The 144,179-nt window shown below is 44.0% G+C and overlaps 4 protein-coding genes across 5 annotated transcripts in view; 2 read left to right on the forward strand and 2 right to left on the reverse strand.

Moving 5' to 3' along the window:
* Positions 1–1,245: 1,245 nt before the first annotated feature.
* SYTL3 (synaptotagmin like 3) lies at positions 1,246–31,764 on the forward strand. The gene is made up of 15 exons (XM_074580522.1): positions 1,246–1,494; positions 2,839–3,054; positions 6,706–6,770; positions 9,092–9,143; positions 10,512–10,584; positions 11,550–11,622; positions 14,998–15,122; positions 18,902–19,045; positions 21,840–22,018; positions 24,235–24,337; positions 26,382–26,552; positions 26,756–26,855; positions 28,032–28,140; positions 29,046–29,251; positions 30,515–31,764. Exons 1-15 carry the CDS (start codon positions 1,385–1,387, stop codon positions 30,643–30,645), a joined length of 1,857 nt encoding a protein of 618 aa, XP_074436623.1. The 5' UTR covers positions 1,246–1,384; the 3' UTR covers positions 30,646–31,764.
* Positions 31,765–32,876: 1,112 nt separating this feature from the next.
* On the reverse strand, positions 32,877–69,664 carry EZR (ezrin). Its single transcript, XM_074580523.1, has 13 exons — positions 69,137–69,664; positions 51,625–51,708; positions 46,695–46,790; positions 45,598–45,872; positions 44,827–44,910; positions 44,039–44,185; positions 40,799–40,895; positions 37,208–37,371; positions 36,124–36,254; positions 35,261–35,421; positions 34,852–34,944; positions 33,587–33,838; positions 32,877–33,250 (listed from the first exon to the last, which is right to left on the reverse strand). The coding sequence occupies exons 1-13, from the start codon at positions 69,146–69,148 to the stop codon at positions 33,086–33,088; spliced, it is 1,761 nt and encodes a 586-aa protein (XP_074436624.1). The 5' UTR covers positions 69,149–69,664; the 3' UTR covers positions 32,877–33,085.
* A 27,246-nt stretch (positions 69,665–96,910) lies between these two features.
* On the reverse strand, positions 96,911–98,866 carry LOC141740179 (T-cell activation Rho GTPase-activating protein-like). Its single transcript, XM_074578416.1, has 4 exons — positions 98,756–98,866; positions 97,848–98,043; positions 97,135–97,252; positions 96,911–97,000 (listed from the first exon to the last, which is right to left on the reverse strand). Exons 1-4 carry the CDS (start codon positions 98,806–98,808, stop codon positions 96,975–96,977), a joined length of 393 nt encoding a protein of 130 aa, XP_074434517.1. The 5' UTR covers positions 98,809–98,866; the 3' UTR covers positions 96,911–96,974.
* An 11,215-nt stretch (positions 98,867–110,081) lies between these two features.
* The window catches only part of LOC141740072 (T-cell activation Rho GTPase-activating protein-like), a 53,902-nt gene continuing 19,804 nt past the window's right edge, over positions 110,082–144,179 (forward strand). Inside the window, exons 1-2 of one of the 2 annotated variants that reach the window (XM_074578275.1) lie at positions 110,082–110,138; positions 119,048–119,136. The gene's annotated coding sequence lies outside the window, so the exon portion shown is untranslated. The remainder of the gene's footprint in view (positions 110,139–119,047; positions 119,137–144,179) is intronic. The other variant, XM_074578276.1, reaches the window with a different exon arrangement.

Here is a 144,179-nt window from a genome sequence, read left to right on the forward strand (position 1 = left end):
GTAACTGCTTTGGGAAAGATTTACCCTTCTGTCCTAGTGTCTAGAGCTTCTGTCTAGAGGCTAGCTGTATGTATTTAGTTCAGATTAAGTTGGAAACACTTGAACCAGTTTTCATATACACGTCTCTAATATTTGGTGTACCGTAAGTGGAACTCTCTTACCTTTCTTGTAATACACACTAGACACTAGGCAGTAGTATTAAAACTGAATATGGTGTGTAAGGTGAATTAGATTGAATAATAATTTTCTGGTTTGCTGCAAAGTATATTAAAATTATTTTCTATTTTAGTGGAAGTTTTACAAAAGTGAAGGTCACAGAATATACCCAAAACACAGTTGTGATTCTGTTTTAATTTCATACTTCTTGTATATTTGTACATTAATATCATCAGTTTGGGGCAAAAATTTTTAGTGCATTGAGCTGGAAATAATATATATCTTTAATGTTTGTGTGTATTAACAAAGGTGATAGCATTACTGGGTATTAAACCATTTATCAAGACTTAACAGACATAGGCAATTGATAGAAGTGACTCTTAGAGAGCATCTTCCCCTCTTTCCTCTTAGGCTTCTGATGTTTTGTCTTTTCAGTAAGATTAGATTAGAAAGGGGCACTTCTGTCTCAACCAGTGTGACTTTTCCAATCATGGGACCTGTAGGCCTGTGTTCAAAACTAACTTAAGCTTCTTTATTGGTTGTTTTACATTGACTGTACAGAAAATGTGATGGTACATGGCTGAGTGTTAATGGACAATATGGTGAGACCGTCTGAAGAACATGACTGTCTTAAAACCTCTCCTCTATCTGAATTAGTGCATGAAAAGTCTGAGTATAGGAAAATGTGGTCTTCACATACTGTTTGAAATGTCTTGAAGAGGTGAGGAGAAGAGATAATAACATGTATTCTTTTTTTCCCTAGGCCTGAAAATCCCAAGTCTACAAGATCAAATAAAACACACACCCCACAAGCCCCCACCCCTGCTCCTTTATGCCATCTCTTAGTGAATTGTCTCTCCATCTGGTGACAATTAAGCCCTATCTGGGACCTTGCTGCAAGGTCTCATCTCTTTTGGAACCACTCTCAGCAAAAGAAGAAAAGAACAAGAAGTTCTTTCATGTGAAAAAGACAAGACTGCAGTGACCTTGCTAACTGTTCATATTCCCTGGGTAGCAGAGACACTTAAATGATGACTTGTGTGAGGACAGACACGGTTATTTTTCTCTTCAAGTATATGACACAGTGAAACATATCACCAATCAAGTCAGAGCACAGGCACTTAGGACACACTCAGACCACATTATACTCTATAGAGTAGTATCCATTGTTCTGGATGTAGTAGGACCATAGGACAGGAGTCTACAAAACAAGTGAAGGTTGGTGAACATGGCCTGTGAATTTAATCTGAACTTCCTTAAGGGACTGGAGCGAGAGGCTGTTCTGGAAGTCCTGTACCGTGACCAGATGGTGAGAAAAACAGAGGAGGAAAGAATAAGGTATCTGCCGTTCCCCTATTCCTGTATTTCTGTTCCTTTTTTCTCAGAAGTATTCTTCTTCCTCTTTGCTGTCCTTCCAAATGTATTCCTTTTTTTTTTTTAACTTCTTGTTAGCTGTTGCCTTTTTATTCTTTGTGAAAACTAAGGGTTATCCAGAGCTTCTTGGATTTACTATTACTAATGACTAATCTACAGTAAAGATGAGCAAATACTGGTCAGTGAATAATCTACTTGATGAATTTTACTTCTAGCCTTCATAGAAAGTTCAGCTGCTGCCTGTATTTTTCCTATGAAGAATTTATGGCATTCTCATCGTGTTCCTATGTATGCCTATAAAGTTCTGGTAACGCAGAACATGTTTGGGTCTTTGGCTGGCTCATGTAACTTATGTTGTGCCAAAACTGGAGTTAAGAATCATTGGATACCTCTTCATTTTGCTGAATCTGTCACTGTCCCTTCTCACATACAACAGGTAGCAAGTGCGCCACACTGCCTTGGAGGTTGTTGCTAGTGTTAATAGGTGTCATTCATTAGGAAAAGGATTCTATTTAATTATCTCTGAGTGTGTCAGTTGTGAAGGATAAGGGATAATCCTCCAGCATTTTATTTGCTTTGTATCAGGGCTAAGGCAAGGATTTCCTTGCAGCTTGTACCCTGCTTTGTCACATTGTAAAACAGGGTATTTGTGTTGCTAAATTAGAAATTTTCAGTCTCTTAAATGTCGAAACTTAAACTTTGTTTACAGCAAACATTTATGTAGGTATTCCTGGACATATTAAATGAGTGTGAAAAGTATGTTAAGGGTTATAAAGAAAGTCCAAATGGGTCAGAAAATCCCTGACAACTGTTGATGAGGTAGCGAACAATTAAAAACATAGATCTTGATTATTGGCATGTGTAATGGAAGCAAAGTTAATGAAAGGGAGAGGCTTTGATATTTTGGTCTGATATGGTTTTTATTTAACTTTCAGATGATGCATTTGTTATGGTTATTCTTACTTGATAGGGGGTTTGATTCTTGGATAAATAAGATAAAAAACATCATCAAATGAAAGAGAGCACCATAAAGTCTCAGGTTTTGTATGTGAATATATAATCACTTGCACACACAATTGCGGTGCCCTGCCCTGGGCATGCATAACTGACATGAACAGAACCCCATTTGTACTAGACGGTTATTCTGTATGCACAGTTGTTGTTGTGTATACAGTCACAGTGCAAAAATGCTGTGTGTAGACACTTTCAGACAGTGCTCAGGTGAGGTCAAACTTGTGACTTACATGAGGGTTTTGGTCTATTTTATCTTTTTTTCCTTTTTTTTTTTTTTTTAACCTGGGGGATTAGAAAACTGAACCTGCAGCTGCAGCAGCTTCGGTGGAAAGGGGCAAGAAATGTAAGCCATGAATACCAGGAGAGATGTTGCGCTCGCTGTCAGAAATCACTGGGGTTATTGATGAACAGAGGCGCAGTATGCAACGGGTGCAGTCATCGAGTGTGCTCTGAATGCCGTGTCTGCCTGAATCCCTGCCTTTGGAAATGCACTGTTTGTTATGCTCACGGGTAAGAAATTTTACTGGTTTGGGTAAGTGCTGCTTTACAATAGTTATCCAGTGAATACACGCTGGTTTTGTGTGTATCTGTTGCTTAAACTATTAATGAAACAAAGCCTCTGGCACAATAAAAATGTTGGATGAAGTCCTGGTAGCAATGAAATTGATGGGAATTTTATGTTCTACTTCATGTAGTCAGAATTTCCCTTCCTGTATTTAGCAAAATGGATCTTCAAGGTAAGTCAGAGTGACAAAAATGATAACGGGAAAGCTAACAGTTGTTAGTTTCTGAATTGTAGATAGAACTCCTTCCCCTGACTCCATATGGAACCAGTGCATCACAACAAGTTGCTGAAGGTGCTGTGGTTTTGGTTAGTATAGCCAATTTCTTGTCAATTTCCTAATCATGAGGTTTTTGCCTCATACTATAGGAGTGAGGAACCTGGATTGATGAATAATTTGAAGTCATGTTTTTTATATATTTAAAAAGCAAAAAGCTTTAATAACATTATCAGGAATTGTTTAAATGAGGTCAGAAATCAAAATTTATTTACTTTTAGTTGTTTTCTTCTTTTACTGTGTCACCTTGCTTTTTTTCGTTTTCCAGGAAATGGGAAACAATCTTTTACTGTATTGGTACAATTTTTACATCAAAAGATTCCATCATAGTCTCTCCTATTTATCGGAATCTTTCTAAACCAAATTGGTGAAAAATAATATTATGTAGGCAAAGAAAGACAGTTTTGAAAATGAATCAAGAGCTCTGCTGGATGATATATATCCCTGTACAAAGGGTGAGGATTTGGATTAAATTTTACTTTATGCCAACACAAGATTAACGCACCACTTCACTCCCTCTTAAGATGCCAAAATGAGATTTAAATAATGCCTGAGAAATGTAAGGCAAGGTATTGGGCTTAACCTAAATGATTTTCTACTACTAGTTTGAAGTTTCTATAGTTTGGAAGAGACTATAAACTATCACTAAAAATCTGTTCTCCAAATCCTCAGTTTATTTTGTGATTTATACATAAAATAGACAGATTAGCTCCGTCTATATTTGATACAAAGCAGTTACTAAATTTTGATGCATATATTTCCCTATCTTGTGCTTCACACTGTAAGCACTAAAAGGAAAGGTTAAAAAATTAACTTTCAGTATTCCCCCCTAGATACCTCCCTCCACTTCCTCCTCTTTTACATTAGTCTCCAGTTATTTTGTGGCCACAGTGGAAATCCCCTAACGGAGTAGCTAGTTGTTAAGCTGCCTTGTATAGTGCTGCACACCCTTAATTATTTCATAAGCTTGTCCAGATATTTTATGGTAAAACCAGGAAAGCATTATTTAAAAGAAATAAAAGACATTTTTACTTTTTCTTGAGGAAATTACTTTTTTTGTCTTGCCAATATAGAGGAATTCTTCAGCTGTCATTGATGTTGTCTTTATAGCAGAGAGACAGCATGTTTGATCTGGTTTAGTCGCGATGCAAAGTCCATTAAAATAGGTCAGACTTCTTCCGTTCCCTTCAGCGAGCTTTTCATCAAGGCTGCAAATGTGAAGAAGGGTAGGGAGCGCAGCAGTGTGGTAAACGTTACTCGGTGCATTTTGTTTACCCCAGTGAGGGGAAAAATAGGATGACTAAGAAATGTAAGAGCTTATTTTCAAGTCCAGAGCAACCACAATTTTGAGATTTGGTTACCAGTAGCGTATTTTTTTCCTCAACAAAACATTATCAGCAGCAGCACTAGGAGAGTCTCACGTAGACACTAGGGTCATATTTGTAACGAACATGCTTAAGTGCCTCAGTGGAAGAACTGGGATAGGTGAATGTTTGTTGTTTACAAAATAAGAAATTTAAAAAGACTTGTGAACTGACAAAGTTTGTATTCCTCACATGGAAGAGGCATCTCTTATGTGAATGGAGTTGGTATAGTGTGTTTTTTAAAGGAGTGTTTTCTTCTAGGTGTTTAGACAGACATTTGGTTTGAAGGTTAGCTTATTTTACTTGACAAGGATAGTTGTTTGTCAGCTTCGTTGTCATACTTTTGCTCATAGCTTAGCTTAATACACTCTTTAGCCTGAAAAAAAAAAAAAAAAAGAAAAAAAAAAGTGTATTTCCAGATCTCCAGATCTTTTTTCATCTTGTTAGTGGTCTCATCATCACATGAGCCTGTGCAGAACTGGAGATTAAACTCTGGCATGATAACCATGGGTAGTGTGAAGAACATAAGGGGAAGGCTGGAGATGAGAACTGAGGCACTACCAATGCAGAGCCCTTGAAGATCTAGTGCAGCCAAAGATTTCAGACATTTATTAGTTAATAGGTCTCTGCCCAAAGTAAATAAGTATCCCGTCTCAAAGTTATTTTAACCTAATTTTCAAACTCCTCTGTGTTCAGTTCTGCTCAAGGATCAATGGTTAGGCATGAAAATAAATAGTGTGATCTACACAGGTAGTGAATTTTTTTTAATATTCTGCATTGCTACTTACAAAGGTATATTTTAAATGCCTTAAAATCGAGCCACAGAAAAAACAAACAGCATGCTATCTGTAGTTTGTCTGTCTTACCATAGAGTAAGGTGAGGTGTGAAATGGCAGACCCAGGGGTTTTGTTGCGTGGCCTTTGGTGGATATCAGCATAGCTCTTGTGTTTAGAGATTTTTCTTTCTTAAGGAGGCAAGCCTTACATGAATTTACTGTCTCTATGTTGTTGCCATTTGCAAGCAAGTTTGGCAGTGGGAATGGTAATAAAGAGATTAATTTCATAGAAGGAAAACGAACTACTGGGTAGAGAAGGAAGTTTATCGGTGCCTGCACTGAGGAAATTTTTGCAGTGGGACTTCATCCTATAATAAGCATCAGAAAATCCACAAGGAACAGAGATATTATACATGCCCTAAAAATTAGTAAAACATTTAGATGAGAATTTGGAACCTGAAGACTCCAGAGAATCTTCTCCTCAGTTGGAGAATTTTTTGCCTCTTTAATAACGGATGAGTTCAGATTGCAGACTTCATGTAATTCAGTTGGCAACAACAAAACGCAAGAGTCAAATCTGCTGAAAATCTGCCCTTGACAGAGCTATTTAGTCTGATATCATTTTATACTTGTTAATCATTACTTTTCTCATCCTGTGATCCAGGTGCCTGTGTATGACATGGACATCATTGATGTTAACCTCCACAAAATGGAGACAGATGGGCCATGAAGCTATCACACTATCAGGGTTGTGGAGCTCAGTGTTCCCTGGTAGCCATCCCAAGTTCTGCTTGGGAGCGTATCCACTATCACTGACTTTCCCTGCTTCTCAGAGTAGGCTGCAGCTGTAAGCAGTGGTGTCAGCAGAAGTGCCTGGGGCTGTTACACAGGTTGGTTGTATAAACTGGAATGGACCCAGAACTCCTGGCTTCAGAGCAATGCCGAGAGCAGTATATATTGTTTTCCATGGGCATTCCTACATAGCAAAAAGGAAAAAAAATAATGGAGGGGAGGAATCCTTTGCTTACAGACCCACAGCAAAATCGGTCGATAGAGCGAGCAGTCATGAAATCCTAGTTTTATGGCAGGATTAAGAAGGATTGTTGGATTGCTAAATGGTTATCAAACACTTGAAATGCACTTTGGAAAAGTTGATTCAAATGTCTTTTGCCTGTTTTTCAGAGATGTTAAAGTAAAGGCTGGTGAATGGTTCTTTGAGGAGCGAGCAAAGAAATATCCAGGTGAAGGTAATTGCTGGAACAGACCATAAACTGCTGTGTAATGTGTAGTCCTCCAAGTGAAACACAGAATGTAGTCTGCCACTGTATTTAATGTTTCTTCCACTTGGTGAGAGATTTGTCAGAAATTATCATGCAGTGCGTTTGTCTATGCACTAAATAAAACATGAACATAACCTAGCAGAATGTGTTTAAAAGTATAATTTATTTTTTATGAGTAATAAGAATAAGAAAATTGCTGGTCATATCAATTTGAATTAATGAGCGTGTAAGGCTTCTAAGAAATACAATGACATGAAATAAACATAGAAATGTTAAAATACATGTGCAGGAAGGAAATGATCTGGCATCCATGGTTTGTCGAAGTTAAAACTTAAGTTGTTTTCACTGAGAAAACTCTAAAGCTTAAAAAAATGACAGAATGGAATAAAGACAAACGTGTATAGCTATAAATCAACAGTGAGCTAAATGCTTTCTGTTTCTTTACTTTCAGCCAGCTGCGGCATTGCCTTGTGTTCAGTCTTTTCAGTGCAATTAAAAATACAAAACCGTAAAAGAAGTTACAGATGATGTGGATGGATTGCCCTATGGGCAATGTGTTTCACCGGTGAAGGGGCTGTTAGTCTTCGTTTTCACCTACAATGACTAATAAGGTGGAGAGGATTTCCTTCCTCTTTCCCATGAAGCAACAGTTCAGATAGGCAACTATTTCACTTTGTGCCTGACTGTAGCTAAATGTTAGTTTCATTTCCAGTATCTGCATGGTATCTAGATTTAAAAATAGCTGGTAAAAAGGAATGCACTGTAGCTGTTGTTCTCAGGCACCGAATCTGATATTGCAAGATACTAACTGTCCCTCTTTTCAGTAAAATGAGTTCTCACCTTGCATTGTCAAAGCTTTGTGGGTGCTTGAAGCGTTTTGCTGAATTAGTCTAACAGTAATAATGTTGAAGTCACAAAGATCTAAAGGATATATAGATTATAAGCCTGCAGGGAAGAATATGTTTTGTTCAGTTCCTTTGATTAGACCAACAGATATGATTAAAGGGGTTAAAAAATGGCAGACTTTTAAAACAGCAGCCGCAGTGGTTATGTATCCTTCAAGCTCGGAGACACAGTGCCCTCTTCTGGTTTGAGAATATAACACAAGTGAAGTATTCACTGTAAAGTAAGTTTAACTGAAAACGTACACATTACAGTGAAGTTTTCTCATGTTGCAGAGTAAAAAAAAAAAGTTGCATCAATATGCTTTTCATTAATTTTGTATAGCTTATACATAAAGGAAAAAATACTATTTTCATAAAAGTGGTAGATTGTCTTACTGACTAATAAACTAAAAATCTAAGAAATCATATAATGCTGCAATAAATCAAGATACCAAATATTAATTAGTAATAGCAGAGCATTAAGTCTGGAGTTCTGATTGAAATTTGTAACATCAAAAAAAGATTATTATTTCTACCACCACCAAGATCTGCTACTTATATGTAAGTAAAATGTTATAATTAATAACATCTTCAGCAAAGCATAGATCCCATGCTGCTTTCTGTATTAGGAATGATTAGTGGCTAAAGCCACTCCAGGCATTTTCAGTTGGCCATTTGTTACTTGCATCTAGCCCTTCTTCCTGTTGGCACTCACTCAGGAGCAAACTGCATTTTTATGAGTCTTCATTGTTCGTGCCTGGTGGAGCGATTGCTCCTTGGTGTTCTTTACATCATGTGTCTGCTCACCTGAGGAACGTGACGTGGTTGAGGTTTCCCCACAGGGATGGCCCTAGCAAAGGGTTTTGCTCCTGGTTGTGAGCTAGTCATGTGTTTTCATGTCTGTTCAGGTCTCTAGTAGGAAAAGTGAAAAGAATTTTTCATAAGATGCAAGAGATGACCATGTGCCTGCTCTTGTACGCATTTTCAAGCTCTCCATAGTGTTTGACTTTTATGGTTGAAGTATTTAGTGCAGTAGGCCCAGGCACTACCTACCTTCTGGACCTCAGGAGGCTGAGAGCACTTAGTAACCTCTAGGAAAGGGCCTGTTAGCATCCGTACATGGTTGTCCTCAGCATTTGTGAAGAGCTCATCTGAACGTGTCACCTGCGAGAGGTGAAGATGAAATCATGATGGTGTTTGTGATACAGGAGAGACTTGTGTGTTGCTTGGCTTGTATGCGGATACATCCGTGGGGATTGATTTCATTCCTGGCTTGCATGTGCATGAGCTTCTGTAAACACAGGCCAGTTCCTGAAAAGGCACTGATTTTAAAATGTATTATACAGGTGTAACTGCTGTTGTTGCTAAATGACCTTTGGGTGTTATTTTATTTCTCCTTCACAGGCAGACATGAAACAGTTGGTGCAAAGCTCTTGAAATCTTATCAGAAACTGAGGTAAGACTCATAAAAGGACAAATGGTCCTAGGACACCGAGACTTTGTATAGGCCATATATTGTGTGTTATAAACCAGCCAGCAGACAGTATTTTTTTATTATGAAAAACAAATTTAAATATTTCTGGAGTACAGATGATAAAAGCATAGAAGAAAATGCCACTTCTGTCTCTCGGCAATCCATAGAAAGAGTCTCAAGTACAAAAAAGAGTACTATGTTTAGAGTAATAGTTTCTTATTTTTTTGAAGGAATATGCGTTATTTTTGTTATATCTGTGTATTTTTTTTGCATACCTCTTCACACCGTTGTCTTTCAAATTTACACACTACTTGTAAATGGTCAGAGATTAGGATTATTTACTAGGTGTAATAGCAATAGCATTATTTGCTCAATGGGAGATGTTGCTGATTTGATTGGTTTGGAATAAATAATAGACAAGAAGCTCTGTATGCTGTAAAACGTGCTCACTTATCAAAACTTAAAACAAGTAAAAAATCCAGTTTACACTGAATAAATACTTTGACTTGAGGCCTAAGCATGCCCATACTGAAGTTATTATCAGTGATATATCATGAAATAACAGTTGTCTTAAACTATATTGTATAAAAGAAACCCTCTTCCTTAAAAAAATAAAAAGTAAAATAAGATACAAAGAGGGGGCTTCAATTTTATTATAATTATCTGGTGAGGCATAGCTGCATAAGACAGAAACTTATAGTCAGCTAGATACGATCTTAACCAGGGCTACATAAGGACTTGTGTTTACCGAGATGTGGTAAAAGAGAATCAAAACGGAAGTTCACTGCCTGCCTTTAGGGTCCGTGATTGTGCCGTGATAACAGAATCAGTCAGATAATGGTCAAATTTTTTTTTCACAGACCAGGGCTATTTGCAACAGATGAAATGGCTGGAATGCTGTGAAGGGGCTCTAACAGCTCTAGGCCCAGGCAAGGAAGGATCCTTTTAGTATTGTAAATAAAGATGACTGTTTTCTGAAAACATCCCTGAAACTGAGAATGAGGTGTGTTACACAGGAATTGTGGTTTAACACTTGGGACACAGATTGTAATATTGCCAGCCATATAGAAATCTGGGAAGCCTGTCCTAAATTAGGTCTTCGGGATTGTTTTAAATTAGTAATTCTGCCTAGAGCAACCCAAGATTGAGAAGATAGAAAGGTGGTCCTAATTCTTACAGACAGGCAATAAGCCTGTGCTGCAACTCTTAAACACACAGGATCTCAACCAAGATCTTTAGGTTGCAGGAAAGACGGATAATAAAGATACTGTACATGAATATGGTTTATTTATCCATCTATTAGCATAATATATTAATTGTTGCACTCTTTATTGTCTCTTAAATTTCTAGTAAAATTTCTGTCGTACCTCCAACTCCACCTCCTTTCACAGAATCCGCAGCAGGAAGCAACATGGCAGTAAATGTATGTATCTGCATAATATACACATACACGCTCCTCTTAGGGTGTCATTCGTATGAAAAGGCCAGCCACAGGAATGCAGTAAATAGCAACTGCTGTAGCATCATATTGCAATATAAATGCTGCTTTGTGTTCCTTTGTTATTTTTTTAATGCTGCATTGGTAGTAGGAGAGAAAGGCCAGACTCTATCATGAGGGATGTTTTCAATTAGTTTTCAGTTTTTGAGTTTTTTTTTTTATTAGGCAGTAGAATACTGCACCTGGTTTTTGATGCCTTGCTATGTAAGGCTGGACTGAGATCTCCTAAGCTCCCCTCCAGCCTGAAGGATCCCATGATCCTATGATACTCAATAGTCGTTTATAAAGTGATCATTCCATGCGTTACTTTCATTACTGAGTGAAAAGTGGTGAATTTGATGATTGCCTTTGCATTACAGTTTCTAGTGGACAGAATAGTAGGACATGGCTCATAACTCATTGAAATTGCACTAAATTACGATTGCAGTTCATTTTGGACTGGGACCTCAGGCCCTGGTTTTGAAGCACGTTGCAATTATGTAAACATTCTAATACGTGCTTACCTGGAGTTTGATGAAAACTCTTGATTCAGAGGCACAGGACCATCTGTAGTGGATAAGACTTTTCTACTTGAAGTATTAAATACGTTACAACAAATCAGTGATGTAATTAGTTGTATTTATGAAATTGCTATGTGATCTTTCTATAAGGAGTTCCACTTATATGTCAAAAAGTATGGAACTGAAAAGATTATTTTCCATCTTCAAGCATCAGTGTGACAGTTTCCAACCGTGTCAACATATGTCCTCAGATGCATTTGTCGATAGAAGTGAGCAAAGGGCTGCAGCCTTACCATCTGATTGTTATGTGGTCTGTAGATACGTGATCATGGAAACTTTAAAACAGCAAATATTTTGTGTTTTCTTACTTTTGGCATCTCCCATTTGCAGGAACTCAGACAGTCTAAAAGTTTTAATAAATCTGTGGAAAACTTGTTTTTGTCTCTCACAACACATATAAAAAGTAAGTAACTTTCACTGCTTTGTTATTCTAGAGTAATGTAGTCAAATGTTTCAATTTTTTGTCCAAATTGTTGGCCAAAAAGTAGTGATAAACAAAAGGTATTGAGTAATGGCTGAAATGACTAATGCCAAGACTAAGCCAACCTGAAAAATAGTACACTAAGTCTAATTTTCCTTCAGTAATCTGCTGGTTGTTTAACAAGCTGGTGATACCAACACAGAATGCCTTTTTTATAAAGAGGTGAAAAGACTGTATTTTTTAAAATATAAATTATATGTCATGTTAGCACAGAGTAATAATCACTTTCTACTGTAGTGATCTTGGTGTGATCTATCTGACTGAACCCCAACTGACCCCATCAAAGAACCTGTCATGTAGTGGAAGTAGAGTTTATTTTCATTCCCTGGCAGTTTTCAAGAGGACTTCCTTCCTCTTTCTCGGTCTATCTAGTTGTGTGGTTTTTTTCAGTGCAAACTTCTGAGCCACCCAGTCCTAACAACTTTTCTTGCATTCTGATACTTTTGGTTCCTTCCATTCACTTTACGCTGCCTGCTATTGTTTAGGGTGCAGACTGTGTATGCCCCTCTAAGGCTAACTACACTGGGGACAGCCTGTCTTTGTGAAGAACAGATTAAAGGCATCAGTGACCAGAGGAAAACAACTTCTGAGTCTCATGAAGATTACAGGGGCTTGCAGATTTGCATGTATTTGAACAACCCTTAGTGTTTTCTTACTAGCATCATCTTAGACAACACCAAATATGAGATTAAACTTGAATAAATTTGGCTTTAGTGCCTTTCTGCCTTTCCCCCTAATTCTTGTCTTAGCTCTGGTTTGGTCTTTCCTCTAACTTCTTCCACCCATCCTAAAGGCGTATTCTTCTTTAAGTACAAAAATTTAATGTTGTGTTTGTGTGAACACATACTAAATCTATGCAGACAGACAATGGCTCTCTCTCCTGAAGAGAAGTGTAGTGTAGGGTGGCATAGGATTCTTTGTTACTGGAAGCTGGTAGCTGAGACAGCACAGAATTGGATGCAAAGTAATTTATTCTGCTTTCTGTTAGTTTGAAGCCTGGTCATATCCCACAGTTACTGGTAAACACTGTCAGGACTGCAGCAAGCTAATTTAGTAGTTTGCTGCTACCAAACGGAAGGACCTACTCCTCCCACGTCTTTCTTCCCTCCCTGTTTCTGGCCTTATGCTGCCTTCACTTCACTTGAATTACCACTAGTGTCTCTCGACCCCTCTGGAAACTGATTTAGATAATTAAAAGGGCAGAACATTAACCCAGACAAAACACACAGGTACTTTTCTGCTGGTTTAGTGAGTTAAATAGGCTCAAGGTACAGTCTATATGTTGGAGACTGCACAACAGAGGGTGCTGGGCCATGTATCTAGGAGCCAGGGATTGATGAGGGAAGAGCCGTGGTTGCAGAGGGTGATGGCAGCAAGTTGTTAACTCAGTTCAGCTGTATGTGAAACCCCACTTAGGTGCTATCATCGGGTAGAACCTTTTAATTTCTGAGAAAATAACAGGCTGTTGCAGTCACCGAAGTCAATAATTAAAAAGCATAGGAAGTTTTATAGAGAGAAAAAGTTGGGCTTCTTGACTTAAGAAAACAGCTCTTTCAGGCAACATGGCCTCTTAATGAAGCCTGGTACTGTGCTGATAAATGCTTTCGGTCACGAGTGTCTAAAGTTAGTACTCTATATCTTATCTAGATAAAAATGTCCTGGTTTGCAGAGGTATTTAATACACCCAGCTCTTGTGTATTGCAGTAAATAAACCTGGAGAACCTCGTTATGTCTCTGATTCTATCACTGGAGCCAGTGTGCGTGTGTGTGTCTGAGAGCAGTGGGAACAAAGGACTAGCGCGCGCAGCACAATGCTGCCATTGTACAGTCTGCTCTTTATGCTGTTACCTCCTGTTCCAACATGGTTTGGCAGCAACAGGAGATTATAATCCAATGGTTACCATTTGGTGAATGTAAAATGAGTTGGTAGTTGCAGTTTTATTTGCAGTGCAAAATTGTCCCTTGCACTGGAGGTAGTGTCCATCTTACTGACCATTTGGGTAGAGAAGTCAAAGGAGGAATAGACAAGAAACTGAAAATATTTTTTTTTCTCACAGTAACCTGCACTGTAACCTGTTCATTTTAAGAGAGTGTGAGGCAAGCTAGTGTTTCTGCTTCTACTGCTGGTCAAGCTACTCAGATTCTATCTACTCCATTAGATCTCTCACTCCAGTCTCCTTTATGATCTCTGATCTCACTCTGTATTTTAAAAACCCGGTTTCATTTACAGTCCGAGATGACTTAATTGAGGTTGCCTATGAGTATGTCACATGATGCCTTAATGGTGTACACAGAGTACAGTAAACATCTGAGGACTGATTGCTGCTAAGAGCAAAACTAACCCAAAGTGGCTTTAAAAATCACACTTAAGCATGCCATTGTTTTTGAATACCCTAATGACATATTGTCTGCTGTCTGAGGTTCCTCCACAGAGGCTCATGTTGTGAGAGAAATATTTATTTCTTCTGTATGAATTAAACATACGATAGCTATTTCATGTACCACTTATAAGTTGTTAATTCTTCATGAGAGTCTATCTGGGATTTACAACAAAGTGTCTGCTGCTAAGCCTGCTAGTTTTCAGCTTCAGAAATCATGGATTAGTGCTGCCCTTCACTTTAAGTGAAGTTCTGACTGTACCCTGAGGAATAAGAAGCAAAAAGTGGTGCACTAAATGTCCAATTGTCCTATAGATTTATTTGACAATAAACTAGATGTTACTGAAGTGCTAATTCAATATGCTTATCCATATGAGTAATGTTATTGAAGTCAATGGGGGCTACTCATGTTCTTAAAATTGTATGTGTTTTGGGACCAGAGTATGTAATATCTCTCCTTTCATCCGTATTTTGGATAAATGTCTAAATATTTTCCAATATGCTCTGCTTTCTAATTTCCACTGTCATGTCACTTTATGTTGTTATAATGATCTTGCTTCTATCCTGAACCAAACCAAACTGCTTTATGAATCAGACTGTATATAGGAATTGTAGTAACTACTTCTGCAAGGAAACTGTATTTGATAGCATACAAGAATTCCTTGCAGCAGCTATAATGATAGGAAGCAAGGAATATAATTTCCAGTTGAAACAGCAGGAAAGATTTAGGTAGGCAAAATATAATTATACAAAATGGGACAAGCATTTACCTTCCCATCTGTTTCTTACCCTTAGGAGATCAATACTAAAATTCCAGGATGAAAATTTGAAAGCTACAAAATTAGCCTATAAATCTTGGTTTTGCAAGGATTACTTGCAACATTTGTTATAGTGACTTCTCTCTTTATTTTCACTTCAGAAATCTCTAAGTCCCAGAATGATATGGCTGACAGACGTCTCCTAACCACAGATTATGGGCAGAACATGGAAAGAAGGAAGCAAAGAAGGAGCCAGTCTGACACTGCCATCAACCTTACAAGCAGGGTATCCGTATTATTATACACAGTCTCTAACTGTAAGGGCTGTTTCAGGAATGGAATATATTTGTAAGAATAATGACTTACACAGTGGAATTTTACTTTTATTATATGAGCAGGGCTTAGCTGACATTCACTGACTGTGGCCAGAACTCTGATTCTTCACAAGGTTTTTGACTGAGTCTGCACACTTGATCTCAGCCCAGAGCTGAAATGTTAGACTGAGATTTTACAAAGACCCTCACATAGGGAGGGAGAGGTTGGGTTCTTTTGCTCTCAGATGCTCACAGTCTCTCTTGGGGCTGATTGATGTCTGCTCTGTGTGATTATTGGACTGCAGGGAGATGCTCGGTCTCTTGTCCTCCTCCTGCCCCTCTTGCTGCTGAACAGGACCAAGCTATGACCATCCAAAACCCATCCTGACACTTTCTGAGCACTTTTGATTTGGCAAGGAGAAAATGTTGACTGCTGTTAGTTGTTGGGCAGCTTCCCTTTTCCTTTTGCTTTGGTTACAGTCTCTAGCTTTCGGTGTTTTCTTGAGAAGTTTGAGAAAAATCCAGTCATCTGTTTTTCCACAAATTGTGCAGGGCTAAAGGTGATGTCACACATCTGCTTTAAAGTAACACTGAAGATTTTGCTTTACAAAATCTGCTGTACACTTCACTTTAACCTCTCAAGTGACTGAACTTTGTCCATACTCAGTTTTCCATATAATGGGTGCTTACTGAATCACCTTGTTCATCTGAATGAGGTAAATGCGGTCTGCTAAGTGCCTGAATTAGATGCTGAGAAAAGCTTTTGCTTTGGGCCAGACCTCATGGCAAATATTACAGCTCCCTTGGTGCACAATTTTCAACTTCCTCTGAAGTGTTAGGTGTTGATAAATGGAAGAGACAGGAGGTCAGACCACATGGACTAGTGGTTTGAATTGGCCCAGCAAGGTCTGTGAACTCTGTGAAAGTAGTTCTGGTATTTTTGTATGCAATTATTTTATAAACAAAATTGGCAAACAGTTACTAACTACCTGAGTGCTGCTTTCACTGTGGCAAACCACACTTCAGTGTTACTTTATTCCATTGGCAGAGCACTGCTCTTTTAATGCATTGAAAAACATCAGAGTTGGAGATAATATGAACTTAAACTGCTTCATTGCATGCTGATCACACACAGCCTGTCATATTTAAAAGATGGATGTGGATTCTTTAGCTTGAGAAATGTGTTAGCAGGAGATTCCAAATTATTTGTGTGGGTTTTTAATTGCTCATTTAAAGATTTAGGACTCAATTTATGTCCACCCTTTGCATTACAGATTTTGAAAGATAGATTTCAGTATTGTTTATGTGTCCGAGCACTGATTCTCTGAGTCAGGGAGCTTTTGTTTCATTCGAACCAGTTAGACTATATTTAAACTAGAATTATAGTTTTGCTAGAATTACTGTGGATCTTTTTTCTTGTGAATGTCATCTTTGCCATTTATTTTTTTTTTAATATTGAAGGAAATTTTACTTGTCTATCCCTGCACTTATATGATGTCTTTTTTGTATCTTTACTGTGATTTTAAAAATTATTTTTAATGTCTGTCAATGGCACTATTGCATTATTCTTGCATTTATTTTTTTCTTTTCCATCTTTGTTTTTCCTTTAGTAAGGGTAGCTGTTTACATCTTTACAAGAACTATGACTTAAGTTTAGGGACAAAACCTGTTTTAAATTACACTTGCAAAACAATTAATTACTGAAACGTATAACAAAATACGATGTAGAAATTTTACTTGTGATTTCCACCCCAGAAAGAACTTTAATTTTCAGAGAATGAATCCAAACTGTATTTTTTTTCCGCTAGAAAGTGTGGATTTTTCTCCCAGGAATGACTGGGAAGTAATAGCTGTAACTCTGCTGTTTTGAATGTGCAGGGTGTAAGGCTGGGGCACCACTTCAGTCTCAAGAGCACTATCTGTTTCTTAAGTAAGTTTTCCAAATTTGTGATATGTTTGGAACTTGATTCCTTCAGGTTGAAGTTGAAAGAGATTATATTTAACTTCAGTAATAGTTAAAAAAAAAAAAAATCCAATGGCAAGAGCTACCAACCAGTGTAAAATCTGGATTTAGGAAGTTCATTGAATAGTATTTTCTAGGGCGCCTCATCATCAGAATCTCTAAGTTCATTAAAGGAACTGCAATTATACCTGCCTCAGTTGGGGAACAAGCAGACATGTGCAAGCTTTGGGAGCTGCTTGTGGTGTGTCAGTAGCTGTGGGTTACCCCTCCTGTGACAGCAGATGCGTGCTGCTGCAGACATTAGAGCTGGGCTAGGTGGGAGTCTTGCTTATGTGACCTGATGCTAAGTTTAGCACTGATAGTTCTGTTGCCCTGTCATTCGCTTATGTTCTGTTTAACACAATAGAGAAGTCTTTCTGATCCAAGTAGAAGCTAAAATTCAGTGTGTAGTAGGTTGTTTTGGTTAGCAAATGAAATTGGTGGTGTTCCAGGTTTTCATAAAGTGGAAGACAATCTCTCTGCTGAGAAATATGAAGTTTTGGTTTTGTTTGGGTTTTTTTTGAGGCTATATTCTGAATGCGTTTTCTGTCTGTTTCCTTCTCACAAGGGAACTTAATGAATTCTTACATCTATTCTTAAGGTAGGGCAGTTATTACGCATAACAATTTCTGTGTGCTATAATAACAGCATACTGGTTTGGATTTTGCACATCCTGTTTTTTCAGAAGCAATCTCGATATATTATCTCCTCGGTTGCCCTCATTCTTCAGTGCTTTCTGCTGACTGTGCAGGAGGGGTTCCTAGGTTTGTTAAATATATATTATCTGCTCCTTTTATGCAAGTAAGTCCCTATCCTTTTTGTTGATTCAGTCACACTATGTTCTTTCTAGTCTTTCAGGTAATCCGTGTTACACAATTTTTTAAAATAAATCATTTTCTTAGATCCTAACTATGTACAATTTCTTACCTCACTCTTTTCCTATCCATTGAACCATGATCATACTTTGCACAGATTGTATTATCCAGGGCTAGTGGCATGCCAGAATGAGCTAAAATCTATTTTCAGCATTTTTCTAGCTGTATGTATTAGTCTTTTGGCTCTTCATTCCATTAACTGTTGTTATTGGTAACAGAGGTGGCTGAAGGTAAATCTCAGGGAGTTTTGCTACTATATATACCTTAATTTTCCAGAAATGATCAGGGTTTTCATGGGAAGATTGGAAAGGTGAATGGACTTAGTCAAAGGAAAGTCAAGAACACCTCAGAAATTTAAACTTTTTCTGTAATAAAAGCTAAGTAAGAACTTGTGAGTCTGTTTCTGTTTTCAAGTCTCTTTCAACCTATATTTGTTCTGGCATGGGTAGACATAGGCATGTGTCATGCATATTGCAAAACACTATTTTTAATTTTTTTAATTTCCTGGAGGAAAGATTTTTTTTTTCTTGCAAAATTACTGTTTTGTTTAAGGCTAATAAGGCCTTTTATTGCTACTTTTGGTGTGTTATTAGTAGACTGTTGTTAGTAGTTGCTGTGGTAGTGATCCTTAGATTAGGTGGTGGTATGTTGATTTTAGAAGATTATGAATATAATGAATGTACTACTAGCTGGGATGACAGAGTTGTAAGTCAACATTTAAATTAAGTTACTACATTGTCTTAGAAAGTGTGCCACCTGCGTGACATTGATCAGAGTGAATTGTATTTACTGATTTTTTTTTCTGATAGCATTCCTGAAGGAATCATGAAATTTTTCTTAAATTAAAAAAAGTTACTTGCTGAATTTCTTACAGATTAAAAGTACACCCAGCCTTCAACAGCTCATCACTAGTGCCCAAAATGACAGTGGAATTCTGACCAAAAGGAATTGCAAGGAGGAAGAAGACATGACAACCAGTCCCACAAGTGATGCAGTTTTCTGTGATGGCAGAAAACATGTAAGTTGGAGGGTGAAGCACACCAGAACAGGTGCCTAATGGGGACAGATAGAAAAGCTAAGATCTTGTGCAAAATGTTGGTGTATTTTGGATTATATTACAAAATGCAGGAAGAATTTTACTTGACTTTGTATCTGATGAAAGGCTGACTGCCTTTGGCATGGTCCTCATAGTAATACCGTGAAAGTATAATACTTTTACAGCAGAAGCCAAATCAGATTAATAATGGATAATTGATAGATGGATATATCCATTAATAATGAATAATTGATAGATCAGCTTCCTCTGAAATTTGCAAATACAACTAATGTTCTCCCCATTTTATATTGGGGTTGATATCGTGGACACAGTTCTTTCTAACCTAGTAGCTAGCCTTTTCTCTTAAAACTTCATTTATCTGAAGGGCTTTGTTATTCTGCAAGAACTGTGGTAGTGGAAATGTCAGTGGAAATTCAAATGTCAGAATGTCAGTGAATGAAGAGGAAGCTGACAGTGATGAAAGCCAGGAGAGCAGTTCATAGGTTTAGGGGATGGCATTGAATCATCCTCTGATGGATAGCATTTTGAATCCTGCAAATGAGAGAGAAGGAAGCCAGGTATAAAAGAATTCAGCACATGCTTTAAGGTTTCTGTGATTTACTGTGGAAGCTAATTTCTATGTATTAGCGATGAGGTTAAGCAGGGGGAAGTATCCAAAGAATCCATGACTGATATTGTAAAAGAGGGCACTAAAATGACTTTTAGGGAATCAAAATTAAACCAGCCTGTTCACTTTGCAGAGTAATAAAAAAATGCACAAGGACCTTTGTGCTCTCTCATAGTTTACAGCACTGTGGAGTCCAAGGTGTTAAACTGACAAATGGATAACAGTTCTGGATTACATTTGTGATTCTAATGACAACCGTTTGAACTGGGCTATAGACAGCCTAGGCTTAAAAGTGAAGTATTTTCTACTGTCTTATAAAGGGAAAGGTCAAGATCCATTAAACTTCCCTTTATGGGTAAGTGTTGGATGTTGATTACCACTCCGTGAAAATGTATCTTCCAAAATATCAGATGGCGTTGCTTCCAGTCATGCCACCAGGAGTGCAATACATGAAGTCATTGCTAAATCCCTGTTCACAGAACCAAAAGGATAACTGATTTCTACATTGAATGTATTTGGCTTTTGCTCGGGTGGGAGACATACGTGATACTCAGTCCAAACATCATTAATCAGAACACCTACCCAGCCTCTCTAAATAATTAAGAGGTTCTGTGGAATAAATATTAGGGGCTTTTGCAGAACTTTTTTTAGGACATATGAGCTAAGACAAAAATCTATTTGCATTCCTTTGTCATGAAGGATTTTGGGGGAAAATAAGCATTTTCTGGTCAGATGAATAAAAATATGTCAGTGAGTGAAAGACCAGAGCTGAACAAAGCTGCAAGGGAGATTGATTATGCTGATAACACGTCTTGTGGAGGGAGCAAGATTCTTGCAATAAACATTGGGTCAAAACAGTCCTAACGCTTCTTGTCATTTCCTCAATAAGGATCTGACCCTTCTTTTGTCAAGTTTGTCTGTTACTTAAAGCTTATAAAATAGAGGAGATAGATAGCTTCTTTAATCTAATTAAGCTGTTGGTGTGAATTTTAAAATGAATATTTGGCAAACTGCATAAACGAAGAGCAGCATCTGCATGGAAGAGAGATATGATCTTATAAACGCTATTCTGAACTCTTAGCTGCTGGGTTGGGCAATGCAGAACTCCTTGGTAAACCAGTCCTGCGTGGGTTGGTGTTTACTTTCGGAGGGAGGAGTGATCTTACACAGATACCTTAGCAATCTGGGACGGTGTTGCTGTGAGAGTAATCACAACAACAATTGTGTCTTCATGACATATGCTGTGTAAAAAATTTCTAGGGCTCACCTTAAAGAGTATCATTCTAAATGAATGGAGACCAAACTATTTTGACTGAATTGATAATTTGTTACACTGAAGGCTAGATAGCACCATAAAATTATATGTCTGTGCTGGGCCACAGAAAGGATTGTAGTCTCTTCCTTCATTGCAGTTTCATGATCTCTGTAAATGCTGGACACAAATGTTGTTTATATATGTGGATGGACAGCATCCAAACCTTTGCCCCATAGGCAAGAGTAGATGAGAGGACAGCAAAGTGTCAGAGGTGAGCTAAGAAACATCTTCTTTATGCACCAACATACGACAACTGGATGTCTTCGTATTTTAATCTTTTCTGAACGGTCTGCTGCAGTATTGAGTATGCTGTTTTTACATGGAATTGGGGAATCTTGTAGAATATTTACTGGATATACAAAGCCACTTTTGTTTCCTTTAATACATGATAGAACCTGACGTCTCAGCAGTGTACCCTATGAGCTATGTATTAAATGAAGTCTAGTTTGATGTTTTGTATCTTTTTGTTCTTAGATTTCTCAGTTTTTTTTCACTCTCTTCCTTTCAGAAACTTGTCTCATTTTATCATGGGAAGCCACATAGCAGTTTTATTTGGAGACAATTTCTAGATCCAGAAGTTACCTAAGAAAACATTTTCTTAGTCTAGAAAGCTTACTAAAGAGAAAAAGGCAATGCAGTAGAACTGCAATTACAGTCATAATTTTTCAAGGCTGTTATGGAAGCAACAGAATGTTTTATATAGGTTACCTTAAATCTTTGTGATTTGCAGGAGCTCTATAGTCATGTCTGTAAAGATACTCACCTTTGAGGGAAATAAATGTTTTATCCTGTTTGACCTGAAGGTACTTTTCCCAAAATTTGTCTTTTCTTAGGGGAGTTTGTATAGTCTTAACAGCACTTGCACTGAGTCTGGCAATTTTGGCAAGGCTAACATCACGGGAGAAATAGAGTTTGCCATAAGATACATCTTCAAAGCTTGCATCTTAGAAATTTGCATCAAGGGATGCAAGAACCTGGCTTATGGAGAAGAGAAGAAGAAAAAGTGTAACCCGTAAGTAGAGAAGGAGAAATAAATAAGGAAAATATTCTGTTTTTAAGATACTTGTGTATGTTGTGATTGAAATTGATTGATATATGATGGTATGCCATGTTAGCACCTTCAGAACATCCAAAATTTATACCAGCCCTTCTTACATATACACACTGCAAGACAAATAGGTTTCATACCAGTGCTTATTCCGTTCTAACCATTTTCTGCTAGTAACTGTCTCTTTCCTTGCCTGTGACCAGGGAGATGGGTATCTATGTTGCTGATGAGCACCTCTGGATCTCAAGAATAGCTGTTCAGATTTTAGCTCTCAAGTTGTGTCTGCAAAATTAATATATATGTGGCTAAAACGTGAGATGTCATGTTCCTAATTCATCTGCTGAGTCACTGTGGGTCACTGGGTGATTGTTACACAACTTCTGTGCTTCCATCTTCTGTAATAAGAATAGACATTTCAGATACTGCAATATGTTTTAAAATCTAAAGCTGTTTAATAACTATGTATTATTGTAAGAGGAAGAAATACCTACTTCTGTGGATAAAATATGCCATAGAAATGTTTGGTTGGATAGTTAAGCCTTGGTGGTTTGTCTGTTTATTACTAAACGATCCTCTCTGACCATGCAGCAACCATTCATAGAAAATCACCAGGTAGAATAACTACCTACCTGTTCTGGCCCCTGCTGTCATGCCATGTTTGAGCACTGGAGTGACCACATTGGAATTGTGGAGGTGCAGTCACCATCACCCAGAAGGAATATGGCTTTTGCGCGTCTTGCAAAGGTTGTGCGTAAAGACGAGCTTGGTGACAGAAGGAGCCTTGCTGGAACAGCAGCTCGTGAAGCAGGGCAGTTTGAGAGCACTTCAGAAGTGGGTCAAGGTTCTTTAAGTCTCAGTAATTAAGCCAGGCAAACAGGTCCAGGAAGCCTGAAAGGCAATGTGGGAAGTGCTGTATAGAGAATATTATGTCTCTATTGGTATATATTTATATATTTCTGTTGGTTTCCAGGCCAACAGAAGAAGTACAGTCAGTGTACTCACTTAACGCACTTGCTGAAAAGCAGACTTTTAACTGCTTTTTAAAACCTGTTGAATTATTTAGCTTGTTGACTGGTTTGAGGTCTGACTGTCTGGTTTTTAATTAAATTGATCTGGGGTGATGGAGTAAGAAACTAAAACTCCTACTACGCGAATATTTTAAAAAGGTAGTTTTATGTATGGATGAGTTTGGAATGAATAGGGAAGATGTTGGACTAGGTGATCTGAAAGGTCCCTTCCAACCTAGGCGATTCTATGATTCTACGTTTAAATTCTGCACTGATGATATCAGCTACAGCTGATTTTATTTACCCAGTAAGTTAATCAAGAGTCTGTTTTAAAATTGGTTTAAAACATAATACCTGAGATAAATACAACAAATACCATTTAAAAATATTTAGTATTATGTTAACAATCACTCCTTTCCCTGCCAACCTGTGAGCCAGCAGTCTTTATTGCTAATACTCTTTAGTTCTGAAGCCATAACACAAATACAGCCCACTGAATTCATATTAAGGGGAATATTTAAATATTATTGTTCATGTGATCTACACATGAGAAACTGTGGGTAGGAGTCATTGGTGCTTGATATTGGTCCAACTTGGCTTCTAGAATTTTTTTTTGGTGATTTTCTTTCAATCAATGTTAGGGAAATTTTGAGCACTTTAGACACTCTCCCATTTTCACTCTAGTGGCTACAAATTAGAATTTGTGAGTTGTGAGTTATTATGTATTATTTATATGATTAGACCTTTTTTTGCTACATGGTACTTTGTGTTGTAAAGATGAGGTATTTTCTTCATGAAATGAAGCAGCAATGATCCTAAAGTTGATTGAGTCGATTTTTTTTTTGGTCTTTGAGCACATAATATGCTGTTTGTTTTCATCATAAAACTGTTAGTACAACTGACAAGGTTGTGGCTTGGTGGCTATTTTATCAGATGCCAAGAGTATGAAAAAAAACGATTCCTATTCTTTTCCTTTCCCAGTTAGAATAGAATTGAAACACATTAGCCGAATGATATACAGGGATCATTATAGTCTGTCTGCTTTTATTGAGTCAGTAAAATTGTTTAAGAATTAAGAAAAAACTCCTCTCATCTAATTAATTTTTCTTCTTAGTTTGGTTCTCCTCCCCTTCTCCCCGTCACTTTCCATATATCCTTCTCTCTATCTACAAGGTATGTTAAGGTTTATTTACTTCCTGATAAATCTCCTCGGAGTAAGCGGAAGACAGCTGTCAAAAAGAGCACAGTGGATCCAGAATTCGATGAATCTTTGAAGGTACTGGTTTAGATTTTGTATCACTAAGTGTACTTTTCCATGGTAATGCCTCCTTCTGCAATGTAAAATCCTGCAAGCTCAGAATTGTCCTGGTGGGGGCAAATCTAGGAGTCATTGACAACAATAATTAAAAAAATAATGTTTTTCAGTCCAAATAAGAGAAAATGCTTTTGGAGGTACAAATAGTAAATTGCGAACCGTCAGAAGAGTCTGCCTTTGTCCATGAAAACACTTTTAATGAATTCCAGTGTTCCGAGTTACCATGTGGCAAAAGCAAAGTGTCTTCCATAGACACTTTGTGCATTCAGGAACTGGGTGTATTGCAGAGCAGTTAGTGTTTTAGACAAGTTTCCCTTTCAACTAATATCCCTTTTGTCGGTGCCACCTGGGAGTGTCTCTCTATAGTTAGCTGAACACTAACTGAATTTCACCACCTCTAAAACGTTGTCTGCTTCCTTTTCCCCGTGCAACTGATGTCAGGCAATCTGTAGTGTCTGATTTCAAACATTAATAAACCCACCAGAGAACAGTAGTTATGATTTTAATTCCTTAATGCCTTGCAATATTACTTCTTGCATCCCTGTAAGAACTTTGTGTAGAAAACAGGAGCTGTTATTCGCAGTTCATAGACACTTAATGAAATGTGACGCTGAAGCTGAGTACTGTCAGCTGGGAGGGGCTGGATTAGTTTGGTTGTTCCCAGCTCCAGTTTTGTACTCGGATCACTACGAACCCGTCTTTTTGTGTGCATCAGCAAGCTGCAGCAGCACATAAGATGATGACCTCTTCAGTAATGTATTGTCTTGGAAAAGATATAAAACAAGGTTAGTGGAAGGACAAGCTTGTGTTGTTGCTCCTTGAACTACAGAAGAGTTTGTTACCCCCATCTCTTGGTGTGTACGAACATCAAGAATTTGTAGCAAGTGAAACAGGCAAAATGTTTGAAAAGACCATTGTTAAAATTTGATAACAACAACAAAAAATTTGTATAAAATGTATGTGATGGCCATGTATCCCAAAGTATGTATGTAGGGTTTAAGTTGGGAGAAAAAAGAGCCTGGAGTTGGAATAACTGATCCTAATTTTATAGTCCCTTTTCAATGCCAGAGCCATGCAGAACTGATAAAGGGAGAGGGAGGGCCATGCCTGAATTGGCTGCATGAACACTAAAGGTAGTTTAGTTAGAAATCTTTTAAATTAGTTTAATTATTAGTTCGTTCAGAGTAGCAGAAATGGTCAAAAGACCACCACAGTGCTAGTGCAGGTCAACTGTATCATGACACTGAGATCCTGCTCAGTGGGATTCATCTGCAAATTAAGGCACCTGCATTTAGGTGGCTGTATGTATGTAAGTGCTCTTGAGAATCACTGGGCGTGATTTGCCCTAAAGCCTACACCCAGCTTGTGATTCAGCAGCTTAAATGTGGGTAGCGATGCCCTCGTCCATGCCTTCACCTCCATTTTTCAGTCTATGTGGGTGCAGGTCACTTGCAGGCTGGATATCACATTTACCAGTCTCATGTAGGTGTATTAGATACCCAACAATGTCTCAAAGGTTTCTTACTATGTTTCAGGAGTGGATCAGGGCTCTAATTAGTGGTCAGCTGAATTACTTCCTTGCCCCTAGTGACTGCATTGGGTAGATGTCCACTTACGAGAATGGAAATTTTAGCATCTTCGCTAAGTGTCCTAATCTTGAACTGACCTCCAGAGCAGCCAAATTCTGCTGGGACTGTGAAACGCAAATATAAAAAAAAAAAAAACAGAAAAAAATGGTCAAGGATTTAAAATGCCGAATCAACAATCAACATCTTTAACAAGGCAGGCCAAGGTATTCCTGGAATGTGTTTTCATATTTGGGTGAGCATTATTTAGCATTTAAGTAGTGGGGTAATATGCAAATTACAAAGCACATTCAGACAGCATGGTTCTGTCTGCATCCAGATGCCGTCAGCCATGTGGCTGGGCTTCCTTTGAGCAGGTTGTGAGCATAGGCCTGTGTTCATCCTGTGTATTGCTGTGTAAATGTTGTTTATCTTTCTAGTACAAGATTGAATACTCACAGCTGGGAAGTCGGCAGCTTCAGATATCTGTGTGGCATGCAGGAGCACTCAAATACAGGGTGTTTTTGGGGGAAGTGGTGATTCCACTGGCAGCATGGAATTTTGAAGATAACTCGATGCAGTTGTTCAACTGGTACCAGCTCAAACCCAAGGTGATTCTTAGTTTTTGTGCTTGTATCTCAAGAGCAGGATGTAGTAAAAGCTAAGAAAAGATCTCCGTTCTGAGGTCATTGAAGGAAAAATGCTGTCAATCCAGTCCATTAGGAAGATGTGTTGCAGACGTAAACAATCTGTGAGAGCAACGTGGAATAGAATGATTACAGTAAAGCAGATTTCTGTATGTCCCTTTCTTCAGCTTGAAAAGCCTGAAGACGATCTTGTCCAGTACAGCGGCGAACTCCTCGTGTCTGCAAGACTGTCAGTACCAGCCCAGTATAAAAATTTCCAGTTCGAAGGTATAAATCGTTTCAGTATACATGAATCCTTTGGCTAGAAAATAATTGAGATCAATGAAGGACTGACAATATGTTCATATAATATTCCTGTATGGCATTGATAAACAGCTACTGCAAATAGTGGTTTGTGGTGTGCTATATTTTAAATTAATTGAAATACAGACATTTGCCAACTTCATCTTTTTGTTCTTTTTAATGCCAATGAAAGCTGCACATTATAATGACAGCAGTATGATGCATCCAGCTGCTTGGCTGGACAGCTTGTGCCTGTCGTGGTGTTGCCAGTAGACCTTATTCTGGAGGAGATGCAGCAGTTTTACTGCCCAAGGCGGAGACTGCCAATTTAGGAAAAAGGGAGAAGGGAAATGGCTGCAAGGGTACCAGACCGGCACCCTTGGCTTCCTCCAGTGGTCTCATTTTAGAGAGGTTGTTTCACTTGGAAGATGTTAGGTTCAAAATGTACAGTCAGGATCCAGTTTTTGGTAATGAAAGACTTGTGAGGTACATTAAGTATTGCTGTAGTGTCTGAGCAAGCACCTGCTGGTGGAGTAAAATAAACACTTGGGGAGGGCAGGGATAGGACAACCTCACTTTCCTTACTTCCCTGGATCATAGTGACGCATGCAAACGTTCAGAGCTCTAGTGGCGTCTGTGTTCAGGATCACAGCAACAAGTAGAGACCAATAGAAAGATCTAATTAGCTGTTACATTAATTTTGTGCCCTTTTCTTTTCCAGATGACCCCAAAGTTACCAGCTTGCTTTCTTCCATTTTTCCTCCCTGTGCAAGCCCGTGTACTGCGTCTCTGCTCTGTAACTAGAGCTTTAATAGTGGAGCGGTATCACACTGTGGGTTTGGCTGTTTCTCCTGCTTCTGGCTTTGTTTCAGAAAAACACTCCTGTGGTACTGCCCTGTGTTTACTTTTCACAAATACAACAGAAAGCTCTGTGTTTGGAACAGGCATCACAAAGCGACCTGCTCCTTATTGCTTGCTTTTTTTGTGTGTGAATCATACACTGTACAAGCAGGTTGAAATCTGTCAAACGATCCTAATATAGCGCTAGGAGTCCTTATCGCAGTAGTACTGCTTAGTCATTTTCCTACTTAGTTATAGCAGCATCTCAGGCTAGCAGCTGAGATAACTGGTTATTTAATGTGATGAGTTCTCCTGTTTCAGGAAAAAAAGATGAAGGAGTTCCTAACTGCCAGCTTCAGGTTATGATATCTGGGGCCAAGAACTTGCCTTTGCTGAGATCTGCTGGAGTGCCCAACTCGTTCGTTAAAGGGTACGTATGAGCCCTAACACTTCAAATAGCACACGGTCTGTGCAAAGGTAAGTATTAATGTATTCTCATCAGGAGACTGGCATGTGGAAGTGGCATTGTCCACACTCTCAGTCAGACTTCCTTGTAATGGTGACATTTGGGTGTCTGCCCAACAGCAGCACTCAGCAGGGCAGTGACGGGTCCCACCTGAATGGGCTGTTTGGGTCCTGAATGAACTCCAGAATTTACTGATGTCATTAAAATTTAGAGTTCACTAGTTTAAAAATCTGCTTGTAGCTATTAGGAGAGGAGAAAAAAGTGCAAATCATGAAGGTATTTTCATTTCTATTTTCAGCTGTGCCTTTGCAGAATGAAAAACAGCTTTGCATATATTGAAAAGGAAACTTTTATCCTCTTCATTGTAGACATTTTAAAAAGAGAAGGGACTGAGTTTTTCTTCAGTGCACTGAGTAGCTTGTATGTGGGCTCACTTTACTTTCTTACTGTCAGGCATCTGATGCCATTGGAACTGTGATACTGGGGTACACTTAAAACATCTCTTAAAGCCATTTCAGCTGCTGTGGCACCTATCCTCAGTGAAATGGGTGAGCATTTTATCTACTGAAAGGCAGGTTTCGGGCAGTGTTGGGTAACAGAATGGTGAGTAAAGACTCCCTCAGCAGTCAGTGAAAGCAAAACAAAAGCAGATCAGAAGAGCCTACTTGCACCGCGCACACACTGAAGGCAGACAGGAAAAGGAGCAAGTCCCAAAATAAACACACTGGGCACCATGTTCTGCCTTGCACTTAAGCTGAACTTTTTTGCTATTTAAGGCAAACCAAAGAGTCATAGTTGATTATTGCAAATGTTCCATTTTCTGGTTGAGCAATCACTAACCTTGCTGAACTCTCATTGTTTTTGGGAAGTTGTCTTATCCTTCCAGGCCAAGCAGAGGTGAAGCGAAAGACTCCTGTCCTGAAGAAAGAAGCCTGTCCTCAGTGGAAACACTTGTTTGCCTTTGATGGTGTTACCCCAGTTCAGCTACAGCAATCGTGCCTACACTTGACTGTCTGGGAGCAGTCAGCTTTCAGCTCAAGTGATCAGTTCCTTGGAGGCGCCAAGCTTGGTGCAGGTAAGTTCTTTATCACTAAAAATTGAAGGTAATTTGGGAAAGAGTTCATTTAGTTTACATTCTAAATAATAATATTTACACTGTACTATTTATTACCTGCTGTCATGTGCCTGCACATATAGCCGCAGGCCCTGTCCAAAGCAACTTGCAATCTTGGGCTTTGATCCTGCGAGAACTGATGCATGTGTTTTAGTTCAGATCTGTGCAGAAGCTCAAGGGTGTTAGGGGGAATTTTCAGGAAAGCCATGTGGCAACTTTTAGGGCCAGAGCCTGGCCATGGTAAGACAGGCACAGAAAAGCTGGGTGGAGGCTACTCAGCTAGAGATCTTTTTTTTTTTTTTTTTTTTTTTTTTTTTTTAAGACTTGTTCCTTGAGCTGTCTTTCTAAGAATTGGCTACTCTGAACTACTATCTCATCAAAAGGAAGCACAAGAACTAATGATCTAGTAGACTCCAACCTTCCGTATATTTGTGCTTATAATTTGACACGCACAAATCAAGCCAATTAATGGGAGATACAGAAAGCGAAACTTGCGCGTGTCTGAGTTTTGGGCTCTGTTCTACCATAGCAAAGAGCCCTCTTTCTCAAGTCTGAGAAACCGTCTGCTCACTGAATAGGCGCTATTTAACTGGTAGTTGAGCAAGGAAGCATTGTCACTTGAAGACTGCCCAGAGAGACTGGAGTCTCTCACCCCTGTCTTCCCAGAGAATAAGTGCTTTGGTTTCAGTATTTGAGATGAAAGGCTCAAAGAGATTGAGGCGCTGTCATGGTGTCACATGCACTTCAGAGGCATATTATCACTAGTAACAAGTCAGTGCTGTGCAGGCTTCCTCCTGAGCTTCTTTTGATTGTCCTACCCAGCATTTTCCTTTCTGCTAGAGCAGGGAATACCTGATGCCAAGTGACGGAGACTATCCAAGCCCTAAGCCTAGCAATGTGTTAAAGTCACTGGAGATGAACTGAAGCAGGAGGCTTTGTGCCATTCTGCTATTTGTAGTGTGCACACCTGCTGCTCTGCTTTTAAGTCATACAACCAAAAAATTGTTCTTTGCTGCAGGCTGAGCATGATCCTACTTTAACAGGATGTAAATAATGCTTCAAAAATATAACTACAGTTTATTGCAATTAATGCCTTTGGAGGTACAGAACAGCTGAAATCACTGTAGAAGTGGGAGAAGCAGGTTGTTTGTTACGTAGTCAATTGGGCCAGAAGTCAGGGAAGCGAAAAGTAACCCTGTGACCTTTCCTTTTGCTTTCTTGCAGAGGAATCGTTTGGCTGCACAGACCTTGCTTCTCCATCAGTGCGGCAATGGCAGGAAGTGCTCCGCAACCCAAACACGTGGATGGACTTCACACTTGTACTGCATTCAAATAAGGAAAACTTTAAATCATGAGAGATTACCACACAACAACTTTTCCTTCCCCATGTCTGATGTTTTAAATTCAAGCGGCACATGCCTTTCAGCTCTGGGCAAAGGTGCACTGCAACAGTACCTACTCCATCTTTTGGGGAATAGAGTTATGCATTTGAAAGTATGTGATGTTCTGAAGGTTTTATTTCTCCAAGAGTTAAGGCTTTGTTATCTGTGTCTGTAGCTGCAGTTTAAGGTTAGTATTGTTTCTTCAGGAGCAACAAATGCAGTATGCTGACAAGGCAACAGTAGCCAGATAATATGCAGGTTTCCATTTCTGGGCACAGCCCAACTGTAATTATTAAATTTAATCATAGATAAGCTTTCTCTCTAAGAAGTAAGGAGGGTATATGCTTTCACTCTGATCTTGATATTTTATACATGTTCAGAGAGAATTGAAAACTAGCTTATCTTTACTTGCTGCAGATGGGTGATGTTGACACCTCCATGCTTCAGACTTACGTACAGTAGCAGTATTATTTCACATGATCCTAAAAAGCTCTGGCCTGTGGCCACATGCCTTCCAAATGCGTGCTCTATCATGGAGCTTAAAACCAGGTAAATGTATAAATTCTCCCTCAGTAGGAGTGTGGCACAACAGCTAATAGAGTAAGTGTGGTTGTAGGAAGTTCCTTGTTCTTATCAGCTGCTGATGCAAGACAGTATTAACAAGTCTGACCTGTATGGCGTACAGCATAGGACAAGAGTTTAGCTAAGGTTATCATTTATTCATGTGAACTGGTGGAAATGCAAGCTTAAGGCCCAACTACTGTGTCGGTTCATTGTGCCTCAGCTGTAGTGTTACAGTCAGCAGGAACTCCACATACACACTGTACCTAGTGCTGCTGCTATGTACCTCTTCCCTGGGACTTGGGTGAAGATGGTCACACTAGTCATTACAGCACGCATTCTCCTTTCTTCCTTTCCAGGTCAACACGGCCTTTAAGGACTTTAGAGTTAAAGACACAGGGATTCATAGGCTAAGCTCAGGAACTAAAAGAGCAGTAGCACACCTTACACGAAATACACCCCACACAAGAAACACTTGACACCAAGTCCTTTGTTACTTTGCAGATCTTTTATTTAGGTGTTTGCTGCTGCAAATAAAAAAAAAAAAAACAACAAAAAACCACACACAGGATTCAACTCAAGTATAAAGCAGCATAGATGTTGTAAATGGAAGAGAAGAGCTGACAACATACTGTATCTCACTTTCTAACAGATTTTCAAGGAAAGGGGGAGATTAGTGGGGAAGGAATGGTCACAGAAATGCTCTCTACTAGAGAGAATACAACTGTGATATAAACAAGCAGTCCCTTCATCTTTGGAGTCTGAAACTTTAAATCAAACATTTAAAAAAATTAGAAAATTTGTTAGAAAAATAGGTGCAGTAAAATTGTATATATTGGATCATGTGTACATATAACAATTTTCATTAAGTAAAAAAAATGATCTTTACAAATAATGCTTTATAGCAAATAATCAGCTGCACTGTATCAGACTACAGTGTTGTTCAGGCATTTTTACAGATGCAAGTCTTATTAAATCTGAAAAGTAACAAAATATACAGAGCAAAACTATTTTCTTTTAAACTAGTATTGCAATCCACGTATTGCATGTTTTATATTTATATATATATATAAATATATATATATATATATAAATACTACACTATAACTGATCAGGAATGAAGCTGGAATGCAAACACAGTAGTGTATTAGATTCCAACAGAGTATTTGCCTAGCTGTTACGCGAGGAGGGTATCAGGGTCCCTATACCACACTTCGGAGCCATCACCGCAGAATTTCTCCACTTGAGAACAGCAACCAGAAAAAGCCTAATTTCTACACAAAGTAGTTCTGAGGTGTCGTCAGTTCTTTTGGGAGCAGGGTGGTGGTGGTCATCAAGACAAAACACAGGGTGTAAAACCACATGGACACACATACATACAGGTACTTGCAGATCTCGAGTTCTACAACCTGTCTTTTCCACTGTTGGACTTGTAACTAATAATACAAAGACGTATGGCACAAAATTCACCCACAGTTGCTTATTTTTAGACCAAGCTGAATCCAGCACCTGCACAGGACACGTATCTTCAACTAGAAGCACGGCCTATTAAAATTTTTCTTGCTTCAAGAGAGCTGTGACATAAGGCCTTTTGGCACTAAGCAAAGGCATGAGCAAGTTACCAGGATCAGCAGTACAATGAGTTTTTAACTATACCAAATTTAATAGAAGGTGTGGAATAAAAGGGAGATTCAAACACCTCTGGGTTTAGAGAACATTTGTTAAATGTCATACAGTGACTCCCTCCTCAGGGAAAAAAAACCACAAACACACAACAAAAAAAACCCCAAAACAAGAACACAGCATCAAGATCTGCCTTTCCCACAGTCCTGCCTTCTTGTTATAAGCGTTATTACATCGCCTCAAACTCATCAATTCTCTGCTTGGTGTTGCCTTGCCGGATCTGCCGCAGCGTCTTGTACTTGTCACGTCCCTGTCGCATGTTCTCTGAGTGGATAATATCATTGTGGGTCCTCTTATTTTCATCTCTAGCCTGGGCCAGCTCATCTGTCAGCGCCTGCAATATAAAGAACATTAAATACAGATTATACACGAGAAGGTTTCAGCTCATGCCAGTAGTGTTCTTTGGTGAGAACTGACAGTTGTTAGATGACTGGACAGATCAGTGATACGGCTACAACTTATGCTTTCCATAAACACTATGGATCATGTAAGTAATCTCAAAGCCTGAGCAATGAGAATGATCTTTGTATACCTTGTCTTTAATACAAATTCCTTACAGGAACTGTAAACAGAGACTATCACGTTTATGTGCTTAACCAAGTGGTTAAATGATCTATTTTCCAGGAACTGATTGTTTCCGTTACTCCCCCTCCTGGAAACTTTTTCTTACCCTCAGTTGCCTCTGTACACGTTCATTCTTCTCTGCTTCAGTAATGCGTTTCTCCTCATTGCGGTCATTCCTGATCCCCTCGCTGGAGAACTCTGCGCTGTAGGCAGAGTACTCGGATCCTTCATCTTGCAAGTTATCCTGGACATGGTAGCTGACTGGCTCGTAGACGGGCGGTGGGGGTGGAGGCGGAGCAGTCATTACCAGGTGTAGCTCCTCCTTTGTCTTTACCAGATCCTCCTGGGCTTCCTTGGCCTTTGGAAAAAGAGTGAAAAATATTTTCATGCATTTCTTTACACCAGCTTAATGAATGCTTCAATGCTTATCTCCCCAAGTTTTGTCAATCTACTATGAAAAGCAAGAAAGGAAGAGTTAAATCTCTGCAGCTGACAGTGCTCTGTTACAGTCTTTTGCAGAACATCTTTTTTTTTTTTTTATTTTGCTAGTGATGCTATCGTCATCCACTGTGTAATGTGCAGGGGATCGAAACAAAGAATCTTCTTCCAATAAAACATAGTCTAGGAAAAACGGTTCTGTGGGAAGCTAGTTACGTTCATCCTGTCCTCCGTTTGAAGAGCTCGGAGAGAGGGGTGGGGGAGAGCCTCTGTCATTCGCCTCAGTCCGGCCCAAACCACCACAGCTATAAACATGGCTTCCACAGAGCAAGAACTCAGATTCCTGATTTGGCATTTTTAATGCAATTATGCACTAGACAGTCAGCTTCCTCGCTACTTTAGTGGTTGTGCCCTCCCTGTAACTAGCCTGCAGCACTAGTTACAGGGCACTGGGCACACTGAGCCTTGCGTGGTTTATTTTTGGTTTTTGATTTATTTACTGCATCAAATTTTTCAACTCTCCTAACCAGCAAGAGACTGGCCAGGAAGCCATGGACAACAGCACAGACTCCTGGTACCTGCAGTGTGGCTGCATTTGCAGCGTCTTCTCTTGACTGATATAATGTTTTCAGACATTACATCATGGAATAAATGCAGCATTTATACATGTGCCCCTTCCCCTCCATGGCTCCAAGACAATCAGCGCGCCTTTAGGTTTTATACAGGCTTCCACTTTGAATTTTGACTGAAGGCTTGTTGGAAGAAAGGTGTTTTGCAGGCATGTTGCACATTCATCACAAGTCTGCCCTTCTCTGCTCGTCTATGAGATGTTTGTCTCTGCATGTTTAGAGAAGTCACACCAGGCTGGGCACTGCGGTACGCTCTGCTCAAGCCTACAACTTCAGAGCATCTTTGTAAAACAGAGATACTCACTCTGATTTGCCACTCTTCAACCTCACTCTCTTTACGCCTCCGTGCCTCTTCCAGAAGTGCAATCTTGGCTGTATATTCTGCAAGCTCTGTAGCCTGTTGAATAATAAAACTGGAGTTATAAGGACTCTTAAAAAAATAAACTAAAGCAAACAAAAAAACAAACAGAAAACCGAAACATTGTTGACTGAGAAAAGACCCAAGTTTTACACTCCACTGTAATAAAAACTGAATAGGAAATTAAGAGCAAAAAAGTAGATTGCTTGTGATAGAAGCCAGTGCCATAATGATACTATCACATGGCCTAGTACTTCACTGCACTACGTTTTTCCCTGGAGAACAAGGCTTTGCCTTACTCAAAGGGCACAGTAACATGCCCACGTATCTTATCCTCAACATGACCGGGTCTTACCAGCTGTTCCTGGCTCTTTATCTGGTCCATAGTTTGTCTCTCCAGCTCTTCCTTGGCCTGCAGAGCAGCCAAACGATCCGCTTCCAAGCGTTCTGCTTCCTCCTGGGCTCGTCTCCTTTCCTCCTCCAGCTGAATGGCTCTTTGGATCTGATCTGAGAGCTCTGGAAAAAGAGGGCTCAATGCAGTTAGTCCACAAGCCCGGTCAAAGCGAAGGGACTACTGGCAGTCTCTTGGGTGACTGCAGAAGTCATGACAAGCACTTGAGTCCTGCCTGCAACATCCCTTCACTGCGCACCTCAAAGTAGTTATTTGCATAATACATCAAGCAACTGAATTCAGAAGCAGTCAGCCACACATTAGAATTAAATCTTCTGCAAGATATTTGCAGTCTGTAACACCGACATGATTCTGCTGCCCTTAATTGACAGTTTACTGCAAGGATCAGATGTTGCTGTCTCCAGTCTGCTCATGGGTACATTGAAACAGGAGCTTCCCTTTCCCTGGAAAGGCTCGTTCCCAAAGTACTTTTTCTGTTAGGAGTTAGGTGAAGAGTCCTTGAGAGCTGAGCTCTGTTACTCACTGCTGGAAGAGGCCACACTACCCAAACTCTCTTGGCAACGGGGGAAAACAAGAGTTCGTGTGACCTTCAGTTCCCAATCAGCAGATTTTATGCTGCTTTCACGCTGTGGATGATCTCAGCAGCGCGCGCACATGTGTGTATTTGTTTGTACGGGCAGATATTAGTAAACCTTGACAAGAGATCGCAGTGTCGTCAGATTTAGGCTAGGTGTGGGCAGCGGCCCATATAACCCTTCTGTGGAGCACAATACACGAGGTCTGGTCAGCCCATACAAGTACTTTACCTTTCTCTGCTTTCTGAGTCTTCACCTCATACTCTTGTAGCCTCACCAGCAGCTCCTCCTTCTCCCTCAACATTTGCTCTTTCTCTCTCTCAATTATCTCCCTCTTCTTCTTTTCATTTTCTAGTTGTTGCCTGTTAGAAACAGATTTCATGCTTGAAGCTCGCTTTCAGACCTAAGCTACAGCCAGGCAAGAGAGTTGGCTGGGCATTTCTCCAGGCAGCTCCATGAGAAATGACCATGTGACTGCCACAAAACAAGAGCCAGAAGACAGAAATACATATAGCCTGTTCCTTCATTGCTTCGGAATTTTTACTCAGTTTTGGATATCTCATTTCATAAAAAATATTTGTATTTTTGTTGCCCACCCCAGAAATTTAGCACACCAAATAGCTACTGGAAGCAGAGAGAGAAAACCAGGACTCTGCTCTGCACAGCAGAGGAGATTTAACTTTGTTACTTCTGTCATAAGGAAAGTCAAGGAGGCATCAAACACAAGCACTGAGGGAAGGAAGACAAACAAGCCACAAAGACAGGAGAAAAGCGACACGATTTCTTGAATCATAAGCAACGTGCAGCCAGCAGCAGAAGTCCAATGGAATTGCTAATCCTTTTTCCATGCCTGTAAGAGGTCTCCCAGTCCCCTCTCCTCTCTTCACCGTGTACACACATCCTCCCTGGGAAGGTTTCTCCCTTACTCCCAACCATCCCATGGCCCAACACAGAAATTGGGACCTAACACTCAAGAGCTGGGAGAAGCCCTCTCTAGGTGTGTGCCACCACGCAAGAGCCCACGCCACCTTTACTTGCACATCTCCCTGCAACTCTCAAGACCGCAAACAGGACAGCAGACTACACGGCCACAGGTCCAAGCCAGCAGAGCAATGCTTATAGTCCCGCCGCAGGGCATCCCGAGCCCACCCCGTAAGCCAGAGCTCTAGAGCCACACGGGGTGGCTCACGGCCTTGCCTAAGCGAAACCCACGTTACCAGCCGCTGCCCTGCCGGTACAGCTGCCTGCTGAACCCCGGGAGTTCAGCGTCATTTCTCTTTGCCACCCTGTCCCTGCTCTCTATAGTCACGCTCACCTTTCCAGTTGTTTCTGGTGCTTCTCCTCCCGGGCCTGGGCTTTCATCTGCTGCACCTCAATGGTGTCGGGCTTCCTGCGCCTCATGTAGAGCTCGTGGTTGCCCATGCAGAGCTGCAGGATCCTCTTGTTAATTCTCAGACGAGGGGCATAAAACACAAAGTCCTAGAAGAGAAGACACCATACAGTCAGTTTTCCAAGCGTTCTTTCCCTTCTGCCAACTAGCTGCAGGCAGGTCATCCTGCCACTAATTTCACTGTACTCAAGACAATATTTAATATTATATTATATTAGTATTATATTTAAATGACACAGGTCCATTTAAATATAGCAGTAGGGACTGCCAACATCACTTCAAGCCAAAACAATTGTTACATATATTCTCCATTTCAAATTTACATAGAATTGACAAATTACTCCTCTAGAAAAAGTATCTTTTAGATAAAATTAACAGTTTCTATTTAGAGGAGACCTTGTGGAGTTTGGAAATGTTGCAAAAAATTCTGGGTTGGCAGGTAACCATCTGGGCAACTCACAGACCTCTAGTATTGAGTAATTAGTTTTTAAGTTTGCATGGCTTTGTGACCGAAAGATAAAGCACAAAACTAAAAATGTATTGCAGACTATTAAAGTAACTTTGTAGAATTTCCTGATCTATTTGAATCAGTATTCAAGGCACCAACTGTGTTTTTTCAAAGAAAGAGAAGAAATCCCCACCCCTGCAGAAACACCTTCCAGTATCATTCTTTCCTCTCCGTGGCATTTCCTAGCTAAGTTGAGCTGGACTGTTACACGAGTGTCGAGTAGAAAACTTTTTTTTTATTATTTTTTCTTGAACCACCAAACATACAGATTATTTCCAATATCGGGTTGCAAGCAGTAACAAAACACGAGATATTCTAAAATTTCTGTTTCTGCAAACAGAAGAGCTCCAAATTTTTTCTAATCTGTGTTATAACCAGGCTTTTACAGAAATGACACACCAGGCTGGATCTTCCAGAAACAAATCTGCTAAGGAAGGGATACAGAGGGCCAAGTCCATTACCTGCCTGACGATTTTTCTGAGTCCACGACCACCCATGTTTACAACGCAGTCTGAAGTTACACACTGAAAAAACTCTGCATCTATGTGCCATTTTTTTGTGTACTATGTGGACGGCGATACAGGCAGTGGGCAAGCTGCCACACTACCACTATAAACCAGTACCCATTCCTTAGAATCGCTCTCCTATGGACTGCCTCCCTGTTGGCAACAGGTGGAACCGAGAAGGGGCGCACAGGCTCTAGATTCTTGCATGGCAGCAGCGATCCTGTTTTTAGTTGCCTGAGCTCAGAAGCACAAGTTGTGGCTATCTCCAGGAAAACTGGAAGTCACACTAGAAGCAATGAAAAGCTCTCCAAGTCCTATTAAGAGGAACATGAATATGCTGACAAAGACTCGTTTTCTTCAACGCGTTTTCCTAATCCACACGCTGACTGCAAAAGAGGCAGCCAGCGCGGTGTGCTGTGGTGTGCTGTGCTGCCCCACCAAGTCCTGCCACAGCCATTCCGAGCTGTACAGGTCTGACACTGCGCACTGTCCCTGAAGGTTTTCATCCCACCTCCTACTTCTGACAACTAATTTAAAAAACAAACAGTTTGTCTACATGGTGATGAACAGGTCCTATCCTGAGGCAAGGTTCACTTCCATGGGAGTAAATACCGCGGGCATGGATGGTGGTTGCGTTTGTCATTTAAGGCCATAAAAGAACATGTTCCTTTCCTCATCCCCAGCCTCCCCCTGGTCTCACACAACTGGGAGCACCATCAGCCCAACTGGATATTTTAAAGATAACGTGGTAAAGATGTTGGAGTATGTGGGCAGACAGGCCTAAAACTTAAGTTGCAGGGGGAGGGGAACCTCAATCCATCCCACTGCTACCAGTTTGATACCAGTGCCAGCAACAGATGCCCAGAGCCTGGAGAAGGATCGCGGGTCAGCAGGAGAGGGTCTAGTGGGAGGTGTCCCTGGCCATGGCAGGGGGGTCGAAACTAGATGATATTTAAGGTCCCTTCCAACCCAAACCATTCTGTGATTCTACGAAAAATTAAAAAGCTTATTCTTGTCAAGGTGCCACAGGACTCTACCCATTACATTAGTGTCCATTTAAACACTGACACGTAGAGTCCTCCAAATTAAAGGGGAGCTTCCAACCCACATCTTGGGTGGCCTGGCTATTTCGCTGTAGCTATAATACTTGTCTCTTTAAAAGGAGACACAAGCATATGAAAAGACCCAGACAACTTCCTCAATGCTCAGAATTAGTGTCCAGATAAATCCTTCTTTCAGGCATAGCTTCAAACATACCACCACCCAGAGGGAAAAGCACAACTGACAGAAGGAGGAAATGCAATTAAAGTTTTCAGTGTTAACACCTTTCTGTATCAGCCTCTTGCAAGTCTCCCATTTCAAACTCAGTCAGATTTACTGTTGGGGAGTGGAGGGAAAACTGCGATCCATAAACAGGAGATTAATATTTCATAACGTGTACAACAAGTCAAAGAGGCTCTTCTATTGAGAAAAGCATGCCTGACAGACCAGCTTTCTGTCTCTGTGGAGTTTTGTTGGCTTTTGCTAACAGCATCACAGAAAGAAGCTCCTCTTCCCCCAAAACCCAGGTCGTTATCTGGAGCAGCACACTGTGCATTATTATTCTTTAAATTACTGGGAGGATCTTTTTCTGTTAAAGAGATTTATAATCCATCACTCTTTGCCAAAGCCAAACTGCTTATTATTTCTCAGGGCTGTACTTACCCACCAAGGCCAAGCACTGGGGTGGGGGAAGAGAAGAAGAGGAGGCCTTTCTCAACTATTCCAATAGTTTCACAAGACTGACAGAGTGAGATCCACCTATACCAGTTATTCCACTTTACGTTCTCAACAGGTCAAAGTTGATAATTCTTCACTAAAATAACTCTGAAAACATGTTTGTAAGTGTTGAAAAAGCAACATTCACAGGTAGCTATATTTCAGTTTTCCACGGAAATCAAACCCCTGCCATTTACCCTAGTACTCAAGGCCAATGAACACCGTGGCCCTTAACTGGCTTTTACTCTTCCAGTAGTGTGGAAGGGAGCATATGTACACAGGTAGTTTTGCAGTAGCATTTGAATGATTTTTGTGGTTTTTTGTTTTTTTTTTAAATGAACAACAAAAAAGTTACCCACCAGCTTCCACGCACTGAAAGAAGTAGGGAGAAGACTAGTCTCAGTATAATCTGGCTACACAGAAGACTCACAGAACTTGCAAAGAATCTCAGATTTAAGCATAGGGCTACCTACTTTTCTAGAAAGGAAAAAAAAAAAAAAAAAAAAAAAAAAAGACTCTGCACTTGTAAAATCCTTGTCTTTCTCCACGTTAGATACCACCATAAGCCCTTTATTTATGCTGCACAGAAAACCAGACAGCTCTAAATAGACCCTAAATACTAAGGCTCATTTTGCATCTAGAATATCTGCAGCTTTCTCCTTCCCAAAGACTACTTTATTTTGAGATGAAACAGCATTAGTTGTTCGTATGCAGTATCCAGGAATCCATACTAGATATACTTACTGGTGCCTTCTTGTCAATAGGCTTTATAACAAACTTCTTGTCATTGAAAGAGATGTTTCTGATTTCGCTCCAGGGGAACCCAATCTTTGGAGTCAGCCTGGACAGAAGAGAAATATTTTTAAGAGATGCTGCAATAAACATTTTTTCCCCCACACACTGCTTCTAACAACAGACTCAGTGGGATGCAACACTTCACACAGCTCTCCCAACAGAGAGAAGACAGGAGTTGAACCACAAACCCACAGGGAGTAGAAAAAGAAGCCCAGTCACCTCCCTTACAGAGTCTCTTCTCATTTTGGTCAGCCACGCTACTGACCTTTGGCTATGCAACAGGAATGGTCTCTACCGAAGCCACAAACCTGCTTTAAGTTCACTTTGAAGTGAGGGCCTAAAATTCACAGAATGCAGACTTTAGGTATATGTGCTGCGCTTCCTGGAGGCTTCTCTTACATCATGGGAGGCAAAAGCCAAAGTAACTCAGCTGCTCCCACCGTCTAGCAGCCACAGAGAAGCCTACCCTGCCATGTTACAGCTAGCCCAGTTACCGCCACGCTGCCTTCACTTCTGAAATGCTGGGCAGGCACGAACACAATTGGTAAAAGCAGATTTCTAATCTTTTTTTTCCCCCTCCCCTAGATTATAGGCGAGGCTAATAACAGAGAGCCCTGTTCTTTCCTTCCATGCAAACTGCTCTTTCAGCCCACCCCGCAAGTCCCCAAGCAGAACTTCACATGTTGGTCGTGCAACGAGCTGCACCACGTGGGCTCTCTCCTGTTGGAGACGGACTCCTTAAGAAGCAAAGGGCGAGACTCAGACTCCCAGCTCTTCCTCACTGCCTAGGAGCTCAGGTCAGTTTGTTTGTTTAAAATTACTTCTTTAAGCTTCACTAATCATTTGAGATTTTCCTCTGCTTTAATTTCTCCAGAGTCTTGCATATAAAAAGCATCAAGTTATTCCCGAGATCAAATGTTTCCAAGCCGTTCCAGTACATACCCTTACATACCTGCCCATACTCTGCAGCAAGTTCTGATATTACAAGGACTTGCACATTTGACTGTAATTCCTTTAATTCCCCCCCAACCCAATATTTCAAGTTTTATGTTTAATATCACATTATTATTCTTTTATCTTATCAAGGAAGGGTATATTCTCTACAGACAGCAGTTACTGATTAAGAATTGTGTCTTACATAAATGATAATCATAGAATGGTTTAGGTTGGTAGGGACCTTAAAGATCAACGTCTTGTTATTATTTAACCCTTCCAATATATGTGTGTCTGACAAACACTGAAGTGCTAACCATTATTTCTAGCAAACGGTTTGAAGACATAAGTATTTCATGTTTAGCACTTAGAGAAACGTCTATCATCACAGTGAACCGCTCAAACTTTGTAAGAATCCTTTGTATGGAGCTCATTGGTTAAGGAAGGAAACTGGAAATTTTGGAGGAATTTGACTCGTTGTCACAGAGATTGAAAGCTACTGCATAGCATGATTTTGCTGGGCCCAAGCATAAAAAACCCCACTTCATTTAAAATCAGACATCAAGAATAAAATACATCCTATGCAGAATTTACCATTCCCTAACCTTTAACTCATCTGCAAGATTAAGCAACAGTGTGTGCATAACATTAAGTAAGAACTATAAAGAAAATTATTTGATTAGACTAAGATTAATTAAATACTCCAGCCTCTGTCATATTAACCCTAGATAATACAGCAGGACAGACAAGTAAAATAATTCACTTATTAATAAGTTCCATTGCCGACTCTGCTCTTTAATGCAGGAAAAAAAAGCTTGAAAATACCTAGAAGTGAGACACCGCCATACACTGCAGTACAGAGGTTTGCAGATCTATAGCATGGTCTCATTTTCCTCAGGTTGAACTTCAACAATGAAGCCTTTGCTTTTTCACCTTTGCCCCTGTCCCCAAATTTTGCACATACAAACCAGAGGCGAGGTACACGTTACTATTTTTCTAGTCCCCGTATCTGCTCAAAAGACTTAATTACAGAGTAGCAAGAATTACAGCAGAAACATGCAGTTTATTCCAGCACTGTATTTGTTTTGCAAACGCTCTTGATAGTTCTTTACAGTCAATGGCTATATTCTGTCTGCTTCTGCAGCTCGAAAAACCTGTTTGTGTGACCATGGTTACATAGCAAGACTAGTCGTTCAAGACCGAAGTATTACATGAGCGAAACTACTTTTCTTTCAAGTGACACTCCTTGTTTTCTGGGTGACAGCACATATTAGCATTGCAGAAAAGACTGTATTTCTCTTTGCCATCTTAACAGAAGCTCCGGAGAGTTCCAATTAACATTTGGGTGGCATTCAAAGCTTTTTGGAAGCAAAGATGTAGAACATGTGAAGTGCCTTCTGTATTACACTGATAGTCTCATAGATTCGTGACATGAAACTGAGACTTAGAATGTAGGGGAAAAAATAATTTAAAAAAAAAAAGCATTCTAAGACAGCTACCTTCATCTAAAAAATGTCTGGTTTAACTCCCCTTCAATCTTTCAGTTGTGGAGTATTAGAAGACTAGCAGGCTTAGACACAGCTGTTCTCACCTTCCTTCTGTGTTTATTTATAGATGTAGTCTATCATTTCCCACCTAATAATGGCTCTGCCTTTACCAGAAGGGCTGATTAAAACTATGCATACCTCAGCAAGACATCATTTCAGTCCTCGTTCACGATAAATATACAGGTTCACTCCTTCCTGGGTTTTGGGTGTTATCCAGCTTTGGTTTTGTGTCCACCCCATAATCTGTCTTTTTCAAAACCAGGCAGCTGTACGCACATCTATCATTCACTTCACTATAGGAATGGCCTTAGATGTCCAAACACTCTGCAGGTATGTTAGCCTATCTAGGTTCTTGTATTGTATCCACTGCTGGCATACCTGGCAACTTGACTCAAGGAAAAGCTCCGTAAACTCCTTAGTTCAGGGTTCAGCTCTACAACTGTGCACGATTTGCCAGATGCCATTGTACAACTGACATCTCTTTTTATACAGTAGGTAGCATTAGCAGGTTAGGCTACAAAGGTCAGGAAAGCCATGAAGGCATAAACGATGTGGAAGTTCACTTCCTAGCACAGTTCTACCTACTGGTCAAAAACTGTAATACAAACAAGCTCTAAACTTTGCCCTGATCCTGTAAATGAGAAATGTCCTTTGGGTCCCACACCAGCCCTCGTTCTGGGAGATCAGAATAGAAAACAAAAAGCCTTACTTATCATCCTTTTCATAGATGTTGAGCCCCAAGGCATCAACCCCCAGCCAAAGGTCAGTTCCTTTCTTATTCTTGATTTCAAAGTAGTTAATTCCATACATTTCCAGGTCTTGAGCAATCTTCAGGTATTCCAGCATGGCATTCTCTCTGGTCGAGACAGGAAGGAGAGCAGATGTTAGCTTCTCATTTATCTAACTAACTATCTCAGAAAGCACAAAGCCCTCAGAAGAAACAATTAACTTCCTAAACACACACATCAAATACAGGGTTTAAAACTGTACATTCGTCACTTGGGACTCACTATAGAAGTTATGATATTACACCTATGAACAAACACACACAGAGTACTCCCATTTCCCGAGCCCTAATATTTCCGGAAAGAAAATTAGCAACATTCATCTCTCTTGGCATTCATCCTTGTCTCAAGGTACAGTCAGCAGGAAAGGTGTAGTATCTGAACTTTCCTCACCTGCCAATGCAAATCTTCAATGAACATAAGGTTAGACATACACCTTTACTTTCACCCTGCTACTCAGTCGTCACCGATACGCTATGCCTAGTTCCAGGATCCTCAGGAAGCCATGCAAGACACCATTCTCAGCACAAGTGCAAATATCCTACTGAGTTTTACCATGCAATTTGATCTTGGACTAGAAAACATACATGAAGAGTTCCCACACACAGGCAACTCTTGCAGTCTATTTCAAAAGCATGTTGTAGAACCGCAAGCTTAAGGTAATCAACCAGTAAAAAAGTGACCAGCCTAAGGACCAATACAAAACACTTACTTGACCATGCCACTGTGTTCAGCATGCCACACCTGGATACGTTCTTCCCACTGCTCTCTGGAGAGTTTGTGCTGGTCCATCACCCTACACAAGGAAAGAGAAATTAGGAAGATTAGACTTTGTGTTTTGCAGTATCCATTGATGCTGATCTTTGCTATTGCTGACTGAAAAACTAGTCCTGCACTTGAAGCCTTACTGAAACCAAGAGGAAGATCTTACTCAGCCCAAAAATGTACGCTGTGAAGCAGAGCAATTCAGAATGAACAAAACCCCTCTGCAAAGCCTTTCGGGTCACTGACCCAGCGACATGAGAGGCCTAAGCAGAACACTGGAAAAGAATCACATACACACTGTAGATATTACAGGGTTAAAACAAAGCAAAAGTGTCATTCCTGGAATTAGACACTGCTGCAGCGTATCATCAGGAAGAGTAAACAGAAGCCATTTGTCTGATAACTTACACTTATCCTGTGATTAGTCCATCCTGGGGATGGACTAAATAGCCTCCAGACACGCTGTCCAGATACAAGATTTTTAGGACTGTACGTCAGGATTAAGGACGCACAACCCAATATTCTCCAGGGATGACACATTCTTGACTGAATGCCGCTCTTTTCTTCTTATAGAGGAGACATTCATATTGCCAGTTACCAGCATGCTCTCGGTGAAACTCTTTGTATTTAAGTAGAATGCAAATTCTTGACTGTTAAACAAACAAACAAAAAAAAAAAAACCAAAAAAATGGGAGATTGCATCAACCAACTCTTTCACCTTTGAGGAATCAGACGCTCTGAATTGAGGTATCCAGGCTTGTGCACATCTTTGTTGTAATCTCCAAATTTGGCCTGCACCGCATAGGAGCCAAGAAGTACTGCTGTTTCAGGAGGACAGTAGATCTCATCGCTGAGGATCCCTTCCTTCACCTGCAGGAAGAAGAGCTTCTGCGTGATGTCCTGGATCAGCTCTTCAGACACATCCTCTGGGAAGAACTTGGCACGAAATCTGAACTGGAGGGGATTCTCCTTTCTGATTTCTTGAGCAGAAACCTGACGACAGAGGTGACACCACAACTAAGCAGGGTTGCAAACAACAGAATATATTGCCCTTACACAGTAAAAAGGATTTGGGGCATTTGCCTTAAGAGGTGAGTGACTGGCAACTCATTACTGGAATTCCTTAATTCTGGCTGCTTACTGGTATGAGAAAACAGGGGGGGATGCATTATATTTTACAACTAATCCAGTAAAATTCTGTTTGCACAGCAAGCCTTCGTCACTGGAGAACGATTTACCATGCTGTATCAGATGGCAAACCCCATCCAGTATTGTATGCATTTGACAGAGAACAGCCCCCTGACATTTAACAGGTGTGTCACTGACTGTCCCATCAAGGAAAACAGTTCCTACCATCATAAGAATTGCAACTCCACAAACAAGAGCACATCTGAGGCATCCGCACACGGTTACAACTGACCAGCCTTGAAGTGCAACTGCTCAGCCCTAATTAGTGCAACAACTGATCCTGCACAGAGACTAAAACCATCACTAGCCAAGATGCTCCTCCAGTCACAGCAAGAATAGCTGCTTGCACACAACACAGTACAATATCAAGCTGCTGCTGTACATCTGACAAATGCTATAAAGCTTTCTACAATTTACACAGAAAGACAGGGCAAACTTCCACCGGGCCACACCTCACCCAAACAGTTCTCATGGAGGTCTGAAAGTTTTCTCTAAAAATAGTCCTGAGTTATGAGAATTAAGGAACAATCAACAACAGGTACAAGGTATATAAAGTTGCGACCAATAACACATCAAGAATAATGTAAACTTTAACCTTCGTTCAGCAATTAGCCCAAAGTCTGTTACCTTTTTATCAAGCTTCAGCCAAGTCTGGAATCCCTTGTTGTCCACATACTGAAGACCAAAGTACCACACTTCTCGCAAACCTATGGTTTTAACCACCTGAAACAGAAAAGTCAAGAATAAAAAGTTATTGTAGGCAACAGTTCACTTGAGGTCCAGGTATCCTCTCAAGTCCCATATCACCTGCAGGTACAGGCAACAGCCTAAATTTACTCATCTGGCATTTCTTAATTTCACCTTGTAGACAAAGATATACAGCTGTTGTAGTAGATGACAGCAACGGCATAGGCTAAGCTACTTGTCCTACTCAGTTCCTAGGAGAAAATGATTCTGGGCAAACAGAGAGACAGACAAAAGGGGCAAGTGACAGGCCACCAACTGCTTGATGGCACACTGGCAGCAGGTGGGGCTTCTGCTCGCTTGTATCTACTGGTCCTTAAATCTGTACTTGGTGAAGCTAAGTTACTTTTTTCACCAATGCTTATGGTAAGATGGTCTGTAATGGTGTTAGTACTAACTACAAGTAGTTAGCAGTACTAATGAGTCAAGTGACCTTGTCTGTCAGTCGCCAAAGATTATTTGACTGGAGGAAGCAGCTGAGGAATGCTTCACACAGCTGCTGCAGTAAGCTCCCCATATGGTTTTGAGAATTAAAACAAGCTGCAAGTATTCTCAGTCAAGGGTATTCTTTTTTTAAACTCACACAAAGGCTCATTTTGAAGGAAAAAAAATACATGGATGGCCCAACATTAGGACAAATTTAATTTCATATATTATAAATACTGACCAGATGAAAGATCCAGAAGCATCATCTGTTGACTGGATGGCACACATACTAGTGAAAATAGTCCTGATGGGACACATTCCTTTTTGTCAGGGAGGAGATAGTCTAACAAGTTCCTGACCTCCTCCTACTCTTGACCACTTGTTCTTTTAGCCCAGTAGTTTGCTGACAGCCCATCTACCTGTAAAGCTGTGCTCTAGGCAGAGCCAAGATCTAGAAAGATCCACTATGTACATATCTGGATCACTTCCTTGATGTTATTTGCAGAGTAGCCCCTCAAAAAGTGATGCAGGCATCATCATAGAGAGCTGAACTGAGTGGAAGACAAGAGCTTTTTAAAACTACTTTGCAAGTTAGGAAAGCATGACAGACTCAAGAGGGTGTAGCTACATGTGCTTCAACAAGACTAAGATCTCAACCAAGGATCCGTTTCGCCCTCACCATTGCTGGAGACACTCTGACTAAAGAGCAGACTTAAGACAGACAATGATTTTAGGACACTTAATCAGTTTTTGCTGTAGTTTCCCTTAAATTTTTATACTGGTGAGCTAGAAGCCAGTCTGTACCTGTAAGCAAGAGCCTCCTGGATTTGTTAAGGTAGATAGGGAAAAATGCACCATTCTGATTAGCACACTGAGAATTACTGTTTCCTGTGACGTCATTGAATAATAGGCAATCTACAAAGTTTAGTGATATAAGCAGAACAAGAAAATTGCATAGTAATATGAAAAATGTAACTAAGTAAACATAATTTTTAAGGATAAAGAGGTCAGTCAGTGCCTACTAGTTGAGGAAATGGGATAGCTTCACAGCTAGACATGGTGGGCTGTATTCAGTAGGCTATGGTTTATATATTCTACTTCAGCAGGGCCTTAAGTAACTAGTTATCACTAATTAGAGTTTACCTTAGGAAAAAAACCAACCCAACAAACAAAAAACCCCAAACCCCACAATATTTTTTAAAAAGAGCTGGGGTCTGAAAAATACTTCAGCCTTTACTTGACTAAAATTCCTTTCACCTCCTCTCCCAAAGTGTCTTGTTTCACCACAGACAAGTTTTCTGGTAGCTACATGTATTTTTAGAAGGGTCAGAACTGGGCTTTACTCAATCCTAGCAGAAAAGCAGGGGTATGTTGAGCGTGGTGCTTCCTGTTGCACAAAAAAGTGTTGCAACTTTGTTAAAATAAAGAGTTACATAAATCAAGCAGTTATCAGGTCATTATTGCTGAATGTCTCTTACAACTGAAAAAGTACATTTTTTCCATAAATCAAGTTAGAAAGCTTGCAGAAGTTATGACCCCCAAGTTCTTCCCAAAACCTAAAGGCAGGGAAGGAGAAAGTATTAAGCTAAACGTCACAATTTAGCCATTTGGGTCCCACACCGGCCCTTGCTCTGGGCTGAGGACATGAATGTTTTAGTCTGTGTTCTGGAAGCGGTTTGTAAACTTCTTCCATAGCAAAACAAGGAAGAAATAAGAACCAAGGCATTCTGTTCAAGATGGGAGACACCTCCCCCACCTCCTCAAATGCATGAGACAGCAAATCTTAAGTCTGGCCACTCTACCCAGAAATGCATTCACCCACAGAAACTGCCAGTGACACTCTCTCCTCCATTTGAACCTCTTTCTCGTGGCCAGGACAGCACACGACCGCCTGGGAGGTACTCCAGCCCAGCTGCAGAGCCCGCTGTGTTGGCTCTCGGGACACCTCGGACCGTTCTGGTGTAAACTCTGCAGAGGTCTGGCTTGAGTGGAGCTGAACTCAATATTCACAGGTTTCTATTATCTTCCCCTTTCTATAAAAGGCAGTTATAATCCACCTTACGTGCACGATAGATTTATGCTAGCAAAGCCTAAAGCACAAAGGCACTGCCAGAGTAGTTTTGCTAGCTGACAGGAGGCAAAGAAATCATCTTGTGGTTTTTAAAAATAGCCTGCCTCGTCAACACCCTTTCCCCCCCACCCCCCAGTGGTTCTGCAGTTCAAGTCGGGCCACTCCCCATACCTGCAAAAACTTGTTGCCCCCATAGGCTTTATCTGAGCGTAAACTCCATTCGAGATAAGGGCCTAGTACAAGGCTTGCACAGCAGAAGTGAAGAGACGATGCCAGAACAGTTGCAACTAAACACATGGTCTTCATCTTCCCTGTTTTTCTGCTGCACGCTTCTGCCTTAGCCTTCTCTCGGTGTGCAGAAGTGCACTCCAAGGTATGGGCTACAGACAAGAACTTCCAATCACAGGTTTTAAACTAGAGCCATAGGATGTAAGGAGCAAATCTTCATGAGGTGATATTCTATCCCAACAGTGCAATAAGTGCTGCAACAAGCAGTCTTCACAAGTTCAAAACTACATAGACAGCAAGCTAGAACTATCTTGGATCTGAAGCATCCTGACTTTTTCCGTGTTCTCAGGATTTTCTGCTTCTCAGCTGAGGTCAAGAAAGTAGTTTCTCTTCTGCCAGAGATGACTGACTGTTAACAGATGTAAACATTAGTGGATACATGGTGGGGAAAAAAAGAGTCCTTATTGAATCCTTGTCACAAGGAACACAGGACATACTTACACTGTCTGATCTAAGGCATTGCTTTTTCAAAAAAGTGGCTTTTAGTCATTTGGATTTTTGTATCTTCAGAGACAAAACACGAGTTCTCTGTTTTGGGTTCACATGAAACGGGCTGGGGGAGGAAATTACCCTGATGCAAGGGTGGTCAGCAGTGAATGGAAAGTCAAATGCTGGTTCCATAAAAATGCAGGTTTCATATGCACTTCACCAAATTTCCAGTCAATGAATACTTGAAGTTTATCCCACATCAGTAATAAACAAAAGGAATTAAAGCTATATTTAATGCTAAACACAATTTGTAGTTCTCTATTTTGTACTGCAAAGTTCTGCCGTGATTATAATTTGGTTTCCTCCTTTCACTCCCTCCAAGAACCCACCAAATATTTGGGTTTTTTTTTTTCCTGTTTGTTAGGGTTTTGGGCTTTTGTGGGCATTTTTGTTTAGTTGGTTAGTTGTTTTTTGGAAAAGTTGCCATAAGGCCTAGCAAGTTCTAGCTAACTCACCGTAACAAGAAATTGTACCAACAAAACTTAGAAGGAATGGACACTGTTTAGCTGGTTCTGCCTACTTGAGTTAAAGCTCAACCACCCTTTGCTATGAAGGCTAGCAGGGGACAAGGGGAGAATTGCAAAGGAATTGCTATAACACTTTGTAAACAATTTATTATGTGTAACTGAAGTCTGCCTAGATCAATTCTTAGTTTTCAGAGTTCCAGCAGGAATAGCCAGAGCAAGCTCCTTTTTTTTTTTTTTTTAAATTCCAGAACAGCAAGTTAAATTTGTCTGCTGAAATATTTGCCTTGTTTTAGTTTTATAAGAGCAAGCTTCTTAAAAGAATAATAAAGTTTTACAAAGTGGTGTTTATTTATTTTAGTTGTCTTTATCTGACCTTTGTAGGTCCATCTCCAAACAGACCTCTATATTGTTAATGCAGCAGCAGGAAGAATAACAGTAAGGGAGGAGAGTCTTGGCTACTCATGCCCTCCAGTTCCCCGGGAACTCCCGGAGGAAGGCTGGACAAGTCTCTGCTCCATCTTGCTGCGCAAGGGCTTCTTACAAGGCATGTTGCTATAGTTGCTGCATGGAGATCACAAACTTTTCTGGTTTTTCAGTTGTTTGGCAAACTCAAACACCTGTGGCAAGTGGCTGCCTCCAACCCCGCTTCTGAATGAATGCAGCTATGCCTATAGAGCTGATTCTGAAGAGGTTTGGGGTTTTTTTTGCACAGGGACAACACTTCGAATTTAGAATTTCAGAAATTAATAAGAGCTAAGCCGTATTTCAAAGCAAAAGGTGCATTTTTACACGCTACCTATGCTGTCTAGACATTTTAGATCCCTTATGACATTTCATCACCCAACACTGCTAGGAAGACAGGTTTCACTGGAACATAAAACATACCTGCAAGGATTTTTGCTTTTTTCTTTTACTGTGATGGAATTTAAAGATCTTAGTTCAGACCAGGGCCCTTTGATTAAGAGGTGGAGAGAAGAAAGAAAGGTAGGTTTGGAATCCAGTCTTAAGAAAACACTATAGTCTGCAATGTACTCCAAACTTAAACAAGAGCCCACACCAACCCTTCACTGACCTGGTCAAACAGCTGTTTGCCTGTAGTGTTTGGCTGGATGGCAAACTCCAGCTCTGCATCCATAGTAACCACTCGAACATTGATCTAGGGAGAAAAACAAAAAGCATTGTTTAAGATGTATTTAAAGCTATTTCTCAGTGTTAACACAGTACTTTATGTACAATACAGTCTCCACGCTTTGATGCACTACCGTAACCTCTGTAATATACACACTTAAGGCCCAATTAGATTTGCATTATCACACCACGAAACTTAATTGGGGCACTGACTTTGCTGTCTTATCCAGATTGCTCTACAGGTTTTCCTACTCAACACAGGATTGGACTGAGCTTCTGGTTTAACGGCAAGGCATTTCAGAGTTGACTGTTTCCAGGCCTAAACCCCCTTGGAGTAAGAGCACCTGTGAGTGCACAGCATAGCTGCCTGCAGGCCATCCCTTGGATTACGAAAGGCCCTAATGACTAAATTAAATTTAAGACTTATAATTTAACTTCCATTTATATTAGAGCTGGAATTAATCTGAGGTTTTAAAGGCAAAAGGCTGCAGATTATTCTTATGAAGCAATCAGCATTAACCCAATAAACGTTCATTCTTTCCCTCATAATAATCTACTCAGCACACAAAAACGGCAGCTACGGGAACCGAATGATAATATAGGGCAAGAGTTCACTAAGCTATTGCTGTTAGTGAAGAAACAGCATAACCAGATTTACTGCAATGGCAGCAGTAGGCTGCAAGACAGAGGTTACTATTGTATGCAGAAGGCAATGACTAGAAAAAGTCTATTAGCAGTTAATCAGGAGGCAAAAGCAGCAACTAAGCTTCCAGGGAATAGCATAAGGGCTGGCAAAATGGCAAATCAGGGAAGGATTATCTCCAACTGTTCCAACTACAGGAGACTGTGTTGCTTGCAATATTATACTATGTCTCAAAAAAAAAAAAAAACAAACCACAAAACAACCCAAAAAACCAAACTACCACCCCAAACGCAAATTAAAAACAAAATAAAAAAAACCCCAAATTGTATGATTGGGTAGTGTAGTTCTACTAACAAGTTAGATTTGTAGCTTGGTATTTTAAATGAAAAAGAAGAAAAAGTGGACACATAAAAAATACAAGGCCAGACAACGGGTAAGCTACACACAGATAAGATTTCATGACATTTTCCCAACATTTTACAAATGTCACATTACAGAAAGCCAGAGCTAACAGCCCAGGAGAGCCTGCTACAGCTGCGGCACTGGTGCCCAGCACAGAGGCACACATTTGAAGAAACAAGAGGAAGGAGCAGAAGAGGAACAGAATCACTCACTATAAAACCTTGACATTGCAACAGTTCCCAGGCACTCAATAAAGTATATTTAAAATCTAGGCTAAGTGTCAGGTAAAGCAATGTTACAGTTAACACAGAACTGTGAATAAAACAAGTTGCCTCAGCTAAGTTTCGTCCAATGTATTAGAAAATTTTGTGTTCTTTTTAGTAAGACATGAAGGCATCAAGTGTTCTTCAAACATTTATAGAGACGGTTGTTTTTCCTGCTCCCTCCCAGATGACAGAGGACCCTCCCACAGAAAGATGACTGAAGGCAGTTTCCAAGACATGGAACCCCAGAACTGAACCAGAGAAGATGACTGCTCAGGTGCCTTGTCACTTTCAAGCTACATTTATGAAGCAGTGTCCTTTAAATTAGGATTTAAAAAAAAAAAAAAAATCATCTAAAAGCAACAAGAAAGAACAAGCAAGAAATGTTTTCTAAGAGCTCCTTTTCCCAGCTGTAGCATTTGGGATCCATAATGGAAGTAAGCTTAAGGCTTTCTTCCTGTGCCTTAAGAACCAAAGGTTTCCCAAACGCTGCTTCCAGTGTAGGAAGGGAGGAGTAGTTCAGATACCACATTATCAGGAACAGCAAGACTGCAATTTGAAGATGTGACCTTAAAAAGCTCCTGTTGCTTAATCCCTCTCAACAATAAATCCCTAATCATATTCTAATCCCTTTCTACCCCCTTCAAGAAAACACATGCTCGTAATCCACAGTTTTGTATTGTGCAAGTTATTTAGTACTTCTGGCTGAAGCACCACAGTGGGTGTGTAAAATAAATATCACTTTACAAGAAAGGATGTGCTTCCCACTCCTTACCAGAAAACCTGGAGGATGTTGGCTGAGCGCAGAATTCCTGTCACTACCGGTACATTCATCTTTTACCCCATCTCATTAGTGGTTATTTGCTAGTAAAAAAGGTAAAGTCCCTAGTCTAGGGGAATACCCTGTATTACTGAAACCCTGAAAGTCCCTCCTGGATACAGTCGCCTTCCTAAAAGATCAGCTATACAGTGAGCTATTTAGTGCTAAAGCCATCTACCTGCTACATCTTTTATTTCAGTATTAAGACCAAAAATTTAAGTCATCTGCTTTCCACTTCAGTCATTTAAAGCAATAAGCATGCAGGAACATGACTGCTTGGTTACCCAAAAAGCTTTCAAGGACACTTGGGCTGTGTGGTGAAGGTTAATTTCTGTGTTCTTAAGGGCCTGAACAACCAGCGGGACAAAGAGGAACTCCCTGGTGTGCCCTCAGACAAGCTGCTAGCCACATGACAGGCAGAGTAAGAAGAGACAGGGCCTCAAGCAGTTGTCACCTCAATGTGTTGATGACTGCCTGGGAAAATCCTTTGAGTCTCCTTCCTGCCATATTAAGTCCTCTTGCTTCTCATCTCCAAACCTTAGCCTTGACTTCAAGATGAACATAATGGTTTTAACAGTGCTTCTAAATGGATGTCCTACAACCACTCCACACAAGCTTTTAGCCACAGAGAAGCTGGTAGCAAAGCAAACAGAGCTTAACCCACTTGAAGCCCTGGTTTAGACACTCTGAAGAAACCTTGGTGTCTGTTAGGCTGAGAGACGATCAGTTTGGCATTCAGCTCAGACCACATGAAACTCCCCATGGCGCCAAGATGATTAAATCAAAACCCAAGGTGCTAAACTATTCAAGATATTGTTGGGGAGGAAAACAGGGAACAACTCAGGCTAATTTCTGAACAACAGAAGAGCAAAACACAGTTACGACAACTTTTGAAAGTGAAGTCCTGCTTACCCTGTGTAGACAAGGCAGGTCATTTGCAAGATCCCTACCAAACCCTGGCAGTACCCCAGGATGAAACTGAAGCCATAACCAAAAAGAAAGCAGTTTTTAATTGTTTCAGAACACAAGGTGCACGGAGGGGGGATAACACACGGCTGTTATACATGAAATAAGGGTTTTTAAATGCACACAGCACGCTTCCCTCTCAATAGGCCAATGCCGTAACACTTTATGATTACACTTTTATGTCTGAGCCTAACATACTTAAAATGAATGACAAATAGGGCCTTAGAAGATTTGCTTGTGTCTACAAAAACATTACAGAACACAAGGTGCTCCTATTCCCTTCTCTCAGGATGCATAAAATTGCTAGCAAATTTGATCCAGAGGGGAAAAATGCTGTGGAAAAGGCAATGCCATTTGCATTTAAAGGAAAAAGAGCTCCATGAATTGTAACAGACAACAGAAACCGAACAACTTACTACACCAAATGCTGAGCACTAATTCCATGGCTTCAGACTGTTCAGAGTGGACTGTAACGTGTTACCTACGTTTCCAACAAGACAGCGGAAGTAAGATGAAAGATGGAGCTGGAGAGAATTCAGAATATAGTTTAAATAATCATAACACTATGGAAAGTTTCTGTACTAGGAGTTACAGTAGTTAGAATGGGATCTTCCTTGCTTTAGCAATGCCCTCAAGTCATGCCTTTGTTCTTACTTTTTTGTTGTTAAGACATCTCTTCTAATGCTAAGTCAGTAGATCAATCTATGGGACACTGCAGCCTTTCAGAGACTGTGCACTATATGGTATCTAACTTTGAAAATGAAAGTGCCATTTGAAAAACATTCAGAAAACGTTGTCTCTTAAGGACGTAACACATTGCCAACCTACTGAATGGCAACATCTTCTCTGTGTAGGATCCAAGACCTAGATAGGAACCCAAGATGACATTGCCTCTTCAACCACTTCATCTCACAAATGCACCGTTTCCAGGTGTGTTGTACACTCTGGGTGCACAGGTAGGTTTTTTTGCTAAAGTCTGATTCTTGAGCTACAGCCTGTTGGTCCAGAATCTGTCTGTGGTTGCAGGCAACATATTATCTTTGAAGTTAACCATCATCCTCCTCCTGATATCGCAGCTCCACTGCAAAACATCCTACACAGGAGGGGAAGAGGAAGGCAGAACAGGAAAAAACCCCCACAGCCCTCACACACAGTAAGCCATCAAGGATATTTGACATCCTGATGCATGAAATCCAATACTCCTTAAGTTCACTTGCATAATAAAATGGTTTAGTGAAATCATGAAGTTGTGCAAGTCATTTAGAATACCATACAATTTATTTCCAGTGAATACATAAGATAAAGGGTAGTAAATACCAACTTTTACCCACATATGCAAGACAAACCAGTACTCAACATGCTGCATATCATTATTATTATGCAGCTGTAAATGCCTCAGACAATGCTCAGGAATGTTTTCTTCCTCCTTCCAAGGAGGGATAAAGACCAGAGTCTCTTAAATAGCAGGTTTACAAGTGCAAATGCTGGAGAAGTATCTTTCCAAGTGGTGGCAATTAGCAGTATCATAGTGGAGAAACCTCCCAGATAGGCGTGCCTTCTTTCTTCAGTCACTGGATGTCTGGAAATCCCAGGCAAGCAGCTGGAACACGTAAGCAGATCAACCACATAGCACAGAGGGGATAAGGGGCTTTGAAGCACTGTACCTGCACAGCACATATGGTGAAAAACAGCATGCAGACCTGTTAAGGTTTCTTGCACATAAGCAAACTGACCATATATCACATGGACATGCTTGTGGTGAAGGAATATGTCATTCTTAACAACAACAAAGAAAAAACGGTAGTATTAAGAATACTACTAAGAAAGCAGTAGTATCGAGCTTGCATTCTCACTTCCACAGGTCTACTCTGCCACAACACAAGCAATAACTACTATTGTACTTGTAATAAATAACAGACAACTTTTTTGCCCTGAGTTGTAATGCATCTGCATGGACAAAGTAATCTCATTTCAACCTTAGCAACCAGACCTGTTCATAGATGCGTGTAGTGATTAGATATCTCTGGTAACAGGGAGAGCAATTTCACGTAGCAGCATCAGATGAGCACTGAAACTGCTCTCTATTCTTCTACTTTCCATGCATTAGTGTTCGTTGGTTCCAGGCCCACCAGTAAAGAAAGATATTGTGCTAATTGATGGAGTAACTGTAGTCCCAGCTCCTGGAAACTATTTTGGAAAATTTTCAACCTTGATTAGGAAAAAAAAAAATTAATCCTAGAGGCTCCAGAGCTCAGAGCTGACCTACTAACACATCAGCGTCTACATTTCTCTATCCTCAAGTTACTTCAGTCAACAGCTAATGGTTCAGAGACTGGAGAGGAGAGGGCAACTCTGGGAAGTAAGCAGCACAGATAACCCAAGCAACTGGAGAGATATTAATTCAATTTAATATATTATTCTTTAGTACTCATGAACACTTATGTGTCAAGAACACAGCACCTAGAGCCAGCTGTTTCTTCTCCGATAGAATAACCTGCCTGATGAATCAAACCCCATCTAGTAATATAATTTATGTGGTCCCATATGACATAGACTAGGTCTCTGACCTCAGACAAATCTGAGCCACATGAAATTACAACTGAATGACAAGTTGTACACCAAAATTCTCCATAGCTTCCGTCAAAGCAAGAGACAATGTCATTAATATCAAGGAAATTATCAATTCTATTCACCACTGCAGGATTGCCAAAGCACAATTTCCATCTCAGTTGGGCTCAGCACCTTCATCTTGTTGGAACTACTGTTGGGAAATGTATTCTGACCTTCTCATGGCAGGACAAGGTCTTGAAAGAGGGATATGACTGTGGTGGGGTAGAGGGAATAAGAAAACGCAGTTAAGTATTCTCCCAGTCCTGGAAGATGGAATGCACTTTAAGTTCACAAAGAGCACCTAGTCAAGAACGAAAAAGAAACTCTTTAGGAGGACAGGGTTGGAATGCAAAGATCTTGGTATGTCTGAGAAATAGTTAGAGGTGTTACACTTGGAGAGGTGAGAACGGAGAAGAAGCAGACAAAGAGATGAACAAATTACAGGCTTGCAAACAATGGGGTACAGCAGGACTGCAGACAAGGATGTGGCCTATTATAATCCCCACAAAAATACCACGTTTCCTTGTGTGATGCTATTGCATAGGAGGAAAAATTACATTCTTGAGTGTATTTGTCACCGGAAGCATTACAGAAGGTGACTACTCTGTTCTGCTTGCCTGATGACTTGCCAGTTGGAATGCTGTCACCCAAATTTGAATGCTTATTTTGGAAGGGAGCAAATTAATCAAGGAAAGTCTGCACTAATCTGCAGATCACGTGGTTTTGAGTTGGTTGCAGGGTTTTTTTGGGTTCTTTTTTGTTTCAACCTGGAGTTGATTTCTTAGCATGACGCTGGTCTCTTCCAAATGGGAGCTGTCTGAAGCATGAAGGGTTTATGGAGAAGACAGCAACTTTTAAATGCACACAGAGGAAATCACCAAAAAGCCCTCTTATTTTGCAGGCTGGGTAACAGGAAAAGAAATAATAATTGCTGGAGTGGTAAGATATTGGGATACTAAATAACCACTTCCATGAAGCCTTCAGACAACATGGGTTCATGTCCCCCCCAGTGCTACATTTTTGTGATTTAAAGGATCTCCAAGAAGCTAAAATGAGAAGGCAAATGACAAACCTGCAATTTCTCTTCTGTGGGAGGGAGAATCTGATTCCTATGACAGTGGGAAAGAGACGTACAGCACAAAACTGAAGAAAGCCTTTCAGTAGGATCCACACGCTCCTCCCCTGCTCCCATGCCAGAATCTTTTCTGCACTACCTGTGCAACACCTAACATTTCAGAGAGGGCACTGGCAGCACAGCAAAACAGTCCCAAGAGTTCCCTTCCACACTGCAAAGCACACAGTTTGCTAACAAGGGAGAAAACAGCCTCATCAGTTCACAAAACATGAGTAGGGGACGGTCTTATTGGCATCCACTTGACTGACAAGGCAAGCTCATTGCACCGATTTAACCACCCAAGTTTCTCAGCATACCGTGTTAAATCAGAGAGACCGGACTGTGAACTGAAGGACATGTTCCATTTCAAAACTCATTGTGTTAAACATTGCTTCCTCATTGCAAATAAATGGGAACATTAAGTCACGTCCCACTGGAATTCCTCCGAGTCTATGAAGCAGAGTTAGGTACTGCTGCATTTGCAACAGGTAAAATTAGAGTTGAATAGGCTAGTCTTTGTTCCTTAAGACCTTGCTCACCTTCCCATGAGAGGGGGAAATACCACTGAGGGTAAATAAAGGTGTATATAATAAGCTAGAAAGCTAGTACTTACTTTAGAATTCTCCAGCATGGTTGTAGCCTTAACTACTAGTCAGCTTTAATGCAACAGCTTGTACAACCATTTTTTTTTTTTTTGTAGTAATCCTCAGTATTTAAGGAGCAATAACTATACTAGCTATACTTCACTGAATTTTTTTAAATTTACTCAAGAGAAAAGGAGACCAGGTATTTGCTGCTCTCATGCAAGGTGAAAAAGCTTTACAATTTCTGTGGAAGTTTTTCTGAAGAGAGGAAAAAGTACTTTGAGGGGAAGCCAAGAATAATTTTGACATGAAATCTGAAAGCTAGAGACTCTTTTGATGAAGTTGGTGGGAGGGTGCTCACATGGGCAGGAAAACCTTGAATACCCAGACCTGGGGAATCATCCAGAAATTCCAGTTTTAGCAAAGCAGGTTGAATTTTCAGAACAAACTTCCCCCTCCCTGCCAGCATACACAAACAGATCACAAAAAAGCCAACGCATTGAGTTTGGTTTTGCAGCCAGGTCACTTAACTCTTCTTTGTGATATAGCATGAAACCTTCCTTATAATTAAACATGAAGCTAATCCTAGAACATAAATCCAAACTTTTTCAGTTTATCTGTGCAAAAGATGCCATACTAAATTACATGCCTATCTCAGTTTCCTTAACCAAAGCCTGATATATCTTCTGTCAGCATATAACAACTGCATAGCATCTGCGTGAAAAGCTTTGAAGCAGCCATGGCTGTAATTCACTTCTTTATCTTAGCTCAAGCAACAATGCTCTGCGTGCCAGAAGATCGTGAAGATTTCATGCAGGTGTGGCAAGCGTGCATGACATCGCATCTCTGACAGCCCTGGTTCCCAAATGCCTAGGCCTCAGACAGACTTCCAGCACTCTCCACCTCTGGCCAGCTCTGTAAAGTTAACATTAGTTGCTCAGTGAAACCGTAAAACCAAGCAGGTACTCTTCCCAGAGAAAAACCTTTCTCTATCCAGAGTTAACTGTCCCAGTTAGGGACAGTTGAAAAACTGAGACAGAGACCTTTTAAAGATTTTACAATTCAAATTGTTTAAAATCTTAAATTACCTAGGGACAGCCCTACATTCTGACAAGACATAAAGCAATGCAGTTTGAGCCTGAAAGGCCCCAAGACATTGCCCTTTAACAAAGCCCCACACACCCGGGGAGCACAGATGTTTTTCATGCAAAACATTTTCTCAAGATCTGTAGGAACAGTTTACTCTGAACACAAGACACGGCTAGGAAGCGGTAGTAGGGTTTATGGCACTCTCTTGATATATATTAACTTTCACTTTAAAGACTCTCTGACACTGTATAATGCTCTATTAACACTGTCGGAATACCTGTGTTTTTCAAGGAAGGAACACACAGCCAGTGACAGCAGGCTCAGCACAGCACTGCTGCTTGGATGAGCCATTTGCCCTCAGCTGACATTAGAATGGATTTAGGAACACAGACTGCAGCAAGAATAGGTCCTTTGTACCTAAAGGATAAATACAGAGGGAAGCTGCAGGCCACGGGATCAAACTCCTTCATACACAGACTGTTTTATCATGACAGCTGTTGCATCTAATTAAACATAATGAAGTTGCAAGACTAAGGCTTTACACTTGAAGTTTAAAGAAAGCCTCACAACCAATCCTCAACTAAGTTTTACCTCAAGAAGTCACCGAGAGTCCAGAGCAAATCAGACCATCTTTTGTGCTCTTCTATCAGAAACATCAGCGTGGGGCCAAGTGCAAATAATATAGAGGTTTAAGATTGCAAGTTTTATTATAGTTTCAAAGTCTTTTAAACAAGTTAACATCTCCAATATTTATAAGTCAGCTACATAAACTAATATGATCCTTCTGCAATCCCCACAAGGGAAAATAAAAAAAAATAATTGAGTATCTTATACTCTCGGTCCAGAACACAAACATCGTTTCATACCTCTGCCTGACTTTCTCATTCAGAAATGAAAGGTATGCAACAATCTATGCAAAAGCTGAACCTCACAGTACCAAGTCACAACAAAACAGAGGCAGGGTCTGAAGACATGAATATTCTAAATAAAAGCTATAATAGCCTCAGAGCTTTGCCTGAATACGAGCACCAATACCAGTGCCTTATACTCCAATGCTTATGCAGATGCAGAGGTTCTAGAGAGCACTAGCAGATACTCACTTGGAGACCAGGCAACACCACAACCTGTGAACGCACAGCTCTCAACACTTTCAGTAGACCCTGCATGAACAGTACTAGCACAAGGTACAATGAAGATTCTTCTGAGGTAGAAAACTGGCACGTTATGTTGAAGCAGGCTGGGCTGTGTGAACACAAGGAGAATCTACGACTTACGCTCTCACAGGATTATGCCTTCAGAGTTTAAAGGGGACCAAGAACCAAATGTTGGAGAAATGGCCTCAACAACTGTGCTCTTCCCAAATGCAGACATTACAGGATGCAAAACAGTATTTTTCATCAGATGTAAACTGGAAGAAGCTTGAGGATGTTTAAAGGCACGGAATAATTTCCATGCAAGGATCAACTAAGCTGGTTAGGACTTCTCGGTTTGAAAGAAAGTTAACTGAGGCTAGGATGTAAGAGCATATAAATTAATGAGTTATATGAACAGCATGGACAAGGACCATGTGTTCACTGCTCTATCGATAGAATAACTACAGAGCACCAACACTCTGAACAAGAGAAAAGTTTTTCAAATAATGCTGTAGCAAGGAGTTTCGTTGATAACTTTCCAAACAACGTGAAGGTTATCTAGGACAGCCTTTGTTAAAGCATGCTGTGGATGCTGGAGTTCACATGGTTTCAAGGGGAGACTGGACAAGTTCACAGAAATCCATTTAGTAACTCATTATATAGGAACTTTCAGACTCCAGGACCTCAGCAGCTCAAAGGAAAGCAATGCTGTGTATCTTTGAAATACTCTTCCTCAAACATCAGCTTTTGGCCGACATCAGAGGCATACTATTAGGCTACAGGGGCTTTCTGCCTGACCTGGCAAGGCCAGCCATGTTCTTATAGAAGTCAAAGCGTAGAAGGAACAAAAACTGCCTTTACTTAAGGAGAAATAGCAGTGTAACAAGTCACACAAGGCCCAGTAATGATGTGTGTTCATTCTGCATTCTAGTTATGAATCCATTTGTTAAAGAGGGATTTATTGATCCAATACCCCACCCTTCTGTTTTACCTGTTCCGTAATCAGCTCTTTCATTTTACTCCATGGACTTCAGTGGAACATAGCACATGGCATTTGCAAAATTTATGAGTGGAATTATGTGATGTGATCACCTCCTATAGCTTGATAACCTGATCTATGTCCAACACACTACAACGCTCACACCTCCCAACAAGGTACTTCAAACAGTATGCAATGGGCGCTATTTGCTCCCAGATAAAGGGAGGTCATTGCAAGTCCTGGAACGTCACCTAAGCACAAGGAAATTGCTCTTGAGAAGTTATAGATTGCACAGGAAAAGCGATTGGAAGGATTGACAAAATACCCCTTCCTGACTCCTAAAACAGCTGGAGGGCTTCTGAGTTTCATACTCTTCACAGGCCCTTCACTTTATAAGTGTGATGGCAAACAAACATGCCCCCGTGATTCCCAAAGTGTACCCAGAGCACAGCGGGGACAGAAAAAGTAACTTCCAAAAGTTTGCCTGCATGGCTGTATGAGTTTTTAAGGGCAAAGTTATTCTCTCCCACACTGATATCACCAAATATCAATTATGCAAATCCACCCACCAATTCACACCACATACTTTGTGCACCAGGAACTTTCTATAAACACTTCTCTCTACAAAGACAAAAAGTTAAGCAAACTAAGCTTTCACGATTAAAGTGTATTCAGGTAGGTGTTAAAGAATAACTTTAGCTCCCACAAAGAACTCTGAAGCCCAGATCCTACAGTACAGACTTTGAAGTCCTCTACTAGGCTACACGGGTTAAACTCAGGCACCCTGGTACAAACGCGAAATTCTTTCATCTCTGCTGCTTCGGGTAGCAGGCAGCTCGTAGATCTGCTCTATATGTGCAGAATGGTGGACCTGGCAGAACCGAGAAGCTCTGTACCCGTTTCATAAGCCTTCTCAAGATTCATCAACTGCACGTTTGCTCGCATCCCTTTCTTTCACACATTCCACACTGAGGTTTGAACAACCACAGCAAACAAGGACAGAGAGGAAGAGATGGTGATAGCGATGCCTGAGTTTTACCCAATAGCTAGAGCACCTGCTCATGAAAATGGGAAGGAGAAGCAAACACACAATAACCCGCTCTCAAACTGGGCAATTCCACACTCCCTTCTCAAAACTAGCAGGAGGCCACAGGCCTTGTATAGGGGTGCCAGCACCTCTTCTGCCGAGCTTACACAACAGGTAGTCAAATACAAGTCCTTGGTCATCAAGCAACAGTTTCACTTGCTCACTCAGTCAGATGAGAGTCCTGCATGCTAATTCTTAGACTTTTACTTTGACAGCTGATAGTATCAGGTGCTCATCAGTCCCAGCTGAGAATGTGGCTGCTACTCATGCTCTCTCAAAGATGAGAGCAGAGGCAGGGAAGGCAGGTGATTTTTCCTTACTATGAAGTAGGAACTAGAAAGAGAACCAAATCTGGATCTGAACAAGTGAGTAATATAGGGGCAATACGGTTAGCTGTTATACTGAGCTGAACATTGTTTCCAGACTCACATAGCAGCAATTTTCTCCCTTTCCTAGGGGGAAAAGATCCTGTACAGTGCCAGTGAAAGCCAAGGACTTCAGTTGCTTCTGCAAAGAGCTATACATCTCAGCTCACAGGCTAAATGTTATCTAATGCTGAAACCAGGCTTTAAAGCAAGCACACAACGCAGCTAAAACACATTACTTAACACAGAGTGCTGTGTGGTTCAGTGATCTTAGGCAGCACTGCCTTCCTTCAAGGTCAATTGAGTGATTATGGGATTTACAGTGCACATAAAGCCCTTTGGACACAGAGTGACAAACAAGAACAACACTGATGTGGGAATCTTCAGTGGTCATCAAGAATTCTTATTCTCAAAAAGTCCTGACGTATCGCAGGTTGTTTTTTTCATGGACAGAGGAAGACATTCATGTGGGCGGAGGGAGAGCGAAGAACAGTAAGGCTTATCTCCCCCCCCCCACCCCCCTGCTCTTTAAGAAGGCTAAGAAATTCTTTAAGTAGTGACTAACATAACAGTTAACACCCTTGATTTCTCTGCAGCAGTTAACATCCCAGAACAAACTGCCCTCAGAAATGCTTACTCAGCTCATGCAGTAATTCAGATTTTTGGCACAATTGTGAGCTCATTCGCTTGTAACTTTAGTCATCTGTGAACTACTCCCTAAATTTACTATTAATAGAATCCTCCACCTTCCTTTTGCAGCTATGAGTGGGAGTTCTCATATTTGGCAAATTAAAGCTTCCTAACATTGCCATTTTGCACCAGAGTATACACCTCCTGGTATCAGTTAAGTACGCCATATACCATATTATCTGATGTACTGTAATTGGTGCTTACAAGGAAAGGGTAAGATTTTATTCCTGACTAAATCTATAGCTACCATAAGCTAAGAGTATTTTAATTAATTACGAGCACTTAAGGATACAAAAATAAATAATTTTTATTTCAGCCCAGTTATATCTACTGTGAAGAACTTGGAGATAAAACTATGTGCAGTCAGCAGATACACATTCAAGAATAAATTGGGAAGGTCTAGGAACAATTATTATTATTATTTGTATTTAGAATAAATTCCTGTCACTGCACTTGCATCTCTTGGGCTGGCTTATCATAAACTTGTTTAATTTTAATACCATAATCTGTTAACAGACAGCTAAAGGTTAGGCAGAAGACCTGCATGCTGTCTTCAAGTTCTTTTTTTTCAGAATTAATGTATATTCAACATCAAACAGGTATGGAGGACTTGTCTAACCACTTAACGCTTAGCTCACACTAGCACATTATTACAACGCAGGGCTGGGAAAAACCTTTTGAGTCATCAGTTCCAGCTCCTCACTCCCACAGGCAGCAGCATTAAATCGTGTCCTTGTCAAACTATCTTAAGGGATGCAAGGTCTTGTAATAGTCTCCTAATAAGACCAACAAGCAGGGGAAAAAAAACAAACCCACCACACACACAACTGCTCTAATGTTTAAAAGTCCCTTAAACCACAAGTTCTGCTTAAAGCAGTTCCTCTTCTTTGGCATTTAAACCCCTTATATTTTATACAGGTGAAGGAAGAGGTAACTTGTTTAATTCTACCAAGCTAAAGTAGCCAGGCACTTCCTCATCATGAGGTGGCTTTCTGCCTCTAGCCAACCCAAACCCCTTCTCTAGGTTCTGCTTTGAATTTGACTCTCATGTATTCAAGGAAAGATCTCACTAGCACTTTCAATTAATGCTTTCCATTAGAGAAACACTATGCATTGCAGATGACACAGGCAACAAAACAGTCACCTTACCACTGATTAATCTATATACTTCTATCCTATATAGTTAGAGACCTTCTTCCACCCGTCTAAGTTTAACTATTGCAATGGGACCTTATTATCCCAGCCTTCAATCCCCTTTATACGGCCACCCTCTGCATCAATAATACTTCCCCCTCAACAGCATGGTATAAGCAGATTTCATTAGTATGCTCAGCTTTCTGACCACAGGCCACTAGTAAAGGTATTAAAAAAAAAATGGTGCCTCTTGAGATTATCCACTCTTTAGCACGAGAAGCTGTTAGATTGCATTTACTGCTGTACTTTCTTTACACTGTTTTATATACCTGCACACGAGTATTAAAAGTTCTTGTGTGACAATACATCAAATGCTCTACTGCAAAGCTGACTTCATTTCTTGTGAAGCTTTAAGTTTTTTCCACCAACTGGAAACAAAAAATCCACTTTTGATAATGTAACAGAGAATGCTGGCAGGTCAGATCAAATTAACAGGTCTATAGACCAGAGATCACATTTCCTTCTCCTTCTGTAAGTAATGCTCATTAGCCCACAGCCATGCTGTTCTAGCCACAATTTATTAGATTGGTTTGTTTTGCAAAAGGATGTAATTCTGCTAAAACACCAACCATTCAATGAGTCAAACAGAAATAAACTAGTAACACACATCTAGGAAAAACACAGAGAGCACACAGACACTCCATCAATAAAAAGATGCAAGGCTGAGCAAATAAGTTTATTTGGCATTTCACTTGTCTTCAAATAACACAGCAAGATTTGGAGAAGATGACATCTCTTGCATTTCCTTACATAATAATTCACCACCTATGAAACTTAACGAACCTCTGTACAGACTAGATAAAAGTTATGCATCTGAACTGCTGATGAACTCCCAGCCATAAACCCTTACGCACCAGGTACAAAAAGTTATATATTTATAGCTTACCTCAGAGGGATCTTGTTACTTTGTAACTGTTACACATGGCAGAATGTCTGTGTCAAATTATAAATTAACACTTGCCTATATTAACAAATATTTTTATGTCAGAATTATTTTCTCAACTGGTACTAAAATTTATTTTGAGCACTGTAAACATGCATCAGATCCAACTTATTGTCAGTGAATGCCACCACAGAATCTGGAATACAGTTGGCTCTCTAGCACTTCACTTTGGTACTCAATTAAAATACAAAATCACTAACGTTCTAGTGTTAATGGACTTACCATTTGTTTACTGTGAAAGAATAGATTCCAAACATGGTCTGCGAGCTTTGTGTGTGCATGCATAATTTTTGTTAAAACAAAAGTTTCATATAAAGGTTTAACTTAGTGGTTTTTGGGGGGTGGGCGTTGCCAAGATTTTGCTTTCCGTCATCTTAATCTTTACTTGTAAGAATTGATGACCAGCCTGTCAAACTTCACCCACAGCAGAATGAAGCCTGACAGGCAACATCATATCTACTTATGCCATGCAGACAAGATACATGCAAACAAGCGTAGGTAATAAATATTTAGTACCCACGTCACATACCCATCAGAAACTAAAACTGCTTCCCTGTGCGTCCCAAGAGTTCATGCTATCATTCCTCACGCATGCCAAAGGCTGTTGTCATGTTCGTCCTGAGCACAGTTCTGCCTCTGGAGTGACAGCTTTACATCCTCTCCCCCTGCTCCCTGCAAACTGACAGGAATCCTATTTAGCTGCATTAAGAACAAATGAGCTGGGTTGGGAAGGATCCAAATCCAGTCTCAGTCTGAAGCAGTTGGACCAACCGGTGTGTTTTATTAAAATAACGTCTGCAAGATTCCTCTTTTCTGTGTACTGTAAGGTGAAAGTTAGCCCTACTGAACAGCAGGTTAAAAAAAAAGTGCTTGTATCATACAAACTATTGACACAGAGTCTTCTTCACAAATCCCAGCCAGTAGGTCACTTCTCAAATCACTAGAGTACAACTGTCCTTCCCCAGTGGAAGGTGGTTTACACCATCCACCTTTGTTATTCACTGGCTAGTCAGCCAAGAAACAAACAAAAATCACAATCTATGAATAATACGAACATAGCTATGTCAGGTAAAAGGACGAACATGACAGTAATTTTATTTTTTTTTTTTTATAAGAGATTAAAGAGTTTTTCCACACCTATCCATGGCTTCCAGTAAGGCTTAGTCCTAAACCAGGATTTCAGATTATTCTGACCAGGATATTTCAAGAAAGCACTCTGTAATTAGCAAATGGCTAATAAGGCAGTGAGAGATTATTTACACACAACTTTTTACATCCATGCTTTGTAAATTACGTATTTTCTCCCCCATCTGCAGAAGGGTCTTCCAGTATACATTTTTATATGCAGTGATAGATCACCTCCTACGGGTGAAACACACCCAGGGAGACTAAAGATTTAGCAGTTCTTAAAAAGGATTGAGTGCATTTCTGGTTTACAGAAACTGCAAAATAAGTTAACCTAAGCACTCCTTTTTTGGAGGGGAAAAAAAAAGTAGGAATTTAAACTAACTTTAATGTTATGGTGGTAAAACATCGATTACTTATTACCATAAAGATAAGCTTTTTTTTACTCCCATTTCACAGGGGGTAGCTGATACTCAGATAAGTCCTTCACTGCACTGCATTTTAAGAAATATTGCCTCTATTGGAAATAGATAGCAACAATAATCTGTTTTGATTATGCTCTTCAGTGTTCAAAAGCGCACCTGCTCCGATGACTGCTCAAAGCTTCGTGTTAGGCAGTTAGCTCCTCAAGGGAATTGTTTTTTTTTAACTGGCGGAATAGTAGCAGATTTTAAAATAAAATAAGTAAAAAAAACCAAAAAAACCAAAAACAAACACCAAAACACTAGAAAATCGAGGGTGTCAAGGAAAAAAGAAGGAGGGATGAAAAAGACTGACAAGTTTGTTCAATTAAAAAAAAAAAAAGATACAGAAAGAAAAAACAGGTTTTGATAATGACTGCTAGAGACCACTGCGGAGAACTGCATTAAGAACCCCTGGCACTTAGTCTTTACATCACAAAGCAAGGGGGGGAAAAAAAGTTTCTCCTACGTTTGCAGACACATGGACACTTCCCGTAGATAAATTGCACAGGCCATGCAAATACTACGTGGAAGCCGGTGCAGTTTTGCCATCCCTCGCTAAGCGGGAGGGCGATAAAAATCTCTTCTTGTATGAGTTGCTCGGGAGGGCTGTGTGTTCCGAGATCGGGAGCGCCGCAGAAGAAATCCACCCTTTGATCCCCGGCAGGCGCCTTCCCGGCTCCCACCGCTCCTTCCCGCCCTCCCCGCGGCGGCAGGGCCCTCGCACCTCCAGCCCACCCCGGGCGCCGCCGTCCCTCCGCCCGCTCGGTGCAGCTCTGGAGCCGCTCCGGAGGGCTCACGCTTAAACAAGCCGCGGCGGAGCCTTGGGCGCGGAGGCGGCGGGACCCCGGGAAAAGCCCTCACCGCCCCACCGGGGAGACGACCGCCCCGTCAGGCGCGCGGGCAGCCCTCAACGGCCAGCGCCGGGCGGGCCCCGGCACGGTCCCACAGAGCGTCCTCTCCCCTCCCAGCCCCATGCCCCGCTTACCGGCTTCGGCATTTTGAGGGCTGCTGGTGCTTCTCCTGCTCCTCAGGCAAACGTTCACGCAGCGGCTGCCTCGCCTCAGCCGAGCGCCCTGTGAGGAGGAGGTGGGAGAGGGAGGAGGAGGAAGGAGCCGCTCCCGGCCACGGCGGCAGCACAGCCCGCGAGTGCGTCGCCGGCCGCCCGGCGGCGGTTAAGTACGCAGGTGGGGCCGCCGCGGTGACTCACCGCCGCCGGCCATTACCCGCCGCTCCCCCCCTGGCGCTTTCCGAGCGCGGCACCGGCCTCACCCAGCTCCGCCGGGCACCCCGGCCGGCCTCGCCGTCCCCCGGGGCGCGAGGGGGGGACACTCGGGTTCAGCCTCCAGGCCCCGCGGAGTGAGAGGCACGAACCGCCAGGCAACAGGTGCCGGTGGGCGGGGGCGGTGCCCGGTAACGCGGCGGACACAGCCGAGCGGCGGCGGGGCCTCCTTGGGTCGCCTCTCCTCAGTGTGTCCTCCCCCCGCGGTGAGACCCTCACGCCCACCGCCCTGCCCAGCGCAACATGGCCGCCGGGGCCAGCGCGCCGCCACCCCCGCACCTGCCCCTGCCGCCGCCGCCAGCCGGGCAGGGCCCCGCCCGGTGCGGCGGGGACGGCGCTTGCCAAGGCGGAGGATAGCTCGGGCAACGGTGCCCGGCACCGGGGAAGGAGAGGAGTCTGAGGGGGCTCACCCTGCCGCCAGCCCCGGGACGGCGGAATGGGTTACCGGCGTTTCTTGTGATGAGGGGCACCGGCGTGTCTTCCGTTCTATTGCGAGTCTGTAATAGTCGGTGTTGTTTCTTGCAGTTCAAAGCTGGGAGATAAAATTACTTAACCAAACACAGGATTGTTTTGTGTATTAAAGTACATTTGCAGCTGCAGCAGCAAGAGAGAAAAGTTTGAAAATCCATTTAAACTCAGAAACTAGAAAGCAAAGAGTATATTCATCTGGCCCCGACCTTTCATCAGGACCAAAAAAGATCATGCAAGTAGCCTAACAATTTATAGGGATACAAAGATGACAAAGTCTGTGTCTCTGCCCCTTGTTCCTTCTCCCTCTTCATTCACGAACACACTGCTGCAGATAAAGTGTCCGTCAGCTCCATAGGAGCTGCTGGCCTCCCACAGCATCTCCTCGCTTGGCTGGTCGTAACAGCACATTGTATTTACATAGTCATGGGCAACGGCCTGTAGGACGCAGCTCTTCCGCTGTGCCGGCAATGGCATGCAGCTGAGCTGTGGGATTAAAGAAATCGCACAGCCTGTACCCACGCTGCTGCCTGCAACATCCCCGCTTCAAGCAGCGCCTGGCTCTTGGGTCAGAAACGGCATAGGACAGGAACTGGGAGGCACAGAACAAGGCAAATAACAACCCAGTAAATGGAAAATACAGGGCAGTGGAGAGCCTGGTAAACATCAAGAGATGGTAACAAAAAGGACAGCCCTAACAACACAGTTCCTGCATAGGAGAAGATCCAAATGGTGTCTTCCCCCACAGAGTCCACTTGGCAACAATTGATAGTGCCACATTAAAATCGAAGAATCGTTATTGTGTCAGGTCTGTGGAGAAAGCCAAGTCAGAGGCTGAGAGAATTCACGGTTATGTTCCTTTTCTGTTGCATGATCTCTGGGGATTAGAGGAGGCTTTACTGTCAAAATGGAGCCCTGGGGGTGGCAGCTGGCAAGAGCAGGTGAATAGTCTAAGCTGAACAGATTCTAAGCAAAGGGCCATGGCATCAAACATCTTTGGGAAACAGATGTGGCCTCTGTTTTCAGATGAAACAATTCCACTGAGATTTGCTTGGATCAGGTTAATTTAACAAAATATGATTTGTGAGGAGGCTTTCTATGCTCTTCTGTTAAGCAATAAGTTTATGTTGGGATTCGTGCCTTATTCAGTAGGATAATACTGGAGATGGACCAGACCAGATTATCACAGTGTTTTGGGTAGGCTGCCAAGCACACGGAACGACTGTTTCAAGTAAGCAGTGCTGTAAGAACCCAGCTTTTGCAGTTCTCACTCAGAAGCCTAAGTGGCGTTCATGGATTTTTTTTGGGGGTGGAAAAGGATAGAGGTGAGATATTTTCATTCCTTAGTCTTAAAATCCAGATTTTGGTTGTGATTGGAAAAAGAAAAGCCAAACAAAGTACATGTGTCTGCATACCCGAGATAGGGTATTGCACAGATCTAATGGGAAGCTCATTTCCATCCTGGGAGATTTCCATTCCCAAAATCCTTTCCTGTCCATAGCTCAACATGGGTTTAGAGACGTCACCCTGGGGCTCCATGTTTGAGTGATTCCACGTCAGAACGATGCCTCATTTAATAAATCATAATCTCTTCAATGTCTTGAATCAGTCAGGTGAGTATTTGTTTCCCTATGTTAGTTATATACGCAAGCTTAAACCCCTTTTTATTTTTACACTTACCATTGCTACCTAACCACACAGACCTAGAGGCAAAAGGAATTTCGGTGACTAATAATTAAGTGTGGCAACATACAATCTTTAGGTTCCTGTTTGCCACAGCACATAACCTTGTGCCATTCTCCCACAATCACCTGCAATACATGGGGAAAGGTAGATACCTCAATGGTATCCATAACTACCAGCTTACTCAATGCCGCTCCACCCAAAACCAACCACCATGAACATGCTGAGCTTACACATGCAGAATTGTCTTCAGTGGAAGGAACCAGAACAACTGCCAGCTTGGAGCATAAGTTAGAGACCCTTTGCCTCCTTCTTGGGCTTTTGCCTTCTTCTAGATGCATTTTCAAACCTCGGCTGCAGAGCGTGGTGCCTTATTAGATACTCAGTTAGGTGGGGGTAGCAGGGTGTCTTTGTTGCAGTAAGAAAGTCTCTTCTATAGCTGGGTCCCTGAGCTCTTTATGTTTCTCTCCCCACCTCCCCCTTGAATGGGTAAGACAGTATATAATTCCTCCCTTTTATACAGAAGCCCACTCATCCTTTGCAGATGCAGTACAACTAGTTGAGCTCCCCTCTCCTCCAGAGGGGGGATGAAAGCCTTCAGTACCCTGCCTTTCTTTAGAGTGTCCTGACAGTCAGCATATTGAATTTTTGGAGCATGGACATTGTGTAATACTGAGAAGCATCATCTGTGAATGCTTACAGACTGAAACTCCTTTGGAGCCATCGGAGCGGGCATGAAATGGGTGCAAAGAAATCAACCCCCATCAAGACAGCCTGGGGCAGAAGTACAAATCTAGAAGCCAGGGAAATTTTCACATGAAAAATCTATGGAACTTGGTTACTTCTAGATTTAGGCGTTAACTAAACAATAGAGCTTTTATAGCCACCCTAACTACAGCATCTTCAGTCAGACCTCACAAATAAGCGTAAGACTGAAATCAAAATGAAGCCTTTAAATTACAGGATTAAGATCTGCTCTGATCCAGCACTTATTCTTAACCTGCTTTATTAAGAGGATAGCATTACTAGCAATTTACAGGAATTACTAAGGCAGAGGAGGTGATGAAAGGATCTCAATTGCTCAGCAGGTCAGTAGCAGAACCTAGTTTCTGTTTTCTTCTCTGTAACAGTTCCTGTACCTTACTGACCCCTAACCAAACTGTGCGTTGTCATCCTCATCAAGCCTGCCATCCGTGTTTTAAAGAGAAGACCCATTTATTTTTCCTGGTCTACTTTAATCTGTAATAACATTCCAACTTGATGTGAGACATTTATGAATTCCAAGTATTTGCCATAATTTGCTCAAGCAAATCCTATCACTATAAAGTGGCTTTTGCTTAACAGGCTCAGTGCCAGCCAGCTTTTAGTCACTGTAAAACTTCCTAAACTGGATCATCCCGGAACTGGGAAACATGGAACCCTGTGCCCTAAAACCACCATTCGTGGTCACTCACACAAAATGAACAGTCTCAACAAGAGGCAGCCTTGAACTCCTTGTTTCTCCATATAGAAAGCTTCACCCAGGTTTAGGATTTTTGGCAAGGCATAGCTGGAAGAGTTTTGCAGCATCTCTGCTGGTTCGTTTGCCATTTTACTCTGGGGCTTTTTTACTAACTGGAAATCTATAGTAGCTAAGTCTGTCCTATTAACAGCTCACAGACTGTGCATTTAGTATAGCAGTTAAAAGAAAGGACATTCAGTATAGAGATTAAAAGAAAGGATGCCACATTCTGCACCATGTTGTACAGATTTAACGAGATTTGCCCTCATCGAGGACAGTCAAGAGGGTGATTTTCTTTGTCAATTGAAAGAACTGTAGGAGGAAAAAGAACCACATGGTTTTATTGACAATAGCTTCTTTTTAATTGTGCGTGACTGAATAGGCAGTTTATTCCCCATTGCAGTTTCTGAAATTTTGGCATGATAATTCCTGAAATGTCAGACTTCAGGAAGAGTGGCCAAGGACCTGCAGAGTTCTATTTCTGTCTGCACTGAGAGCTGCTTTCCCACTACCCACACTGAGCTTATTGAAAACCTGATGAATTCAGGTCAGAGTTGACCAGGATCTATTTGACAAAGCAGTGTTGACATTCTCTGAGTTTCTTTTGAAGGGGATATACAAGTGCAAAGCTTGTGCCTCATTTTCCGTTGTTCCTAAATGAGAAGCTGCTGCCAAGTTCAGTTAATGGTTTTTTTTCCAGTAAGCGTGGATTCCCACAAGTTACTTCGTACTAGCAAATGGTTAGGTGGTTTCAGGCCTGCAAATAAATCTCATTATATGATCCAGTGGTTACATGCTGGAAGGCCCTTATTGTTGCATTAATTTTATTTTCCAGCTGCACCCCCGAGCGTTGCTTGGGATTACCTGACCCTTTGATTGATCATCACGGAGCCCTATGGGGACATGCTAGGTTATGAAGAAATGTATATAAATGAAGTTCATGAAGGATTATTTTAAAATGTGGTAAGAAGGAAAAAGAAGCAGACAAGACTTCAAGCTTTTATCTGGTTTGTTCTTAGCCATCATCAAAAGAGAGAAAAGCTCAAAGGAAGATTATGTTTCTTCTCCTCAGCAAAAATTCTGAAAATTTCCAAAGCCAGTTTGCTTTTGGCTCCCATTAGAGTTGCCTTAGTAATAACTCTGGTAACACATTCTTTGCTTGTCTTCCATGGGAAACTTTCACAGGGAGTGATGCAAAGTGTGCAATAAAATCTTCTTGTGGACTGAAACAAAACATAATGTGGCATTTACATTTGGAGTATGCTGAGACTGAGAAATTATTTACAATGGATGGGGAAGGCAAGACATAGTGATAGGTAAAATATAGATAAAATATTAGTCAAAGTAAAGGCAGGTTTAAACACGCATGTGATCAGGGAAGGAAAATCTATGGTAATCATCTGTGTAACTGAAATCCACAATGAACTATTGATCTTACCAACAAAAATAAACAAATAGAAAAAGCACTAAGTTTTCTGAATCTATTGAATGAGAACAATCATGTCACAAAACATTGTTTAAAAATGTGTAAAATGACAAATGAAGTTCATGACATACTGAATTTGTGGAGATTATACTACACATGTAAATCCAGCCATGTTTGTTGAAGACTCAAAGCAAATGGAAACTAGGGGCAACGCAGCTTTTACGTCTCAAAATGAAATAATGATCTTAATGCATATGATAAGAAAGGAAAGAGGAAGGGAGTTCCCTTGGTTAAGTAATCTCTATTCCACCTTGATATCTTCCTTTGTGTGTTTTTTATTTGGAGTCTGATTAAAAGCAGAGCTGAGTGCCATATACTGCAAATGCCCCCTGCAAGCCTGAACTCTTTCTACCAGGACCAGCTCTTTTAGTTTTGTTTTTGTTTTTAACATCAGACTAGAGATGTATAAGGACAGTGTTGACAAAAAAAAGCAGGTCAAATAATTGTAACTAACTTAGTTCATGTGCTTCACAAATGGAGCACAGATGTGTGCTTAGAGCAGGTGTGAGCAGTAAGGAAGGTGGAGGCAAAATAAATGCCCATTGGTTGATAGAGGGAAAAATAATTCATCAGTCTATGTTCAGGAGTTTTTTTTTACTCCAGGTTGTTTTACAATTATGTGTGCTGCTGACATTTATATCACTCTCACGGTGGGAATGAGGTTATAAGACTTCAAAAATACAAATAATAAGCAATTTCAAATTAACTAAGAGTGCCAAAATTTAGACTTTTAGGGCTAAAATAAGATTGTAGAGTTCAATGTACAATTAATGGACATAAAGTACCTTTTCTTTTCCTGTGATATGATGCTGACTCACACCTTTTAAGATCAGAAAGACCATGTTATTTGACTTTCAGCGTAAACTAAGCTGTTGGGTTTCGCCTGGTGAGTCTCAAATCAAGCCTGTAACATTAGAAAGGCCTTAAATCCCAGTCTCAAGACTGAATGACAGTGATTCTACCTCCTGTCCAGTTCTCTCCATAGACAAGTGCTCTTTCAGTATGAGTTGTGAAAGTTGTTTGCGTTGACTGGCACTTGTATTTCTCATTCAATTTCAGAAGATGCACTATCTAGAATGCAATTTCCAGTTAAATACTGAGACAATATAAAACATTTAGCATGGCTCTTACCTCCACTAAGTAATAGAATTTGAGCATTACTCTCCAGCTATCAAAATAAATGACTGTTTTCTCTTATTTTTCCCTAATTGAAACAGAAAAAATTGCTTGATGCAGAGGTTACTACATAAAGTTCAGAAGGTCCCAAATATCACTCTAGCCTATTTTTCCACTCAGTACTGTCTCTTTCAGATTATCTTCCTGTATTTTGCCTAGCCTCATTTAAGTGCTCTACACAACAAGGCCTCCCCGCCTTTGAACATTACAGATGAGGTTTATTTTGCAGCATAAGGCTGGTTAGCTTTAACAGCTGCATCCAACAACAAGAGAAACAGAAAATACATAATATTGGTGCTGCTGTTTATTGCTAGTCATACATTAGCCCTCCTACTCTGCATCACTTCCCTCTGCTGTAGACAAGAACATTTCCAAGTGCCACGAGGAGCTAAAGTTGTGTCTGCTCCACTCAGGCTGCAGCTGCCCAGCGGCAGTGCAGGCTGCACAGGGAACTCCCAGCACCGAGCTAGAAGCGAATATACAATGGAGACTTCTCTCGCAGATAAAGGAGGGTAATTTTGACCTTAATATATCAGGAGTAAGACACTAAGCTGGAGTCTGAAGTACAAGAATCCACCTATCTCCTGGGAAATCCTGTTTGCTCTGTGATAACACAATAATGCTGAAAACAGGCAGCCACTAATAAAGACGCAAGACCAAATACAAGGCAGGTATAAGCAGGGTGACATTGCTAAACAAAGCAGAACACTGCCTACTTTCACCAGACTTTAATTTTAACTCTGATATTTTGCAAGAGTTTAGCTGGAACTGTACCGCAATCAAATATTCATTCATGAGAAAAAGCTATTTGTGTTTCATAGCGAACAGCTCATACACAATTTACAAATGGCTACATATATCCTTAATTAGTTTTCAACAACCCCGCTAAACACTGAGGGCAAACTAAATCCATTTTATGTCAAGGCTGCAGATACACAGTCACCTTATCTAATCAGCCCCAGCTGCCTTAAAGTCAGTAACTCAGAAACAAAGAGGCTACCAAACCAGATAACTTCTGTGAGGCCTCGCTGGAGGAGAAGGGGATCGGGTTGATTACTGCTCACCTGCCACACTCAGGCATGCAGGCAACCTGAAACAAAGGGAGTTTTCAGTGCTTCCCAGTGACACACCTAGTTTGTGAAGTAATTACCTCTGACGCATGACACTAAAGATAAACACTGAGTCTTGTAGCATGTTGGCTAGCAACTCAAAACACGTTGGAAAATAATATCATTACGCTACCTTTAAAATAGCAGGTGGATTTCACCTGTTTGCAGCAGGTAACTCAGGACCTAGGTACTAATTGAGTACCACTTCAGCCTTCAAAATAGAGGTGAAGTGCTGCCTCAGAGGTAACCAGGATTTCACGCAGACTTGATTTGCTCCTAGGCAGAACACGGCTCGGCATTTCACTTACTAATAAGCTGATTAGCTTTTAAAGGTGACATGATGAATTCTTTGGCCTCTTTTAATAAAAGGCAAATGTAAGATGAGGGGGAAAAGCTATGTGGTTGCATGTAACATATAACCTTATGATCACCTTCTCATCTGCATGACCTCTCAGCAATTCCTAGCAAGCCCTTTGGAGCCAGATTTGTTGGCCCACTGCTCTGTTTTGACCTTCAAGTGCTTACAGTGTGGGAGGAGAAGGGTGAGGTGCTGCTGGACTCCAGAAGCAGGGTGTTGTGTCCCTCCACCTGGTATCAGTTGAGGGTGAGGATCTGGTGACTCTGGAGCTGATGGCTCATGAGCTAATTGTTTAATTATCTTGCAGTGGTAAAAACATTGTTGTTGCAGCAATCGTGCATGAAGTAGAGTTTCTGTATCCTAGATTTTGTCTGGTTTTCCCAACTATGTCATTTGGCCTTACGGACTTTGCTTTGGGTGGTTTAGCATGAACATATGTCCATTAGAGACCTTCATAGACTTGCCTTGGATTATCTCCAAAGCCATGCATAGCTCTATGCTGGATCTGAGAGAGACCAGGAGCACAAGAGCTGGAGACACCTTGTAGAGATGGCTGAACCATGTTGTCCCTAAAGCATGCTACGCTGTTACGTGTGGCATTTTCCTATGAGCAAGCGGGCTGCCCTGTGTTGTTCTCCCTGACCATGGGCTGCCCACCAGGGCAGATGGAAAGTGAGGTGAAAGTACAACATCAGCTATGGCCTTTCGCAGAGTTCAGTTTTAAGGCCAAATCCTGTTAGCGCTTGGGATATTGTTACAACAAGGGCTTCACAGTAGGCCATACTGGCTAACACGGGCCTGTTTCTGACACAGCGTGTTGAAGAGCAGTCACCTCAGGCATGGCCTCAGTTCAGTCTCTAGGTGCTCTGGGCCTAGGGCCACGAGTGGCTTCTTGTCTACCTTCCATGGGGAAACTGGTCTCTGTGAAAGCCTGCGAGAAATGCTCGGCCCGCTCCATGCAGACATGGCAGGCCAGGCCTGCGGGGCAGTTTCTCTGCCCAGCCCTCCATGGCTGCTCTGCCAGGCAGGACAGCGGCACAGAGTGGGAAAACGGAGAGTCCTGGCTGTTGGCCTAACTTCCCTTCACCTGCCTGACGCAGTAGGCCAGGAACACGCCAAAAGGGCCTTAGAGACGACAACAAAACAGGGTGTGTATGTGCAGCTGATTCATGGGGTGGAGGAACAGCTGGACGTGCTTGCAAGGAAAGACACCGGTCTCATAGGTGGGGACCCTCCACGATGCAGATGTGGCTCAGGGGCATCCTGGAGATCTGTGCCTAAGGTGCTCCCAGAAAGCAATGTGGACAGGACTAACAAAAGCAAAAAAAGGTACCCTCTAGCAATACAGCATTTTTTCCAATTGTGTTCAAATTGATGGGAACTCTCCTCATCCCTTCAGGAGGCTGTCCCATAAGCGAGCAATGTCACAGCAAGGAATAATTTTCTACCAAGTTATCTTTCCTGGTATCTAAATGTGCTCCTTCCCTGCATTGCTCTCAGTACCCTCCACCCCTGTCGCCTGAAATAACTGCTCAGTCATCACTGTAGTGGGTTTAGCTGTGCTGTACGGATCCAGAGAGATAAGAAACAATATTCTCTAGATAACAGCGCAGACTTGCACAAAGTTCTTTCTTGTCTCAGAGTTCAGTCTGCACCCTTATTTGAAAAAAAAAAAAAAGGAATGTAACAAAACCCTCCACTTTATAGGAATTACCTTAAAATGCAGCATACAATATCATGAGTGCAGCGCTAAGGACTTTTGAAATAGTGGTGGTGTTTCAACTAAGATTTCTTTGCAAAGAAATGTGCAGCTGATTCATGGGGTGGAGTAATGGCTGGACATGCTTGCAAAGAAAGTCACCATTTTCCTCACGGTTGCCAATGTGTAGTATTTGAAACGATCTCTTTTTCTGTGCTTCAAGCAGCAATTAAGTATTGTGTTTCAAATGCCACGACACAGCAACTGGTGAGTAAAGAATGACTTAAATAAGAAGTACGAAAAAGTTTTGTTTGCTTTTGCAGGTGTTAAATTTCAGCAGGACAATCTTAACTCAAACAAAGCCCTAAACAAAAGTTACTGGAATTCCTGACTGACAACCTGAGTTTCATGTTAGACCAGGCAGATAATCAAAATTATCTCTCCTGGATGTGAAATCTTTAACCACTGATTTTTACCATGGTTGTAAAACTCTGAGTTTGAGTTTTTTCACTTCAGGTATAAAATTTTTGTTTAAATTTTTAATACATGGGAAAAACAATCGCAGCAACTACACGTGTCTAAATTATTTATTTCTGTAATGAGTATACTTTGAAAAAAAAACCCCAAACCAGTAAAACTTGCACTGGAAAGTACATTGCAGGATTGAAATGTGAATTTTTGTTATTTTCTTGCTCTTCTGGTAACCTGGTTATTCCTCCCTTGAGGAGAAATGCAATGCTATGTATCCAGTACCCAGATGGATTCAAACTCACATCCTGTAAGCCACCTCAGAACATTTGGAAAAAGGTAATTGAATCATGTTTAGACCCAGTAATTAATTCTGTGGAACCCATTTACGGGAAACACAGGTGCAGTGAAACCCTGCTTGCAGAGAAGAGAATGAAAGCTGCAAATTCTTTCAATGCAAACTACTGATGCTTGTAAGTGAGCCCCTTCCCACAGGACTCAAGCTTGTAATCCTGCCCTGATGTCAAAGTCCTTCAGAGTCAAGATGGTGGGACCAGGCCTGTAACCGAGGGGTTTAGTGGAGAAAATTCCATGACTTCACTATGACAGGCTCCCATTGTAATTCTTAATTGGTTACTTTAGATTACTCTCTCAGCCAACCCTTGTTAATGTGAAATGATAACCTTGAACTGTGTTCATGGTTTAAGCATTACCAAAAGACCTGCACGCAGCATACAGGGACAAAGTCAGAAATTCTTTTGCGCTTGTGTGGGGTCAGAATCAGGCTGATTCTGTCAGCCTGATCACAGGATCGCAGTAATCCAGCTGTTTATGGGCCTTATCAGACATTAGATTAAGAGTTTGTGCATGCCAGTCTGGAAATGGATGTTACCAGCCTCATTCTGCTACTTTTAGCCACAGTGCTATTACTGGATTTATAGAATTGTAGAATCATAGAGTGGTTTGGGTTGGAAGGGACCTTAAAGATCATCGAGTTCCAACCCCTCTGCAATGGGCAAGGACACCTCCCACTAGACCAGGCTGCTCAAAGCCCCATCCAGCCTGGCCTGGAACACTTCCAGGGATGGGGCACTGACAGCTTCCCTGGGTAGCCTGTTCCAGTGTCTCACCAGCCCCAGAGTAAAGAATTTCTTCCTAATATCTAATCTAAACCACCCTTCTTTCAGTTTAAAACCATTACCCCTCATCCTATCGCTACGCTCCCTCATAAAGAGTCCCTCTCCATCTCTCCTACAGAATTTGCTCTGCTCAGCAGTTCCTTTTATATCTTCCAACCCAAAGCTGCTTTTTCAATACTTGTTTACCCAATGCCTCCTCTTTCACAGCCTCTCAACGATGCCCTTCAAGCCACCCCATGGTTCAGCTCCTCTTTGAGCCCTCCTCACCCCTCATCCCAGCTGGGGAGGCAGCTGCACCCAGGTGAGGAGGGAGAGAGAGGAGAGCCCGGTGGAGCGAGGAGCGGATCGATCCCTGTTGTCCCCAGGAAGGAAGGAAGGTGCAGCTCATCCTGAATTTGCCTGAAACACTCTCTCATCAAAGGCCAGCCGGCAAGCAGGAAGAAGGTTTATCAGGTGAAGGTTCCTTGGAGTTGCCCATCCAGGCCCTACAACGAAGGCTGAGCCTTATGGGATTAAGAGTTTTGTTCTGTGCAATATGGTTAATAAAAAAACTGCGTATAAACAGGGTGAGCTGGCTCCAGGTGTTCTGGGCTGGGAACAGGCTGCTCTGGGATGCACAAGGACCTTCACTGGAGCACATGTACAGGGCAGCTACAGCAGCCAGTAAATTTTATATTATCCTAACAGTGTAATGAGTTGGTTTCACTATTCTTCATGTCTTTTTTTCATTAATTATTAATATCCAGTTAGCATGGCAGTGAGCAGAATGTACCCACAGGTCTATCCATAAAGGAATTAATTTACTGCCTCCTTTACAATGGTTCTGTGTAAACACTTGAGTCACATTAAGTACTGCATTTTTATGGGAGTAGTGGCAACTTCAGGTGAGCAAACACAACACTTTGGAGAAAACCAAGCACTTTTGATCCAGTCCCAGCCCGCGCCGCTACCAGCCTGTGACAGCGTGAAAATAAATCAATGTTGTTAATGAAAAAATCGAGGAACTGAAAATGATCCCAACATGCTCTTTAAAAATCAATGTTTCGGTTATTTCCACAGGACTTCTGCTTCATGCAGAATGAACACAGCATTAGAGAGGCCCTGCCCTTACTCCAAAACTCTCATGGATTTCAGTCAGTCGGGATCAGGCCCGGGATGGGTACCTGAAACCAAAAGGGTGAGAAAGGAAGCCCAAGGGATTGATTACTTCCCAGCATCTGAGTAATTTGTTAAAAGCACCTTAAAATACTCTTTAAAAATTAGAATTATTTATAAATATACAATTGTACAACCCCTGTATTGTCCTGTTACATCTGCCTCTGTAGAAGAGGCAGATTTTCCGCTATTCTTGTTCCCTAAATCACAGAGCAGGTTTCAAACGTCATTACTGCATCGTTTCTTTCTCTGCAGATGTAACACTTTCCAGCAGTGCAGTTTCACTGATGAATGGCAAATGGAACTGACCCAGATGGAGACTGGGATCTGCAAGACCCTCCTCAGATTTGCATTGTTTCCTTGCAGGTATCCAAACTGTTCGCCAGGACCCTGTGGCAAGGCATGTACCTCTTTGTGAGGCTACTGACTGGTTCATTCTTGAAACCAAGCATCCTCCATAATTCAGTGAAATGACAATATTTTTTAACCCCATATGTATACTTGCGAGTCTTGCTGAACTGGAGCCTGAATAAAGCATGAACCCAGCAGGCATTCCTGTACATGCTCAAGGATAATAATTGACTAATCAGTAGGGGGAGAGGTGATGGACAACTTCTAGTGACTGATCTTCAGTAAAACTAATTTTCATCCTTAACATTTTTAGAATCATTTCAGTATGGTGTCTGTACATCGTCAGTCACTGTGGCACACATACTGCCCTGTTCTCTTGTAGACACAGGAGCTTCAAATTTTTACTCTCTACCCTCCCACATTCCGGTGCAATTCCTTTCCCTAACGAGCATGCACACAAAATGACCTCTGTGTTCCCTTCTGCAAAATTGTGCACTGTTTCCCTGAACTCTGGAGCTCACATTTTCATGATAAAAGGTGCAATTATTTTCCTGTGCAGCAACATTTGCAACAAGACTGTCTTTGCACACAGATTTTCAGCCTCTCATTAGGTTGACAAGAATATGGGCAGCCCGGTAAGCGATCTTTTGCATGTGGCAAATTCATTTTATTTAAGCACCCCTTTACATTAGTCTTTTAAAAGAGCCTTCTGAATGCAAAGGCAGACACTACTGCTCAGTCTACCCTTCCCTGCGCATTACAAATTGTTTATTAATGAGGCCGTCTGAATCTGATTTTATGCAATCTATCATGAAAATGTGTTAACAAAGGTGACCTAAAATTAGCATCTTTTATGACTATAACATCATTCCCAAACTTTCCTCAATTACAAGCTGTTCCTTAATGGTTACAGTTCATTATTTGTCATTCTGGGGTCTCAGAAAGCTCTGAGCAGTGCACTAGGCATTGGCATGGCAGGCACTGGCAAGGCAGAAACTGGATCTATGTAATTCTTAAACACTACTCTCAAATCTCTTTTTCCCCCCAACAGATGAGATTCAGCGAGTGCAAAACTTTGCTGACATTCTTTGATGATGCCTTTGATTTGTGGTGGTGGCAAAACTGCTTGTCCCAATACAATTACAACATTTAATTGATAAAACCCACACAAATCAACACCTCCACTAACAATGCAGTTTCACTGTTTTAATGTTGGGGAATTACTTGCATTTTGCTTTTGGCACAGGTTCTGATTTAATTCCCAGTTAAGTCAATGACACCCTGGAGAATCTCTCGCTTTGCTTCAGTGACAGGGGATAATCCCAGCAGCCACAGTTTATTCTCCAAATATTAGTAGAAGTGCTTTGCTTATCAGGCAGTTGATATTGTTAGCTCAAAGGTAATAAAATCTTTGCATCCAAATATGAGCTTTCGTGGGATCTTAGTTGACAGATGGATTTATCAATTGATAACACAGTCTTGGATTTCTTCTTAAACTTTGGTTAATTGAAGCATTTGGGAAGAAGTTTCCAAAACCACTCATTGAGGAACAATACTGAAATTATGTTGCCTGGTCAGGACCCTTACTGTCAGTGAACTTTGACTTTCCAATCATTGTAAACTGGCTTTAAATTAAGACTATTCTAAAACCAGAATCTAGTTTTATTTTTATTTGGCTAAAGTGACTGAAGACACATGACATGGTCCGAGCCAACCAGCTATGAGGCAGATCTATATACTAAAACTGCAGACTTCACTTTCTGCTCCCTCCTTAACTTTTTCCCCTGTAAAGACAATTTAGCAGCGGGCTTATAAAAAATTCCATGAATCTTTATGGCCTGAGGGCACGGCCTGGAATACAGTGAAATTCTTGAAAAGACTCATAGGTTTCAATGGACTTGTAATCAAGCTCTGAACGTGAGAGGCAAGAGACTCCTCAATTTCCTTTTCTAGATAGTGGTGGAACACTATCAATGTTGGAACACTAACAGAGACGGAAGCGCCCAGCTCTGTGAAACATTGTGTAAAATTTTATAGTACGCTGTTGTATACAGCTTGACAGTGGTTCAGCTGTGACAGCGGTTCAGCTGTGACAGCAGGGGAACCCCTATAGTATAGAATAGGGTAATTCCTGAGTAAACTGCCTTCTGAAAGAAGATTTTCTTTTAATGAATTAATGGGCAGCAGATGCTGGGAGGAATGTGTTTCTTTGTCTTTCTTTCAACAGTGCTTCATATGTAGAGTAAATACATGGAAAGCATGATACACCTCTAAATATATGTATAAGACATATATACCCAGGATTGCTCTTTAGAAATTAAGAAGCACTACCAGGTGACCAGTAGCATAATCTTTAGTTTAAACAATTCAATGCTTTTGAGAATAATTTTTAATCCATAAAATAAACAGGTTCTGAAAGCCTACAACAGAAGTTGGACAAAGTGAAAGAGCTTCTGCAAAGTTTGTGTATTGCACTCCACTTGCCAAAAATGTGGTCTGTCTCAGGAAATAGCATTAACTAAGCCAAAGTCCAAATTATTAATATTTTACTACAGGTGTTATCAGGCAAAACTGTAAAAAGTGCTTCTTCACCATCTTTGTGCTTAGCATGTGATAGGCCTATCACCTGGTGGAAACTGTCCAGGAGTCTTTTGGCCCAGGCTCCAGATTAAGGTAGATCTTGCCTGCGCAGACAAATTCCTGTGGGAGAGGAAGGGTTTACACAAATGAGTACTTCAGGGACACACTGATACGTTGTTGCATTTCCAACTTGTCTAACTGCCGGAAGAGGCACTGGCTGTAGAAAACTGGGGATTCCCCATGACACCCATCTCCACATGGCTTTACTTCTGCACCCTCCTGAGAGCTACGGCCAAGAATTCCAGGGATCATGATTCTTGCAAGACTTAAGGGAGGCAATTAGCACTGCTTGTTCAGTCTCGTGCTACGTTTGCCAAGCTAATACTTGCAGTTGCACCTTTCTCAAAGTGCTTAGTTGAACAGAGTTTGGTGAACTGGAGAAACATCCACGCCCATGTAAGAATACAACTATATCTTGACACCACTTACTGTTGAGCTCTTTGACCACATGAAATGGCAATCTGGTCTTTCATCTTCCCCAGGAGAGTTTTCAGACTGTAATCTCAGGTACATACCAACGTACCAGCAGACCTGCTGGAGAAGTGAGGGACTGCAGCTGCTAAAAGCATACAACCCAGCCATAATCACAAACTGTTTCTATAAACAGAGTATGAAAGTCACACATGGCTTTTACGGGCCAGGTGTTCTGGAGTCTATTTTTGAGTGGCACTGAGTCCTGATAACATATTTGATTAAGTGTTCACAAAGCACTTGTGCAATATGCCAAAAATAAATCTGCAGTGACCTGATCCATCTGACCCTGTGCCATCCTGTCCTGCAGGAGTGGGAATGTGAGGATGCTCCTATCTAGAGACCAAAATCAGCAACCCTGAATTAAAGTTGTCTGTAGATGTAGAGATGGACACAGCCTGGCCACTTCCTGAGGGTTCATTTACATTGGCGTCAGTGGTATGCAGAGCTACCACAGCACACTTTTACAGCCAGACCAATACCTAAAGCAGCTGTGGCTGCCGCAGCTGGTCCCTGTCACCCGCCCTCCCCTCAGGTGTATGCTTAAGCCCAGCTGTCCCTGCCAGCCTTTCATCTCTTCGCTGCTGCAAGGACACAGATGGACGTGCAGAATCACGGGATGTTCTTCCCTTCTGCAGGGAAGGCTAGGGATGAAACCCCTGAAATCTGGCTCTAACCACCCCTGCCTGCAGATCCCTCGCAACCCCGCCCTCGGGCGCTGCTGCCCGCCCCAGCCTGCCCCGGCAGCAGCAACCTTCTGCCCGTCTCCGCGGAAGCCTCCCTTAGCCCCGCCGCCATCTTGAGCGGGCAGCTCCAAACTGCCCGAAGGCAGCACAGCGCCTCGGGACAGGGGCGACCCGGGTATCCCCCACCTCCAGCTGGGGAAGAAGCCACAGTGTTCCTCCACAACGCGATGAGGCTGTAATGGAGCACCGGCCCCATCGGGGTAACACCCGACTCCCTCCCCCCACAGACCCCAGAGGCCCTGCGCGTGCGCAGAGCAACCGCCGCCACCCACGCGCCCCGGGGGAAGAAGGGAACGGAGGGACTTTGCCCTGGGAGAGCCCGTGTCGTCACAGGGGCGGCAGCCAATGAGCGAGCGCGATTAAAATAGCGCCCTATAAATAGCAGCCCGCGGGCAGCGGTTGGTGTCGCGCGGGTGCAGGTGCAGCGGTGGGGCTGGTTTGAGGGGCTGCTGCCTCGGCCCGGTTCCCGCCGCCTCCCCCGCCCCACGTGATCCCTGTCACGGCTCCCTGATACCGGCCCGGCTCGGGGAACCGGCTGGGCGCCGGCGGGGCGGCTGGAGGGCGGGAGCGCGGGAGCGCATCCTCCTGTCTTGGGAGAGGCCCCGGGGCAGGGCGCGACGTCCTCGGGGCTTTGGTGCCTGGCCTCGTCACTTCGGCTCCCCCTCAGGGACTCGGTGACGCTTCCTCCTGATTTTAGTTTGTTTCTTCCTTTGATGCCTGGTGTCCTCCTCTCTCTGAAGTGACTGAGGGCAGCCAGTGCCATGCTGTCACGAAGAAACACTTCCCTGGCAGTAATTTCTTGTGCGTGCTCTTAAAACAGCATCTGTTTTAAGATCTGAGACTGGCTGTTACCAGTGAAGGAAGTGGAGTGATAAAGCTTATCGTGTTGGCCTATATTCTGCCATCTTTTCTCCATTAGTCTGAAACATGCTGCGGTTTCAGAGGTGTTACAGGGCCAGGCCTGTTCTGTATAAGATACTGATGGAAAAGTCCCTGCTTGGGGCTTAATGCTCAAGTCTCCCAATCCTATACTGGCATGCACAATGAATGTGTAAACTAAGAGTATCCATGAATAGAGCAACATGAAGTGGGGTTGTCTTTTTATCCCTTTTTGCTCTTGGAAAGATTAGGATGCATCATATGGAGGTGAATAGAGAACAGTATTAAAACAAACATGACTGATTATGAAAGCAAATGGCCTTCTGTTTGAATATTTTTGCTTTATTTTTAATATCTGATTAGGAAAATGTTAAAAATATGCCCAGTTCCTGACTATACTCAAAAGATTGCAAGTGCTAGAAGTGCAGCGGATCACTTGAAGATGTGTTTTTACTTGCTTAAGCTACGCTGGTTTTGTGGAAATGCCCATAGCATACCTGTTCTTGGTCTGTGCTGTGCCATTGTGTTATGCATGTTCTTAGCTTACTACTTGCATATACTGCATTGCTACTCTCATATCAGATAAGGTATCTGCTGTAGGATCACCAGGTTTGTTTTTGTTTTGGTTTTGTTTGTTTTTTTTTTGTTGGGTGGTTTCTTTTTGCTCTTTTTTTTTTGGTGAGACCTTGGTAAGATAATAAAGAATATGCATTTGCTACTTGGGAGGATATCCTGCAGTGTATCTTATATATAACACAGACGAATTCTCTAAATATGGAGTTGCCACTGGATTCAAGGAGAAGTATTTACTGAAATGCTTAACATAGCAGCTGAGGGAGAAGAGGGATCATCAAATGAAATTATGAGGTGGCAGGTTCAAAAGAAGGTACCCCTTCACACGGAACGCAATTAAATCTTGGGACTCATTGCTACAGGATGTCGGGGATGTCAGAAGTTCAAAAAGCAATTAGGCATGATCTGCGCAGGGATGCTTAACACAAACACCTCTGATTCAGGAGCCCTTTGAGGTGCAAATCCGCATCCTGCGGAAGCATTTTGGGGAGCAGCCTCCCATGTCCTCACGCTGTCATTAGACGATTCGTGTCAGCTGGTCTCGGAGATAGAGGCCTGGACTGGTCTAGAAATGCTGCTGCTCTGACCAAGCACGGTCCTCTCTATGTTTAACTGTCATTTCACTCAACATGTTTTTTTCCACAATCTTTAATCAATCATAAACGGCAATCCTTGCAATAAACTTTTGTGATACCTAAATGCCGTTTCTGTATGCTCCATGCATCTCACTTCTTTCTTGCCTGGTGCTGTGAGTCCAGAGAAGGGCAACAAAGCTGGTGAGGGGTCTAGAGCACAAGTCTTACGAGGAGCGGCTGAGAGAACTGGGGTTGTTCAGCCTGGAGAAAAGGAGGCTGAGGGGAGACCTTATCGCTCTCTACAACTACCTGAAAGGAGAGTGTAGGGAGGTGGGGATCGGTCTCTTCTCCCAGGTAACAAGTGATAGGACAAGAGGAAACGGCCTCCAGTTGCACCAGGGGAGGTTAGGTTGGATATTAGGAAAAATTTCTTCACTGAAAGGGTAATCAAACATGGGAACAGGCTGCCCAGGGAACTGGTGGAATTGTCATCCCTGGAGGTAATTAAAAGATGGATAGACGTGGTGCTGAGGGACGTGGTTTAGTGATAGTTTTTGTCAGAGTTAGGTTGATGGTTGGACTCGATGATCTGAAAGGTCCCTTCCAACCTAGGCGATTCTGTGAGTGGGGGATGGAAGGTTGCTTTGCTGTGTGCTTGTGTAGTGCTGCTCTATCAAGCTGAGCACTGGTCTGTGCCTGTATTTTCTAGGCAGTTATTTGATATAAATAAATATTAATAATCCGTATTTCTGAAGATGGCCACAAGCCAAAAAGTTTACTGCTCGTATAAAGTGATGACTTCTCGTCCTAAGTGAGAAACCGTCTTCTTTGCTGTCAGAATTAGCCAGATGGGCCACTGAGAAAGTGATTAAAATACCAGCAATACCTGCCTAAAGAGCTACAAATTCCAGGCTCCACATCTGCAGCACTCGTGTTTATTACGTAGGAGCACGGGACCAGGCCTTGCGAACCCACTGACGCCCAAGGCTGAGACCAAGGGTGAGGCGTCGGCGTGGCAGAAGAGACGTGGGGGGCTGTGTGGTGCCAGCCCCTGCCTCCCCTATGTTGAGCCACGTGCTGGTGCTGCACCTGACCTGGCAAAGCCTGGCACTGGCTGTGGCCCACGGTGGGTCCACACACGGCGGAGGCGTTCTCCTGCTCCATGTCCACGTGTGGTACACAGCAGTGCCTTCAGCAGAGAGGAGGGGGTGTCTCCGAGGGGCCACAGAGGCACTTGTGAGGGGTTGAGCGGGCACCTGCTGATGGCCAGCTCGGAAATTGGAAATGGGGTCAGCTGGGCTTGGTCCTCGGATTCTTCCTTGTAGCAGGGACGTACAGTTGTGTTGTGTGACACAGGTAGCTCCTGTTCCAGCCTTTCTGCCAGAAGGAGAAGGGGCGATGCATACATTTTCCATTGAAGAGTCAGTTGTTCCTGTTGTTCTTTTTTTCCAAAGACAAGCCTAATTTTTGTGCTCAGGAATGGAAGTGCCCTGAGACCATATGGGGAACGGGAGCATGATCATCCCATTGTATTGAACAATATTCAACATAGATCTCCCGAAAAAGCCCTAATTCCTTTCCTGCCAAGGCTGGAGAACCACTATAGACTCTCATGCTCATTTTAAACATAATGGAAATCCAACGTATCAGTCCTTGGGCAGTGGAAAACAACATGGGGGAAGACCCTATCCCTAAGGAGAAGTGAAAAGAGGATGGGCATGTGATTCTGCTGAGGAGTACCCTTGCCATATGGATAGGATTTTATACCAGTGTACAGCTCTTGGCTCAGGGGCACAACCTCCCAGGTATATAAGGATCCAGTTCAGGATGGATGTGGGTAGCCCAGCAAAAGCCAAGTGATAAACCTGTTGTTCTTCCTGTTTGCCTCACCCGTGTTCCTGTTGCTCTGCTGATCTTGCAGGGGATTGGAGAGAAGCTGCATACGTACAGAATGAGAGACAGCACGTGCTTATAGGGGTTGGCAATGGAAGCCAGTCCTGCTGCGAAGTCACATCTCTTTTATGCAACTGCCGTTTGTGTTGCTGATAGCCATCCAGACCATGGCTTGAGCAGCCCCTCAGAGGTAGCAGTTTCATAAGGGTGAGCAGTTCTTCAACAGCCGCTTAAACAGGCAGCTGCACCTCAGACTCAGATGCTTCGTATAATGCTTTTCTCCAGGAGTGTGTTAGCATATATTGTAAATAATGACAATAAAACTGAATTTAGTCTTTGGTTGGAGGTCACAGGCCTGGAGAGGATGGGGTAGGTCACCGAGGTTAGTCCCACAGGACCAGCAGCAGGGATTGGGCTTCAGTGCAGAATAGGCTGCAGGGCGGTTATTCCACCTGCCCCACTCTCAACATGCATTTATACCATCCTGGCTGCAAGCGTGTAGCCAACTTCTGTACTTCCTGGTAACTTTTAACAAACCTCAGACTGGTAGTAGATGTCCAAAAGTCACAAGTATGAGGTCCCGTAGGAAGTGACAGGTCAGGGACGCTGGCACTGTGTCCCTGTGGTTGAGGGGTTTTCCAGTCTCAAGTCCCACACTGCTGTGCCAGTGCATGATTTTTCTTTCAGAGACTCTCACTGCCAGTCCCCACGTGCCTCTGTCTTAAAAGTTGTTTGAGGTTTGGGTTCTTCTCAAGTTCATATGGTGAACCAAATGTTTCCTTTGAACCATTCTCATGAATGTACTTTGACACAGTCTGAGCTTCTGTCAAGTGCTGGTTGCATGTTCTGGTTGTATCTATGTGTGCGTACACGCAGTAAAAAACCATTGTATTCCCTGGAAGCTCACGCAAAGTCCATAGAGGAACAGGGAAAAGCTCTCCCAGCTCCTGTGAGTTTCAGCTTCTGAACAAGGCCTGACTTTGGTACCCTCTTCATTTTCCTTCAGCTCATCCCGGCCGTTCCCACAGGTGCTGCTGCAGCCCTGTGCGACCCATCTGCATGTGTCAAGCTACTGTTGGAGGGAAATTGCAATTCAAGTAAAAATCCAGAAAACTGCAGTTTTAAAATTGTTTGTTGGAAATAATCTGAGTGTACTTACAGAGGCATATACTGAATCAATAGTTGTTAAACAAAGGTACTATTAGCTGCATTTGTGAATTCCAGTATTAGTGAACTGATTGTTTGCAATGACCATGTTCTTAAGTTTTTTTAAATTAGTTGATTTTTATGCCTGGCTGGAACAGAAAAGTATGTTTCTCAGCTGATTCACTCACAGTCACCCAGCATTGCACGTGACCTCAGTGGAAGAGACAAGATTTGAGGAATCCCAGTAGTGGTGTCACGGCCGGCCTGCTCTCTCTTTGCCTGCAGCCCTCGGCCACAAACCCGCCACTGTCCCCAACAAGACCCTGTAGTGCTGTGGCCCCAGGTGGCTCCCATGGCAAGTCCATTTGGCACTGCATGGAGCAGGGACCGTGAGACTCTCCACAGGCACCTGTCAAGTGTCCAGTGTAAGGACCTTGAGGGTTGCTCTGGCAAATCCTAATGCTTGTGAGTTTGGCTCTGACACTTGAGTAAAATACCCTTCAGAAGCAGTGTATGCATCTGGAAGGATTGTGTCATTGAGGATCACAGATCAGGGGTGGCCAGCAGTGGATCCTTGAGCAGGGCAAGTGTGGTTCCCCGGCTGGAGCGGTCTCACACAATGAGCAGTGGGTTGTGCAGGCACAGACACTGCCAGGCACCTCAGGCACCAGCTTGGTGAAGTACGTTGTCAGATGTGGCTGTCCACCCCCATGGAGAGCATGGGCCCATGGGGAGCAGGTGGACCCATGCTGGAGCTCTTTCCTCTTCCCTAACCCTTGATCACATGAGGATTTTGGCAGGCAGCTTACAGGAGCATGAAGGTTGGTCACCATGGAGTAACCTCACTTTTCCTCCAGCCTCAAGACATTCACTTGCCACCCCTGCACAGCACAGACCCAAGGATGAGCTGTAACTCTTGTTTCTGTCAGGCACACAACTCAGCTACCTCTCATCACCAACCAGCTCCCTCCCCATGTGTCAGTTTGTCCCCGCTGCACATTTCTAACACTGCTTTCTGCAAATGTTCTGGGGCAAAAGGAAGGAAATGCAGCAGAACCTGCCCAACCACCGATCTGTCTGCTAGCAAGATGCCCTTTCTGGGTCGGTGCAGAGCAATTTTTATTGGCGTAGGAACAAGACAGGCTTCTAAGTAAATCCTGTTGCTATTGCTATCTTTAAGTTGGGACGAACTTAAATAATTCCATTTTAGGCAGAGGAACGTGACTGACTGCAGAGCACAGTAATGTCCTTCCACCAGCAAGGAGTCACTTGCAAAAGGTGGCTCGGGGATGGCCATTATAATCTCTTTCTTATAAGCTTGGGTACACCTTATCCATATGAAGAAATATTTTTCATCAAATAAGCATTCCATACTGCTGTTATCATTAAACAAATATTGTATTTAAGGAGGATGGAAGCAGGTTTATGAGTTTTTTACCAAACACAGCCATTAGCTGTTAACAAAAGAACACAGATTGCACCATACTTCAGGACTGAAAGAATTGTTTCCCCTATTCTAATACATTCTGCAAATTTACTGTAAGATAATTTTTACAATGTAGTATTATCTTCTTGCCACATTTGTTTTCTTAAGCACAGACTTTAAAGTATAGATATGATTTACAGGCTTGGATTGTATTTGTAAATTCTAATGAAGTAAAAATGGCACTGTCTCATATGAATGATGCTGCAGGATACCTAAACATAAGTTCTCACATAACTTTCCATAATTTATGCGTTATATATGCATATATCCCTATACCTGCATTATAGCAGTTGAAATCCCAAGCAGCATTAGCTAAAACACCTTAGACTTACCTTATAGTCTGTTGGCAATTTGAGACCATAAACAATCAATCGAACTCTTCACATTCTACTTTTAAAAAGTGTTGTTATGAAATCAAGAGTATGTCTTTCTAGCTATGACTAAACATGCTTTCTTTTCTATAGTTGTGCGTAGTTCACATCACTTCAGATAAGTGAGGACAGGGACTTCCTGCACAGTACTGTAATGTTATGTGAAATTCAGATAAGAAGCACAAGCTGTCAAATTTCTTCTAAACATGGTCTTGACCTTTCATAAGCCAATATTCCTGAATTATTGCAATGGATACAATTCATTAATTTTTCTTATAGCAACCTAAATAACAAAAATAATGTCACAGACAATTTAAATGCAACAATTTAACACTCTAACTAAATTTTCCAGCTAATAAAGCACAAAGCAGAAGTGGCAGAAATTAAAATCTTCCAGTTCACCACTTCCCCCTTGGACAATTTCCAAAACAAATCTTCAAGTCAGCATTCGGTTGCTTGAATCCTTTCACAAATATCCACAGTAGTCCTTTTAGTGATGCTAAATCTCTTGTATAGATGTGACAAGATATCCAGTAATGAGTAATCCCTAAAACTGACATATAGTATTCCACTAGAGAAGCTAAAATGTTTACAGTTCTCACAAGCCACACCTTAATGTCCTTTTAATTTATTTTCATCCAGATAAACTTGGCCGTAATGAGGCTGATTTATATCAAGTCATGACAGGAGTCTCCATCGTTGTGGAAGCAAAACCAATGTGAAATCTTGGTCCCATTGACTTTGACACCTAAATGAAATTTTCACTGCCAGCCTTTGACTCCAGTCTTGCGTGTCATCAAAAGAAACTGAGCGATTGTTCTCAAATACTAACAGGCAGGTGTAGTGAGCATGGATTATTTTAATTTCAGATGGATGACATATATTTGGATACTTTTAGGAGTGAATAATAAATGAAAAATATAGCACGGTTTGTTGAATTACTACAACTTAAAAAACAGAGGAGCTTACAGAGGAATATTCCATCTTTACAAAGTGTCTGGGTCTACTAGCCCAATTTTGACCTCAAACCCTCTGACTACAGACACTCAGCTTAACACATTGAAATCTGCAGATCCTCAGACCGAGTGGGTTTGTTAGGGGTTACATCTCATTACTTCTTATTTTCAGCTATCTACAGAGAGAGGTGAATAACTGACACCTTCCAAGGGAGCTCTTCCATGTAACCAACAGCTGCCCTGATTATCACTGGGTGTCCTAGCCCAGCATGGAGGGAAGGCAGGGTCTGCCTGTGAAGCCGCACGTACAAGCGGTCCAGTGAAAAGTCTGGACATCCCTTTTGAGGCTATGAGATGTGGAGCTGGTACTTGTCTCTTCAGGTGTCATTCCTGACATCCCACTCTCTGGGATCTGGCCCGCTGGGTTAGCACATGTGGCATATAACGCTCTGAACCTGAAGAGCTTCAGGAACAGCAGCCTTCGCTCTGTTGCCTGCTGAGATGCCCAAGTGAGGCTGAAGGGCAGAAGAGGCAGACGTGAGGATAGCTTTCCTATTGTTAGTCATTTCCCAGCACCCTGACAGCCCTCAGGCCCATCCTGGCTGGATCTCTCCCCTCTGCCTGCCTTGGGCAAGGGGTTGAGGGTGGCTGCTGGCATCCCCTCTGTATTGGCAACTTCAAACTCCATGACGGATCTTTGCAGGATGAGCCTAATCCTCTGTTTCTTGCTACAAACATTGTGGAACAAGTCAGAAGGTAGAATTTTATTACCATTTCAGTTTTCAGGTTTTTGATTTTGACCTGAAGCTATGGAAAGTGTGTCTTTTGGTACCTCGCCAGGTTGCATCAGTAAGCCTGACACACTGGTCTCCCACTCACTCCCATGGATGTATGTTTAGGGAAGTCCGGTCCCCAACCCCATCTCCATCCAACCTAGGGAGATTCTGGCAAAAATATTACACAACTCAAAATGCACGATAAGCAGGAACAATGCTAGGAAGGGCTTTACACTGAATAAGCTCCGCATGACAAATACGAAATTAATGCCTGCAACGTCAACTGCCTGTGGCCATGGTGCAAACTGTAGACAATAGGTGGGTGTGCAAACCTGCTTTTGGGGGAAGACTTCAACCACACAGGTGAATGCGCTTTGCTTTAGTGTTATCAGTGACATCTGCTGGTAATAGACAGTAAATTCAGTTTTAATCTTTTTCAAGTCTTTGTACGAGTCTAAATGGCTAATCCTGATTGAAGTATTTTACAAAGTTGTATTTCCCAAAGTGTATTTCTTTCAGACAAAACCATATAATGACCGTGCTCCGTGCCAGGAGCAAGGACTAACCAGGACACTGCCTGTACAGAGCATGGTATTTTTTGGTGGTGGGAAACTATGGAAGAAAAGAAGCAACCAAAGTTATTTAGTGTGCCTGAAAAGCAGTTGATGAATACCTGTTCTTTGTTATTGTTAGCTACATATAGCTTTTGTAAGTATTCCAAACCTCATAGCCCTTCTAAATCAATGAATATGGCACTAATTCAAATCCCAATTGGAAATACATAATTTGAATAATGACTATGACAAATTAAACAGGCCACCAGTGAAGGTGAAGGAACTTAATAAAGAAAATAGGACAATTCAGAGGTGCTGCAAAAGACTCCATTGGTAATTGATGGGTTGGGTTTTGCACAAAAAGAAAGAATTCTCATCAACGGAAGTGAGTTTAGCAGTGGGCCACCAAAGTGGATGGGGCTGGAGCACTTGTCCTGTGAAGGGAGGCTGAGGGACCAGGACTGGTACAGCCTGGGGCTGAGGTGGCTTCAGCAGAGCCTGACAGCAGCCCCCCAGCACCTGTGGGGGGGTCAGCAGGATGACAGAGCCGGGCTCTTCCCAGCAGCGCATGGCAGGAGGTTGGACTGAGACCTCCTGAGCTCTCATCCGGCCTAGGCCAGGTGTTGATGAGCTAGGCAGCAAATATGGAAAAGCGAAACAGAGGCAGGCTGGTGGAGTTTGTTAGCATGCTCCAGCCTCTCTGTGCATCCCAGATAAGGTGTATCTAGTTGTAAAAGTTGTAAGAAAAGAGATTTAATAGGAATATGAGGAGTTAACTCATCAACAGTACATCCTACAGCAGCATTCTCCTTGGGATGTTTATCCAAGAGACATATACAACACTTCTTACTTAAAAGGAAAGAAAACTCCATCCCCTGTGAAGACCTACATGAAGAAGTGATCCTTAAGTGTACATACTGGCACATATATCATAGGATAGAATACCTAACAGACCAGCTGTAATTATCCAAATTATACTTTAAAGAAAATTCAGGGTCCTCAATAAACAGAAAATAAACCCAAAGGAAACAAACACAATTGTAATTCAAACACAAAATCACAGCAGGAGGAAAACAATAGGAATGAAAGATGTAACGCAAGGATAAAAAGTGGTTTGATGCAGGACCATCATGGTGGACATGTGTTCATCATGATTTTGTGTTTCTTTACACAGACAGAGTTTAGATTGTTCAGGTGTTTCAACTGCAGCCTTGGAAGACTGACAAATAAAAGAACTTGAATACTTATCTTGAACTAGCCCAAAAGACGGGTGATATTTTAATCTATTTCAAAAGCAAGGACATGATTATTGACTGCTGAGGAGGTAAGACATTGTTCTGGTGAAAAGTGGTGGTCACCTAACTTCTCAGTCAACCATGGCCTTTCAGTAAGGCAAAAATTATCCAAGAAATGAATGGTAAAATTATTTTTGTGAAGCCAAAACCAAAACTCAAACCCAAATTTAAAGCATGCACAAGGCACCTGTGCATGCTCTGATGACATGTACTCTATAACGTCCGCTCTTCTTGAAAGCGGTTCCTGAAAGGACATTTCACTCCATAGACTTCTGAAGCCCGTGCCTAGACGTTTGAGTTTCAGCTAACCTTGAAGAATAAACAGCTCTTGGAGAAGTTAACTGATAAGGCAAGTGCAAAAAAGGACACTGATATGATATCAGTACGCTGAAAACATGTCTTTCTTTTCATAGCCTGTTCCTCCTGAGACGCAGTGACAAAAGAGAGACCTCTGGATCTGTTATGTTAGGAGAATGATACTCTGTTTTGTGGACTGCCAGAAAGGTCCTTGAGGTATGAGCACATCTGTAACAGAATGTGCTTGAGGCAGATGTTTAACATTGGGATTTAATTTTGTTCTGTGGGTGTTGTCATTTTGAACTTCTGGAAAGTGTTCCTGTAGAAAAAAAAATGCAACAACGTATTGAACCCTCTGCAACTCTCTGTGTTTCCACAGATGGATTCCCATACCAAAATAAATAATGTAGCCCAGCAGCCCCAGTCTGTGACATCCCCAGCTTGTTCTCATACCTGTGGAGCTGTCTGTGTGCTCTGGTGACTCCTCAGCCGAGGCACAGACAGGCAAGGCAATGTCCTCCCCAAATATCTCTGAGCAATTGTTTATAAGGAACTCCACCAACACTGTCACCTGCACAGAGAAAACAGTTCCAGTCAAAAGGGATGAAAACATTCTAAACAGTCTTTCCTGCTCCCGCCTGCTGTCTTTGTGTGAAGGGCAGCACAGAGCAGAGTGGCTTCTGTCAAAATCATAGAATCATAGAATAGCAGGTTGGAAGGGACCTCAAGGATCATTTGGTCCAACCTTTCTTGGCAAAAAATCCTCGCTTAAAGTCAGAGGGTGAGTCCACTTTGGAGGATGAGGCCTGATGCCGCAGACAAATTGATCTGCCCCGATACAAACAAACCGCCATCAGCCACAGCTTCAGCCTCACTGCCCAGAGGGCCCGTGGGTGGCAATGCCCACCAGGTGCCCCTTGCTCTCTGCATGACAAATATTCAGGAGCTGTGATACAACGTAGGGGACTGCAGGGCCACTGCTACTATTGCCCAGAGGAGGTGAGACGAGGGACAGCCTTGCCCATCACATTGCAGGCACCTGAGCTGAGGGGCACCCCTGATGTCCAGGGGTGCTCTTTCGTTCGGCTTTTGCAGTGGCGGAGGGACCCCTAGGGATGGCTCTGAGCTGCCCCAAAGCGGGTGGCTGCTTGGTGGGTTCAACACACCTTGTCATTCATCTCCTTCTGCACTTCCAGCGGGAGCGTGTTGTCCGTCTCTGGGCTCAGCATATTTGGGCCAACACAGATGGCCAGATTGCTGGAGTCCATCCTGTTGGTCTCGGCGTTTTGGCTGATGTGGTGGAGCAGAGACAGCAAGTGCTTGAGCAAGACGAGGTTTGGTCTAGGCAGTTTGTCAGCCACCCTGCAGGAAGACAAACAAAATGTGACGTTAATGCATGGTGCAGCAGCCACCACTTCTTTATTCGAGCAAGTCTCAATTAAACTCAGACAGATTCCACTTCCTCCAGAGAGAGGCACGCGTGTGCTTTCTTCACTGCTTAGCAGAAGTATCATTCAGAAATCCCCAACGGCAGCTGAGCGTGTGGTTAATTAGAAGATCTTGAATGATGAGATCTTGACTGAAAGGCAAGCATTACAGCAGTCCATGTCTTTGAGTAGATGAGGTGGCACCAGGAGATGTCACTGGAGACTTCCCAAAGGCACGTGAAAGGCTGCAGTTGTGCTGTGCAGCTTTCAAAGCACTCCCAGTTGGCCTCCACAGCTGCTCTTTCTAAAGGGCAAAACACGGCCATGGTCTCCACATGCCCGACCTCACCGCCAGCAGATGTGAAGGCTGCCTGTCAGTGCCTGTCCCACAGCGCAGTGACTGCCTTGGCTGAGGCACTGCAGCCTCTCTCCTCTTCCTACACTAGTCCTTTCATAGGGCAATTCAAATAACTTCAGGACGTGCTGCTGCTAGAGCCCTCCAAACAAAACCCCATGGAGCAATAGCAAGCTGAAGTAAATGACAGGCTTTTAAATGAGACTCTCAATTTCAGGAGATGTCACTGGACACTACCAGCCAGTCCCTCACATTGGGGCTGGTTGCAAAACTTCCTGGTTGCAAAACTTACTCTTTCAATTCTTCAATTTTTTCCTGCTTGCTTGGCTTCTCCAGAGCTTGCATCCACTTCTCATAGAGGTCGGCCGACAGGAGTTTGGAGGGAATATTTCGGAGGAAGTCCTGCAAGGCCAAGAGATTTAGATGAGGCTTTGGGTGCTACCCCTGAGCACACAGGGAGGGTCATCGTGACTTGGGCTGAGGAGACACAGAAACGAAGGAGGGCAGTTGGTTGCGGGCCTGGGCCTCCAGAGGGGCAGCTGAGCCCCAGTGCACGGGGGCTGGCATGTAGCTGCTCTCTGCACATGGGTCTTCACAACTGGGACTTGGGCCTTGCAGGGTGGGTGCCTGGCTGCTATGGAAAATATCAACTGCAATTTTTTGAATATTGAGGTAAAATGCAGTCCTGGACATGTCAGCTGGAAGGAAATGGTTTTTACTTTGTGTTTGATAAGAAGCCTTCCACCACTGTGGGTTTGAGAAGAAGCCTTCCACTTCCTCACAGAGCTTTTCATGATGTCTACTGCTGCAGCTTGGGTCTTGCACCCACAGTGGCACAGGGGAGACCCTGGTGGTCTGCAGCTTCTGGTCCCTGATCAGAGCCACAGCAGCATCCCTCAAGTGTGTGTGTGGGTGTAAGAAGGATAGGAGAGGGGACAGAGGGAGATGGCACTGCAGGCACTGGAGGGCAGGACAGGCCACAGCAATCTGGCTGCAGGGACATATATAAAGACACTGATGTCACCTGTTGCACGCCCTGCACTAGTGACACCTGTCTGGATTTCCCTCCTCTGATAAACCCTGAAGGTGTCGACCTTTTGCAAAATCTACTCGTAACATGAGGAGCCAACACTTGGGGTCACCCTACACAGTCTACACTAAGATCACAGACTTACAGAATAGTTTGAGTTGGAAGGGACCTTTAAAGATCATCTAGTCCAATGCCTCTGACATGTCCACATGTCCCCTGCTTAGTCCACACTGAGATCCTGGGTTTCGGGGCTTTCTCACTGCAGCTGCTGAGTATTTCCATGCTATGTCTCAGCCCTGGGCTGAACCCTTTCAAAAAGTTCAGCAAAACTGTTTCAGCCTGTCCTTTGAATGAGATTGGAGGAAAAATACATTTACCTGCTGTGATGGTTTCAGTTGGGACAGAGTTAACTTTCCTACTAGCAGCTGGTGTAATGCTATGTTTTGGATTTGGGATGAAAGCGATGTTGAGAGCGCACTGATGTTTTTGGTGGTTGCTAAGCAGCCAAAGCCTTTTCTGCTCCTCACACCGCCCCATCAGCGAGTGGGTTGGGGGTGCACAAAAAGTTGGGAGGGGACACAGCCAGGACAGCTGTCCCCAACTGACCAAAGGAGTATTCCATACCATATGATGTGATGCTCAGTATATAAAGCTGGGGGAAGAAGGAAGCGGGGGATGTTCAGAGTTATGGCGTTTTGTCTTCCCAAGTAAACCATTATTATGATGGAGCCCTGCTTTCCTGGAGATGGCTGAACACCTGCCTGTCGATGGGAAGCAGTGAATGAACTCCTTGTTTTGTTTCGCTTGCGTGCACAGCTTTTGCTCTACCTATTAAATTGTCTTTATCTCAACCCACGAGTTTTTTCTCACTTTTACTCTTCCAGTTCTCTCCCCATCCCAACTGAGGGGAATGAGCAAGCAGCTTCGTGGTCCTAGTTGCTGTCTGTGGTTAATCCACGACACCTGCCTATATTCAACCATCTTTTCAGATGTCCCAGTAAGTAACCCTTGTAACTTCCTTGCTATGGAGCCAGATTTTGGTGTTTTAGCTTTGCACCACCATCATGAGGTTCCTCAACCAGGAGGTGGAAGAAAAGGTGCAACACAGCTCCAGCACACTTTGTAAGAGTGAAGCAGAGGCTGTAGCACACAGATAGGCAGGATGCTGGACTTCTGCTTTGTGTTTGATGGTTCTTATGGAAATCTTCCTGTAATTTCCAGGAGGATAAAGGAAGTGGCAGAACCAAACCGCTGAAAACCAGAAGTTATTCCCTGGAGCAGATCCTCCAAAAAATTTATATCCCACATGGGTTCCAAAATACCTGGGGAAATTTTCAGAAGAGCTCAAGCTCCTGGCCACTTTGAAAACATGTCCAGGGACACTGTCCATGTGGAAATCCAGTCACGCATCTCACTGGAAATGACAGGGCACATCTAAAATCAAATACACAGACACAAATCCAAACTGCGTGTAGAGCAGGCTGGATAAAACCAAACAAAACACTCAACAGCTACCTGAAAAACGCATGCTGTGCCTCAAAAAACACAGATTATTGTGGGCTCATTGCCAAACCCTGTGTAGGGAGCAACCTTGTTCTGTTTGCACACTGCATTAAACACATTTAGTCTGCAGTCCCAGAGATGGAGCTGGTTATTCATCTCCTCCAGCACCTCTGGCCGCTTTCCCAAGAGCAGAGCTCCCGGCACAGGCCCTGACACCGCTCCTACCCCAGTCCCTGATAAGCAGCCACCTACGTAAATCACTAACGTTTTCTTCCCATGGAGACCTGGAAGGAGCGCTCAGCAAACATTCAGCTAAGCCTTATTGTGTGTACTTGTAGCAACGTTTCCAGAAGGAATGCATTCCTGCTGCCTCACTGCTCAGGATCCACCAGCAATTTATCTGCTGCTCTTTGGCCTAAAGGAACAAATATTGCCTCATTCCACACCACCTGACACCCATTTCCCTCCAGACCATAGGTCTGGACTCTTTTGCAAGCAGATCTTGCCAGTCAGGGTTGGGGACAAGAAAAAGATGTGCATGTGCCTCTTTTCTGAGCGTACAAACCCTTCAACATACAGTTCCGGAGCAGTCGTCGTGAAACATCCCGGGATATGCAGATCCACAGCATTAGCAGTGCCTGACCCACACACAGCAGCTCGGGGTATGATCCATGTCGTACCCCTGCCTTGTTAGTCTCACCCACGCTGCTCTCTGCTGCCCGTCAGCACTGCAGGCAGCATTTCTCCCAGATGCAGAGCTTTCCTGTGGCCCAGCGCAAGAGCCATGAGCTCTCTGGTGCCAAATCTCTTCCCAAGTAGAGACCCACCGGGCACACACAGCCCCCCCCACCCCGCACACATGAAGACAGACATTCATTCACTGTGGGGTCCCTGCCAAGGGCTCAGTGGGTCACACTTCCCAGCCCTCCAATACGGTCCACAGAGCTTCGCACAGCAGACAGCACACAAACAAGAGGCTGGACATCTTTTTTGATAAAAGCTCAGGGAAAGGAGGATTATGGTGTTTGTCTTCCCAAGCCACTGTTACGCGTGCTGAGGCCCTGCTTCCCACGGAGTGTCTGGACATCTGCCCGCTGATGGGAAGTCATGAATGAATTCCTCTTTTTTGCTTTACTTGCCCACGCAGCTTTTGCTTTTCTTATTAAACTGTCTTTATCTCGACCCACAAGATTATTTTTTTTCATTTTATTTTCTCCCCCTGTCCTGCTGAGGAGGGGGAGTGTGAAAGCATCTGGGTGGGGACCTGGCAGCCGGCCGTCATCAATTCACCAGTCCTTTTTATTGCCGCCCAACGTGGGGCACGAGATAACGACAGTTTTGATCTGGGCATACTATAGCTGTGGTAGCTGATAATTGGCAGGCTTCTGCACAGGTCACAGAGCTTGTTTGGTTTACCCAAGCTCGATTTACTGTGTAACAGAGCCTAGGGCTCGTCAGCAACTGCTTTCAGCTCCCCTCTTTGCTTCACTGCTTATCTCTGTGTTTAGCTGTGCCTGGGAACATTCTGATAAAAGCAGTGGCCGTGCTTTTGGTCCTGGCATGTGTACTGCTCCTGTGCCGGGAGGGCTGTCCTGCAGAGAGGGTGAGGGATTGCACATCCCTCTTTCCCTCCAGGACTGATGTGGCCACCTCGTTGCTCCTGAGGTCCTCGCACATCCTTTTGTAAACTGCTCAACTAACGTCATCATCTTTTTGTCATTTGTGTGGAAGCAGGCTTCATTCTGACGTTAAGAGGAAACAGATTGTCAGTGAGGTGACAAGGAAACATGCCTTTAGGCTGTCGATCCCTGGGTGGTAGGGTGTGTGGGAGGATTTGGGCAGCTGCCTGGGGTGGTTATCACCTTTGATAGCCTGGGATCTTACACCTCTACAGGCGTGTAATTCCATTGAATTGGCGCACTACTTGATACCTACCCCAGTGAAACCCAGCGGCTCTTAGCACTGTACTGGGTTTTTCCCCATGTCTCTCAAGCCTCCATTCAGCACCATCAGAGGAGCACGGTTGAGGCAGGGACCCAAAGCACACCTGGGAACACCATGGATAAGATAGGGACTGAAACCCTAACTATAGTGATTGCCCCAGTAGTCAAAAAGAAGCACTGGATGCAGAGGTCAACGGGTCCGTAACGTCAGTTAGTACAGGAGGAGAAGGAGGAAGGGTCTGATCAGGAAGCTGGTCCTTCAACAAAGAAGCAAGGGGAAGAACTGAAAGAAATCACCCCATCAGCAGAAACTCCCTGGTCCCTAACCTGGGAGAAAGATTGTATGCAGTATGCAAAAAGATTACAACCACCAGACAGGCAAGCAGATTGCTGCCACTACTACAGAAGAAGGCATCCGATATTTGAGGGAATTAGCAGTGCTGGAAGTCTTCTACAGTGACCTGTACGACAACTAGGTCTCCAGAGATTTAGATGATGTCCAGTGTACACAAATCATGTAGAAGAGGATGGTCTGAAATGCATTGACATCATATTCCAGCCATCTGGTGACGATGCACCGGCCAGACTTTGATATACCAACTGCAGAGAGAGCATCCCATCGTTTCTGATGTTTTGAAGAAAACCTGTCTCCCTACTCATCCCCGCAGGCCAGCGTCTCGGCCGTTAGGGGCACCCTGCAGAGCCCTCCCTGCTTCTCCTCAGCCAGAAGGGCAGGGAGCCCAGGCACACACTGCATGGGCAGTCTCTGGTTCTTCCTGCGTCACCAGGAGGACATGACGAAGTGGGATGGTGAGCCCACCTCTAAGTTAGGAGCCCATGTATGCAAACTGTGGGGGAAGAGAGCTGCTAAGAAGGGGCCACCCAAGATGGCTGTCAGTTCAGCTGCTCCTGAGATAGTAGAAGACAACCAGTCATTCCCCAGGTACAGAAGAGGACTGAGAGTGCCTCCCTTGATTTTGGAGAAGGGACTACTGGTCCGACACTGCAGACAGAGGGTCCCTGCCTTTGGCCAGGAGGAGGAAAGGGATGACCAGGTTTACTGGACTGTGTGCATTTGATGGCCTGGTGCATCAGATCCACAGAAGTGTAAAGCTTTGGTGGACACTGGTGCACAGTGTACCCTAATGCCATCAGGGCACAGCAAGGAGGAACCCATCTGGATTTCTGGAGTGGCAGTGGGATCCCAAAGCTGTCTGTATTGGAGGCTGAGGTGAGCTGAACAGGGGACAAATGGCAAAAGCATCCCATTGTGACTGGCCCATCTGTATAGGACCAGCCGTGTGAAATGTGCCCTACGCTGTAGCGGGGGAGCATGGCCTCACCTGGAGCCTCTGGCAGAAAACACCTGGAAAAACCTGAGGTCTACCTTCAGGATTTTGGGGCTGGGACCACTGAGCATCTGAAGCCCATTATATCCCAACAGCCAAAGAGATACTAGCAGCATACGAAGGAGTTCAAGCCACTTCAGAAGTTGTTGACACAGAAGCACAGCTCCTCTGGGCACCATGATTCCATGTGTGGCACTGGATTTTCCAAGGAAGCAACTGACGCTACGTGCAGTAAGAGGGTAACACTGATCATGCAACAGGCTTGAATGGGGAGCCCCAACCACCCAGGGGTCTTGGAAGAGATCATGGCTTGGCCAGAAGAAGAAGATTTCAGGGGATTGCCCAAGAAGCCTAAGAAGCACCACCGTCTGAGTTAGCAGAAAGTGAAAGGCAGCATGCTCTGTTTACTAACAGATCCTATTGTTTTGTAAGAAACCATGAGAAGTGAAAAGCTGCTGTGTGGACTCCCACAAGACAAGTTGGTGAAGCTGTTGAAGGAGTCGAGTGAGTCAAGTCCATTTGCAGAAGTGAAAGCCATCCATCTGGCCCTTGAGATTGCTGGAAGAGAAAAGTGGCCAGCCCTCTATCTCTATACTGACTCATGGGTGGCAGCAGATGCCCTGTGGGGCTTGTTACAGCAATATAAGCAGGCCAGTTGTAGCACAGAGGTACAACTGTCTGTATTGCTGCATTGTGGCAAGACATCACTGCCTGGGAAGAAAACATTGTTGTGAAGGTATGTCATGTAGATGCTCACAAGCCTAAGAACTGTGCCACTGAAAAACATCAAAACAATGAGCAGGTAGACAGGCCACTAGAATTGGAGTAGCTCATGTGGACCTGGATGGGGAATGTAAGAGTGAGCTATTTGTAGCTTGGTGGGCCCGTGAACATCAGGACATCTAGGGAGACATGCAACATACAAATGGTCTCATCATCAAGTGGTGGACCTGACCACCGAAGCCATCACACAGGTCACCCATGAATGTGCAAAGTGTCTTAAGCAAGTGGGCCAAGTGAGTAAAGTCTCCCTGGAACAGAGGGAATAGAGGCCTGGCAGATTTGGCTATATTGGACCACTGCCACAAACCCACCAAAGCAAGGGCTACATGCTCATCATAGTGGAAGCCACTAGCAGATGGCTGGAAATATACCCTGTAACCCATACTACTACCTGAAACAGCATCCTGGGCCTTGAAAGGCAAGCTTTGTGGTGACATGGTAACGCAGAAATAATTGAGTCAGACCATGGGACTTATTTCTGAAATAATCTCATGGACTCCTGGGCCAAGAAACATGACATTGATTGGATGTATCTCACCCCTTATCACCCAGAAGCCTCTGGAAAGATTGAACGATACAATGAACTGTTAAGACTGCTGAGAACATTGTGTGCTGGGGCATGAAAACACTGGGATGTAAATTTAGCAGAGGATCTGCTGACCATCCTGGTCCTGCCCAAACAATTCCCCACGTACTGTGGGAGGAGATAAGGTCCCTGTGGTGCATGTAGGGAGGTGGCTGGGAAGAGCAGTGTGCATTGCTCCTCCCTTTGGAAAAAGGCAAGCCCACTCATGGGATTGTCTTCGCTCAAGGATCTGGGTACACTTGGCAAGTAATGTGGAATGATGGGGAGATCCAGTGTGTATCTCAAGCGGATTTAGTCTTGGGGGAAAAATAAACCACGAATTGAGTTGTATGTTGTAGGAAGTAACGCATCAGGAACTGCCTTAACTAATGGAGAATGAGCTTTACCAGGAACCAGGCAAGTGCAGCAGTGACCCAATTCAAGGTGATCTTGATGCCCAGCAATCCCACATGCTGCTTCTCCTGTCCTGGGCAATGGCCTGGACAGATGGGGCCTGACTCACTGGCTGATGTTATGGACATTTTGTGGGGGAGCTCCATGGAACGGGGGAATAATACCTCTCTGTATGTCAAGGAACAGGGTATAGTGGTTAATGAGGATGTATAAACCTGACTTTGAGGATGTATAAACTTGACTGTTGGGTGTAAAGAAGGTTCAAATATGTAGTATAAATGGTAAGTGCTGGTAAGAGGGGACTTCAGGAATGAGAAACAGATAGAATGGGATGGTCAGAGGATACCTAGATATATTAGGTAGTGCGGGACCTGAGCATGACAAAAATGCTAGGGAATAAGGGATGGAGATTGTGCTGGGTCTGGCTGGGATGAAGTTAGAAAGGTAGCTTTCCCCCTCGCAGCCTGTATGGTGCTGTGCTTTGGTTTTGGGGCTAGAACAGTGTTGATAACACATCACTGCTGAACAGTGCTTGGATGGTGTCAAGGCTTTCTCTCTTTCTCTCTCTTCCCTGTGCCCCAAAACCGAGTAGGCTGGAATGGGCAAGAGGCTGGGAGGGGACATAGCCGGGACAGCTGACCCCAGCTGACCAAAGGGATATTCCCCACCACATGACATCGTGCTCTGCAAAATAAGCTCAGGGAAAGAAGGAGGAAAAGGGGATGTTCGTGGTTATGGCGTTTGTCTTCCCATGCAGCCATTACGTGTGCTGAGGCCCTGCTTCCCATGGAGTGGCTGGACATCTGCCTGCCGATGGGAAGTTGTGAATGAATTCCTCTTTTTGCTTTGCTTGCGCACACAGATTTTTGCTTTTCTTATTAAACTGTCTTTCTCTCAACCCACAAGGGTTTTTTTTCTTCTTATTTTCTCCCCCTGTCCTGCTGAGGAGCAGGGGTGAGAAAGCATCTGGGTGGGTGTCTGGCAGCCGGCCAAGGTTAACCCACCACACTCTCACGCACATACGTGCTCACAGGCTTTGTACATCTGTTTCTATACCTGAACATACATATGTACTCCCCGGGAGCTAATTCGCTTAGTAACAACAGCAGGCAAAGGAGACCGAGTCAGCTTTTCAGATGGGAAAAATAAATTTGAAATAAACTTCAGGTTTTGGAGAATTGCTATCAATTCCTTGAACTAATTATTGTTATTACTGTATGGCATGGAGCTCCCAGGGGGGCAAGAGCGAGCAACATTGGCTGAACGTCAGTGAAATGCTGTCCCTGCCCCAAGCAAAACCCGGGTGCTGGTGCAGGTCCTGCACCGTTCAGGTGTTCCGAGCAGTGTCGTTAGGGACACCTGAGGGGAAGCTGTCAAGAGAAGGGATGGCAGCAGGGCCTGGATCTCAGTATGTACAAGACGTGGCAGATGGAGTGCAAAAGCAAACGGGCTGGCTGGCAGCAGGCACTTCAGTAATGAAGCGTCACAGGAGCTCGCAGACTCCGCTCTGATTTTCCTGGGCTATGTTCCAGGGTGCGTTTTCACTTTTTTTTCTCTTGAGTATCTGCAAATGAAAGCCTGCTAAGCTCTTGGATAAGATAAGTGTCTCTTTAACTTCTCAGTCTCTTATGCATTTCAAATAGCATTTTTTTATTATCTTAATTGGAGACTGCCTGTTTTAATTAGGCGTCACAGTTAATCTTACACCGCTGACACTTTTGAGGCTTTGTGCAGAGCAAAACACGGGTTTTTTTTTTAGCATAAGCACCAAAAGAACCATGAATTGTAAGAAATAATATGACCACGTTTGCAATTCTTATTTTCACTTTCTTCCTTTCACTTTAGTCTTCAGTTACCACCTTCTGAAATTCTCCAATATCTCCAATAGGTCCTGGACAAGACATTGTGTGAGCGTAGAAAAAATTTCTTCCCTTTGCGGTGATCCAGAAGACATTTCTGATCTAAACAACAATAGGCAGAAAGCAACGATCTGTCTCACTTCTCTGAAGGCCTCAAGCCATAGTTTTATCTGTCCAACTTTAGCTAATATCAAATAATAAACAGATCTGTAAATGTAGAAATCAATCACTCCTGATCATGTTGTCTGGGAACATATTGCAACTTCCACAAAAGCTGGCCCGCGTTCATGTCCTGGAGGGCTTAACTGAGCCTCCACAATAGTAGCACTGATGATGCCAAACCTCGTGTAACTTCCCCCTTGATTTTTGCAGGCTGCCAGAGGGTGTCACGGAGGGAACCCGGCACCTTGGAAGGAAGTTTTATTAATATTTTATACAAGAGATGTGCTCAGCAATAAAGCTGAAAAAATACAAGAGGAAAAAACCCAAACAAACCAAAAAGCCCCCCAGAACTCCCTGGATCACACAGAGCCAGGAAAAGGAGGGAAATACTGGCAGAGCTGGGCAGCTGATTTGCAGCGGCCGGCTGTACACCAGCAAGGGCAGAGTCACTGTGATTAGATGCAGCTTTTGCAGAAGTCTGTATCTACCTGTCCTTTCAAGGGACCTGAGTGATTTTGAAAGGTGCTATATTTTGCTGTGGGTTTTTTTTTTTTTCTAAGGAGTGCATTGTGGACAGTCAGGGACGTGATAATTCATCCCTTCCCCTCCTCAAGGACAAACTGGAGCGCTAATTATCTGTCCCACATTTGACAGCACGCTTACTTGTCCTTCTCATGGGAAAGAGCAGTTCCTATGCTTTTTCCTAGCTTAAATACCATAACCCGGACTGCAAGAGGTAGTGTCCCATCTGGAGGCAATTCATCATTGCCTGAAACAAATCCTTCAACTTTATCTCTAGCTGCCAAGCAGCACAGCTCAGTGAGAGCAAGTCACTTGTAAAATATGATGGTTAAGTACAGGCAAGTCTGTAGAAGAAATAGCCCACTTTGAACTGATAAAGTCCCCCTGTGCCTGGGTCACTTAGATTTCAATAAGAAGATGGAGTGTGCTCAGTAGTAGAAAGTCATTCACAGTTGTTTAAGATCCCTGTGCAATTCTTACCGGAGTTAAAAGGGTGGTTCCCCAAACCTGTGCCCAGGAGGATGCTGAGGATGTGTTTTCCAAACTGAACTGGACACTTTTAGGGATGACGAGTGCATTATAGAGCCTTTACCTCCAGGCCAGTGGTGACACAGTCCCCCATCCCTAATGTCCCTTGGCCTTATCCCTCATTCCTGCATGCCAGAGGGACTCAAATTTGGGCTGCAGGTTCCCCAGCAGCAGTGCTCATTATTTCCGACACCCTACAGCATTACATACATACCTGAAAGGAGGTTGTAGAGAGGTGGGGGTCTGTCTCTTCTCCCAAGTAACAAGCGACAGGACAAGAGGCAACAGCCTCAAGTAGCACCAGGGGAGGTTTAGGGTGGATATTAGGAAAAATTTATTCACCGAAAGGGCTATCAAACATTGGAACAGGCTGCCCAGGGAAGTGGTGGAATCACCATCCCTGGAGGTATTTAAAAGACGGGTAGACGTGGTGCTGAGGGACACGGTTTAGTGGTGGTTTTGTCAATGTTAGGTTGATGGTTGGACTCAATGATCTTAAAGGTTCCTTCCAACCTAGATGCTTCTATGATTCTATGATTCTACATTCATCCCTGCCGCGCTGCCTCAGTAATAATCCCAGTGGGGAGGGCTTGGCTGCGCCACCAATAAATAAGCAGCCATGAAGGGTCTTCTCTTTTTTTCACTTCGTTTCTCCCTACCTATCGACCTTTTGTCCCCCTTTTAGGGCGAGAAGACGGGTATCCTAGCGATCCCGGCTCTGCCATCGCCCGGCTCGGCATCCTGGCGGTCCCCTCGCCTTGGGCTGCCAGGGGAGGCGGCGACTCCTCCCTCGGCTGGGAGGGCTGGGGGGGGGGGGGGGGGGCGGGGGGGGGAAAGCCGGCAGCGGGGTCTCCGCTCACTCGCTCCGGCTCCGCGCCCCAGGCGGACCGGCCCCGCTCCTCCGGCCGCTTTGCCGCCGCGATGCCGGGCCGGCGGGGCGGCGGGGCGGCGCGGCGGGGCAGCGGCGGCGGCGGCGGCGGCGGCGGCGGCGTCGGGGGGATCCCCGCGTCCCAGACGGTGAGTGCGGAGCGGCGGGGCGGGAGGTGGGGAGCGGGGCGGGGGCGCCGGGCAGCACCCCGCTTTCCCAGGTGTTTGGAGGTGATGCTGGCTGCTGCCGCCGCGGGTTATTTGAGGGTAGGGACTGCTGGGGAGGCTGCTTGGGTCTTCGAGCCCCGTCTTGAATTTGGTGAAAAGAAAAACCCGAGACTTCTCTTCCGTAAGTCTGGAACGGCACTTCCCAGGGCGCTGGACCAGTCCCGTACTGTGGGGTTCAACACATTCGTGCTCCCAGCCCTGGACCGCAGAGCGCTCCTTATCCTGAGAAAGAGGGTCACAGGAGTCGGGTGGTATCGCGGTCAGATTATCAGAGGTCAGGCAAACCTGCAGTGCCCCGACTCCTGCCAGGGACAGCATTTGAAGAGACTGCTCGACGACATCCCTGCATGGTCAAACTGCTCAGACACCGCTTTAGGGCAGCAGAGTCCTGCAAAACACAACAACCAAATCAAACCCTCAGCCACGAGTAAATGGTCAAAATAAAACCGGAGGGTTTCTTGGCTGTATCTGTGTGAGGGAAAGAGTTAAAGAGGTTGGGGTTTTTTTATTGTCGTTGTTGTTGTTCTTGTTATGGGGAGGTTTAACATCATCGCAAGAGACACGTTTCACATTAGTGCACGCTGTGAACTCTGTCCCACAGCACCTGGTAGTCTGGTGTGAGCCCAGGACCAAAGCCCGGTCCCCAGGGGGGGTCTCAGCTGCAGCCATCGCTCCTGTCAGCGGGGAGAGGAGCCCCGGCCGCCAGCGCATCGACTGGGAGGCCAGAAGGGACCGTTACATCATTTAGTCTGACCTCAGACAGGAGCGAGGTGCTGGCTGGGAAACAAAAAGAAAATTGCCGGGGACTGAATCTCTGCACCAAAACACAGTATTTCTTCATGTCATTGTCAGCTTTGACAAATAGATTCTTCCACAAAAAATGAGATTAGTGGCCGGGGCTCTCTGCATGAAGCGCTTACACAGAGATGCACGCATCATAAGTAGAAGCTTCAGAGCTCCCAAATATAATGACTGGAAGTGTATTTTACATGCCAACTGATCTGGCTTTCCATTGTTCCTCCTGCTCTTCATAAGCAGGACTGCTAGCAAAAATGGACTATTTTCCAGTAAGAGAGAGCTCACTGAAAAAAAGAGTTAAGAGGAAAAAAAAAAGAAAAAAATAATATGTTTTGTTCAAAGTTGTCAGCAGAGATGACATTGTAAAAAATCAGAATTTCAGATAAGCGTAATGTTCTCTCTTCTTCCCATTTCTTTCTTTTTAACCTCTCTTTATTCATCTAATTTTGGTGAGAAAGTGGGAAAGGAACAAAAAGAAAAAAAGTAGATGATTATCTATCAAAGAAAGTTGGGATGCTGACTGCCCGAAGATCAATTTTTTTCCTTACTTAACTTCTTTCAAAAGTAACCCTTCAATATACTCTGAAAAAATGCTATTTTCTTTAGACATAACACAGCCCTGGCACTCGCACCCATAGCATGGGGCTGGATCCGTCTTACTGCACCTTGATGTTCAGTCTTGTGCTTACTTCTAGTTTTTTGGATCTGGCTGCCCACTATTTCACTTAAGCCTGGTACTTTTTCAGAGTACCAATGCTGTCCAAAAATGGAGCAAGACAGTACCGAATGAGGCTCCTCAACTTACATCCCTCTTTTTTCAATATTAACAAGGTACATAAACCCCTTGCACTGGCACGGGAACGGAGCAGCACAGGAGTGCCAGGCTGTACTGGGATATGATCCCAAGAGACAAGAAGGGTTAATCACCTCCCCAGCCCCGTGCATCCATCAGTCCAGTGCACCATCTGCTACACACCAGTGGGTCCTCCCGGGAGCCTGAGAAATGCGTATCTACTGCCGATAGTCACGGATATCTGGCTTGCATGGTGTGGCAGGAAAAGGGATGACAGTATTTGCAGTTAATGAAGTTCAGTGCAAAGCTGCATCCCGCAGTAATTCATTACCTTGGGAAGCAGGGGTGTGATGCCAGACAAATAACTGGTCCTGTGGGAGGGCAGGACACCAGGAAGGCAGGACCAGGAGGGTGGGAAGATGATGATCATGAGGAACCTCCCAGTGCCATTGCTGCTGGGGACAGCAGCTGGGGACAAAAGTCCCCCCACAAGCTCTGCTGTCCCCAGCAGCAGTGCCCAGCAGAGCTTGTGGGGGGATTTTTGTCGCAGCTGCCTCTTAGAGAGCCTGCAGCAGGGCCCCTGTGGGGGCTCTAAATCACACTGATGATTGCACAGTCAATAAAGGAAATCTCACCAGTCTCCATAACCAGGCTGTTGGCTTTTAAACCTCTTCAGATAAATATCTGTTTACTGCTGTGTTGTTCAAATTTCAGAGTAACTGCACTGAGTCCAGCGAAGTTAGTGGCACAAAGTAGCTTTGGAAAAGGGTTTCAATATAGACCAGATCAAGGCAAATTCTGTTCTGCTTTATTTGATATAAGCAGGAGACACTCCAGTGACTGTGGGACGGCTAGCTTAAATCATGAGTGCCGCTGCTTATTTCAGAGGAACCACTCTCTGCCCACACTAATACAACAGAAATCCTCCATTTGCATGTATTTCTAAGTTCCTTCCCAGCCTGTGTGACTGTTTCAGGGCAGCAGTGTCCCGGGCTGCCCCCATCACTCGGGGAGCAGATCCCTGCCTTGGGGCAGGCAGCACTGGGGAGTTGTGGCCCCAGCAGCATCTGCAGGTGGTTTGGTTTGGCAGCACAGCGCTGCCTTGGAGAGTATCTGGATGCTCCTGCCCGGCGCTGCCTGCTCTGAGCCCTTCCCGCTCCCTCACGGCCGTGGGAGCTCACGCCAGCCCTTCCCGCCTGGCTTACCCCCTTGCCTCCTTCTCTTCTTCCATTTCCCCTACCCTCCCTGAATGAAACTAGTTATACAGTGATAACAAGATTTGGTCCCTTGCTCCCATCACCTCGGTCACCCCCGTTACGTGCCCACCTCATCTGTTCCCACCGTGCTGGCCCAGGCAAGGCTCTCTGCGCCGTGGTGCTTGTACAGCGCCGGTTGCACCCCCTCACCTCCTTGCGGGAGGGAGACAGACCCTTCCCCTTTGTAGCCAGACAGGGAGCTATGGGTGAGGTTGCCCCAGCTGCGGTGACTGCTGGGGGGTCAAGGCATGGCCGTACTGGGGAGAGAGGTAGTCCCACTTTCAAGGTGGCCACCCCATGGCTCTTGCCCCCTCCTTGCTGTTGGCCTTGGATGAGAGACAAACCAGGGGAGAGGTCCAGGCAAAAGCTCATTTAAAGGACTCATTTCCCCCAGGAGCCCCTTTTCCTCCTCATTTTGGTGGTCTGGTGTGCTGGGGAGGTCACAGCTGCCCCTTCCCCAGCTTCCTCCACATGTGCACATGCACGACGTGGCTGGGAATTTTGGTGTGTCCTCTGGGAAAACCTGGTTGAGGAAAGGCATCTTCACCTGCCAGCACACCTCCTGGAAACCCCCCCGGGCTCCCCTCTCTGCTTCTGCTCTTGCTGTCTGGGGTTTGGTTTAAGCGATCACTTAACATGAACCCTGTGAAATTTCTGTGTTCCCACCAGTGATGGATTTTTTCAGGAGGAGAAGGAAAGACGTGGCTTTGCCGTTTTCACAAGGACTCTCACCTACCACAGTGGAGGGGGGCGAAGAGGCATTTAGTTCATCCTTAAGGATTGTAGAAGTAGGTTTGTAAATTTGGGGGCATTTCTGGAAGTCCCAAAGAAACAAAAGTCCAAGGTTTTAGAAACAGGTATCCTCTTCAGCTAGTACTGGCCCTTGCCTGCTGAAGAATCTGGGCACCTAAAAGTCTCTCTGGATGACAAAATCATGTCCCTGTGTATTTCTGAAGGAGGTAGCACTTTGAAAGGCTTTCCGAATGAGTAAAAACAAGCAATGCGTTTGCACCTATAAGCCAGCAGCAGGTGGTTAGCCCATACAAGGAAGAATGACTAAACTCTGGATTTTCAGTTTTTTTGGTGGAGTGCTTTGAGCTCATAAAGGAGTTGTGACTTCTCTGCCAGTTTCGAAAGGCAAATCATTTGGTGCCGGGCTTATTCAGCACTGTCAGTGCCCTATATCCCACCACAATGCGCAGAGCAGTGGGATTTCTTTCAGGCTTTCACTCCCATTTTCCTGATTATAATCCAGCCTTCAGGCCCTTCCCCTTGTGGATGCCTGGGATGAAGACCTTGCGCGGTGCACGTAGGTGATTTCATTAAGCAAATGGCTTCCAGTGAGTGCACCTGAAATTCTGCAATCTGCAGATGTGATCCTTGCATTATGTGCTGTGTGTCTCGGAGTGAGGGCAGGTTACAGGCTAGAGTAAGAAGGGCCGGAGTTTAACTTGTGGCTGATACTGCGATGTCCTCCACGAAGCAAGAAAAGGTTTCTGTTAAGTGGAGGAAAACCCCTGAAGAGAGGAAGTATGATGTAATTGATAGTCAATACTGGCATAAATGGGTTCAGATTCTCCCAGCTCTTGGACCACAGGGCAAACTTGATTTGGCTTCTGTGTGCCTGCTGCACTCTCATTAGAAATCACATGTAGTTTTTTTTCACTGAAGTAGCAGCAACATGTGGGAATAAAGTTTTTCTTCACGGCTTAACACTGTTTTGTTCAATAAATCAAACGAAAATGACCATCCTCTCCATGTAAATTAAAGACCAAACACAAAATCCGACAGATATACCCAGGTTTTCCACCACCAACCCCTGACTTTGGCATTGCCTACCTGTACTGGCTTTCTAAGGGATTTCCAGAGAGAGCAGGGAGGTTTTACCAGGAATCACACGGGAGGCTGGGGAGGGGATGGCATCCCCAGTAGCCATGAAGAGCACAAAGGCTGGGAGACAGCTCAGCAGTCCTGGCGGGCTGGGGGGAGCTTCTCATGGAGCTCTTCTTGCACTGATGAAGATTCAGGCCAGAAGGAAAAAATATACACAGTTCTAAGACCCTGGACCCCAATGGAGTAATTTATTGCTTTTACCTGAAACATGTTGCACGTGCTGGATTGACTCCCCACATCCCAGTTTCTCCCACTTCCGAGATTTAGTCCTTTACTACTGAATCGTGATATGAAACCTCTCACCCTGTCCAGACAAATTTTTTTTTTTTCAATTCACCGAGAGGAAAGGCCATCACCTAGAGGCCTAAGGGAGGGAATAGTTTGGAACGACTTCTCACCCATCTCAGCGGGCAGCCAGTGTGCTCCTTCTGCAGGTGACAAGCACCAGAGCTGGGTGAATCACGGAAGATGTGTGCCCCATCCTCACTGCTGGGTCCGGGCACCTGCTTCCTCACCTCTGCCAGGAGTTAGTGAATTACTGTGGACCCTGTCCCTTGCCCAGCGCTGAGTCTGCTAAAGCACATAACCCAGCTGCAAAGCATGGTGGTTTCTGCAGGACGCGCTGCGGCTCCCCACCTCACAGGGGTGACACTTGGGTTCATGCCTCAGCCTCTCCAGAGACCCTCCAGCACCACAGCCCAGAGCCAGGTCTTGCTCTCCCTCATATTTGGAGTGAGAAGAGGAATGTCAGGTCTGGTATCTTCACTGGTGCCAAAACGTGTGCGTGTGTACATATGTAACTTGAAACATATTGCTCATCTAATCTTCACTATATGCACTTGGTAGATGAAATTGTGGCAACTCTAGAATAACCAGAATAACAGTAACAGGAATATTTTCCTTACACTGATTCTGGGAGAGGAACAAACCTGTTCTTCCCCACAGTGCAGTGCTCTTTCTTTGCCCTCCTGTTGACACACTGTCCCAGGCACCCTCGGCATCACACTGCCTCCAGCCGTACCCCCCATCCCCTCCTCGAGCGGCAGTCGGGAAGGTTGCGTTTCCTGAGCATCCCCACTCTGCTCTGTGGAGAGGTGCCTCCGGCTGGCTCTAGATGGGTTCAGAAATGTTCCTGGCTGACCTCTCAGTGCCGCTTGCTGGCAGACATTGCACCACATTAAGAAAGTGGTGTCTGCCCTCCCACGTGCAGCTTGTTTGGGAGCCTGCACTGAACAGTCCTTGTGGGTTTAAACGGAGGTGGGATGACAGACAACACTGATGGGTTCATAAGCTGGTATGGTCAGAGCTCAAGATACAAGGAAGTAAGCTGGGGAGAAAACAGACCTCTGCCTGGGTCAGGATTCTCCATCACTCCCCCCGCACTGTGTGTCTATTTCCATCACTAGACTGGGGATTTATCCTGACACTGCAAGCCCAGCGATGGACAGACCATGCCCCCCACACATACCATATTTTAAACTGGAGCTGGAGAACTCCCCCAGGCTGGAGTCCTGGTGGGCTCAAGCATGAGGACAACACCCTACAGAATCTTAGGAGAATAACCTTTCCCCAAAACATGCTTAACTCCGTGTGCTCTGCAGCGATCACTGTGCGAGCAACATGGGCTTGGTCACGTACTGACCTTTTGTCGAGCAGCTGACTTCAGAAAAGCTTCTTGGTAATAATGAGTCAATGTTTATCAAGAAAAAAACCTGCTGCTCTGATAACAGACACGTGTATATAATAAGCAATTTCAATGTTAATTTCTTTGCCTTCTGATTGTGTATTTTAAGGTATTTGTCAAAGGTAGGCAGCAAAAAGGGCCATGATAATACAAGCATGGGAACAACCATTGCAATCACAAACCGGCTCCTCTGCAGGTATGAAGCAGCGTCACCAACTCCTGTCACACAAAGTCCCACATGCAGAGAGGCCACAGGAGTAAATACTCACTCTCTACAGCTACCTGAAAGGAGGTTGTAGCGAGGTGGGGTCGGTCTCTTCTCCCAAGTAACAAGTGATAGAACAAGAGGAAATGGCCTGAAGTTGTGCCAGGGGAGGTTTAGACTGGATATTAGGAAAAATTTTTACACTGAAAGGGTTATTAAGCATTGGAACAGGCTGCCCAGGGAAGGGGTTGAGGCACCATGCCTGGAGGAATTTAAAAGATGGGTAGACATAGTGCTTAGAGATATGGTTTAGTGATGGTTTTTGTCAGAGTTAGGTTGATGGTTGGACTCGATGATCTGAAAGGTCCCTTCCAACCTAGGCAAGTCTATGATTCTATGATTCTATATACCAGTGTCAAACTGGTATAAACCAGGTGTAAACCAGGATAAATATACCAGTGTCATCCCTGGCATTCGAGTCCTCCCCTTGAGCTACCACAGCGTGCCCACTCCTGGTTTTCACTGTTCCTAGTAGAAAGGGGTTTTCTAGTATCTCACCGCAGTGCTGCTGCAGCTTCACGGCCACACGTGCCAGCACCTTTCCCTGCAGCGAGAGCAAGGTGACTTCTCCAACTACTGCCTTACTCTTCTCTGCTGGTAACAGCCAGGAGCATCACTCTTCTGCTCTGGGAAACCGCATTTGCTTTGGGTTACACGCACCGGGGCACCATGGGGGTGGTCTCACCCTTCGCAGTGCTCGGTCCCTGACACCCTCAGGAGCACTCGGTGCCTCCAGCTCTGCTCCGCATCGCACGGGCACCCGCCTTTGCGCTGGGCTGGTTTGCACTGACTCGATGAGATCTTCTTAGTTTCTGCCCTCTAGGAAATTAGTCAGTTCCTCATCTCACCTCCAGCTTTGGCAGCAGCGCACACACACACACACATTCTTTCTCTCTTGCCTCCTCCGTGATGCCCCAGCGGAAGACTGAGGCCATTTTTCCAGTTCTCCCAGGAGAGATCTGCAGATGCAGATACTAGGGCTTGTTTGCCATTTGTAAACTGCATGGAGTGGCATGCTGCTAACAACTTTCAGGAGTAAAAATGGAGAGTTAGAAGCGAAAGCTGCTGAAATTCTGGGACAAAGTTTCGATAAAAAGCAGATGGCATTTTAGTCATTCTTTTTCCCCTCAGTAAATGGGGCCAAACGTTCAGAAAGTTGTCTGTAAATATATCACCCTGTTTTGCAACTATCTAAAAAAAAAAATAATGCTGCAAATGTGACTTTAATAAGACAGGCATCCCCCAAAGGGTGGTAACCCGCCCTTTATCGACCTCATGTCAACGCTTGGCAGCAAGGAGCCATTTCTTGCCTCTGATGCTCCTCTGCTGTGTCACTTGTTCCTAAAATAGCCTCACTCCCTGGTCCTTATACTCATGTTCGAATGGTGGGCCGCCACGCAGAGCCCGCTGTCCCGAAGCATAGATTTGAGGGATTTGAGCTCTTTAAGAGGCAGGCAGCTCCCCCGTGGGTTTGCAGGAGGCAGCTTACCTCTAATTGAAGCCAGCGTGGCTGCCTTTGCAGGGCACCCAGCTTGCTTCTGGAAGCCCAGCTGGGCTCACCCGGAGCGGCCTCCTCTCCCCCAGTGTTACAGAATCAGAGCGTGGAGGTCTGTGTCCAGCCCAGCTGCTCCAGGGGCCTTTTATAGTCAGTGCGGAGAAGTGGCACTTCTGGGAAAGGACATGGCTCCTCTTCTCCCAAAGCCGTCAGCAGAGGCAGGGAAGGAAGGACGGTGCCCTACAAGCACCCATGCCTCCCCACTGCCTGTGAAAGGAGCTTGGGGTGAGCAGCCCCCATGCAGACACTGATGCTGAGGTTGCCCTAATTTGGGCAGACATCCACCAGGGTGCCTCAGCTGGTGGCCCCAGGGCTTTGGCTATGGTGCTGTGGCTGTGCTCCTGCCCGGGCCAGCACTGTGGTGCCCGTCTGGCTCTGTGGGGCAGCAGCTGTTGTGCCAACCACTGCAGAGCTCAGAGACCTGGCACTTGAGGGGAAATTTGGCAGCATTAAGAGCACAAACAGACTTTATCCTCTTCCCACACACTCTTTGTAGCAATGACTCCTTTAAATGCTCAAATCCCTCTACCTTTGTGGGAGCTTTGCTGGATGATGGAAACTGATAACAAACTCATTCTCATTTTCAGCCCCTCAAGACCGTTCCTCCCCGCCGGTGTTCAGCACCATCGCTCTTATTCAGCAAAGGTTTGAGCAAGCCATGGTTGCCTTCAGCCAGGTACGTACATCGTGTGCCATGTACGCACTGCATGCACAGGTGTTTAATGCCCAGGAGCAAGGCGACAAACCTTGTCTTGCGTGTGCACATACCATGCGCCGCTGTCAGTGTCCTGCAGAAGAGGACCCCAGGCGAGTTGTAGGTGGGGGAGCGTGCATGTGGTGCCCAGGGCAGCTGAGCCAGCAGAGTTGTGGGTGCAGAGCAGGGGCTGCTGTTGTAGAAGCGATGGAGGGGAGAGGTGGTGGGAACGGCATCTCCTGGCATTGCCCCCAGCTGCTCTTCTCCCCCTCCCACCAGGCCTGTGAGAGCCCAGCGGGAGCTCAGCCTCTTCCTCCCATCTCTCCCACCCCATGGCAAGGGCTGCCAGCGCTGGCTCCTTGTTCATATTAGTTTCTGCCTGTGCTGCTGAGAAGCCTCTGTTGGCAGTTTCCCCTGCAGAGCATTTCAATTCTTCGCTTCACAACTGCTTTTCTTCCTTTTGGGTAGCAAAGCCTTTAAAACAGGCAGAAGACTTGGCTGTGATAGGATTTACTGCCTTATTTTGCTACAGGTCATGGCTTGCCTAGCCAAAACGATGGGAAATTTCTGCTGACATTACGGGCAGTGCCTCCTTCTTTTATTAAACTGATTTCCAATAAACAGAGAAACACTGTCATTTGAACAGCAGCTACTTCACTGCAATGCCCTGACTTCCCCTGTATCCTCTAAAAAACTCAGCCCAGTTAGTCGAAAAGCACTGCTAACTGGGCATGGTGGTGTTGCAAGTACGCACATTATGTGTTATAAAAAAAGCTTACAGCGGAAAGGCAGGAAGGGCAGCAGTATCTTGGGTTTTCACATAGCAAAAGTCTGAGTCGTTGAGCATTCCTCGCTCGGCGAATGGGGCAAGTTGTGCTGTACGAGCACTTGCAGTTAATTATTCTTCAGTTATGTCTCTTCAGAGTGAGCACATTTTTTGCATTTGTTTCTTGACATGAACATCAGGAGCTGTCAGACGGTGAGAAAGGCTGAGTTTAACACATTTTCCTTTCACTGGAAACATTCCTGATTGAAATCTGCGCAGCGGCTCTGTGTGACACCTCCTGCCTCGCCATACGGCTCCATCTCAGAGCCCAGAATCATCCTACAGCCCAGGGGGACAGGTGGAACTCAAATACTGAAAAACTGCCCAGGACTCACTGCTCTGTTTTCTTTGATGCCATAATTTACTAGCTGTTATAAGTGAAAAATACTATCACCCCCTGCAACCTCCCCGCAAGCCCTACAAACTCCAGGAGTCTAAGCCTGCAGGAAAAAGGGACTGTCGATGCCTCTATAGGAAGGAGACAGCAGCATTCCTGTGTTGTCTGGTGATGGGTCCAGCCTCTGGCTTTGGCTTTCGGACCTCTACCTGGGAGAACAGACCTGGCTGGGCAGGAAAGTGGTCCCATGTGCACAATATAGGTCCTCCCTCTCGTTTCTGCAGGAGGCAGCATTTACCAAGAGCACGGTGCGCTCCTGGTGGTGTAATCCACGTTGTTGCTGGTGCCATCAGCTGATTTGCAGCTGGTGCCAACAGCTAATTTGCCTGTGGCCTGGGCTTATGAAGGAGGGAGGTGTGCTCTGGCAGTCTCCCCCATTTTACTGCCCCCCCAGACAGAGCCAGTTTAAGGTATCTCAGCAGGACAAGAAGACGTCAGGTGCCAGCACTGGGCTGCTCCTGTGATGGGAAAAGAGAGGGAGAGGGCAAACAGCAGAACTGGGAAAAATAGCCCTTGGGGACCTGGCTTTGTCTGTTTGCGCTTCAGGCGGTGAGCTGGGGCAGGGCAGGGGCTGCTGCTCCCCCAAGCAGCGGTTCAGCAGGAGCTGCTGCCTCCCTTCGCCCCAAGCCTTTCCTCCGCAGCCAGCCTGGCTGCCCAAGGAGCATCGCTCGCCAGGCAGTGTGGGCAGGAGAGATGTGATGGCTTTCACACTCCCGGCAGCTTGCTCCCCTGGGTGACTGCCTGCTTTGCCTATCCCTTGAGCTGGGGCTAATCCTGCCAAGTAGCTTAGGCAGAGCCTCAGCTGCTTCACAGGCACCTGCCGCACAGCACTAATGGCCATAAAGGCCTTGAATCACCTCATCTTGCAAAAGGAAGTATCATTTCCACTGAATACATTTGGGTCAATGAATACACAAAACCTCTAAGGCACAGGCACACTTTTGTATAGAAGTGAGGTCAAACCCAGCTTCCTTTGTGCTGCAAACACAGTCCCTCCCCAAGACCTCCCAGCCCTGTGGCCAAACCACTGTTGGCTTCACCATGACACGATGCAACAGAGAAGGTCCACAAAGCCCTATGGAAACAGATTATTGTTTGTGATCAGCACAAACTAATCAGCCTTTAAATGAAAAATGTCTCTTGTATTCCAAAAAATGTTGTCATCTTGGGCAGTGCTCCAGATGTGCTGCCTGCAGACATGGTCTAGAGCCTCTGAACCTACAGAAGCATAAATAGAAAAATCTCTATTACATTTAATAGCGAGAAAATTGTCACAAGCTGGAATTGTCACAAGGAACCCACCTTCATAAAGCTGTTACCTTTCAGGATTCAGAGCAGTCACAGATGGAATATCCCCTGAATGTTTCTGTGCAGGTAGTAAGCTATACAAATACTATGGAACACCTACTCGAGCGTTACCCTTCGTAGCCATTATACAGTGAGGACAAATTTCCAGTGGAGGCAAAAGCCTTTGTGATCTGGTTGCCAGACCCGTGAACCATCCAGTGCTGACTGTTCTTGGTCTAAATGGTGATTTTCCCTTTCCCCCACAGAGGTTCACAAACTACCTGACTGGGCTAATGCAGGTGAGTGTAGTAACTGAAGCATAAGTCATTTCCAGAAAATTGATGAGTTTATTCATCTGGCAGATTCAACTGCCTAGAGATTAGTTTCCTTCAGCTCTCAAACCAATTCCCAGTTGCAGTAGCACACAGGACACGCTCTAATCAACTGCTGCAGATCCAGACATTGACTGAAGAGTTAGCTTGTGAGATAAAGTCACTGTAGTGTCTGGTTTCTGGACCTACTGAGCAAGTATCAGTAGCATTAGGAAAAGGTAACATAAGCATACCTCCACACTTACTTTCTGGTTATTAACCAACACGCCAATCATAAATCCTTTGGATTTATGTTGGAAAACTATCAGTCACAAACTTTAAGAAGTAAAGAGGGCAAACCTTTTGTTTTAAAGCACATAGCAAACTGAGACCCTGAAGGAACTTGCTCCTTGGGATCTTGTCTAGAGGACATTTCTTGACAGTTGATGCTTATTTTTGTACCAGGCATCTTCTGTATATCTGAGGCTGAGTTTGCATATTGCTCATTAGGTGCTAACTTCATTACCTGCTCCTGGCAGGGAAGACATTAAACAAGGTGCATCCTCTTCAAACATTTGTGGGGACAAGATTCCTGCTTCAAAGGTTTTCCACTGAGTTTTCCACTGACATAGTGCTGGAGAGGTCCGTGAACCCACACCAACTCTTGTCACAATGGCAGATGCAATTGCAGAAGATCAGAGGAGCAGTGTACTGAAGATGGCACCCAAGTGGGCTTTCAGGAGAGTGAGGCAAGTCTGATTTGCAGCTTTTATTCAGACATTGTGAAAATCATTTCATTAACCACTGTCTTGATTTCCAGCCTGATAGTGAAGCTAGCGCTGCATTTCCTTGCAGAGGGAAACATCTGTTCAGGGGGTCTTCACACTGATAGAATAAGGAGTGGGGGAGCTTGGTCTCTGTGTGATCTTTTCTGTGTTGCCCTGGCTCCTTCCCCTGCCCGGGCAGCCAGGTCCAAGCAGGGAGGCACAGCATGTACTGAACTCTCCTACAGAGATGCTGGATCCCATCCCAACACTGAAGATCTGATTCCTGTCATCATGCAACCACATTTAGTTGCCTTTTTTTATTTTTTCAATGGTGTGACAGACTTGCCTTGCCAAGCTAAGAAAGCTCAGGGAGATATCTGCAGAGATGCTGAGGGGGTGAGTCATGCAGCATCTGGGAGCTGATGGCAGCGACCCTTTTGTGGAAGGCTGTGGTTAAAGGAGGTGGGAGGGTTTCTTGCTGGCCACAGGACTGGGGTGGGCAGGTGTAGATGAGTCAAGTGAAAGCTGTCGTAAAACAAGATCTCTGAAGGTGAAATCAGGGGGGTTGCTGGTAACACTAGGGAGTTTTATGGGTCAGCTCGAAGCTTCAATTTCCTTTCTCTACCCTCCTACTACTTCTTGACAACCATGCTGCTCTTGTCCTTCACTTTCTCTCTTCATCCACTTTTACTCTCTTCTTCCATTCTTCATCCTTTGTGTGCTTATACTAGCTAAATGCTTCAGCTCCCTTGTTTAACCAGCTGATGAGAGTACTGTGAGTTTTCTTTCATAGGCTGACTGATGGGAAAATAATGAGTAAAAAAATAATACTACCACAGCACGAGCTGTATGGAAGCATAGTGGACAGGGTACTGCCTTTCAAGGGAAGAATGGGCATCCACTCCCTGCTCTGGTCCAGACGACCTGGATCATCTTCAGTGTGACATTGCACCTCTCTGCACCACAAGTCCCCACCTGTAACACAGGGTCAATGATGCTGCCTTTCCTCTTAAGGATATGGCGAGGAAAGGAGCAGTTAACATCAGGAGGCACTTGACACAGCGACGGGGCGGATTCATTCGGAGGTAGGCATAAGACAGTCAGGAACTGCAGAGACCTGGAGAAAACCCAAAGATGAGGTTTTTCAGGGTAAGACTTGTCCCATAATTAACTGTTAGCATAACAGGATTCTGATCCATGTGGGGATCCCTCTTTTTTCATAATGCAAGTAATAAGTGAAAATACTTCATATTAATTGAGAGCAGTTTACTTGAAAAAGAGCTTTGTGAAAACAGGCCTATTTATAAACACAGAAGTAACATATTCAGCTTCTCATGCGGGTTGGTTCAAAACAGTTCGTAGAAACTGTTCTGATGAGAAACTCAGAGGTTGTCTGACATTATTATAGAAGCTGTCTACTTTCTTTGGAAATGTTACGTTTTTTGTTGAAAAAAACAGCACTAAAAATATCACCCAAACTAAAAAGCTTCTCAATGGGAAAAATATGTCATAGTTGTCGGTAGAGACCTTAAAGCTTTCATTCTACCTGTTTTCATGTGAGCTCTAGAAACTTAGCCTGCGTGACTCGCCTTTGTGCCTTTGATAAATTACAGTCTCATGAAAGTTGCAATCCAAATTTGTTCAATAAACACCAAAACCATGGTTTTCAGACCAGGAAAGCTAAGCATGTTTTCAGGCAGCATGGACCTGCCACTGACTGATGTCACCACACACACACATGTGGCTCCAAGACCAGTCACCGGGTCTATGATCAGATGAATTTGATGGGGTGAATGGGGAGCTGAGGCATCTCCCGTACAGGGGTTAGCCCACAGCAGGACAGCCTGCAGAGCCCATGCTGCTGCTGTGACAAGAGAAGTGGCCAGGTTGTCCCTAGATGCAGATGCATCAGGGGATCCGTGACTGAAGGGACTTCAGATGTTACTGCTCGGTTCTTACTTGTCACCATTCCCTGTCTGGAAGTTATAGCCAGCAGCAAAGGCCAGTGGGTGGGAGCTCAGAGGTCTGGTACCAAGTCTGCCACTTCTATGTTATGGTGCTGAGTGGTGGGGCTTGAACTAAGCTGGAGATTTTCCCCTGGAGAAAACCTGGGAGCACTCACTTGCTCTGTTTTACCTGCGGACCGGTGGGAGCCCATCGCTCATCGGGTGGGCAGTGACAAGCAGCATCCAGCTGCTGGGGAGCAGCTGCTGCCCTCCCAGATGCTGAACTGTACAGTTATTCCACGCGGGGCAGAGGCTGTGCTTCCACCAAAGCACCTTGTTTAAAGCGGTAAAACTTCCATTATGTGTCCAAGCCTCAGCTGTAACCAGCTTACCTCTAAACAGGTAATAATTTCATTTTATTTCTAAATTAAACTCTCAGGCAAGCCAGAAAAGGTTTTCCTGACCTTTCTGCATACACACAGCTATTCCCATCTATGTGCCACAAGAAATGTGCAGGGGCAAGTGCAGTGTTGCTACTGGACACATCTAGGACTTAGCTGAGTCCAGCAGTACTGCAGACATCTGGACAAACTTTATCCAGAAACAGCCAGCACTCTGCGGCACTCACAGGATGCTTTTAGAATACAGGATTCTGCATTTTCTGGGGCTTTTTTTAATGTTGTACCTAGAAAAGAGAGCTTGTAAAAGACCTTAGAAGGATGAGGGCTTCCATGGCCCTATCAAAAGACTAGTCTGAGAAGAGATAGCCTCAAACTGAGAGATGCGCTGACAAAAATCAGGAGCATCGCACAGCAGATCTCTGCGAAGGCTAATTAGCACCCATGACAGCTTACATCCTGTCTGCTGGTGGAAAGGAAACATGCTGTAGGCGTCCCAGGGCTGACTTTCATGCCTGACATTTCCCCCATGCTGCTGCTGTTGGGGTGGGCAGCACAGCCAGCAGCACACCGGCATGCAGACCTCTGGCACCCCGGGGCCGGGAGAACTGGCAGGCAAACACCCAGCTGGGATGGGGGACTTGGGTGAGCAATATTGCTCTGACAGGGGTCGCAGGCTGACTTGGGGGGTGTACTCCCTGCTGATGCCACCCCCTAGTTAACCACCATCTCTTCCGCCTCAGCAGTTTTCTGCATGGCATTTGCTGCTGCACTCGGAAATCTTGGAAAGATGCGTGCAGCCCATTAACACGCAGGAGGAATGGTGCTCCCCAGCCCGCCAGGAGCACTGGTAACCCTGGCCATTGCTGGTGATGCCTCCAGGGTCTCCAGCCAGGACCTCCCTGTGCTCAGCATCACGAGGCAGCCCACAGAGGTCTCCTGCCCTGGGCTCACTGCTAGCAAATGGGATGCTCTTGGGGACTTTCCCCGTCACTGGCACAGGATCGTCCCTGTCAGAAAGTGTTCAGGTGTTCCCAGCACTGCTCTGCCCAGGCCAGCCAGCCCTTGCCAGCAGCTCCCTGGCACCATCCAGAAACTGGCACGGGCTGGCTGTACCCAGCGGGTGGCTTGGACAAGGCATCCCTGCTTGGCAGGGTGATAGCCTTGAACAGCAAGGGTGTGGACTGCCCCATGCCAAATTGCCCCAGAGCCAGGCCCATGCAACGTGCCAGCATTGCCACGGCCTATGCTTGGCATCTCCCCAGTCACCGTGTGAGGACACTACAAAGAACCATCTTCTGCCCTGAGCCCAGGGCATGGGCAGGACCCAGCCACGCCGGCAGTGCAGCCCTGGTCTCTTTAGCTCCCTTCCCCACCCAGCAAAACCACTTTCCCCCTGTTCATTTCATAGATCAGACCTGGGTGTGAGACTCCCTGGTGCTACAAGAGCATTTGGGCGGCTACGTCCTCAATAACAGCACCATCTACCTCCTCTAACGGGCTGCCCTGTGCAGCACCTCAGCCCTTGACGGGTTCCACAGGATGCTCCTCGGGCAACCCTGGCACGTGTCTGCTTTCAGGGGACACAGGACAACCCCGGCTTCCCCACGGATGCTGAAGACTTTCACCTTGGCCGCCCACAGCACTCTTCCCTGTAGGGGTGGAAGGTTTCTTACCAAACATGAAGGCAAAGCCGTTTCCTCCCAAAAGACACACCACAGGACCTTTGCATGTTTCCTCTGCGTGCAAAGCACTGGCAAACGCTGCTTTCCATGGCATCTGGATGCCCTGCCCTGCCCTGCCCTGTTCTGCTGGCTCTCCCAGTGGTGGCTTCTGTCACCTCGATCAGCCCAGGGAGAAAAGATCAGGTGAAGGCACTGGATCTTGGGCAGAAGACGACCTGTGGGAAAGAAACCAGGCAGAAGGAGTGGGAGCAAGCGAGAAGACATCTCCCCTCCTCAGCCTGGCAGGAGGTCCTCAGCCCTGTGCTCGCGATGGGTTGTCACCATGGCTGGGTGAGCAGGGGGTCTGCTAACACCAGCACAGAAACTGCCTGTCCGGCCCAGGGAGGAGCATTTCAAAGCTACAAATTGCACCAGGGAGAAGCAGGGAAAAAGCATGTGTCTCCCATCCTGGAGCTGCCCCAGGAGTTTCGTATGAGGCCCCCTAGTTCGGGCAGGGAAGTGCAACTTCAAAGTAGGGGAATCTGAGGTGAAGATGGGATGGATGATTTGTCTTTTACCCTAGCTGGGGAGTGCCTGCACCCCAGGCCCCGGCTGTGTGGACCCATATGCAGGTGGTGGTCACATTGCCAGCCCGAGTGCAGTGGGGAGCACCAGCCCCTCGGGAGGCGCAGACCCACACCCAGCCACCCTCCTTCATTTCGGTGTCTCCTTGGCTGCTGGGTCAAATAATCACAAACACAGGAGTCTTTCTTATTAAAGCATCTTGAAAGCCCGAATCACTTTTGCACTTGGGATTTAGTGGTGGCAGCCTATATGCCTTTTGGGGAGGATGTCCCTCACCCTCTCCATATTCCTGTTCCCTGGGTCCGTCTAGCACTGGCCGCAGAGCCCTGCTTTAGCTACGTGTCTCTGAGACCTTCATAACCCTCCCAGGGAGCCTCTTTTCCCACCCCTGCCCCTCATCACTCCATTGTGTCCGGGGGAGACGTCGCCGGTGCCTGATCTGGGCCGTCCCCAGCCTCAGTTGAGCCCCCAGGGCCGACTGGAAAAGCAAATCAGTGGGCATGGAGGTGAGCTCCTCTGACCTGCAGCGCTGGGAGGACATTGCTAATCTGCATGGGCCCACTTCAGCGCCCAGAGCTGACCTGGGTGGGACTCCAAACTAAAGCCAGAGCAAAGCCAGACTAAATGTTTCAGGCTTAGGAAAGTTTGGCATTTTCATGTTCCACCTGATTTTCAGTCCCACATGTTGTGCTGCTGATTTCCTGCGTGCCCACAGGAAACTCACTGCATCCTCCTCCTCAGCATCCTCCCAGGGAGGAATACTGAGATTTGGCTGAACGAAAAGCAGCTAAGAGCTGGGTCCCGTTACTACCCCAATGCAAGTGTGCTTGGCAAGTACTTGTGCAGCTCACTTGTGCCAGTGGTGACAGGTACCTTTGAGAGCAGGAAACATGAGAGATGGAGTGCTGCAGGGCCCTCCTGATGCTACGATAAGCCCCAGGGCTGAGCTGAGCCAAGTAACTCTCATCCTCCCCTTGCTCACATGTGCGTAGGGCAGTGCTTCTTCCCTGACAGAGCCTTCGGTGCTCACTGAAGCTAGAAGATCCAGCAAATCTCACCTCAGCAGGGTGAGACACCTCCAGGATTGTTTGGAGGTCAGCTTCAGACAGTGCTGTGGCATCAGCCCGTACGGGCTGTTTCAGCCGCCAGCACGAATGGAGCCAGAGGGTTTTTCCACCCATTCCCCATCTGTGCTCTCGTATTTGGCAGGCTTTTAAGCCCAGTCACGCAGTGCCTCCACTGCCAGGCAATCTCCTGCTAGCCAGGCCCAGGAGTACTTAGCACCCATGGTCAGCCAAGCAAGGGTGCCTGGAGCCTCGCATGGCTGCGAGGGACCCAGAAGGGCTCTGTCCTTAAGAAAACCAAGGTTAAAATGGGTAAACATGATCACACAGCTCTTACTGCATGACACCTACTACTCCTACTCTTTCTCCTGTCCACACATCACTTCCCACACCTTTTACTTCAGTCTCCACAAAACTGGTTAATAGTTAAATGTCAACTGAAGCAGCAAAACCTTCGCAATTCTGCACCAGCCCTCAGCTCCCCGCTACCATGCAGCCGGCACAGCAAGTGAGGGCTTGGGAGGAAGCAGCGCATACCGTGTACGTGGGTGTGCTCCTCTCGTTGCACAAGAGGAGGGCGTTACTGGAGCATCGCTGGTGTTTCTCATTCCACACGTGACCCTGTCACCTGCTCTGCAGAGGAAAAGGCGAGTCGTGAGTGAGATGGGGAGCAACCAGATGAAGCTGCAGTTGTCTGACATAGGAGAACCTTCAAACCTCCTGAAGGTGTGCCTCACCATATCACTCTGACTGCTCTTTTTGAGGTCCCTGAAGATTTGAGTGTTACCTGTCATGGGAACCAGGTGTAAACGAGGTAGAAAATCCAGCTGTGCTTCTTAACCCTCCATGAGACAGGGCATACTGGGAGGTGCAGGATCCCCAGTCGGTCTCAGCTTGGTTCACTGGAGGATCTGTGGCCACGGACAGACCTGTGGTTTGCCAGAAGCAAATGTCATTACTGCCTTTCCAGGGCAAGTGCAAGCATCTATAGGCCACCCAAGACCCTGGAGTACTGCAGATAGGCCTGTGCATTAGGGTTTTTTATGGAAGCACAACCCAGCTGATGGACCTGTTACATCCTTAGACACCAACCTTGTCTCCTCTCTTGTCCCAGGCAGAAGTCACATCCCACTGTCCACTGCTGGGAAGCTAAGTGGCAGGCTCTTAGCCTCTGATTACATCTTTTAAAACTCAGACATTGAAGGAACCAGGGCTGGTGGGCAGTCACAGTGGTTCTCCTACTCCACAGGTATTGGCAGATTAATGAGAGGAGACCTGGGCACAGAAATTTGGCCCATAAAGCTGCAGCCTGAGGCACTGCTGCTGTTATTGCATATGAAAGAAATGGCAGTTGCTGAGATTTCAAGTACCCAGTGAAAAGCAAGGGACCGGAGGATGAAGTACCTCCTTGGTGCTTCCCGAACCGCACTTGTCCCTCAGTGGATGTGCTTTCATTGTAAATCAGTTATAGCCATAAAAGCAAAATGCCATTTGCTTTAATGTCAAAATGAAGTCCCACCTGCTGGGCAGGAAAAGGAATTTTAGCCAAACTCATTGCGTCTGCTTCTTACTGAACAACATAATCAATACAAATAATATAAATACTGTCAGCTATTGATTTTCTAAGCCTCTTGTATCCAGCCCGACCTCACAAAATTCATCCAGGAGGATGCCTTATGTATGTCCTCACTATGTATCAATCAGCTGTATGCAAGCCCTTTGCTTCTTAGAAACACTCTTGATCAAAACAACTTGTCTCCTCTGTGAGTTGATCTCTACAGATCCATATAGAGGAAATATGTAAGTTCTGTCTGGGTATGAGTCTGGGTTTCCTTGAGACTTTCAGCTGTTTGTTAGGAAGACAAGCATTTGCAGGGAAGCTTTTATATACTCAAAGCTTGGTGTGACCTTTGGGTATATCAAAAACGATTAACAGAAGTAAGGACATTAATTTTACCATACAGAAGTGTTTGACACACTGGAACTGAAGGACTGTCGACATGCTGGTGTCCGTATTTTTCAAAGGGTTTGGAAATTTAATGAAACTGCAGAAAGATCTCATAAAAACTGCTGCAGGGTTTGAGAAAGCTCTGCACTGTGAATCTGAAGGATATCAGCCCAAATAGATTACTACAAGGAAGATCAGAATATGACTCAGGGTATGTGTGTGGATTCATTCATGCAGGGGAAACAGCTGCCACAAGGAACTCTTGAAAGTAGCAGAAATAGGTGTTCGTAGAATTAGGTACTAGAGTAGGCACAAGCTGAGAAAAACTAAAATGTGGAAATAAACACACTGTTAATAAGCAATTGTGAAAGTTTGAACCACAGTGAAAAAAAAAATTAAGGTAAATGGCATTGTTTCTGCTGAAATGCCCAGGTCAAAAGGAAGACCCTTTTGGGGAATATATGTGTTAACAAAAAGCAGAGGTATTTTAGTCAGACACACATTGCTGGCTGGGCTTGTTCCAAGACTAATCAGCAGAAACTCCAATGTGGACATGCAGTCAGAGTGGACAGATTTCGTGGACTCTTCCCTGGCTTGGGATGGTGGATGAATCTATGTGTCCATGTTACCTGTTTTCCTAAAGAAAAAAGAAAAACATCTCTCTTCTACTTGATCTCCCCTCATCCTGCAGTCTTCACCTGAGCACAGTTTCCATCAGCTTCATCGAAGTGTTGTTCACATAATCCTGCGAGGCCAAGGCCAGATCTCACTCTTGGCCCTTCTCCTGCTTCAGACCATGACTCTGACGTGCCACTTTCACCGCTTCATTGCAAAATAAGAGCCCAATTACAAGATGGGAAAAGAATAGGCATCTAAAAGGGACCAAACACATCCAGAGGCACCGAAACAGACAACTCCTTGCCTTCTTGGGCAAGCAGCACCATTTAACTAGAGCCAGCCACACTTTGCTCTTATCCACAGTTGCAAGGTTGGCCCCGTGGTGGCCCTGGATCCCAGCCTCCCAGAAACCCAGCAATGAGCATCCATCTCCCCTTGGCTAGCAGCAGCAACCCTACTTCTACACACGAAAATGTGGACACTGATTATGTCTTACAAATTTCAAGCGAAATGGATTTTCTTACCGCTCATACTTCTCTTTTTTTCATATAATATCTCTAAAAATAATCCCTGAAACCCCCCTACCTTAAGTGTTTTTCGAAAAATAACAAAAAAACCCAAGAAACTCTCCAGTCAGTTATAAACAGATGACGGGAAAATCCTGCACTTGACTAATTGTAATACTGCGGCTGGGCTTTGTCTTTGGGGATTTCTCAAAGTTCAACTTCTGCATGAGTGAGTTAAGAGCCAAAGTGAAAGCGAAAATCTGGGCTCTGCTTGGAGCCCTGCTGAGCCAACCACAGGCGAGCCGGGTAAATCTGTGACCACTTTTACTGACCTGCACCAAACAAAACAAACAGGTCTTTTTGGTGCTGGCTTGAAGAAGAAATTTGAAAGGAGCTCAATTTCTTAAGAACAGCCGCTCAAAATCTGTTTTTGGAAGGTTGTCAGGGGACTTCCATGCTGAAAGTGGAAGAAGTGCAAGAAGTTGATTCACATTTCAAATAGTTGGTTTTCAGCTGAGGAAATCTTACCTTTTTCAGTGAAAGCATTTTATACTCAGTTAAACTTTTCATGATACAGAAGTAATTTCCAAAACGGTTTCAATATTCCCTTTGTTTTGCAAAGAGATGAATCTAATCTATTTTTCCTTAGCATTTTTACCACTTTGACCCTGACGGGGGCTCACCATGGAGCTGGGTCGGGGGAGCAGCACAGTCCAGCGGCCGCAGCTGCCCCATCAGCACCCTGCTCACTAACCCGGACCCTGCCCATGGGCACGTCACTGCCCCCCATCCTTGCCCCAGGGAAATCCACCCACATCCTGACTTGCTCAGAGAGCCTACTCACGGCAGACCTCTCCAAGCTCTTACGTTTAGGTTATAAAAATATTTCTGGGGAAAGCGGTAGCAGGTTCTTCGTTTGAAAAGGATTACCAGATCCCTTCAAACTGGTAACTGTCTCCTCGCATGGACCCCGAGTACCTGCTGTGTCCAGGCTATAACCTGCTCAGGCAGAAACCTGGTCCCTTTTTCACCCGTGGTGCCCTGATTTGGTTGAGCCCCAGGCACTGCACTATAATAAGCAAGGTTAATAATAATCATGCTCATGGCTAGATGATCAACAACATCAGAGTCAATCAAGCATGCCCACCCTCGAACCCCAAACCCAGCCTCTCTCTATCTGACATACTGACACAGTAACCTTTCCTTATCAAAACAGTCGATTGACTGTTTATCTAGCACTTAGGCATTCATCACTGGTTTTCAAATCAGCCATCTGATGTTCCCTGATTTATATATGAAAGGTGCAATCTTTCACTTCAGGAGAGTGACTTGCACAAAGCCCGTGCTCATCCTGAGGAAGTCATCGATATCCACCGCTCTTCCACGCTGGCGTTCAGCCACGGGCAGCTCTCCTCTTCCTCCAGCTCCACTTTTCTAGTTGGACTTCTCTGTTCAAACCCTGGTAATACAGGCCCTGGTTCAGATGCTATCTATTGAGCAGATCCTTCAAAAAAAAAATATGGAGGTGAGAGAGCCAGCAGCTCTGCTGTTTTAAAAGAACCTTTGAAATGTAATCATTCCAGAGGATACTAAAGGCAGAAGGGGAATGGCCCTGGGCTCCCCTTGGCGTGTGCAGGGGGGCTGCTCAGCTACAGGGAGGGAAGTCCATAGCACAGAAAAAGCCAGGTCCAACCTTTAAGTACATTTCATCTGCTTCCCAGATCATAAATGTTCCTTTGGACTCTTTGCTGGGTAAAGTGCTCATTTCAGGGTCCCAGCTCTTGTTTTGTGCAAGTTTTGCAGCTAGAGGAAAACGAAGGAGGCTGGGCACTCTGAGGGGAGCAACGCTTCTTAAGCCCTTTATCCTCACAAAAATGCATCAGGAGTCAAACAGACTGCGTAGACCATTACTCAGAAAATGCTGCCGCTCTAAACAGGTGCCAGCTGGACGTGTTGCAATCTAATATGTAAATAGAGCTGGCTAGCGACTTTTAGCAAAGTATTTGCCCAGTGGACCAGGACAGCTCTTTTATAGAAAGAGAAGGAAAGGTTTGCTGAACCCTAGCAGACACAGAATGCGTTACGAAGTGTGATGATCCCTGCTACCTGATATTTGGTTTTAGGTTGGGTTCTGGGATTGTTTGGTTTCTTTTGTTGTCTTTTTTTTTTTTTCCCCTGCAGCTGCTCTGTATGCATGCATTTAAATTCCTTGTGGCTCATACATTTAGTAAAAATGACCACATCCTCCTTCTGCGTCCCATCCAGGTCATTGTGCCACGTATTTGGAAATGCAGCATAAATCAGTCTAATTGTCCTTTTCCTGGCAGCGCTGGAGGAAGGGACTCTGATTGTGCTTCAGGGCCCAAAGGATTCGGTTTTGTTCATAGAAAGACCCTCTCCTCAGGTAAAATTATTAGCCTGAGCTCTAAATCCTCGGGGGAGAAAAAAGGACCAGCTTTTCTGAGAGAGTCTCTGCCATAATCTTAAACCTTAAACACCCCTGGATGGCTTCTCTCTTCACACAGGCAAAACATTCAGCCTGCACACAGGTCATCCAGCCCACTGCACTTTGTTGACTTTTCGCTTTCCTCCTACATTCAAACAAGTTGGTGCTTCTTCATAAAGCCCACACTTCATAAATTACTCAGGGGGGAACTTAATTTATCAGTCTGAAGGTCTGGGAAATAACAGAGGCTACACCTCCTGATTCATCCTCAACTGCAACATTCGCCTCACTGATGGACACAGCGCATCTTGTGTTTCCCACCAGTGCTATTCATTTCTGCTGAGAAGTGACTTATCAGAGAGAGCTGACTGAAAAAGAACAGAAAGATCTAAATGTATTCCTGTCTAATTTCTTCTCACAGTCAGTTCAGATGTAGTTTTTCATTTCCATTGTTTGGGGTAGTTAAAAAACTTTCAGTTATTGTATTAGATACACTTCCCATCAGAAATTCCCCTAGATGATACCTATAACCAGAACTCTTAAAATTGATTTGCAATGTCACTTCTGCAATACTATGGTATGGGTTTGGGCCATTTTTTTTTCTGCTGAGAAGCACAAGGAAGAGCAACAGTCTTTCCTGGTTCTTTGAGGTGTTTTTTTGCTTTGGGGTTGTTGTTTTTTTTCCTGGTAGAGCTACTGGCAATTGCAAATATTGTCTTTGTTTTTCTTGGCCTCTTCTTTGGTGACAGAGGAAGGTGAATGGGAACTCAGCTGACACTAAAAGGAGAAGAAAGGTTGCACCTTTAATGGAAACATTTTCATCTACCTTACGTATCAGAATGCATTAAAAAAGTATAATTTTAAGGAGCCTTCAAGGAAAAAAAAGAGTCATTAAACCCATAATTTTGAGTACAAGGTCATTGAAGCATTTTTTGTCTTGCTTATGTTGCATGAAAAGACTAAAGTAATAGCAGAACACATTAATTCACTTTGTTAGTCACTCTTTAACATGACTGTATGCTGCTCTACAGACAACAACCAAGATAAGGGTCTCTCTGGATATGACTGAGAGAACTGAGTGATGCGAAAAGCATAGGCTCTGGCAGAGAGGAAGGCTCTTCTCCCTTCAAGGACAGCAAGCTCAGAGTCCCACTGCTAAGATTTAATGCTTAATGTAAAAGGGCAGCATATGTGTCACAGCTTGCATGGATTAGACAAACATTTGTTAATTGACTCTATTTTGGAGGGTAGAAGATGCCCCAGAAGAATGCTCCAGGTCCTTACCAGCAATCTTTCCTTTGAACACTGTGCTCTTGCGGCCACAGAAACAGAAGCTGGGGTACTGAAATGATTACCAGTGTATTATCATTCCTACTTTTTTCATACAAACAGCTTCTAATGGAGTAAGAACCTAAATCAGCCTTCTCCTATATTCTTTTGCCAAGAATAAATAAAATTCGTAGACTAGGGGCTTGGAAGAAAAAGCTTCTTGTAAAAGCATAAGAATTGCATCTATTTCTGAACCAAGTAGCATCATTTGCCATTAGAGATAGAAACCTGAATTAGGTGGCTTGCAAGCCTGATCCGACCTGCTAATTCCTACAATCCTATGTTTTATGTACACCATTTTTTCCCTGATGAGATGGCTTGAGCTGAAAATTCAGCTGTGTTCAAGGCTTCCATGAGCTGCAGAATATTTGGATACAGAAGTTAGCTGTGGTCACCAGTAGGGGCTTCCCACCACCACACGTCTTCACAGATCTTGGTTTCAATTGCAACTACAAGCAGAAGTTCCAGAATAGCACAAGAAATTATGTTCCCCAAAGTGTTTCTAAAATCAGGAAGTAGAAGAAAGCTGGTAAGACCTCCAGAGCTCGTACAAATCCTAGCCTCATTCACAAGGTATGCCATTCTCGTTGAGTGCTTCTGCCACCCAGATTTTTGGGCTTCCCCGTCCTTGAGCATGTTTTAAATATAATGTAAGGGCGCTGTGTTTGGCTGTTCAGAGAACCACAAACCCTCAGGATCAGCCCACATTGCAGAAGTCCTCAGGTTGTTTGAACATGTGGCTTGGGGATCTGTTCTGTAGACACCTCAACACAATCAGCATGGAGAAAGGTCGGGGTAGTCCTCTTAAATGGGTGCTGTATGGCTCAGAACTATTATGGATTTGAATTATAAATGCAGTCTGTAAATCTGCCCTGGGTGTCTGTATTTTTCTTCCCAAGTGAAAATGTCAGAATCGTATAGACAAACAAATGCTTCCTATCTGTGTATATGTATGCCTGTATATGTAATTACACATTTAGTGGGACCGATCCTGTTGTCTTTTCTTTACACAATCCGTTTTTATAAAGAGACAAGGATAATAATGCTCAGATAGCTCTGAGCCTCTGCCCAGCCTCCCCCAAATTTTTTTTGTTCAATTTGGAATTACTAGATGGAATAAAAATAGCTTGCTTTGTGAAATTTGTTCACCCACTCCAAAAACAGAATCCTGCTTTACCACCATCGGCTCAGAGCAGTGGCCAGGAGGTTGTCTGTTACAGTGGCTGTGTACCCAGTGTCGTCTGGTAGCCTTGGAAGACTGTCGCAAGGCTGGGAGCACCATCTGCACTGATTGCAGCTCCTCAGCACAAAATGCACATGCTGAGGGTGGGTGGTGTCTGAAGAACTAGTTAGAGCTCCTTGACCCTCCTCCTGGGCCTGCGATTTGGGATTTGGCTGCAACAGCTTCCAGGTTAGAAAATACTTGCAAAAGGCACTTAGGCCTGTTAAGTTTCGTACTCTGGAAAGAAGATTTGTTTGGCTGATCTCCTCAGCTCTGCCTCCAAGGGTGTTTCTCTCATGAGACCCCATGCTAAGATGCCTCATACAGCAGAGACAAGAAGCTCGGAGAGGTCTGTAAGCTGACTGGCAGTGGTCCCAGGGGCCAGCCAGGATTTGGGGAGACCTGGAGAAGAATGTGGCCACCTTGGGCATGTCATTGTCTCCCTTTGCAAAGCCTGTCTTCTCCATCTCTCTTTTGCCCTGGAGGTGGGAGGATGGCAGATGTGCTGCTGTGCTATAACCTTGCAACCAACCAAGACTGTCATCTGAGGGGGGCTGAGGTACCTCAAGAACATGGCAGAAGAGACAAAGTGCCCCAGTGACTTGGACTGATAAACGCAAATGGTGTTCAGCGTATTAGAAATGCAGCTCGCGTGAGCGTCAGCAGTATGTTGCAGAAAAGAAGAGTTATTTGTATTTGGGCTGATGGATACAGATGTTCAAAAGTTCTTGTGTGTGTTCTGGTTTCTGAAGGTCTGCAAAGCCTTGAAGCCATCTGTGAAAGGCTAAAACCCCTAAGTGAAAAATATAAAAAAAATAGCTCGAAGTCACCCAAAGGTAGTATTGACAAATAGCCGTTTCTCAGGGCTCCAAGAGAAGAGATTTTGCCTCAGTTTGGGCTGACTGAATGCTAGTTCTCTGAGTAATCACATAATGTGAAAATGTACCTCAGGCTTTTTCAAATATATTGTGATTTTTAATCACTAAGTAGTCAGTCAGCTGCTGTGAGGATGACACAAGCAATGGTTGGTCATCTCAGCACTGGGAGAAGACCCAGTGGGGCAACGATGACCATCGTGTCCCAGCAAACGGAGAATTCTGCTCATGGGAATGAGCAATTCAGCAAGTTTCTCAAACAGCAAAATGCACGTAGTCGCTTTCAAAAGAATAAAACAAGCCAAGTTAAGTCACTTGACTGGCAACAAAATGAAGAGCTCATTTAAAAGAAACCGGGCATATCCGAGTTGTAGAAAGCTACCAGGCTTGCACAACGAGCCGCTAGATACTGAGGCAAGACACTGACCAGCTCCCACAGATCATATGACGCCGTCGGTCACATGAACCGGCTTTGCAGAGAAAACCTCTCTGATGTGCCTTTTAGACGGTTACTCAGCAGATTAGCTGCTGTGGCTCTTGGGAGAAGTTATGTACCTTCCCCATTTTGTAGCGTTATGTATTCTTAAACCCTCCTAAAGGCTGTTCTCAAGAGTCCTTAGCAGGGTTAAAGACAGAGACAGGCAAAGGCCCCCAGTCTCTGTGAGGTGAGAGTGGGCAAACTTTTACCTTTCCATACGCCAGTGTAGATTGTTTCAAGTCTAAAAGTGATTATACCTGGTCAGATTAAAGGGACTGTTTTTTCCCTGCTTGCTTGCTTAGCTCAGCACAAAGAAGCAGACCCCGCTTCTACTTTATCAGCCTCCCACATGCAAACAAAAAGTTTAACACCTCAGAACCCACCAGTTTCTCTCTGACGAGAAGGAGGGCATGAATAAATGTCACCCAGCAATTGCTTTCTCAATGCACAGTGGGCTGGAGTGTCCTCTCACCAGCGCCGCTATTATGCAGCCTTTGCAGGAGCCCCTGGTTGACATGTGCAATCACAACTGCAGGTCTGCTCTGCCCTCATCCCGGTTTTGCCTTTCTGCCTACTGCTCGGTCAAACTGGAGGCATAAACCCAACTGCTGTCTGTGCCTGGGAGCATTTTGCACTCATCGTGGCATTGGCAAAGTAGGGAAGAACCCAGCTTGGAGCTCCCCCGTAGCATGATAGGAGCCTAAAGCAGCTATTACAAAACTGTCGGGAAAAATCAGACATGGGATTCTCAGTCTTCCTTTGTCATAAGGGAGGCACAAGAGTGGTACAGACCCATGCTGCTGAAGGGAACCTGGGCAAGCAAATGGGATGCACCACAGGGTGTGAAAGAGCAGAGCGAGAGCTGCTGCTGGGGAGAACAGTTTAAGAGCAAGGCGCTGCTGTTATGAGGTGAGCAGTACAGGTGGAAGGAAAATGGTGGTGTTCTCTCCCAAGAGATGCACAAGGGGAACGTCTTTCTTTATTAGGAACTGAAAGAAGCATTTTTCTATAGAGAAAAGCAAGAAGAAGTTTTTATTCCACCTCAGTTTATTTCTTCATCTGGAAAATAGTCTCCATCCAGTTTTCCTCTTAGATTGAAGGAAGCATGCTACTATTCATGTTTTCTATGCTACTCTGTGCGTACTATGTGTTTACCTCATGTGTACAGTGTTGTGGGAAATACCGAACATCTGAGCCTGTGGTTCAAACCCCTCTATAGTCAGTGGGGAGAAAGAGGCAGTTGCAGCTGCAGAAACCCTTGGAGCTGCCTTAGGTTCCTCCTGTAGGACAGGATTCCTCCCCATGTAGACATGCCTTGCTCTCTCTCTGGACTATGGAGAGAGTCTAGATGACTAACTTGGAGGTAGATGTGTCATTTTAGACAGAGAAAATAGCCAATGGTTCTTATGCTCACTACCTTTTGCACTGACGAGGACATCTTATCAGTTCCTCATGATGTCCCCTGGACTGGCTGTGTCCACTCACAGTCTCAGCCTTTGGATCCTTTTTGGGCAAAAGCTGTTATTTTGTGCTGTGCTTGAGCAGCACCTTGAGCAATAAGAGTTCAGTCTGTGCTCCTTCAGCGAACCCTTAGCGTTATCACACACAAAACTGATTAGAACAATCATCCTGAAAAATGAAAGTATGTTTGTCTCATGCTTGCGCCAGGGGAGGTTTAGATTGGATATTTGGAAAAATTTCTTCACGGAAAGGGTTATCAAATATTGGAACAGGCTGCCAAGGGAAGTGGTTGAATCGTCATCCCTGGAGGTATTTAAAAGACTGGTAGACGTGGTGCTGAGGGACATGGTTTAGTGGTGGTTCTGTCAGTGTTATGTTGATGGTTGGACTCGATGATCTGAAAGGTCCCTTCCAACCTAGGCGATTCTGTGATTCTATGATTCAGTGTTGGGATATCAATGCTAGTGTAAGTGGCAGGATGGAGGGAAACAATAGAGACATATGTCATAGGTCAGAAACCATGTCAGTACTAGTCAGCATGTCTACACAGCAGTGACTGTTGATGATTTCTGCCATCTGAGGCTCTGGGCCTCCATTCCCAGGGTGACCTTGACTCATTTCACCCAAGTTGAAATGACTCTTCCAGAGATGGTTCCCATGGTTGCCCTAAGAAGGTAACCTAGAAGCGAGTTGCTGCTGCTCCCCTCTGCAGCAGTGGCACAAACTCCTGCTTGCAGTCCAGGCTGGGTCTTAGTGAGCTGTGGGTTGCGTGCAGCGAGAAGGCAGTGTCCAGGCATGAAGAAGAGCAGGAGGTATTCATCTTCAGATGCAGCAGTTCTTTTAGCCTTGTCTGGCCCACCAGCTTTCCTGTTGCCACTTTCTGATGAAGTTTGGTGACGTTTCACACAGCGGTGCTGGATTGTATGGCACAGTATTCATCTGCCATCCCATCTGGGCTATCTCAAGCTTGTGTCAGAATGTGGGAAGTGAAAGCAGAGGCACCACTTTGTATTTAGACTGTGACCACATTACTTTGAATTGCTCCTCTCCCCTTTGTAAACAGGCCGTGCAGAGAGCATGCATCACCCCAACAGCGGGGCCAGGTTTGCAGGAGGGAGCGTGCTGAGAGGTGTGTATGTGTAGACAGCTGGATCAAGAAAGGCAGATGTGCAGGGGTGCATTTTTTGTTTACTCCTACCAAGTGGAAAGTGGTCACTCTTGGTCACAGATTTACTACACAGATTTACGTTCACCTAAGAGTGAGTTGTCTAAAACCAGTTAAACACCAGTAAGCACCATTCCTCTTATCAATACTGAATTGCAGGTTGCGACAGCTCTGAAAGAAACGGATGGCCTGTATAAAATCTCGAAAACCTCTGAGTTCTCTTTATTTCAGGTCAGGGCTCACCAGTAAGTGGCAGCTATACAAGATGTAGAGATCTAGGATTGAAAGGGACTACCGTAAAGACATCTTCTGGCTTCATGCACCTCTGTTTGACAAGCCTTCAGTCATTTTATGTTTCTCTGCTCTTAATCTGCCAAAGGGCAGGAACACTGCCTTTCTTCCACTTCATCTCCTTTGTTCATTGCAAATTTTCAGATGAAAATTCTGTTCAAATTGCACAGAACTCGAGTTTCGCAAGGTATTTCTCAAGAAACTGGAAGGGAAGATTAAAGAGCTGCACTGAAATAAACAGCAATGAGAAAATCTGGCTAGATGGACACTTGTCAGTCACAGACTGACAATAATTGTCCCAATATTGGGCCACTTTCCTGTCTTTTGTTGTGAGCTAGTGAAACGAAAGTTAAATTCAGTGGGTGGATTTTAATTGCAACATCGTTGTCTGTGATGTCAGTTCAGGGATATGTTGAGCCTCTAAGAAAAACAGCTCCATAAACTGCAGAAGTAACTCTCCTTCAGCCCCTCTTGCAAAACATATTCCAGGAAATCAAGAGGGAAATAATATGTCTAGTGAGCCATTTCCAGGAAAAAATACCTCAGTCTGGATGGGCCACAGACAAGAGAAACTGGACAGTGTGGAGGGGAAACATAATCACAGAAAACTGTCTGGTAACTGCATATCTCAATGCAGAAATAAAAATGTGCTAGAAAACATCACGTGGGTTGCGATGAGATGTATTCAAAACTTTGGAAATAAGGAAGATAAGAATATTACTTACATTTATCTTAAGCCCACTCCTTATGCCTTTGTTTCAAATCCAGGATGAGACAGGGGTCTTATGAAAATAACGTCTATGTCATGTGAGCAGAGACATTATGAGAGCACATGGAGTGAAAGCAGCTAACGTAGGTTTGCCCATGCAACCATAAAGTGGACACTTCCCAGTTTGACTTGGCAATTGAGATCACTTTCTTTCTTCAATGTAATTTTCCAGTTCTTTATTAGAGGGAAACCAGAGACATTTATTGCTTTGTTGTGCAGGCACGCGCATCCTTTCACTTCAGATTTTGTTGTTTGTGAGCCTGAGTTTGAAAGTTGGGGCTCCCAAGCCCCTGTCAAGGAGAATTAGCTATGTTTATAAATCGGAATGGAAGAAAAGTGACAACCCAGCTTAAGCCAAGTCCAGGGAGATGGCCATAACTAGACGGCATTCCCACCAAAGTCATAGATTCTTGTTCCCCTTCTGTTTGGGATAAAAGTGTCCACAATCAGGAGAAGAAAAGGAACAGTGAGAATTAATAAAGACAGCCTACAGATACGGTTCAGGAGACCCTTTTTCTGCCTGTCCTTCTCATTCAGAGCAAGCATGATGCATAGCTTTTTCTCACTAACTTCAGGTGTATCTAGAGAAAGCCTGCAGGCCCCTTCCAGCTTGTCTTCCCTCTTGACAGTCTCTACTGTGGCTTTGGATCTGTCTCCCAAAGGAATAGCAAATGGAAAAGCAGACGTAAACAGCTGAGCAGCTGGAGGACAGGTTCTTTCTGCTTTTCACTTTTCCTGTCTACCTTCCACGGGGGTCTCTGACATCCAAGCTACCACTACCCTTAGCTAGGGGCACTGCAGTAGTTGGGTAACACGGGGGTGATCAGAGCTGCTTACTCCTCACCGAGCAGTCTCTTTCATCTACCCAACTTCTGCATATCTTTATATGTAACTTTCACTAGTATCTGCATTTCTTACTCCACCCTACCATCAGACCTTGGTTTGAAAAGATAAAATGAGAGATAAAAATAAAATAATGTCATATCTGCATAGATATTAAAGAATTCTTTTTCTCTCATAATAATTACTTAGTATTTTTGTCTCCTTGAAGATGTCAGCCAAATGTCCTCACCACAAGCCCTCCCGCTATGCCCCAGATGAGGGACTTGAGCCCTTTGTCATTGTAAGGGCTGAGTCAAAAAACAAGTGACGGTGGCTTGCACCGAAGAAGGGCTGATATTGCAAAGAGAAGGATGCATTGATCTCTGTCAACTGCTGCCTCCCCATCTCATGGGCCCAGGAGCAATATGTGCCACAGTGCAGGTGGAAGCTGTTCAACTGACTAAACCATCTCCCTCCTCCCTGCTCAGTTGCAGCCGATTTGACAGCTGTCAGATGTTCTCAGCACGGTGGCTGCTGTTGTTGCTGGATTCGTGCTGATGGGAACTTTGCCTGAAGTGTGTTCCTGCATTTAGTTGTTATTTGGACAGGCCAACAAAACATTCCCACGGCAACCCAAGCTTGGGAAGGTCTTTGACAATGTCTGGTGCTTTCTACTTCCCCAAAAGCCAAGTGGACTTTAGGAAAATAATGCAGAGGTATTTGTATCACTCTGTAGCCTTCCATATGCTGAACAGCAAAGACACTGAGAAGGTTTGCAGGTCCCTCAGATAACAGTTTTAAAACTCATATATAGCAAAAACAGGGATCACGATCAATTCCCCTTTAAAATGTGTTTATCCCCTTTCTACAGAGAGCTACAGTCAGTGGATACATTGAAGGTTTGTTACTAGCTGCTCTTAAGTTGAAGTGTACCCATTCCCTGAGGTGTTGAGGGAAGTGTGAGTGCACACGCACTGTCCCGCAGGACAGCTGGTTAGTAGGAATCAGGTCAGCCAGCATTAATGGGGGGAGGCCCACTGACGACTGGGGAGTCTAGTACAAATCTGCTCTGACATGCGCAAGTGCTGTCATCCATAATCAGATGATACAATAGGATGGTTTCTTCGTTTTCTCTATGTTTTTATTATTGTTCCATATTTTATGGGCAGATCCAAACAGTTCCTGAATTCCCGCAAGACCACAGCAGGATTTGTGTTTTACACTTTGCATTATAACACTACTTATTAAAGAAAATGGTACCACCCTCATTTTCCTGTGGTGTCATGCATATCACATTTAATGCATCAAAGTTTGTGGAGAAGGAATGGCTTCTGCCTGTGCACAAGATTATTAGTATGTCAAAGTCCTGTTAAAGGTTTATACAGCATGGCATCATGGTGGAGATATGCCAAAGGATCTCGGTGATCCAGTGGCCACCTAAAGGAAATTACACTAAAGGAAACATCTTGCTGCGGCCCCGTAAGTTAGTCCAAGGCAGAGTTCATTCAGAGCAGAGTTCCACTAGGGACACAATGAAATCTCTTCATTCATAAGATTTTGGCTGGTAGTAGATCTTTGAATCAAAATCATTTTCTTTAGAGATGAGTCATTGACTAAAACTTGATTCAAGCACCCTTCGGAGCAACTTGTCTCTGAATCCCAGCTTCGCAGCATTCCTGCGCAATATTTCTGTGACAACTCAAATCAAAACCTAGATGCTGATCTCTGTCCCTTTTCTCTCTGTGTCCCCAGACCTGGCATTCCAGACAAGCACTCTGATATTAAATCCATCCTCTGTAATTATCAGATGCAGTCTAGGTCATGATTTTACCATCTGTTTTCTGTAGAAA

Source organism: Larus michahellis, chromosome 3, assembly GCF_964199755.1.
Source record: "Larus michahellis chromosome 3, bLarMic1.1, whole genome shotgun sequence".
NCBI lineage: Eukaryota > Metazoa > Chordata > Aves > Charadriiformes > Laridae > Larus > Larus michahellis.

Excerpts from the sequence above, each read along its gene's own strand:
- SYTL3 (XM_074580522.1), top strand. The coding sequence starts at position 1,385 with ATGGCCTGTGAATTTAATCTGAACTTCCTTAAGGGACTGGAGCGAGAG. Across the intron at positions 26,553-26,755 it reads GGTACCAGCTCAAACCCAAG|CTTGAAAAGCCTGAAGACGA; the intron begins GTGATTCTTAGT and ends CCCTTTCTTCAG. Across the intron at positions 26,856-28,031 it reads TAAAAATTTCCAGTTCGAAG|GAAAAAAAGATGAAGGAGTT; the intron begins GTATAAATCGTT and ends CTCCTGTTTCAG.
- LOC141740179 (XM_074578416.1), bottom strand. The coding sequence starts at position 98,808 with ATGCAAGCTCTGGAGAAGCCAAGCAAGCAGGAAAAAATTGAAGAATTG. Across the intron at positions 98,044-98,755 it reads AAAATTGAAGAATTGAAAGA|GGTGGCTGACAAACTGCCTA; the intron begins GTAAGTTTTGCA and ends GTCTTCCTGCAG. Across the intron at positions 97,001-97,134 it reads GCACACAGACAGCTCCACAG|GAACACTTTCCAGAAGTTCA; the intron begins GTATGAGAACAA and ends TTTTTTCTACAG.
- EZR (XM_074580523.1), bottom strand. Across the intron at positions 44,186-44,826 it reads GAACACAGTGGCATGGTCAA|AGAGAATGCCATGCTGGAAT; the intron begins GTAAGTGTTTTG and ends TGTCTCGACCAG. Across the intron at positions 35,422-36,123 it reads GACTCAGAAAGCAGAGAAAG|AGCTCTCAGATCAGATCCAA; the intron begins GTAAAGTACTTG and ends CTCTTTTTCCAG.